We start from the raw sequence: 144,179 nt of genomic DNA, 5'->3' as shown, positions 1-144,179 counted from the left end.
TCACATGAACCAGCTCAAGATCTTGTCTCTATTTTATCAATCAAAGAGTCTGAGACAGTTTTAAGTAGGCCAACTAAGTTAAACATTATTGATTGGAGTATGTAATCAGCTTCGATAGACCATTTTGGTCGAGAAAAATTTAGAGATACTGCTTTAAAATCTATCATGTCTTTTTTTAATATATATATATATATAGGAGCAAGATCGATTACATATTATTTAACAAAGTTACATATGAAATGTGTCGCGGAATAAATTTGTGAACTGTTTATATATTTAATAAAATTATATAAGAATTAAATAAAGTTTCAACTTCGAATTTCGTGGTAAATAAAATACACATAATGATCGAAAGGAACATTATTAAGATGAGAGGAGTACGTAGAGTCAGAATGTTTCTAAGTGAGGGAAATGGACAACAAATAATAAATAATAATAATAATAATAATAATAGTGATGAGCATGTGAGTGAGTTATTAAATGGAGAATCTGTGCTGTAATTTAGCAAACTGATCGTCAATTTCACCAAATATATAGTAATAGGTATAGTAAATGAATAAGATCGATGCTTCTAATTCTGGATCTATTGTATTGTCTTATTATTTCATGCATGTGTGTTTTTGTCAGGGTCTCACATGTCATTGTTCTCCACTAATTATTCACATCACCATCTTTCTAATTATTCTTCTTTCGCTACCACCACCATACATATGTTACTCGTCGTAACGATACGAGAGTAAAATATGTCATGTGAAAAGTTAAAATCGAAATGTTATTAGAAGAAAAAAAAAAATGAAGACATATTATTTAAACATACTAAAAAAGAATATGATAAACAAATTAAAGTAGTGATCAGAGCATTAAGGAATTGTTTGATAGCTAACTGAATAAGAAATAAGTTATTTATATATTAATTTTTATAAAACTTATATGGTGTTTGGTTGATAATAGAAAATAAATTTTTTATGTATAAAATTAATAAGACGTTGGGTTGACAACTTTAAACCTACATAAGTAGCTAATACATGTATAAGAGTCCGTTTGGATTGACTTAAAAAGTAGAAAAGACAAACTTAAATGGCTTTTAAATCAAAAAATGAAAAATAGGGGGAAACATACTTTTGATTTTTAACTTATTTAAAGTCATTTTAAACTTATTTTAAGTTATTTCTAAGTTTGTCGGATACTTTCTAACTTATTTTAAGTTATATCATATAAATTGCCAAACACTTTGAGAAGTCAAAAACTGACTTAAAAATAGATTTGATAAATTTTTAAACTAATCCAAACACCCTTTGAATTATGAAAAAATTTATGTATTATTTATAAAAGACAAGATGAAGTAACTAAATATATGTATAACTAACATGCATGAATAATCATTCTATGCATTAAAAAATGTAAAAATTCATTTCTAGTTATTAATATTTGTATGACTCTCAATTCCTTCATGTTCTATTATTTAAGTCGATGCGATTTAGGCACAGCTTGATTTTTGTTTTTGTTCTAGTACTCCACGTGATTTGCCTTCATTATATTTTGGTGGATTTTTTCATCATGGATTAAAGAATAATGATTTTTGGTATACTCTGAATTTTCAGTCAAAAAGATAGAAACATATACTTTAGAATGTTTTGAATCTTTAAGTGGAAATTAAATCTAGAGTTTGCTTCTTCATAAAATAATTAGGAGTAATTAAGTACTTTGCAACAAAAATATATATCATCATGATGGACCTTTTTCCAAGTGAAAGATTCCTCTCCAAGGATCCAATGAAACTTTTTATCTTACTTTTGATTGTATACACTGATTAAAAAAAATAACAATGTTTTCCTATAAAATAATTAAAAAGTTTTATACTGTTTCAATAAAAAATTATTTTTGATTATACTATTTTTCGATGTGCTGATTAGATGAAACATGAATAAAAAAAATTATAGTGTATAAATTTTTTCATTAATTCGCGATATAAAAACGTTTGTGTCTAGTGAATTGACATTCTCCTAATGAATACCTTTTCCCACCAATTAATGCTCTTTTATATTGTGGGAGCAAAAATCATTTTCCTTTTGTGTGTTGGTGCCTTTCATCATTAGAAAAGACCATGTTAATGACTTAAAAGGACACTGGGTACCCTTTAGACAGATATATCCATTGAAAGATCTCAAAAGTACTAATAATTCCTCAAATAATATCATAGAATTTTCATGAGACTTATAAAAGGAAAATGGAGTGAAAAGCAAGTCCCATTTGAGAAAGATGGATAGAAAAAGATCACTTGTTAGAATGGATAGCATATGGTGATCATTTAAATCATCTACCATTGATGTTGGATATCGATGGTGATAAAGGGGAAAGGGCTCATTTTACAATAAATAGAATAATATGCCGATATTAGTAACACAGAAAATAATTATAATTGATGAACGTCGATATCTATTTAAATTCATTATTTATTCGGTACTTATATTAAATTTGAATTTAGCCTGACTCCATGCTCAAGAAAATTCGATCTCAAAACCTTTACTCGTCTATATTCATATTATTCCTTCTTGCAAGTGGCAAAGCCATCAACTGTTTGCTTTAAAACCCTAAACCCTAAAGTTTGACTTTAGATCTTACTCTTTGGTTTTTGCATATAAGTCTGCCTAATTTATACTATTTCATAAGCCACTCTTTTTCTTTTCAATCTTTATTGTAAAATAGATGATGTTTTTCATCTGTATTAGAAAATATATAAAACTAAGCACCCTCTTATTTAGTTTATATATGATAGGGTTAAGATCACAAGTTATGATACTTTTGAAATAATTTTTTTTTTAAAAATAATATTTCCTAAACTGCCACTAGCTAGTAAGTCCATATAATACCAGTAAAATACACCTCTCATATAAAATAATGATTCAGAGAATTAAAGCATTAGAAATGAAATTTGCATATAAACAGAAAAACCAAAATATAGCAACATATACTAGTAGCTAGTTAGGTGATGTCAACACCAACTAATTAATGAGTTACAAATGAATAGTCTGAACTGAAAGTAGCTACACAATAAATTAGAGCTAGCTGCTGTTATCAAAATCCAGTCTATCCCCACCCCTCTACTCATTCTTCAGTTGGTAATTCACAATGTCCATACTCTGCAAAAACAATAAATAACAAAAATATTACCTCAAATGTAAATAAATAAAATAAAAAAAGTGCAACATATAGAAGAAAAATTGAGTGGGTGTAATGTGCAAAATACGACCAGTAACTTTCAAGTACTAATAAAAAGAAAATAGGATCTACAAAAAGCAAACAGATAGATGTATAAATTTATTCCAAGAAATGCTTTATTCTCAGCTTTTTTAACGTACCAAAGCAAAAACACATTTACTATCAACCATACCTCATAAATAAATACTAATACTATAGTGTTCATTTTGGACAAGCCATGAATATCCATTGAACCAACCAAATATTGGAAAAAAAAACTAAAAACAATTAACTTTATGAGGTACTTATAACCTAAACAACAAAAGATAACAATAAATATCAAGTTACTCTATCTATAAAAGACAAATAAAAAAAAATCATTTAGGAGTTAGTTGGGAACAATTTGTTATCGTAAAATAACTTATTCCATCGTGTATATTGGATAATTTATTCAATCACTTGCATTACAACCAAACAAGTTACATAAATTTTATCTATCACTATTTATTTTTATGTCTTATACCAAACGATCTCGTAATATTTTTATCTTCACTAACATTTAAACTTAAACATCATGACTCTCGATTATTTCAATAATCACTAAACTATAAACTTAAACGTAGTTTCCATGATTTACTAATTCTATGAAATAGTTATTATCTAACCTGCCTGGGTTGCACCATTAACTACTACCAACAAAATTTACCTATATGTGGGGTCTTACAAAGTACACGTTAGCAAATTCACCCCTTAAAGTGCGCCACACATTAAATTTAGTAATTTACCATCAACCATTATACCTCATAAGTCAAACGTGTCACAGTAATCGAGGTTGAAAAAAATGCAAAATCCAACACGCGAATTATTTATTCATTATGGAGAAATGTTAGGGTGTACTTACTAGGTTGTTGATGAACAATGAATGCGGCCCCACCAAAATAACACGATCCCATTGCACGGCCTTTTTTCTGATAATAACTATTAAAAGCGAATGATGCATGAGCCTCTAACGTGTTAGGATTGTAACACGTGGAACCTGGTTGAATCGAACGGCAATCAGCTCCACCCTCACCACAAGCATAATCTAGAGCTGCTTGTAGGTGATCCTTCTCCGCTTCTCCACTCGCTACGCACCATGTTTGCCCTGACACATTCACCTTCCCGCCTTTCTGCGTTCTCTGCTCGCCGGCCGACGGTGACCGCCGGTCAACGTAATGCTTTAAACCTTCCATTGTTAATGGTATGTTGTAGACTTTTCGCTCATTTGGGTAGAACAACCCGAAGTTTCTCTCGGAAGTTGGACCCGGTTTTTTGTTCTCGTTGAAAAGAGCGAAGAGGAAGACGGTGAGGTCTTCTTTCGGTCTCAAAGGGGTTCCACCACCGATAAGTATCCGCCGGACGAGGTTTCCGTTGTACGACGCGGCGTTGTCGACGGAAGCGCCGATTTCGGTGTCGTCTCCTTTAGATGGCCAGCCAGTTTCGGTTACAACCATTTTTATATCGTTGTACTTCAAAGCCGACAATGCAGCAAAAACAGCGTCGATTTGGGCATCAAACAGACTGAAGTAACGAAGTCCGTTACCGGCGTCCACAACGCCGGGGTTTTCACGGAACAAAGCGTAATCAAGAGAAATAACATCGGAATTCGACTCGTAAGCAAAAAAGGGATAACAGTTCACCATTAGATAAGATCCCGTTTGCCGGAGGAAATCCAGCATGGGCTTAATGACAGGTTCAACCAATTCGGATCGGAACGACCCAGCTGAAGAAGGGTAAGAGTTCTGCAAAGCACTCAGAGCAACCGGAGAAGAGATTTTAATTTTGTCATGGAAATTAAATTTAACAAGAGCTTGATGAACATTCTTCATGGCGGATACAAGAAAACGTGTCGTGTTATGTGGGTCAACAAAAACTTCATTTCCAACAGCAATGGATTCGATTTGGGTGGATGGGTAATAAGCAGCAACATTTTTCTCCACCCATGAGTAAGCAAACGACGGCCTTTTCGCAGCATTGTAGAGCAGCTCATTAGGCAGATTTACAGTAACTTTGATATCGGAACCAGAAAGAGCTTTGAGCACAGCAGGGTCAGTATCGTAGACCTTAACACGCTCCACGCCTTGAGATTTCAACAGTGCTATCACTTTAACTGCTGATGGTAAGTTGTTAGCTACACGTCCATAGTTTATCCCAATTGAACCAGCATCTGCAAATGCACCACAAAAGATTGTGTTAAATGTGAAGCTAGTAAGAAAAATACTAAAGAAACAGAGTTGTTACCTGCAATGGAGGAGAAAAGGGAAAAGGAAAAGGCGAAGAGGAGAAGACAAATGGTGAGTTTTTCCATGCTCTATTGCTTGATGAAGAAACAGAGCATGAAAGTGAGTGGTGCTTTAAAGGGTAATAGAGAGCTAGAAATTAGGGGGGAGTGTGTGTATGTATAGTGGGATAGAAATGATAAACTGGAGCTTCTTTTTTTATTATTATTTAAATTGTTGAGGGTGAGTTCTAAATACTTCTTTTAATATGAGTTTAATGGTTTTGATTTTTTAAGTTTGTTAAAATTTATGTTTTTAATTTATACCACCTAAAATTTTGGTATAGAAATTTATTTTAATAGGAAGTGTTTAATAATTTAAAATTTGTGAGTGGAAGTGATTTTTTTTATTAATTAATATTTTTTTAGAGATAAATTTTAAAAATCTAATCTAAACCTCATAAATATTTTAAAATAAATTTTCAAACATTCATTAAAGGTGTTTTTTTTTTTTATAGTCTAAGCTATTTTTATAGTTTTAATCTCCCTAGTGTGATTTTTTGTGCGTAATATTTTGGAATTTGATTATTAGTATTAGGCTATAAAAATATTATAACGTGAATGTCTATTATATCAAAAAGTTATTCTCATCTACTATTTTTATTACTTTCTTCTATTACGAATATAATCATAACCTCTAACTTTATAATCTATTATTTTCGTAATTTTTCACCTTCATAACCTTTTCCATTATATTCATGACTAACCTCTTGTATGCCTCTATGTTACACTATAAATCGAGACATAAAATTCATATTGTATTTACTTGAAATTATAAGAAAAACTCTCGTCTCTTGCTTCACTATTTTTTATTACTTTCATCTTCTATATTTCTTGCCTTATTCTTTTTATTTTTGTTTTTCATTTTTATATTTTTTTTTCTCCTTATAATGGAGAGTGAGAATTGAGGGGATCGAGGAGATAAGTGGTGGGGGTGGGGTGTTGTGGGTCCTGGGATTGATCAATGAGCCAATGAAGCAGAGCACATGGCCCCCACTATATTCCAAGACCCCACTTAATCGGCCGTTTCTAAAAATAGGGGTCTGCCTTTTTATCGTTGGATATACAGAGCCCCGTTTGGCTCAGCTTAAAAGCTTATCAAACTGATTTAAAAATTAATTTTTGATTTATTTAGTTGTTTGGCAACATTTAAAATAATTTATTTTAAGTCAAAAGTTAAAAGTTGGGTAGAAATGTTTTTTTTAGCTTATAACCTGTTTTAAGTTGACCACATTTTTATCTTTTTTGCCCTTAATATTTTTATACAATCTCCAAATTACTCACATAACCCTAACATCTCTTTCTTCCATTTTTCCCTTTTCACATTTGACATAACAACTTCAGCACTCTTATCCAAACACATAACTGTTTATTTTAAAAATAAGTTTCAACACTTTCAAAAGTATTTTTTAAAGCGGATTTTATTAAGCCCATCCAAACGGGCCCATTTAGGTACACTGCTTTCTCCTTAAAAAAAAAAAAAAGGTAAGAGATTTACTGTAGTTGATTGAATTATGATTATTGAACTTAAAAAGAGATTTGTGCTTATACTTTTGTATCCTTCTTCTTTCCACATTTTAAATATTAGTTTCATAGTCTTTTTCTCCAAAGCTATCTATGTGAGACTTTCAATTATATGTAAAATTGACATATTCAGAAAAAATTTGAAAGCATGATTTGGATAAATTCAAATATATCCAGTTCTTATTTCTATCTTATAATAAATGTAAAGGGATTTGTTTTAAAAAAATCTGAATACATCAGAAAAAGTGGATACTAAATGAAATAATTAAAGTAGGAATTAATTTATTTAAACATCATCATCATAAAAAAATAGTATAAAATATGATAATTCTCATAAATTATTTGAAGTTGAAAGAGATAGTGTGCAAATGAGATAAAAAGTGTTAAAAAGAATTGCAAAATTCTTATATAAATGGTTAATAAGATGGATGAATGTACTCCTGAGTTAGGTCTAAGACCTTATTTTACATGGTATCATATTTGGCTCCGTCTCGTTTGATGTTAATGCTCACAAAATCACATGCTAAGCACTACGCGTGAGATAAGATGTTAAAAATTATAAAATCGTCAAATTTTAAGTCCCATGGATGTAACACATGATGTTGTCTTCTTTAAATCACTACTTGCCGACTTGTCCAATATTTTTTTTACGTGTGATGCCTCCAAAAAGAACACTTGCCGACTTGTTCCTGAAAATGCTAATGAAAGAGCATGTCAAAAAAACCAAAACAAATAAATAAAAGAGTGATCACTAAAGATTAAACAGAATCAATGTTAAAACATTTATTTATATCTTTAAAATATTATTTTCGATACAAATTTAATCTTTATTTCACTGAAATTATCTTTTTTGTGAATTGTTTATTGATTATGTTTGAAAAGATAAATCATGTGTATTCACATATTAAAAACAAATAATTTTAATTATTTATATTTAGATATAAAGATAATAACTTTATACAGTACATTTAGACGTCTCAGTCTTCACATCTTAATATTCAAATTTTTTGTAGTTTTAATCTTAATGAAAATAAATAAGATCACTTTGTTTCATGAATTCTTTGAGAGAGGCTCTCCATGTTAGAGTCCAAAGGAGCTTAAAATGTTGAACCCATGAGAGTGGGCTTATAGTTTGGACTAAACTAAGAAATTGGACATATATTGGCCCAAGAGTTAGGCAAAAATTGAACCAATAGATGTATCATGACTTAATTTGTTTTATATTTTTTATGTTGGATCGATTACTTTTTCATATAAAGATTCAAATTGAGGATGGAACCAATTGAAATAAAAAATGGAATTAAATAATACAAAAGTAAAATAGATTAGAAGAAATAAGAGACGAGAAAGCAGAAAGAAAGGCTAATTGGTTAAACAATCAACCAAGGAAGAAGAGAAACTTGAATTTGAAAAAAAAAAACAACTCAAATTGAAAACCACGTAGGAGTGATTCAACCATATTAGTGGCCTAAAACAAAAATTAAACGGGGCCTTAAGTTTGAATTGTTAAAAACGTTATATAATTGATTTCTTCTAGTTTTCAATTGATAATATAGCCATTCTTATTTTAAATTATGTCTAATGAGATATAATACTCCAAATATGTCAACTTTTTCTTTTAATAACTCCTTTATTTTCATGAAAAGTTTACTTTTTCTACAAATAGTATTCAATATTTGTTAAAAATAATACTAACTTATAACCTATTATTATAAAAAATGTGGCCCCTTAAATTTGGGGGCCTAAAGCACATGTCATTTTTTTAACACTGTCGAGCCACCCCTCACCCCTTATTTACCACAAATGAGCGATCTCAAGTGAAATCAAGATTAAGAAGTTCTAAATCAACAATGAAAATTCTCCCATCAATAATCTAGATTAAGCTAAGCTAACCTTAAGGGATTCCACCCTTAAATTTACACCCTTGAAAGAGTTTGTTCATTTAACATTCAAATTTCACGTCCTCTAAGTCTTCCAAAATAAAAGAAACTACTATTTATACTAATAAAATAAAAAAGACACTTCTTTAACAATTTTATCCTTAATGAGGTATGGACCTTTTTTGGTTGTCTTGTTTTGTGAATTCTTGAAAATTATGAGATGACCATTTACACAAGTGGTCTCTTTCTTCTTTCTCTTAATGTAGATGAACATTTTACACACTGTACTTCTTGATTTTGTGTACATCAAGCTCCTCTAAATCTTTTATTCGATCCATATTATCCATGTTGTTATCAATAAAAATATATAGAAACAAAACTTACGAATGATAAATAATACATTACTTAATGAACGAATATATCCAAAAAGCAAAAAAACACAATGTATCCAAAAGGATAGAATGTATATTACTAAATTTTGTGCATTGATAAAGTGGTTTGTTTAGATTGTAGAATATGCAAATAGTTAAGAATTTCGTTAATAAGAAGGTTAAATGTGAGAAATGTAATTTTTCATACACTCTCAAAATTTGAAAAAATGCACTCATTTTGAACTATAAAAAAAAATCTTAACAAGTCACTTAAATTAGATTAAAATATAAAACTATTAATTGATGTATCAAATTATATTATATTCAGGAGTGGACCTAAGATTTCAAATGTTCGATTACCCACTAATCTCGACGCGTATAAATTTAAATCAAAACTATTTAAAATTAACCTATTAAACAGTTGAATATCCACATTCATTGAAGTGTTTTAACTGCTTTGGTTCTAATGCTGATTATCCGCCCTCATACCATTTTCAATCTACCTCTACTTAACTCTCCATTTTCTATATTCGAAGAGTAAAATAGAGAATGAACACTCCAACCCATCTCCAAATCACTCTCTATTCTTCAAATTTATAGAGTTGAATAGTAGTTCTTCAAATTTGGAGAACTACTATTCACACTCTCTATTTTATTTTTTCAATGTTTTATTATTATTATTTCCATTACTTTTCAATTAACATATTATTTTACATATAGTTTCATTAATTAAATCTATAAGTCAATTTAAATATAATATAATATTTTAAAAAACATATTATTTAATATATACTACTTGAATTTCAAATTAGTATTTTTTTGAAAATAATTTTCATCAATAATAAAATTTTATTTTATACTAATTTTCATTATAAAGAATACACAAAATTAAAATGATATATGAAAATTTTAATTTAAATACAAGATAACAATACAATACACAACATAATAATTTAAATACAACATAAAATACAATAAGATGTTGAACACGAATTCGGAGTTTTGCAATTATTGCAAGTCCATTACATTTCGGAGAAAGAAAGTGTTACATGATATGATGACTACATATATTATATTGCACAACGTAATAATTGAGGATGGTCATGATCTTAATGCACCAATTCAAGATGTCGTAGAGGCTCCAACTCCAACGACAAAAATGGTGTTAGATGAAAATCTCCGATTTGAACAATTTTTAGCTAGACATAATAAAATCAAGGACAAAAATGATTATTTTGAACTCCATAATGCATTAATAGAGTATTTATTGGAGCAACGTAATAATTTTAAAAATTGAGTGATTATGTAATGTTTATGTCATCGTATTTCAATTTTATTTGAATTTGTTCATTAGTTTATATTTTATATCATATTCTCCTGTAATTTATGGTATTTAAAATTTTTGAATTAAATATAATAATTTTAAAAAATTGAAAAAATAAACTTTTGTATCACATGAGAATGAAATTAAAAAATAAGAATCAAATAGAAATAATAATATAATATTAAAAAGAGAAAAAAAAAAATTTAGAAAGTAAAATAGAGAATTGAGTTGAAGTTGTTTGTCTGAAAAAATAAAAAATTCTATATTTGAAGAGTAAAATAGAGTGTATGGTCGGAGATGCCTCTGCTTTCATATATTACTAAACACTTTTTCTTTCTTTTTTCTTTTTTTCAATCTTCGCCCTTTTTTCCCTAACATTTCAATCTTAATTTTTTTAAAAAAATTTACGTTTTCACTTTTTTAATTTCCTGTATCTCATTTATTACAACCAAAAAACTTAAGTTTTTGAAAACTTCGAAGTGTAAATCTTTGTAGTAATTATTCAATATCTTCAAAATACGAAAGGTCTCGACAATCATACTACTAGAAGTTTTTTTTAAAAAAATATATTAATATTAATCGTAGTTCGCTACGTAACTTATGACTAGAAGTCTTCTTTCTAATAATAAATAATAAATTTTTTATTTTCAGATTGTTTGTAAAAAATATTTAAAAATAAATAAAGCACACAAATAAAATATGAGGAAAACATGATTTAGATTTGACCTCTCTTGAATAATTCATTAATTTCCGGAGTATCGATGCCTTTTAAAAGAATTTAATAGCCTTTATATAGACATAATTAAACTAGAGTTTAGGATTGAGTAACCTCCAAGAATCGTATTTTGAGTTGACTACAATTTATAGAGTTACAACTCAAATTGAACATATCTTTGCATAGAATCTCATAAAATTCCAATGTTACAGTATATCATTTTTCATCGTCTAATAATAACGTCGCCACACTAATCATTTTGAAGAACACTAAGCTTACAAAAAACAAAAGGCAAAAATAATTGAATTAGGGCTGTAAAAAAAAAGTTGAATAAAATACAAACCATTAAAATAAGTAAAAGACGGTGACAAAACAAATAACAATGCCATATGAAATTGGACTTTTCAAAATTAAATAATGAGGAAATTAGTAATCGATAAAATATAATTCAACTAATAATATCAGCAAATAAAACATACTCTTTAAATATATAATACATAAATATACTATTTAACAAATTTCAACTTACATAAATATACCTAATAATAGTTAATTTTAAATAAATATTAATAATAATTTAAATACTTTTATAAAACTAAATAAATATACGTTCAATAATAATTGGCATCCTATCCTATGTGGAGTAATATACATCATCAAAAATATTGGACTTAAAAAGACAAAATTGAAAAGGCAAAAAAGTTGCGTGGTTTTTACGCGAAGGGTAGAATGGGAAATAGAATAGAGAAGAGTACAAGTATAAATTAGTGAAAAACCTTAAAATTGATAATCCAATAATCTTCTCTTTTATCTTCTTTTGGTTTAGGCGAAAAAACACAGAAAAATGTCTCAAGCAGCGGAGGAAGACAAGAAGCCCGGCGGCGATCAAGTTCACATCAATCTCAAAGTCAAAAGTCAGGTCTGCCCCTTTCTCTTTATACTCATCCGCATATTGTCTCCCCTGCTTAGGGTTTTGTTTGATACTTTTTGAATTTTGACATTCAAAATTAGTTTACGTTTGATCGTAAGTTTTTCATGTGTCTCTCAAACTGTTTGACTGTCGAAAAGTAAAAAACAGGTCAAATAAATTGAGACAAAGGGAGTATGTGTTAGATTCTGTCTTCGTTTTGAAGATGAGCATGTCTGGTTTTTTGTATGCATGCTTTAAAATCTGGATTGAGCTTTTAGATCTTCTGTAACTGATTTGTGAGTCTATAATAGGCGTTTGGCTATATTTCACTGTGAAAATTGAAAATAAAAATAGTATTTGTTTTCTAATGAAAAAATGATGTATAACGTGTTTGGCCATGAAGTAAATTAGAGTTGTTTTTGAGTTTTAGCGAGTAATTTCGAGAGAGAAAAACTGAAACTTTTTGTTCTTTTTGGAATTTCTGAAAGCTCTTGAAAAAAGTGAACAAAATTATTATCTTTTCTGGAATTTTACGGCCAAATGTGTAATTGACTTGAATAAAGTAGTAAATTTTGTGCGAAACTGAATGATTAAACGGGTAATCTCATATTAGTTTTGGTGTTTTTGCTAGGTGCATTTAACATGTTTTTGATTTTTGATAATGTGTTACTATTGTTGTTTCGTTTTGTTTGCTTGTTTATTCATTCTTTAAAATTTGGATTGGATGCTGCAGGGGAAGTTTTAAATTTTCTATAACTGACGTGCAAGTCGAAAATTTGTTTGAAAACGTTAACTGAATCATTCGAAACTGAACGCTTGAACAGTTGTCTCATATTTTAGTCAACGGTATTTTGTTATTACCGCTAGAGAATCTTGTGATAGTCTTTATGCAAATACAGAAGCTTATGAAATGCTTCAAGTGTGCCAGGAGTTGGGTGTATGTATCATTGTTTTTGCAAAGAATGTATATTAGTAATAATAATGTATCTGTTTGTGTTTTGAGGTGAAAAAACATTCCTCCGCATCATTAATCGAAGATAATATATGTTTTTCAGACTAATTTCATAGATATTCCCTTAAAAACTCTGGTGTGCATTTTGTGGTTGCAGAAGTCTCTAATTCCTGAGCCATTTACCAAGCTAGGTTTATTATCAATTGTGTCTGATCGAGTAAGATATTGTTTGCTGAGTAGTCTTCTTCCCTTGTGGGGATTCCAGTCATTCTTGTGGGGAAGGGTTATTGTTGGGGGTAAGAGTATAGATGGTAATTGGTAAAGCGACACTTTTTTTCTGTGTTTGTTGTGTTAGATTGAGATAGTTCTATATTTTTGACATTTGAATACATCTATTTGATAGTGTAATAAACCAAGGTGTCTAGGTACAGTGTAACGGATGGTGTTCGCTGAGGATCATGCCTTAGTCATCAATGGTAGGCTTTGATGCTCCGCATAAAATTGCTTGCATCAATTAGTGGTAGACGACTTCCCTTAGTCGTATCTATGTTGTTAGTCATATTAAAATTATGTGTGATGGTTTGGCAGATAAGGTAAGCAGCCCACCTGGAATAAAGTGCATTTGTGTTGAATGTGTAGTTGATCCTACTTACTCTGTCTTCAGATTTCTCTTTGTTTGCTTTGCAATCTGATTGCGGATTGTGATGTTGTGTGTGGTTGATTCCATCTTCCCATCTTATCATAATGGTGACGGGTGCTTGTTAAAGAGAAGTGCCCTCTTGCCTCCCATAACAATTTGGACAACATTGAGAGACTTACATATTTAGCTTTCTATTGGTTGCAGGACGGGAATGAAGTCTTCTTTAGGATCAAAAGAAGCACCCAGCTAAAGAAACTCATGAATGCGTATTGTGACCGGCAGTCTGTGGATTTTAATTCAATTGCATTCTTGTTTGATGGTCGCCGTCTTCGAGGAGAGCAGACTCCAGATGAGGTACCTCTCTCAGACCCATGTTCACACATAAAACAAAAGAAGGAACTAATGATACACAATGTTGGTTTACTCTTATGCTTTATACTTTGCGCTCTTGTGATTAATTCTTTTTCTCTAACAACTTTTCTTCCTTGCTTCAGCTGGAGATGGAGGATGGCGATGAAATTGATGCAATGTTGCATCAAACTGGAGGCTCAACTATTTGAGGCGTCCCATCTCTTTTGTTTCTAGGTTGTAGACTTTAATGAATGTAGCTTGTGCTACTCTAAGTACTGTAGAAGCATATATGTGGTTTCGTCTTATGTTTAACCGTAGCTACGTATTGCTTACTGTTGCAAGAAGATTTCCAGTTGCTTCTTGTCGTCAAGTTTAAGTGTTGCCTGTCTCCTCAATAACTGAGATACTGTGAATCTCATGTATTTTGTTGTAACTAGACACCATGAGAAACAAGAATCTTGTTCGATATGTGAACAACATATTATTCCATTTCCAGTTAAATCGTTCGAGATCACTATAGTATAGTGTAATTTGGTTGGGTTCATACATTGCAGACAACACAGAACCCATACTGCTACAATCTTCTCTATATCTTTCTGCTCAACTTATAAACAGCTCCAAAGAAAAATGTTAGTAAGCAGGCATTGAATACTTCTAACATTTCTACTATGTATTTCAAAAGTATCTCAATGTTTGCATTATTTACAAGACATTTTCTGGTATACTACAAGCTCTTCTAGGTGGAGGCTCCATACTGAATGAACACTATTAAGGGGACGATAAATAAGTAGATTGAAACAAAAAATCTCGTGGCGCAACAGCCAAGGAGAAGCCAAATAACTGACTTTCTATATGATATTTTCACTTGAAGATAGTCCTTATCTTACATGCCACCAGCGGAAAGCTTCCTGGTCAGGGATGGAGTTAACTTCTGCTGTACAATTTAAAGGTGCAGACGTTTCTCTGCTATCATCAATCGATCTTTCTGAATTTTCGCTGGTGCTGCACATCTTTTGTGTTCACCCACTGCAAAAGTGAATAATCATTTGGCATGAAAATGATGAAGTTTAACAGTTACTGAAAAGTTCAGAAGATAAGTCTGTAATGCACAAAAACTAGACCAACCAAGTTTCGGAAGGAAAGGAGCAACCACAACATCAAAACGAACATCCTCCAAAAAGATTTACAGAAATTTATACTATTTTAATAAGATGTACTAGTAAATATGATCAACAAGACTCTAAATACCGTGATTTGTGTTCCAGATGTTGGCGGACTGCGGCCACGTTCTGCAGGCTGTGACCTTTTCCCAGGCTGGGATAATCTTTGTATAAAATCACTCATATGATTATAGATACTGCAAATGTAAAGCATCTCAGATGAAATCAGCCAATCCTAAAGGCGGTACATCCCAGGAAAAATTTCACATAAAACAATCAAAAGTTATTAGCATTTCAGAGTTGCAATAGACCAGAAAATCTTTATCAGGATGCATAGGAAACAGGACAGGTTTCACTCATTTTTCGCGCTGTGCTGTAATACACGTCTTTTTGATAGAGCCTATAACGTATGATACACTAGCAGTCAGGTAACATAAAAAAGAAATAAGTACCACATAGTCTGCTGATTAACACCAACTTCCTTAGCCATTTAGATATTTAGTCCACCATAAGGAGGTCAATCAGACCCATCCCATATATCCTAACTATATTTTCTATGTTAAATATCACGCCTTCTTAGTTCAAAATCTAAACTCCCATATTGTCGGTTGCAAATGCTACGTGGCCGCAGGCAATGAAATTAAATTTTGAAAGTACCCATACCCATAGAAAATGGCATTCTCAATAAGAGACCAACAAACTAGAGAACCATACCTTAGCCGGTGTCTGTTGCAGGCTGTGAAAAAGGCAACAAAACCATAGAGAATACTTCGAAGAGCTTTGAAAATCTGTAGAAGTCAAAACTCGGAAGAAACGTATAAGCACAAGAACTTTCAATAATTCTCATACTAGGATCAAATGGACACAAGTGAGCTACCTGAGAGAAAAGGTCATTCCAAAGAGAACGCCATATGGATACGGATACTGCACTGGATGTCACTGTAGTCTCCACCTGAGAAGTGACTCGAACTATGCTACTCACGAACAGCCATGAATCCATAATCACTTCATATATAGAAGTACATAAAAAGCCCAGAAGGCTGGAAAAACCAAAGACCAGCCGAATTGGAGCATACGTTACTTCCCACAGAATCCAGAAGATAGGATACAATAAATAAGTCACTGCAATTGAGAAAAATCCCATCAGAAAAAAGAAGTCTCACACAGAGAGTACCAATTTTAAATTCATAAACCATTTTAAGCAAGAGAATTGGGATCATATTCAGCAGTTGCACATATACTTACCAAGATTCCAAATAAACGATGTGGTATACCAGAGAGGTAGTAATAAAATCTCAATGGTTTTTCCCACCAAGGTATAAGAAGACCAGACTGTAAACCATATCACGGAAAAGAAATCTTCCATAATTTGTGCACACATAGTCGAGTAAGGAAGGAAGAATCCCACAAACTCAACAAGTGGACCTGCCATTGGCTGTGTGAGAACGGAGAAAAATGATCGAGTAGTACGCATTGTCATGAGGAACCACCTGAAGGCCTTCTGAAAATTGTGCAGAAATAGCATGGTTCCCAAGTACTGAATTCTTGATACCATTTCCCATGTTTCAATCCAATCAAAAAGAGGACCAAACAAACTAGATGCTGTCGCTTTGAGTACAGGTACATTTTTGTATAAATCATAAAATCCAATCAGAACAGTAACCACAGAGATTATGACATATAAAAATCTTGCTAGAGGGCACATCCATGGGCGATAAATATGGCAAAATACTGGATAGGACTGGAGAAATATGACCCATGACGGAAGCCCAGCTTCCAGTAGTCTAAGAAGCCGTAAGTCCGAAAGAATGATGTCTCTCAGTTTGAAAGGGAAATCACGATGATTAAAACGAAACAAAAGCAAAATATCTTTGTACTGGGAGGCTTCAACTACTTCAGAAGTACTTCTGTCAGAGGGCTCACCATGTAGTTGTGAGTCAATAGATTCAGAAAAGGGCTCCTCAGAGAGCATATCAACATTGAATCGCTTACTGATAGACTTCAAAAGTTTTCTTCTCTTATGAGGTTCATCAAGTGAAGTTGGTGTATGCAGAGAAATTTCACCATTTGCTGTTGCAGGGTACATACTGAAACTTCTCATTGAACCGCAAGGAGATTCATCATCGTCACTTGAATTGGCAGAAGAAATATCACTGTCCGCCACATCAGAAGTATCCCGGAAAATGTCTTGAGAATCATAAAATACCTCTCCTGTAAAAGTTTGCCGCAAAATACATGTAAGAATTTCACAAGCATAGTAGAGGAGTTCATTAAGTACATATGAAGAAATGAACTTACAGCTGATTAGATGGGTTTTTGCTAATAACTGAACCAAATATTTGTTTAATGAAAGCAGATTAGAACAAGTTTCAATGGAAAGTACAATCACTATTACTGAGTGAGAAACTTTGGAATCTCTCTTTTTCCAAAAATGCCAATGGTATTTTGCACTCTCTATCCCAAGATAATTCAGTGGTTTTCCGTTCACTATATAACTCTGTAGAGCTCCTCCAACCAAGGAAAAATGGTTCATTTCTTATAGGCACACTTAAGACACAAAGAAGTGGATCTCTACATGCATAAATCAAAGCAAAGGAAAATGCAGGAAGAGCTGAAGTCATCACTGGCCCTAGATAGGACCAGGTAACTATTTTATTGAATCAAATAAAGAAGCATAGTATCAAATACCATGTGAATAAAGCATACCTATAGTAGATTCCAAACACACTTTCAGGAGATGATGTTCTGTGGGAGTCCCAGAAAACCATGACGACATGCATTTAGCAGCTTGTGCTACACTATCAAATTCCCATCTTTTCATGAACTTTGTTTCTATGGCAAGTGATGTATCTGTCTGCCCAAGATTTTAAAACAAGTTAGGAGCATACATTTAAAAGGTCAAACAACCAAAGGAAGTGACTTATACCTGAAGCTCATTGAAGTAATTTATACCACGCACATCACTCCACGCAACTTCAAACACAATGAACCCATATAAGGTCCTATGTAATTTGCTATTCAAGATCAAAGAGTTCCTCAATTTCTTTACAGGTAATAATTCCCTCCTCTTTGACAATGTTACAGCATCAAGAAACGGAAACCATCTTCTGACGTTTTCTGATTCACTCGTGCTTAATTCTGGATTAGATTTTATATCCATTATATCTCCATTCTCTTTCCTCTGCTTCCTCCCTCTGGTATTTGCAAAGGGAGATAACCTGGACTGCATTTGGAAAAACAAACTCCTAGTTAAACATACAGGAAAGATAAAAAGGAAAATAGGGAAATAATGCACTACCAACCTTGGTAACCATCAATTGCCATAAGTGTGCAGGTTTAGAGACAAGATCTCTAAGCCATGGACGGTTGTCGACCAAGATATATAATCTCTTACTCTCAGGGGCGAGGAAAACGTGAAGATGTGAAAGATAAGACTGCAAGTCCCTGTAAAAAAAATAGTATATCTAAATATTAAGACAACTGAAAAGACAACTGTCGACTAATGGTTTATAGCAACATACATAAATTTAGAACTTAATATGAATTTTAACTGCTATATCAAAATCTCCAAGATACTAATTCAGCTACATAAACATTAGTCAGCACAGGATCTTTTTATTTGCCCAGCGACGCAATAAGCATAAATGGAGCTAGCATACATCTCATGGATTCATTCAAACCCAATAGCTTTGGCTCGGAACTGTGTATGTGTTAGAAAATCTACTTTGATGAGTACAAATTACAGATTGCGAACCTAGTAAATCAAATGCAAAGCATTAGAACCTCAAACTTGAACCCACAATGTTCAAATCATGGATTTCGCTTTAGTAATAAGACAACCTCTCCTAACCCTTTTAACTTCTCCTAGAGCCTACCCTATGGTAACTTCAAGCAGCTTCCTCAATGATGCAAACACATTCTACCTGAACTCAAATTCTTAATATGAATCTGTTATGAGAATAAGCCTGAAGTTCCTTTTTGAAATGAAGTAGTTTTCAGGCTGGTTCTGGGTCTATAACAATGGAAAAACCCATTCACATTAAAAAAAATATTGAGGAAATCCTCTTTGTTTGCGATTGCTTATTTTCCTCATCGACACCCGGCATGAACTAACTTTCCTCATTTAAGTCCAAAAAAGACCATCTTTCACAACATACATCCTGCCAATTTAATGCAAGTTGGACTCTAACAAACTTCCCACAAACTCACCAAAAAGTTTGTCATCACAAAGTGAGTTGGAGAGAGAAATGTAAAAGTAAATTATTCATGATAAGAAAACTAGAAATCATCAAGTAGCAGGTAATGAAAATTCAAGATTTATCTTCCACAAAATTTGCTCCTTAGCTCCACTTAACTAACATACAAAAGAGTAGCAAGAGCCAGATAATTATCATATAAGTATTTGTTTCAAATGCAACAAAGCTCCAAGATTTATTGTATATTTACAGGAAGCAAAAAGTTCTCAGCACAGAAATATCACAAGATTATATTAACAGAATTCGGGTTGCAAATTCATACTGAAAAGAGAAGAATATTGTTACCCGATTTGCAAACTAGTCAAGGGAAAGACACATTTGCCATAATCAATGCTCCCCATGAACCCCTCTTCAAATTCGCACCACCAATCACTGCTCCATCAAAATTCGAAAAAGAACCCAACAAATTAAAACAACCCACATGCTCAAATTCCCGTAAAAAATCGAATTTGAGAAGAACACAAAAAAAGTTAGAAAATTCCAATTACCAGGATGAATAAAAATGGGATCAACGAAATTCCATGAAAAATTCAACTCATCCAACAACCCAGAAGAAGAAAAACTCAGGTCTGAAAATAAAAATTCACCACAGGGCTTCTTCATAACACAAAGAGATAGATATAGCCGAATGAAGAAGCGTGTCAAAAGCGATCAGTAGCCATAAACACCCCACAGGACCATCGAAAAAACAAATTTTTTTTTCCACAGCAGTATGTCAGTGATTCGAAAAGACTAAATGCAGCCAACCCCTTTTTTATACAATGAAAATTAATCTACAGATACATATTAATCTATAGAATTGGGATTTGTGAATTGCATTTAAGAAGATTGTGTGAATATTGGAGAATTTGAAAAGAGGATTGCTTTGCAGAGAAGGTAGAAATGGTGGCAAACAGAGGAATTGGACACGTTTTTGACGAAAAATTGAATGAACAAAGGAAGGAAGAAGAGAAATTTAATTGGAGGTTATCTATTTTAGTTGGTTTTGGGGGAAACCAAAAAGAAATAAAGTGAAATGAATTTGGAATATTTTTATGTTGAGGCCCGATATTTAAAATCAAATCAAAAATTAAATTAAATGGTAAATCAAATCAAATCAAAATGATTTGATTTAATTTATCTTGATAATGTAAAAAAGCTTAATCATATTTGAATTGGGTTGATTTGATTTAATTAAAAGAAGACAACTCAGATTGTGATGTTTTATTTTTTATATATATATAATTCATACAATTTTTTCATAATATCTTTTTATTTTTTTAGCATATATTTCAAATTTTTGAGACTTTTAATTTTAAATGATTTAAAAAAAATTATGATCTATAGATATTAGTAAGTCTATTAAAAAAAAAATCAAACCAGTAGTAAGCTTAAAAAAATATTTTTACCCATAAAGAATGATAATAATGTATACGAAATACATTAGATAGTAATATTTTGGTACAATTAAAGAAATATTTTAAGCAAAAATTAACTCCTTCGTCCTATTTTATATATCATTTCTTCTTAGTAATAGCTAAATCATAACACTAATTTATGCATAAATTATCATATTATGTTCTTGATAGAATAATTAATTAATTTTATCATTTATTTATAAAGTTGACTTTACAATATATTAAATAAGAGAGAATATAAAATTACATAATTTCTTAATAGAAATGTAAAATAAAAAAATAACATATAAAATAAGACGAAGAGAGATTATATTTGTATGAATACTTTTCCGAAAAAATCGAAATCGATGTAAATCATATACACCCAAATTGAGGGGTATAATGGTAAAGATTGGTGTATTGGGAAAAGGTCTAAATGTAAATGTGATTCCGTCTCGCGCCAGCATTGTCCTTGTCATAGCAGGAAGCTATAAATCTAGAAACCACATCCCTCATTTTGACAGGAGTTAGGTGTTGGCTTAGGGCAAAGCTATCGAATTTTATTTTACGTCTAATATGATCCTTAAGTTGATGTCAGTTAATTATTATGATTTTTAATTTTAATTGTGTGTAAGTAGATATTTGAATTTATATAAAATTAAATAAAAAGATATTATCCTATATGGAATTTTTAAATTCTATGTAGCATTTTATATGTGTTATGTCATGTAGGATATATGTATCTACTTGTTCAATTTTATAAAAATTTAAGTGTCTACTTGTGTACATTCAAAGTTAAAGGTCATAGTTACCAACTGACGTCAAGTTAAAACTTATTTTATGCATTATCCATTTATTTTATTACATTAATAAAAAGATAGATTAAAAGAAATTATTAAAAATAAAATAAGGGAGCTATGAAGTAATATCGTAAGCTATGGAGGAGGTCAATATGATTGAAAGCGAAGGTCTTTAAAATTATTCCTTATTATTAATTTTTAGTAAAAAATTACTTTTGTTTTAATACATGTATGATCACTACCAATAACTTTCAAATTAATGAGATATAAGTCGCACTCAAGAACAGAGTTATCGTATTAAATAGAGATATAGAGGTATAGTCGAACTTAATGATTTTTTCGTATATCTTATATTTATATATAAAAAAATGAAATAAAATATATGTATTTATTTTCTACGGACCCACAAACACAATAAATTGATTGATCCATTTATATCTGCGCAGACAGTAAATTCTTTCTAACCCCACGGTTCAAAACTCAATATCCAAAAATGAAAAATCTGTAAGGGTAAAAAATAGGAAGAAAATACTTTTGTTGTACTTTAATACAGCATCCTAATAAGACATTTAAAAAAGTTTAAACTTAATTTCTTTTTTTTTTCTTTTTTCTCAAAAGTTAGGTTTTACTTTGTTCGTTTATTATTAATTTTCATATTTTTTATTTTTAGAGTTAAAATTTTAAAAAATTTAATTAACATTTTAGGATATATTCATATTGATATGTAAAAAATTATAAAATATACTACTTTTTCTATAATTTTAAATATTTAAACTTTTTATTTCAAAAATTAAATTAATGTTATCTAATTAACTTTGAAAATAGGTCAAATTAATTTTCAAAAAAAAAAAACAATAGAAATGGACGGAGGAAGAAACTTTTATTGTTGATCTAATTGTTACCGTATGATATATATCTGGCTTGTCTCTCTCCTTTCATTTTTTATCTTATTTGTTTGTTTTTATATGAAATGATTATCTATTTAAAATTTAATTTTCGATTTTTAATTCTAGAGTTATTTCACATTTTTAGTATATCTTCGATATTATTCTAGGTGTGGTTACAATTATTAAATTCACAACTAATATTTAGCGAAGCAAAGTTTGGAGAAATAGATATTTTTAATAATATATGGAAGACGTGAGCACAAGGGAAAGCACAACAACGATGTGGTTCGTGTCCATATTCTAGGGATATCTACACAACTAGCCAAACCTTTTTTTTTATATATATATATATATATATATATAATATTTGTGACCTAAATTATTGAATGAGCGAGTATTTAATTAATTATTTTATTGAAAAAATATTTAGAAATATATTTAAATTTTAATTAAAATTATTGTAATTATAAGATATTTTATTTTATATTATTTAATTGTGTATTTTAAATATATATATATAAATGTCCACGTGAATATTATAAATTTCGTTTACTTTGGTTATATATATGCACAGCTCTTTGTTCTAGTTATTCAAGATAACTAAAAGTTTACAAGTTATTACTTCATCGATTCATTTTTACTTGTTTAGATTGGTTTATGACTTGGCACGCCCTTGATAAATAATAAATAATATAGGTAATATTATTAAAATTATTTTTGAATTAATATTTAATAGTAAGGAGAAAAGGTTATCTATTGATTTTTTTAAATTGAATAAGTATCGTTAAATAATTATTTTTAATCTAATAGAAGTATTTATTAAGACATTATAATAAATGACAATTTAATACGAAGTCAAAATATTATAAATTCAACATGGTTGGTTAATAATAAATGTCAAATTGAGAATTAAATAATAAATTATTTCTTATTTCTTTAATCTAAATTAGAAAAAATAGATTTATTTTTAGTAGTGTTATCAGTAATGGATAAGTTAAAAGTGAAGTGAGCGATGAGAGGACTTTACAAGTTTGAAATTATCTCCTCATTTTTTCTCTTTTATGTGTGAAATTAATTAAATCATCCTTAGATATATGTGCATTGATTTATTCTTAGATGAGTAATGTTACACATGGTGCATGGAATCGTTTTTTAGGCAAAGATCAATTAATTGATTCAATAATTTAATTAGTTAATAATGGGTGCTGTTGGAGATATCACCATATAGTTATGCATCCACTTCAATGGGATAAAGTTTATACTCTTTCGTCTTATCACTTTTTAATTTTATTATATTATGGTAACTAAATCACCAATAACGGTGAGGCAATATTTAGTTCCATTACTTAAAATACTCTACTAACTCAACAGAAATAAAAGCATACTCTAAAAAAAGATACACCTAAAAGAAAGATCAAATTTAGTTTTATATAGTTTTAAAGTTCTAATATAATATATTTTCTTTTCTATCGGTTTTCATATAATAATATTATGTTTTTAGTATAAGTTTTTGTCGATCTGATTGATCAATCATATAATTTGTAATTTATAAACTTTCGCATGACGTACCTGGATAACCCAACATATTTTTCTTTATATATATGTATATATAATCGGCTCAAGCATATCAGTGGTCTAAAATAAAAATTACGCAAAGCCCTAAACTTGAATGTTAATACTCTTTCTGTCCCAATTTATATGTCACTTTTTATATTCTGTGAGTGAAACTATTTAAGTTTGATAGAAAATTTGCGCATGGAATCTTTAATTTTTTTAAAATAAAATTTATATATTTGTAAATTACATAAAAATTATTATGAGCCACAATAATTATTAATTCAAAATGTTTAAAAGATCTATGAAAAATTTACGATCAAAGATAGACTTGCTTGACTCTTAAAATCCGAAATGTGACATATAAAATTGGAAGCTGTAGTAACTTTTATATAATTGATTTCTTCAAATTTTCAATTGATAATATAACCAATCTTATTTTAAATTATTTTTCATGAGATTTAGTACTTCGAATATGTCAAATTTCTTCTGAAATTTCCTTTATTTTTATAAACAAATAATTTTTTACAAATAATATTTAATATTTATCAAAAATAATAGCTTATAACTAATTATTATTAATAAAATCCTTTAAATTTGAAAGCATAAAACAGATATCTTGTTTAACATTATCGAACCACCTCTTATAATCACTTTCTTATAATACATTATATATTTGCTCCTTTAATCAGAGTTTCAAATTATAGAATTTGACGTTGCTTTTGGCCGACGTCTTTCAAAAGATAATAGGAATATTTTAAATATTAATATGCTAACTTTATTTTAAAAATTAGTTAATGTGTCAGTGCATTTATAGTCCGTGATTGCCATAATGCCTTAGCGTGCGATTAAAAATATTCACACTTCAATTTCCTTAAATATAAATCCATAAATTTTCTGTACAATACGATATGATATTTCCTATTTTTCATCTAAAATTTTTGATATGTCAAATTTTAAAAATCATTTAAGAACATGAAGCATAAGGATTACTTGGATATATAGTTGGATTATTTGGATATATAGTTATCTCCTTTTTTAAATGAAGATAATCTTAGTAATATGCACCTTAATTAATGTTTTCTTAAAAGAGATACAAATAAAGATAATAAAAAAGAAACTTCAAATAGAATAATTATCTGTTTTAGATTTTGATCTACGGAAATTTCAATGTAATAATCATTTAACTTAGCACACGGTCCATCGCTAGAAGTAATATGCACCTTAATTAATGTTTTCTTAAAAGGGATACAAATAAAGATAATAAAAAAGAAACTTCAAATAGAATAATTACCCGTTTTAGATTTTGATCTACGGGAATTTCAATGTAATAATCATTTAACTTAGCACACGGTCCATCGCTAGAATTTACTTCTAGCATTTATTTTTACTTGTCATATTCATGTTTTACATATTCATTGAGTATTATGTTGTTTTTTCTAAATATGTTAATGGTGCATCTCTCTTTTTAATCTCAAAGTTTTAAAGAAAATAATAACTTGAATAAGTAAAAATGAACAGAGAAAATAAGCGCTAAGAAGAAGACCAATTCTAAGTCAACTAAAAAATAAGTTGATGAAATCTTTGAAATATTCTTTGGTAGTACGAAGGAAGTAGTTTCCCATCAAATATTAATAGTGTGAACAAGTAATGGGGACATGGGGTAGGTACTAAATTTATTCCACTTTCAATGAATATTGAATTAATGTTACTTTGGAATAAAGTTCGATACTGGTAATTATTCCTTTTTATGTCTATTTGAATATTTTTATTCGATGTTTAATATTTATTTTAAATTTTTGTATTAAAAAGTTTTATTTTGAGGAATTAAATTTTTTTTTTATCAAAAACAAATGTATATTCATAATTTAAATTTGAAATGTCGAAGATGAATGAAAATAAAATTTATTCTTCCTTAAATAATTTTTTCTTTTTTTTTTCAACTAACTTTTGTCATGTGCCCTTCAAATTCATTGATCTATCGAAAGAGACTTACACATAATGTTACTATAAAATATATGGGTCGAGCTCAGCTATACCTACATCGAAAAAGTTTAATTAAATTTAACAAGAAAGAAATATATTATGAAAAGTTAAGTTTGATTGGATTCATCGCTCAACTTATAATTATAAGTGCAAATAACTATTAATTTTCTTCGTAAAGCATTGATTCATATTTTCTTACAAATTTTTTTCTTTCTCCATTAGTTGAATGAGAAGAATTTTTGAAAGGAACTTATAAATCAATATTCTAACACATTGACAGAATTTAGTAATACATCAATGAAATAAGTATAAACTTTAATTAGGACAATTATATAATAAGCAAAACAATAAATAAAAAAGAAACAAAAGAACTTATATTTATTTGAATCTAGTTGAAACACTTTCTATAAAAAAATAAATCATATTCAATAGTGATACAAATTCATTCTTTTATCACTCTATCATATTCAACGAACTTCCTTAAAACATCAATAATGAGTTTTGATTAATTAAGAGTATAGTATAGGGTAGCTATAATATCAAATTTTAACTTTTATTTATGACAACTAGTATAATAGTGGACAATTTAGATGACAATAACAGCTTTGTAATTTTATATATTTTTAAAAAAAAAATGAGAAGAGAAAAAGACAACTCATGAGAACCTAAAAAGAAACTACTCCTCTTAAAAAGTGAAAAAAAAAAACAGTGAGATTTTTAATTTTCATAAAGTGGAAATATTGGACCCAATTATCACCAAAAATATTTTTTCGAGAAGTGGCGCCGTTAATATATTGTTGTTTCCCCCACATATTTTAAATATTTACGTCAAATATATATATATATATATATATATATATATATATATATATATATATATATATATATATATTATTAATTTAATTTTAATTGATATTTATACATTTTAATATAATTAAATTTTTTTAAATATAAATATTAACAAAAAAAGATAAACACTTATGTTTTACTATTTATATTTATATAATATTAGATCGATAAAGGTTAAATTTGTGTTTAGAGAATTTAGAATTGGAAAATTTATCCTTCTTTGATTAACTTGTGATTTAATTTTAAACATTCGTAGTAAAGAGAAATAGATCCTTTTTTTTATCTTCATCATCGGGTACAGAGTTGGCTCTATTAGAAAATGTTTTATTTTTTATGTGAAATTTTCTGACACAAATTTGAATTTATTCAAACTTTAATATAAATACTGAATAATAAGTGAAAAATTCAAAAAAAAAAAAAAGAAGTAAAGATGTATATAATATTTCTCTAATTTTTTGAAAAAATTAAATTAGTCAAGTCAATTTATTTCTGATGAATATCGTATAAAGAGGAATATGAGATATCACATCAAGCTTGAATAATTTAATTCACGAGGGATATTGACATTGTGAAATCTAATTCAAGAGGGGATAAACTATTCGTAATTTTGAAGTATTTAAAATGCTAAAATTTATTCTGAAACGATTAACAATTTAAGAATTTTGTAATTTTTTGTTATAATAATGGAACTCTATTACTGCAATTGCTCCTATATTTTTGGTCCCTCAATAATTTCATTTAAGGGACCTACTAAGTATTAATTTTTTTCTAAAAAAAGTATTTGGACGTATCTTAATCGTTGGATAATCATGTGGGTGGGGCCCAATTTGTTAATGAAGACAAGAATAAGAGGTTAAAATATGAGGATAAGACAATTTAGAGGGTACCTAATCATTTATATCATCATAATCTCAAACGCTAATAAAGTCAGATAGTGTTTATTTTATTTTAAGAATATTTTCGAAATCCAAACCCTTTTGTTAATATACTTGGATTTATGCCAAAAACATATTGGTAATTAACACACTCATTGATAATTTAAACTTCCATCAATTAAAGAAAATGTCAATAAATGAGTCTCAACATGAATAAATTTGATAACATTATTAAACATTCATCAAATGAAAATATAATTTAAAATTAAAAAATACACAAAATTACTTTTAATTTAATTTATTGAATCCGTGCCAACACGAATTTTTGATTATAGATATAGATATAGATCTAGCCAAGTTGCCGCATGTTATGGTATGGAATACTTCCTATCACTTTCTGACAGATTTCTACAACACAATAATATAGATATAATGTTTTTATTTTATTACAAAATAAATATATATATTAGTGGGGATGTATAATGCAATTGGATTCCATGATGCATAAGGTTTTTTTTTTATCCACAAATAACCAACTATCCATTTTTTCGTTTTCATGTTGTGATATCGTTTTTTTTGTTGATGGATAAATATCAATTCTTTTAATTAATAATTATTGAAAGATTGACGAAATTTGTTGGTTTTGTTCCATTCGCTTTTATCAATTTTTTAGTTGTGAAATTCTTATATAAAATAAAATTGATGGACGAACATCGATTCTTTTAGTTAATAATTATTGAAAAATCGACGAAATTTGTTGGCTTTTGTTCCATTGGCTTTTATCAACTTGTTAGTTGTGAAATTCTTATATAGATATTCAAATTACGATACATTGTAATTGAATATTTTAATACATGTAGTAAAATATTCATATTAGACAGTAGACACTTTCAAATTTAAATTATATGCCCAATACATGGATAAGTCAACACATTCTTTAACTTTAAGTAGATCTCAATTGAAATAAACATGGAATTTTATGATTTATTGATACTAATATGTATAATTAAAAATATGATATACTTGATATAGTTAACTTATCTCGATGTTTAAGAGCACACATAAATTTTATACCAAAATTTGAGTGTGATATATATATATATATATATATATATTTCATATACATATGATTACATTATATACTAGTGGGACAGCACGATAATTCTGTGAATTGTTAATTCTTATTATCCTTTTTAAGTTCATTTTTTGCAAATAGAGCTTTTCAGTAGACTTTTTCCTTTAGTTGGTCTATTCGGCATAAATTCAGATTGATCGGACTATAAAAAAAAAAGATGTTGTAATTAAATTTACAATAACCTTTTTGATTAGCTGCCAAATCAACTTGTTTAGTTTAGTAGAATGCATCTATCAATTACGTACTAATAATTTATTTATTTATATAAGACTGGTTTTTGGTCATTTTAAAATCATATATGATTCAATGAATATCAGTACGTATATCCAATTTAAACATTAGACAGGTCAATTTTAATATGCATTGGCAAACATATTAAGTAATGCTGAAAATGGCTTATAATATGTCATGTCATTATCAGTCATGATCGAATCCTAACTGTCACCTACATCTAAAAACTTGAAGAGAGTTTGAACACTAAGAAAGATTTTTTATTTTATTTGGAGTTGAAATTCTTGAAAATATGACATATATAGATATCAAGAATTCGAAATACAACAAACTGATATTTTCACCACTTCACTCCAAATCGTTTATAAAAAAATAACTCTAATTTATCTTCATGGTCAAACACCATATGATTTTCAAATTTTGTTTCGCTTTAAAAATAAAAATAATTTTTTCAGTTTCACAACAATATCTTATTTGTATTTTTATAAGTGGAGTCCCGGAAGGGTAGGATATAGTCAGGCTTTGTGGATAGAGATTATTTTGATAGACTCACGAATCAAAACCATGTTTAGTCTAATCAACTTACGTACCCTCATGTCTCTTACTTCATTAAACAACCAACCTTCCAAACTTATTCACTGATGCATCCGTACACCTCTCTTTATGTATATGAACTATCTCAATCTTATTTCGCTCATCTTAAAAGAACATTTTAATTAACTGTCTAATTTTTTTTTGAAAACAATTATAGACTTAAATATTAAATGAAAAATACCTCAATATCAAAGCTATGGCTAAGTATCACTTCTATATATACACAAATTTAAATAAATAAAATGTTAATAATATTAATGCTTTATTATTATTATAACTCTCAAAAATACAAATTTATTCGGGCTATACTTATTAGTAGATCAAACTAGGGAAAATTGTATATAATAGCAAACTAATAACCTAAATTAAATGGAATAGCTAGGGTTTGATTTAATTGTGCTCCATAGCAAACATTAGCTAAAATTTGCCAGCGTCTCTCTCCCAAAAATCTCGCTCGCCTCTCTCACTTTATACACAGAAGTGTATAATTCTGTTTCTGTTTTGTATAAAGCGAGAGAAAATTGTATATATACGTGCAAAAATGTATATCTTCGTGTTATACACTTAATTATACAATTTACAAACATTTTACTTCAAATATTGCAGAGAAAAAAGCCAACGAATTATACAATTGCGAATTATACAATTGCAGTGAAATACAATTTTCTCTAGCTTTATACAACAGAAGTGTATATATTGTACTTCTGTTTTGTATAAAGCGAGAAAAACATATATCTTCTTGATATACACTTATAATTATGCAATATACATACATGTTAATTCGATTCAACTGTATGCAAAACAAATTATACAATTGCAGCGAAATAGGCCAGCAAATTATACAATTTAGGCCAACGAATTATACAATTGTATATGTATAGCAAATTATACAGTTTTATGTTTGCTATGGAGCGCAATTATGCAAAGTTTGCTATAGCATACAAATATGGATTTTTTGTTTGCTATATGTGAAAGTTGCCCTTTAAACTATCCCACTTCCGGACCATTCAAATCTGGACTGGACCACCTCAGGCCCATATAAGCTTGGTGCTGAGTGTTGACGTGCAAGGGATAAAAGCGGATCGGCCTGCTTTGTGGAACCAGTACGGCCCATAAAAGCCCAGGACGAGCTCCTCAACTTGTATATTTTAAGAGTCAAAGTAATTAATCAATTTAAACTAGTGTAAATTAGGTATATAACATTTTTTATAGTAATATTCTCAAGTTATAGCACTAGAGTTTGAATTTCATTGTATAACATTTAATATCTCAAGTTATAACATTTTTAAAAAAATATATAATGTTAATTTTAAATTATTAAAAAGAGTTGTTAAAATAAAAAATAAATTAAAAAAACGGACAAACTAATAATGGAAAATGGGATCTTTTATTAAATAAATTAAATATAATTATTAATTACTGTTAATAAATTAGCACGTTTTAAGGGATTTTAAATTTTTTTAGATTAGTTAGTTGCCTTAATTCTCTCAAATTAATTTAAATGATATTAATTTTTTATTTAATTCCTTGAAAAGCTCTACCAAATTGGTACATGTCATTTTGTTTTCCAAAATTTCACAATCTTTTTGAGATTTGCAGATTTTATTTTCATTTTTTATTAGTAGTTGAATAAATTTTGGCGTTGAAAACAATTTGATTTGATTTGATGGAGAACAATGTGTCGATATTAATAAAACATGGTGAAAATGGAATTCATCATATTGATTTTTGTTATGATTTGTTGTTTTAATTATGAATTGTTGGTTTTAATTATATTTATTGTTTTGTACATGTATAAAAGTGTTCGATTTTTTTTAATTATTGTTAGATCTAAAATATACTTTGTATGTTCTTTTTTTGGATAAACAATCAAGTTACATATGGCATATTGAAAAACGATAAGTAAATATAAATGTGTTTGAGTTGTAATTAAATTGAAGATTCGCGTGTTAGTTGATTTGTGAAGAAAATAGAAAAACGTACATTTATTAACTAGACAAATAATAATTAGATATAATTTTTTGTACAGGTGAAGTATTACAAACGTATGAATAATGTTTGAAAATTATATAAAAATTGTATTTAATGGTAAAACCTGCTCAGATAATATTCAAAAAGTAAGAAGATATAATTTTGTGTATTGGTGAAGTATGAAAATTGTATTAATTGTGTATGAAATTTATAAGAACTTGTATTAATTGTGTATGAAAATCTATATTTTTGTTAAACTCGCAATATATGTTTCTGTTGAAATTATAATATATATTTTGTATTAATTTTGTATAGAAACTATATTCTTTTTGTTTAATTGAAATAGTGTATATGTCAATGAATGATATATTAAATGCGTATAAAGTTTGTATGAATTATTTTGATAGGTACAGATACAAAATCAAAAATTGGTCCACATTTTAGACCGGTTACAGCAACAAATTCTTTTAACCCAAGATGTAACTTTGTACCATTTACATTCATAACAAACATGTCATCCCTGTCATTTTTAGTTTCAAGAATAAATATATGTCGTAACATCTGACATTGAATTTTTATGTCATGCAAATCATAAAAAAATTTAAACGGTGTTTCTTGTAAGAATTGTTGAAACTTGTCTTTACCTAGGAAGGTCAACAGATCCGCAAACACATGCATGTTAATACATGAAGACAAATGTATTTGTATCTTCTTCTCCTATAAAATTGGTAAATTAAATTAATACATTTATCATACTATATAATGTCATATAAAATCATATATATACTGGTATATTAAATGGACATTCAATTCAATTCATACACAAAGCATACAAAAATTGTACATCAGTTCATACACAATGCATACAATATTAATACATATTTATTTTTTTTAAATAATAATTTATGACTTTTAAACTATAAACTACTACTCAAACAGTACCAATACATTAATTCATACATCAAAATCAGAACATAAAATATACAGCTTTAATACTTTTAATAATAGTAAAAAATATACGACATACAACACTAATACATTATTCATATACTGATATTGTAATAGACAATATAACATTTCATACACATAGCATACAAAGTTAATACATTAATGCATACATTCCTATAGTGAAATATAGTAATTATTTTATACACAAAATCACACAACATTAATACATTATTATTTATCAAAAATCATACTTTGTTGTAATCCAATTATATATTCACAAATCATACAATATTCATATATAATTATAATATACAATACTAAAAACTCAACTGATATATAAATTATACAAATTTCATGTACTATACTATTGACAAATAAAATCAAAATTAAACACACTTAAACCATACATTTTAATTGAAATTTGAAAAAATCTTTTTACTGACCTTAACAACTTGTTTAGGTTTATTCGTGGCTTATCTCTGACCTACCAATTTCAATGCCTTTTGCTTTTTTTGATTTTGTATTACAATACTCATACACAGTTCATACATTGTTTATACATTTATAATGTAATAAAGTAGATGTAGCATTTCATACAAACTTACAACATTCTTTCATATACAATATATTCAACACTAAATATACAAATCAAAACATAAAGTATGTAATTTTATTATGGATATTAATATTCAACAATATCATAAACTTGATACAAAACTTAATACACAAATCATACAAATTTAATATACATATCATAACAAATTAATACATTGAATCATACACAATTCATAAATGTTTCATATATTGATATTGTAATATAAAAAAATGTGTAATTTCATACAGTGAATCATACACAATTCATACATAAATAAAAGAACATAAAAATGTACTATACTATTCACAATTAACTCGAAATTAGAATAAAATTAAATAGATAATTTTAATTTAATTTTTTTTTACTAACCTTTAAATTTTTTTTGGGTTTAACTGTTTCTTCTTCTTCTTGTAAATGTGAAGTATCGATTTCAGAGGTTCTTGATTTTTTTTTATTTTGATTTTATCAATTCTTCTACAAAATCAGATTCAGAATCTGATGAGTACTCAATTTGTTTTCCTTTCCTTTTCGTTCCTCTTTCTTTCGCCCTTTTCTCCGATTCATCTACTTTTTGCTTTTCTTTCCCTTTTTTCTTCTTCTCGGATTCCTTTGGATGTTTGTTTTTTTTTTTTTTCATTTTTGATTTCCCTAATCTAGCTTTGTCTTTTGCATATGAAGGTTGAGTTTGTGACAAAATTTTGAAAGATGGAGCATGAAATTCGTCTGAGCTTTGTTCATCATTCAACCTTTTGAATTTTCGCGGGGTTTCATTGCCTCTCTTCGACATTGTACAATTTTTTTAAGTGCAAGAGATGAAGATTTGAGTGCAGAAAAGGAAGATTTGAGTGCAAAATAGTAGAATTGGAGAAGACGACTGTTAAGATTGAAAGTTTTGAGCGTGCAAAAGAGATGATTTTGTGATGATTTGGTGAAGAACAAAATTTTGGGGCAGTGTGACAGTTTTAAAATAAAACTGTAATTATTTTAGATATTTATGGGTAGTTATTAATTATGGAATGATAAAATCCCTATTATTTTGTAATTTTTTTTAAAAAGGTAACTATATAATATATTTATTTGAATTTACACTAGTTAAGAGTTTTGTTTAAAAAAGGTAACTTAAAATAATTAATTTAATTAACTCCATTGGTTTAAAAAAGGTAACTGAATAATAAATGTAATTATTTAAATAAGTTTATTATTATTTTAAAAAGTTAATGAGAATAATATGTTTTTTCTTGATATGCTATAACTTGATAGTAATATGCTATAAGTAGTTTATTATTAAAAAATATGTTTATAACTTGATATCTATCATCTTAAATGTGTGTGTAGTGTTATTTTTATTTTAAACTAAGTACATTTATCAGGAATTTTAGTTGTGTTTGATCATGGAAAACTTTTCCAAAATTGAAATCCAACTTCGGGTTACATTTTAAAACTTTTAACGAAATATAGATTTGAAATAAGGTAAAAGATCATTTTAAAAAATGAATAACTGACACGACTCTTGAATTAAATAGAATTCTACAATTATAAGGAAAAAAAATACAAAATGTTTATCATGTTTATAAAATTAGGTCATTGGACTCTTATGAAATCATGTTCTGTCAAAACATAATTCTATGTATTGCGAATAAGTTCTAGATGATACATAAATGAATCCTTTGGTTGTAAATAATCTATTGTAGAATGAACAATTATAAAATAGTATTTCAAAACTAATAGTCACAGTCTTACGTACTCTCGAGGTGGAGTATAATCTATTGCTGAATGAACAATTATAAAATAGTATTTCAAAACTAATAGTCTCAGTCTTACGTACTCTCGAGGTGGAGTTTTTCACGCGTGATAAAATTATTTAGTAATTTTTCGAATAGTAGTTGTTTTATTTAATCAAAAAAGGAAATATACAAAGTATAATATAAAATATGTCCAATTCAACTTTTGTATAATATTGATATAAGTCTATTTTTTTTATTCCAATAGCAAATGCTTATAATATTGAGGATATTACTTAATGTTACAATTTTGACTCAGTTTAAGAAAAAAAACATAATAACATTATATATTTTTATTGCAAATATACAAGATATACATATATGTATCTAAAAGCTTTTATACTGAGCACTGTTTTGATAGAGACAACATCTTCAATGAAAATTTCCTTTAAAAACAAATACTCAACCTATAATTTTAGATGCTTATTCTCTCATTCATCATACACTTTATGTATTCTTTCATATATAATTAACCTGGACATATCATTTAAAAACAAATATATTGAATTTGATTAATCACACTTATAATTGATATCTTTACACATATAAATATATACAAAGTTAAAATTAAATAAGAGTTAAACATTGTAGGCACACTAACACAATCTTTTTGCTACGTTTTAAAATAAAATTAGTTTGTTCAACCCAATCAAAGAGAAAAGGGTTACAGAAAAAGCCCAAACACGAACGGCGTCTCAGAATTAGGGTTTCAACAGGTATACATCTATTTAAACTACTATTCTCCTCTGCAAACTCATTCATTCACCGCTGCTTCTAATAGCCCTTTGATTTAGTTTTTAGTTTTCTTAATTAGGGTTTTGCTCTTTTGTTGAATTTATGGCTATTTTGTACCAATGAGGAAGACATCCCAGGAATAGGAAGTGCCGTATGACACTTTAAACAGCAGCGGCGGCGCCGTTTCCACGCTCGTTCCCATCCACCGTTGATCGGATTCCTTCCAGTCTCCGCTCAATGGTCGGGATCTGTGGCTTTCTGCTCCGCCGCTGTGTGTGTGATTTGTAACGGGTCTCTGAGGTTTCATCCATTTTAAAAATTATTTATCATCTTATCGGTCCGATGCCACGTCGACGGTAGCAAAATGCGATGACCGACGATGCTATGATTGGGCCAACAACAAGTTTTAATTAACGTTTCGCATTCTGATAGGAATCTGTGTATGGATTTTTTCAATTCCTTCACAGAGCCGTTTCGTGCGATTACATTCCTTTTCTAATTTATTTCTTTTGAAGCCAATGATGATTTTTATATAAATATTTGGAATTACCGTCTGAACATTATTGATGTGTGATCGACTGTCTGAGGCTTCACTGTTAGAATTCAGCTTTTTTTTGTTGATATTACTTTGAATTAATATATTCTACAAACTGACTATACTGAATTTTTCATGGTTCAATGAAAAATTGTTGATATTTAATCTTAAGGATCGGATCCCTCTTTATTTTTTAACGAGTTAATTAATTACATCTTAAATATGTAAGAGATAATTGTTTAGTTTTATTCTTCGAGAAAACATTTTGTGATTATTTCTGTTTCAGTCAATAAATTTAACAAGTTATTATTTTTTCTGAAAAAAAATTATAATTTTAATTAAATATATCTTTTAATCATTTAACTTTAATACACAATTAATCACAATAACTACCGCTTAATTGTATGCAAGTATATCAAATGAGCAAAATAAGGAACATTAATGGGTCCTCGTATAAGATTTCAAATCAGCTCTACCTTTTTTTTTCTTTAACTAAATATAAAAGAGTGAAATGTTTCATTATGTGAAGACGAAAATTAAACTATAATTTTTATGACCAGAATTTTATTCATTAACTTGAGAAATTGTTGTTAGGTTCGTGAGAATGTGAGCCATCAACGAAGTGTAGAAAAGCTGTAGAAGTAACTGAGGAATTGTGTTAATTAGGACAGTATCGTTTTGTAGCTTCTGTATTCTATTTTTTGTTTTATAAATAATGAAGTACATATATAAAATAATCAATTAAAAAAATGAGGCTCTTATACTAGATTATATTATATTTTAATTTCTTATACAATTAAACACCAATATATATTCTTATCTCATTTCAAATTCATGAAATACAAGTAATAATTAATTGAATTGTTGATACATATATGATTAATATATTGATAAATAACTTTCTATTTGGTCTCTTGGATGCATTATTTATACATATATATATGTTTGTTATGGAGCACAATTATACAAACTTTGCTATATAATACAAATTTGAATTTTGTGTTTGCTATATGTAAAAGTTATCCTATAATTAATTACTGAGTCTTCCTATTATGTAAATAATTTTAATAATTAATTTGAATTATTCTTACCATAATAAATTACAATTCATTCTACTCGAAATTCGTAATTGCACTCCTCTATTTATATATCGTAATTCTAATAAACACTTGTGTAATTTGTCATGTTAAGATTTCAGATACTAATTAATAAATTAGACTACTGACGAATTTAACTTAATGATTAATTTCATTTAGAGCACTACTTAACTTATTTCATGTGTCGGATTCATAAATCCACTTGCAATGTTTGATACGATGAAAACTTATAAGTTTCTCAAAAAAACATATCAATCAATCTCTAAAAGGAGACATGGATTCCATCAACTAACTTATTATTTCACCAGTATATATTATTATTATTCAACTTACTAGACATATTGACCCATATCAGAATATCACCTTTTAATAAATCAAAACAATAATTAATATATAAAAATCATAATAGTTATATCAGGATTAAGAATATAAGTATATTTAATAGTTTAGAGAATATGTTTTTGTCAGTCAATCTAAAACAAGTATCTCTACTTGGTCCCGTTCAATACATACAAAATATACTAACACGAGAAGTTAGAGTTATACGGTTCCCATAATCAAGATAAATATATCTAATCTTGTGCTACAATCGTACCCGATGACATGTCCAATTTCCATCCTAGATTGTGAACAAAAAACTTAATACTTATAAGAACTGATAATTTAATCCTCTGTGTGTAAGCTAAAACTCTACACACTAAATCATCTACTATATAAGTAAACTGACACCATAAAAGAATATATGATCTAAATAGATATTTATTCTATAATAAATATTCTATCTTAACATATGATTAATAATATATATATAAATAATTTCTCACTTAGACTTTTAACCATCGAAAATTGTTATAATGTACTTACTATATTTAAATGTATGTGTGTGTGAGAATTCTAAAATATCTCTGTTAAAATAAAATTACGCAAAAGCTGAAAAGCAAACAAAAAAAATGCAAGTAAGAAAGAAAAAAATAGATTAAAATGGAAAGAGAAAAAGTAAGAAATTGAACAAGAACAATATGGGCCCCACATATACAAATGGCAGCTCAAAAAACACCTCACACAACTGACATTATATGCGTCTCACCCACCATAAAATTTTTCGTGATAGAATAATGAGAAATATGTGTCTATTTCTGTTTGGCGTTATAACGTTGCAAGTAGGTAATCAATAAAATTTATTTATTTATTAAAAAATAAAATAAAATAAAGATCCCACTTACTATCCATTAATACAACACATTCACATCATATCACATCACACAAATAATCTATTCTCTTTGAACATGAATTTATTTTTACAAAATTTAAAATGATATTTCTTCTTTAAACAAGATATGAACTTACAAATTTGAAATTGAAATCATAATTTCAAATCAGTATAAGAGATTGGACATCCAATCACAAGGAAACACTAGCAATTGTTAATTTTATGGCTCAAATTCTTGGTAAATAAATTATAAAAGGAAAAATTGCTCAAAGTCAATTATTAGCTATGTATTTAATATAGATAACTATATTTTAAAAAATTACAATAAAACACTATATAAGTTGATTATTATAATAGTAAATACCATGTTTATAATCCAACTCCTAAATAAATGCAAATTTCACTCTCTTCAATCCCTCTCTCACTATTTATTACTACTTCTCTCTGTTTTCCCGCTTCTCTTTTCTCCTTTTATTTTAATTTCTTTTCAATATCCCAATTAGATTTTGATTATTCAAAATTAAAATTTCATTAAATTAGGTATCAACCTGTGTATGTATTCATTGAGTTCATCTCGGTACTCTTTAAATTTGTTATGTATTTTTGTGTCTATCCATATCATATTCAAGGTTTAGAAAGGGGGAGAGATTTTTGTGTCTATCCTTATCGTATACTCTCAATTCGTTGTATTTGAGATCGAGAGAAAAGAAAAGATGAATATAAATGTATTGATTGTATTTCGATTGCAATTAATATGGAGTAAAAAATAATTATTTATTTTTTCTCAAAAATTCACAAAACAATATAAAAAATATAAGTGTGAAGCAAATCAAAATATAAATGCGAATTATAATTATTAATTAGTGATACGATAGCTATGAATCCTATTTAAGACCTACTATTAATTATTTTCGAAAGCTAAATAACATTTTTACCCTTGTTAAGAAAAATAAAAATAAAACATCGAGGCCCAATTGGGTCCAGAGCATCAGAATTAGGGTCTCACACACCTGGCCTTGTCTATTTAAACCGATATTCACCTCTCTACTCTCATTCATCTCCGCCTTCTTCTGTAAATTTTACATACTTTTTAATACCTTGTTAGGGTTTGATTTTTGAATATGTAGCTAATCTGCATCACATCCAAGTGCCGTATGACACTTTAAACAGCAGCGGCGGCGCCGTTTCCACTATCGTTCTCATCCACCATTCATCGGATTCTATCCAGTCTCCGTTCAATGGTCGGGATCTGTCGCCTTCATTTGTAACGGGTCTCTGAGGTTCCGTCCATTTTTAAAACTATTTTTACTTTTATCAGTCCGATGCCACGTCGACGGTAGCAAAATGCGATGACCGAAGATGCTATGATTGGACGAACATCTAGTTTTAATTAACGTTTCGCATTCTGATAGGAATCTGTGTATGGATTCATTTTCAATTCCTTCACGGAGCCGTTTCGTGCGATTACATCTCTTTTCTAATTTACTATTTATTTCTTTTGAAGCCAGTGATGATTTTTATATAAATATTTGGAATTACCGTCTGAAAATTATTGATGTGTGATTAATTATCTGAGGCTTCACTATTAAAACTTTGAGTACTAGTAATTTTTTGAGGTGATCAAAATAAATGTTAAGACTACAAACTGAATTTAGGACAATTACAATGATACTATCAATATGAGAAGTAATATACTTTATATTCTAACAAAATTAGAATCCTAAATGAGAATATTAGGTTTGTGCACAAAAAACAAGTCATCAATGACCAAGCTATTGTATAACATTTTGTGCATTTGATACGATATGACCAGTAATTTGATAAACTTGTGCTTTGCATGGATGAATTTGGACACTTGGCTACAATTTATTTTGCCTATAAAAAGGCGTAATGTTTGTGAATGGAGTGCAATACTCCCTCACGTTTACAACTCCTTCGTCTCTTTAATATTGTCTTCTTTTAAGTTAATCACTTTGGCTTTGTTATGTTAATTACTTGCTGATGATAATTAATTTGCTGCTATCTCTATTAATTTAACATATTAATTTAAGATATGAAAGTGTTTATTTTATTTTGAGAAATATTTCACACCATTAAAATAGTCTCTTAGGATAGTGTCCAAGTATTTTATTTATATTTTTTAGTATTTTCATCTTATGTTCGGGATCACTTCTTGATAAATTATAAAGTTATTTATTATTATTATTATTGTGAAATTTCTAATATTTCCCCACTTTTTAAATAATATCTTCGGATATGTGATAGTTTGAGAGTGAATTAATTTTTAAATATTTTGAATTATTAATTATTATGATTTATGTGACAATATCTGAAATTTTTTGAATTAATTAAATTTTAATATGTTTTTTTAAAAGTATTTCAAGTATGTAATTTTTAAATAATATATGTTATTTTTCTTGTCCGAATTAATATGGAATATGTTAAATTTTGAAATTTAATCAAATTTTTAATATATTTTTAAATATTTTAAGTTTTAATTAATAGTACTCTTAACGTAATTTTAAATAATATATGTTATTCCTTTTGCAAAAATTTGTAACACAAGTAAACTTTTGGTAAAGAAAGATAGTGCCTATTTGGTCGATCAAGTAAAGATTAAAAATGCTTTGAAATGGCAAAGTTTGGAAAAATAATAATAATGATTTTTTAAAAAGTTTTTTTTTTTTTTATATATATGTTTATCAGTTGTTTCATGATATTAAACAAGACGTTTCTTTAAAAGAAATTATTCATCAAAATAATAAAATACACAATATAATATGATACGTTATAAAACGATACATAACAACCATGCATATTCAAAAAAGGTGTAATAATATTTCATTGAATCAAATGAAACGTATTGACATCTCATGTGAAATATAATAAACAAAAGTTAAGAGGATACAACATCAACGAAAATAAAAAGTAAAAATAAAGATAGTTGTTGAGATCAAAAACTACTTTGTAAGGTATTAGAAAAATATAAAGTATAGTTACATTCATGAGAAGGTAAGATGACATAAAAATTAGAGTGAAGAAAATCAATTGCTTATTGATGAACATCATTTTCTCAAGTAATTTTAAGTTCTTTTGGTTGAATAGACACATTTTCTATTGATATTTATAGTGGGTTGAAATCATTATTGCCTTTTGAATTAAAGATCAATGTACTTCTTACATTGATTTTTTCTTAAATTACTTATTTATTACAAGTAAACATAATTAAATTTTGTTTCTTTTAAACATAATGACATCTAATAAATTTTAATTGCTAGTCAAATCAGTATAATGTCTGTTACTCACTAATGATTTCTCTTCCTTTCTCAAATTAATTACAATCCTGCATAGTAAATGAGTAATTATTCGGACCTGTGCCATTTCTATCATATTTCATTCAAATATATTTGTGTTATATTATATTTATTATAAAAATACATTATATTGTGATTATTCATTTAAATATATAATGTCTTAGATAAGCTTGCAATCAAATAGCTCAAGCAAACAACTTACAAGAAACTCAAGCATGGAACTTAATCAAACAGACAATTTACAAAGTAGATAGACATGAGTTTCAATGGACGGATTGGATTGAAATTGGACAAGTTCTAATGAACTGAATTGAACTAAAACCAAAAGTTACTTGAATTAAAATTGATAATCTTTCCGACTTGAGCCAATTTTTTTCTTAAATAATCCACCTTCCTCCACTCCATCCCACCCTCCCCTAATATCTATCTAGGCTCGAGCCCTTCCAACCTACACTTAACCCTTGTCACCGACCTGAGGCATACGACATGATTCAGAATCCAACCTTAAATCGAAACCCAATTCCAACTTGGGAACATACCCTACCCTAATCAAGATATGACCCTGACATAAAACTCGACCCCGATCCGTAATCCAACCCCGACTCCAGACCTAATACTACATTGGAATCTAAAACTGTAACACCCCATATTTCGTACAAAGGCCACTCTCTCACCTCTTTCGTCTCTTCCTTCACCTCGCCAATCTCACCTCGCTCGCCTCTTTTCTCTTTTCAGTTATCTCTTTCACCTCTCTCTCGTTTCTATTTTTCCAATCTCTCTCACTTTATACAAACACAAATGTATAGTTTATGTTTGTTCTTGTATAAAATGAGAGAGACCGGATATACAACTACATATCTCTCCATCCACACACTTACAACTATACATACAAAATACAAATACATATCTCTCTATCCTATACATTTGTAATTATACAAATACAAATCTTCCCCTGCCCAATTCTTCCCCTCTCTCGCTTTATACAAACACAAATTGTAATATACATTTGTAATTATACAAATACAAATCTTCCCCTACCCAATTCTTCCCCTCTCCCGCTTTATACAAACACAAATTGTAAAAATTCAATATAATTTGTGTTTGTATAAAACGAGAAAGAGATTGGATATACATCAAATTGTATGGAGATATACAAATACAATCACAGATACATATACATAGTAGTTACATATATACAATTATATAACCGATATACATATACAAGCGATGCGCTTTTATACAAAAGAAATATCTGCCTGCTATTTAACAAATCTGATGCTCCATAACAAACATAAAATTTTCTATGGAGCGTAATTATACGAACTATAACTATAACATACAAATATAATTTTTATATTTGTTAAACCTAAAAATTACTAGCTTGAATCAAACAAATAACTTCCAAATAGTTCAAACAGGCAGCTTGCAAATAGTTTCATTATGATGATTCGCTTTATATAGTGTAAATCAGTAAAAGTTTTTCAAATGTTAATGATAATTTCGTAATGATAAATCTCTTTATAATTCAGTATCAATAAAAGATTTTGAGAATTTCTTAAGATGGACTAATCTATATGTTAAGAGCAAAGGCCAGTTGTTCCACAACATTAAATAAGACCTTTTTTTAATAATATTTTATCCATCTAAATAGTAAAATATGCAATACAATATAATACGTTATAAAACGATACATGACAACCATGCACATCTAAACAAGGTGTAATCAATAACTCTTTGAATCAAATGATACCAATTGACATCTCATTTATTGACAATCATAAGTACAAAGGCAATTTTCATATTGTCCACTAAAATACTTGCAAGTTGCCTCAGGGTGTCCTTGACTATAGGATCCTTCACATTGCTCATGGCAACATCTTACATTGCAACTTGGGTCACATGGACCAAAATTTACTGTACATCTCTTAACCAATTTTGTCTTCTCACCCATGATCCCCAAAGGACTCAAGTTGCTACTTCCTTTGACACCTAAAAAAAAGGGAAAATTAATATAAATAGCTGACAGATATATAATATATATTTATAATAAAATTATGTTAGATAGACATCATTTCGTCACTCTTAATTAAAAGTTTTAAATTTTTGAGTTATCAGTGACAGAGTCATGATTTTTCATAAAAAAAATTTGAAATATAATACATAAAAATTAAAAGAATTCAACATCAATGGAAATGTAAAGTAAAAATAAAGATTGATTTTTTTAAATCGCTAGATGGGTGAAAAGATAAACTATTTTGCAAGTAAAAAGAGAAATATAAAGTAAAATTTACCGTACTTACATTCATAAGAAGGTAAGATGACATAAAGAATTAGAGTGAAGTAAATCAATTTCATAGTGATTGACATCATTTTCTCAAGTAATTTCGTTGAAAATATTTTAGAGTGGTTGAATAGACACTTTCTACTGATATTTATAGTGGGTTGAAATCATTATTGCCTTTTGACTCAAACATTAATGTAATTCTTTTTCTATTTTTTCTTAAATAACTTATTTATTACACGTCAAAATAATAAAATTTTGTGTCTTTAAAACATAATGACATCTAATAAATTTCAATTGCTTGTCAAATCAGTATATTGTCTATTAATCACTAAAGATTACCATTCGTTTCTCAAATTAAACTATTTATTAGGATATGTACATTTCTCTAATGTAATATATTTCATTTAATATATTTTTGTTATACTATATTTATTATAAAAATGCATTGTATTTGTGGTTATTCATTTAATTAAATATATATATATATATATATATATATATATATATATATATATATATATATATATATTGTATTAGATAAGCTTGTAATCAAATATCAAAAATAAACAACTTAAAAGTAACTCAAGTGTGCAGCCTAATCAAGCAGTCAAGCTAGCAATTTACAAAACAGGTAGATAGGTTTCAAATGGACGGATTAGATTGGAATTGGACAAGTTCAAATAAACTAAATTAATAAAAATAAATTGAATTAAAATCAAAAGTTACTTGAATTAAATTGAATATGCAATAACTTATCTAACTTGACCCAACTTTTTTTTTGAATGATCCACCCTCCCCTTACTATCCATCGAGGCTCGAGCCCTTGGATAGTACTCCTAACCTTTGGCCCCGACCCGAGACATAGGACATGAAATTCAGAATCCAACTGAATGTATAAGTGTATCCGACATCGTGTTCTCTCTAGTTTTAAACCCATAAAATCATTGTCAATACAAATTATGTACATTTTATCTCTGTAAAGGTTTTTTACGAGAAAATTTATTTTGCATATTACTAGATATGTGTATTTTTTTTTCCCATCACTCAAATTACTTTCCAAGTAATATTTTAACAAGAACAATATTTAATGAGAATACTATAAATACATCGTATTATGAATATCTATTTAAATACATAATCTTTTAGGTAAGCTTACAATCATCCAAACAATTTTCAAATAGTTTAAGTCGACAACTTACAAGTAATTTCATTATGATAGTTCACTTTACCGTGTATTTTTTTTTAAAAAATATTCGATTTATGATAAATCTCTTTATAACTAGTAGGGATAATGCACAAGTACCCCCTCAATCTATGTCCGAAATTCCAGAGACACACTTATACTATACTAAAGTCCTATTACCCCCTTGAACTTATTTTATTGTAATTTTCTACCCCTTTTTAGCCTATGTGGCACTGGTTTGGAAAAAAAAGTCAATCATCGTTGGATCCACAAGATAGTGCCACGTAGGTCGAAAAGGGGTAAAAAATTATTAATAAAATAAGTTCAGGGGAGTAATAGGACCTTAGTATAATATAAGTGTGTCTCTGAGATTTCGGACATAGATTGAGGGGGTACTTGGACATTATCCCTAACTAGTACTATATATCAATAAATTGTTTTGAGATTTTCTAATGATCGACTAATCATTGCCAATGCTAGAGGTTAAAGTAGACTTGATTATTAATATACAAGACTTAAATATGCATAAGAATATATAATTAAGACACACATTAAGATATTATTACAATGAACTTAGATCAATGTTTCAAAAAAGAAGAGAAAATTGCAACTCATCTCATTGAACTTTTATCGATTGATATCAAAATGCTAAAAATATTAAATTCATACGAAATTATCCAATATTCAAAACTGAGAAGTGCTAAGCGGCCTAGGGGTGGGCGTTCTGTACTTGATTTGGGATTATCGAATTTTGGATGCAATAATTGAATAATTGGTAGTAAAAATTAGATATCAAATATTAAAATTTTAAATTTTTATTCGGTAATCAATAAATTAAATTTTGATTTGATATGGTATTCAGTAATATCCTATTGAAATTTTAGCCGATTATATTAAAAATTACTACTATTTTTCAATCATTTCTATTATGTGGATGCGCAGAAGTCATAAGTAAGAAGAAAACAATTTGACACAACGAAAAGACATGTATTTGAATTGTTTATGTTCATTCCTTAACTTTCTTCACGGGACTTTGTACTAATAAGTAATGGAAATGTTGATATATGATTCGGGAAATACCAACTACCAAATAATAGTAATGTCTCATATCAAATCTAAATCCGAATATCATAATTCTAAAATTTTACTCCCACCAAGACCAGTTAAATAATACTATAAAATAGGAACAAGATGGAGATGGTGCAGATAAAATTAATTCTATTTTTATGGGCAAAGCAGAACAAGATTTTTTTTCTCTCTAAGCAACCCATGTCGATGTAATGAAAAGAAGTCGCACTGAAAAAAATTGAACAAATGTGATAACTATGTAAAGACATAAACAATGTAAAAACATTATTTGAAATTACTCCTTGTGCGATTTCTGAAGATGGAGAAATATACCGAGTACACGTAGAATAATAGGTGTCCATCTTAAGCCATCTATGAGATAGTGTTTAATGACCAATTCACCCTTCAAAAACACAAAACGTATCAAAAATAGTATCAAATTTTATACATGTCTAACATATCTACTATATCAATTTCAATCAAATTTTATATAACTTTTTAAAACTAGAAACATATCAAAAAATAAAATATGTTTCAGACCAAAAATTATCAGCGGCATATATTTAAAAAAACAACGATTTTTTTTGGAAGACTAGGGATTTTAAGTGAATTCTGTAGCAAGAGCTACAACTTATTACAGAATAATTTTGGAAAAAAATATTAACCTAAAGGATCCCATCTATCACCATGATTTATTAATACTGATTACAAGATCTCTCATTACAATCACTCATTACAAGAAAATAACGATTATTAAAAAAAAATTGAGACAAGTGTGACAACCAAGAATACCGTTTGAACGAATTAGATGAGGGAAATTATTAAGGAAAGAGAGAACTCTTGAAATCATTTTAAAAATAAATCTTTTTGAAATAAATGTTTTGAGATAAAAAAAAAATGAAAACAAATGTTCTGTTTCGTTATAATCTCCTATTTTATGCCTCCTTTAATTATTATAAACTTTTTCAAATTGTTTGTTATTCAAAGTTCCCTTTTTGTTTTCAAACTAAATGACTTTTTTTTTAAAAATCCCTTTTTAAATAAGTGAAATACTAGAGAAAATGATCAAAATGATCTTTCACGTGTGAGGGTTACTTTATATTGATTCTTAATATATTCTACATGATCTAAATGGTCCTTAAATATATGAAAGAACTAACCAAAAAAAAAAAAAAGAACTTTAAAAAACTTGTTAGATTTAACAGATTTGCTTTCTTTCACCATCACCACCATAGACCCTTCTCCTCAACTTCTTTCTTTTGCCATTTGAGATCATGCTCTTTATTCTCGTAAAAAAATATATACATACTGCTTTCATTTCTCATTTCCATCTAAACAAAATTTTTAAACGCTTCCATTATCATACATAACGAAGAATAAGAAAATCAAAATCGTTAAAATAAATGTAAACCAAGTAAGCATTTACGGAGAGAATATAACTTTTGTTTCATACAAACCTTTTCAAAACTATTATTTTTCCAACCCATTTTTTAATTCTATTTTTAAAATTAAAGGATAAATATTGAACAGACAGAGGTAGAAAACAAAAATTACAAATATTCTTTGATATTTGAAGATGCTTTTGTGTGCATAGAAAATTTTGGCAGCAAAAATTGTATGAGAAATGGAAAAAAAAAGAGAGGTAGAAATTAGTGTGCAAGAGAGATGGAGGAAGAAGGGGCCACTAACTAACTGTGGGACATTTAACATTTTTTATGTTTTCAATTTATTTTAAGGGCTAAGGACCAAAATGATCTTGTCTGTGGATTTCTATAACAAAGGAAAGCCTCCTACCCTAATACTATGCCATTTGATTGAAATAAGTTCCGTGCTGCTTGATATATCGTGGTTTCACGGTATAATTAATACCTTTTCCTTAAGTTTATTGTGTCCGAAAGCTTTTTTGTGCTAATTTTGATATAAGTTTTTCTTTGTTTTGCAGGAAATCTGTCTAAAGCTGAATGCGGAGATTTTGAGCGAAAAATGAAGAAGAGACCACCAACGGAGCTTATGACGGTCCGTCGTGCTTGTGACGGTCCGTAGGTGGCAGCGTAGAGAAGCTGCTGAAGGAAGATGGGGAAGTCTGACCAAGTGTGGGATTACGAAGCTTGTGACGGTCCGTCATGGATATGACGGCCCGTCCTGCAGGTTCGTCGCGAAGATCAGAGAAGTGATCCCAATACCCAGATTCCAAGAGTTGAAGTATTTGGTAACGAAGACCCTCGACGGACCGTCGTGCCTGTGACGGTCCGTCACACTTGCCGTCGAGGGGAATGAAGAAAGCAGCAGAAGAATTGCACCAAGTATGGGGCGACGGAGCCCACGACGGTCCGTCATGACACGACGTTCCGTCGCGTGGTCCGTCGACCCAGCCGCGTTTTGACAGATTTCCAGTAATTAGAATCCTTGTTTAATTAGGTTTTTATTTTTTTATAAATAGTTCGAAAAACCTCGTTTTTGAGGTTAGACTCTTGGAGATTAAACATCATATTATTAGACTTTGTTTTTCCGAGTTTTTGATTGTTGGAGATTCTTACAAGTAACTCTTGTTGATTAATCAAGCAAATTTTCAGACTTTATTCTTTCTCATTAAAGTAAGTACATGACTTCTTGTTTAATATATTTGAATATTGTGTTTATGAATATGAGGAACTAAACTCTATAACTAGGGTTGTGGGAACCATAGGCAAATAATGAGATAAACCCTAGCTAAAATAACAATTCTAGAATAGTGTCTTGCATGTATTAATAATTCTTTCGCTTAGAAATCTTTTTAACGGATGATCAACGTTAGAACTCGCCTTAATGCTACTTGCCGGACCAAGGAGGTAGATAATAGGAAAAGAATTATTAACATAGATTTAGTGTATACTATCTAATAGGCTAGTATTGATTGGTACGAGGTAATAACTGAGTCAAATATCGAATATGATGCTTAATATGAGGTAAGTATAAGGGTTAGGAAAGCAACACACGTAGACGGACCAAGGTGCGGAGTGAGATTTTCTAGATGCCGGACCAAGGATTTAGAAATACATAGCTTATCACTTTGCATGCAAGATACTAGGAAAGAATTGTTATAGCTAGAATTATCAAGTTACGAACCTGTGGGGAACACGTAAACCCTAGTTACTTTGATTACTTGATTAAAACTCAACATTAAAAGCTGTTAAGTGTCTCTGTCAAGTTCGTTAGTTATTTTTTTTATTTTATTAGGAAGTACAAAAACCCCCCCTTTTATGCTTTTACTTTTTAAGGAAGTCATCAACCGAACAATAGTAATAACAAGTTGGAGTTAAGTCTAGACTATTTTCCTCATGGGAACGATCCCAACCTCACTAGTTGGGTTATTTACTTGACGCGACCGCTTTACTTCTCATTTGAGAAGTAAGTTTGAGCGTATCAAATTTTGGCGCCGCTGCTGGGGAATTTAGCTTTTACATTAACTTGACTTCTTACTATAGTTTAGTTGATATTTTCTTGATTTTACTTTGTTTTATTGTTTTTGATTCATTTTCAGAATTATCCTCCTTGTATGCCAAATACACGGAGAGGAAGAGAACCGTTGTTCCCCTACGATCACGAGCTAGAACGTACACTGCAAAACATGAATCGTAACTTGGGAATCAATGCAGTCGTGCCGCGACGTTAAATATGGCGCTTGTTGGGAGGCAACCCAATACTTATCATCTTTTTAATAATGGTAGCATCTTTCTATAAATGGGTTTTAAATTTGCAGGCACATCACCAGGAAATTCTGCAGAAAACTACTCCACAGTAGCCACTGACGGATACAACGACGGACTGTCGCGACTGAAACGGACCGTCGTATGCACCGTCACACCAGGTACGTATTTCTGTCATTTTTGAAATTAGGGTACACACGACGGAAACCACGATGGGGTGTCGCATGAGCGACGGACCGTCGTCGGGGAACCGTCGTGCGATTAATGAAATTAACCCGACCCGACCCGGCTGGACCCTTTTAAACATTTGACCGTTTATACTCCCTACCCCTCCATATTCCACCGCATTACTTCCAACTTCCTCTCATCTCCCCTCTCTTTTCCACTTCCACACTTCCCCCACTGATCATTACTCCCATAATCTCCCCAAACCTTATTACTATCAGTTACTTGTCGGTGCTGCTGCTTTTTGGTATCTACCTTGCCACCTGAATCATTCCCCACTTGTGTTTTCTCCATCTCCAAGGTATGTGTCTCTAAATTTATACTCATTTTTCTTATATTTTTGTTTATTAGTTAGTATTAGATTCGTTCCTAGTCGTATCTTGTTCCCTTGATATGATTATGTCTAGACCTAGGCTCTAAATATTTGACTTTGCCATGTTAATAACCCCAGACATAGGTGATTTCACATTAATAGTTTCCTAGGTAGTTGGGATAGACACATAGAGGTCCACAACACTACAAGACCATGTGTGTTCATTGGGGTTGCTTAGGGTACCTACAGTTCTGTCTCTGATATTTAGAACGAGACCCCGATGACGGTCCGTCGTATACACGACGGACCATCGTAGGGTCCGTCGCATAAGCCCTAGCACCCTCCCAACCGACGCCTGTGATGGACCGTTGTCTTCACGACGGTCCGTCCTGCATAGTCGTCATGATGGTCAGAGACCCCTCTGAAAAGGGTCTCCCAAAATTTTCCAAGTGTCCAATGACGGACACTTACGACGGACCGTCACACCCACGACGGTCCGTCCTGCACGATCGTCATGATGGTCAGAGACCCCTCTGAAAAGGGTCTCCCAAAATTTTCCAAGTGTCAAACGAAGGACACTTACGACGGTCCGTCACACCCACGACGGTCCGTCCTGCACGATCGTCATGATGGTCAGATACCCCTCTGACAAGGGTCTCCAAAAATTTCCCAAGTGTCCAACGACGGACACTTACGACGGACTGTCGTACCCACGACGTGCCGTCCTGCACGACCGTCATAATGGTCAGAGACCCCTATGATAAGGGTCTCCAAAATTTTTCCAAGTTTCCAACGACGGACACTTACGACGGACCGTCACACCCACTACGGTCCGTCCTGCACGACCGTCATGATGGTCAGAGAACCCTCTTCTAAGGGTCTCCCATCATTTTCTAAGTGTCCAACGACGGACACTTATGACGGACCGTCATACCCACGACGGTCCGTCCTGCTTAACCGTCATGATGGTCAGCGACCCCTCCTTCAGGGTTCCTTATATATACATATACCAAGTATAACACGACGGACCTCATGACGGTCCGTCATAGTCACGACGAGCCGTCATAGGTCCCGTCGTGTGGTACAGTTTCAATATTACTAACACACTTTTTTTTAAAGTTTCATGTCATATGATCTTGCCTGATTTGATTGCCACTACTCATACTAATATTGCCTCTTTACAGGTACTATCGACTATGGCACCCAAGCAAGACCGCACTTATGCACGCGGGCGATCTAAGTCTGTCGCCCCGTCTGCACGCTTGATCATCAGGTCTGATGATGAGCAGGACCCTGAATACATGCCCCCAGGCACCTCCGCCCCTTCCCGTGCTACACGTGCCCCTAGAGCCACACCCAAGACGGTGGCGTCCGGCGTAGTCACTGCCTCCCAGTCTAATGAGGAGCGCACACTGACCGGCACACCCTCTGGGTCGGCCACAAACAAGGAAGGAGCGTCTGGCTCCTTGGGAGCATCCTGGTCCGAGGAAGCTTCAGGATCTGCTGAGGTTCCCGCACCCGCCACTGCTGCAGCGTCGGCCTCGTCTGATGAGGCTGACAGTTCAGACTCCACATCCGGCGCACCAGCCCCGGTCCCCACCCCAGCCTCTGAACACCCAAACCGGTGGTGCGTTGAAGGCCAGTTTCAGGTTTACTCCAACGCAATGTTCTTGACCGATAAAGGAGTAATGACTCGAACACTCACCCTGGAGCGGCGGGTACTTACAGGGAGTCTCCCCTCGATGCCGGAGATCCACAACATATGCATCGCCTAGAGTGGACTGCCCGTCCCTTGGGACGATACAGTGAGGAGATGGTACGAGAGTTCTACGCGTCCTACGTAGCGACTCTCCGATCACAGATCGACAGGCGGGCTGCTCCCGTGAAACAGGCCCCATTGGAGCAGGTTCTAGTCTGGGGCGTGCAGGTTGACATTTCCCTGCCCGCCATCCGCCGTTTCCTATACGGTGAGAGTGCAGATGCTACTCGGACCCCCATCACTGCCGAGTTTGACTACCGCTGGCAGGTAGTGAAGGATGGACAGTTCCTGCGAGAGTCAGCATGAGGGAGACCACCAAGCGGTGGATGGCCCTACACTTATCAGTCGACGGAGAGGGTGCAGATTGGGTCACCGAGCCGAAGGGGGACATCAAGAAGGCCAACCTCACATTCGTCGCCAAGTTCTTGTGGCTGCTCGTGCGTCACTGTCTTTCCCCCACAGCTGCTGATAACATAGTCACCTGGGATCGAGCAGTGCTGATGGCGGCGATGATAGCCGGCTTCGAGGTGGACTATGCATGGCTTCTCCAGGCAGTCATGCACGGGAGGGCATTCAAGGTCACCACCACCTACCCCTTTCCGTGCATGATCTTTGCCCTTTGCAGGTCTGCAGGTGTGCCCATATGGCACATAGATCAGTTGAGGACCCTGCCGGGTACCGTTGACATCGGCCTCATCAGAGACGAGGCCAATGAGTTGGCCTCACGTCGAGGGCCCCGTCCAGAGCTGCCACCACTATCTGATGACCTTGCGGATACGGTGGCTCAGGCTCGCACAGCTACACAGGCATCCACGGACACTACCCCGGTCGAGTCTATCTCAGGTAGCAGCACAGCCCCTCTACCGACACCGGCCCCGCTTGCCCGAGTCCAAAAACTGGAAGCACAAATGGCCACTCTTCTGCATCATATCCAGCCGTGGATACAAAAGTCTATTTCTGAGTCTGAGGCGCGTATGGAGAGGCAGATGCAGCGGAAGATTGCTGAGGTTAACCAGCGCCTCGATGCCTTTGAATTGAGAGTATTAGCTCGACCAGCCCCTCCAGTAGATGTGTCGACTCTCCAGGCTGCAGTCGCCAGTCTTCGTGCAGACATCGACACGATCCTAGCGACAAGAGTGTCAAAGTCTGTTGAGCCTGCTGAGCATACTGTATTGGCGGCTCTGTTTTCTACTCCAGACATTCCCCCATCTTCCCCGAGAGAGAGTGCCAAGAGGCGGAGGGGGCGATCAGAGGATGAGGTGCGAGCAAGAAAGAAGGAGCGCCGAGAGATGGAGGCCGCGAGGAGAGCCTCACTTGCTGAGGCGGAGGCACACCAAATCAGAGCATCACAGATAGTGGCTGGGGCGTCTAGCTCCCGCACTGTAGAGACAGCAGGAGGCACTACTGAGGGTGCAGTTGTTGCTGAGGACATCACTGAGGGTGTCCAGATTGCAGAGGATGTGGGTTCTGGGAAACCAAACCCACCAGCTTGTTGATCGACGGCGCTATGCGCCACAGGTTTGCTTCACCTACCCCTCTAATCTTTAGATTTTTTTATGCATTGGGGACAATTGCATGCTTTTTTGTTGGGGGTGGGGTAAATGGAAAGTGAGTGTTAGGGTGAAGTCTGAGTAGCCCAACTCACTATCCTCTTTTGGGGTTTTCTTGCCTGTGTTCTTTTTCCCCAAAAGACTGATTATTTTTTCTGTTGAACCGGCACGTTATATCTTTTGTACATAGTTTAACTCTGAAGCATGATGGCTGAAATGATATCCCGATAAAACTGGAAAAGGTTGCATGAAAAGGCGTAGTAACTGATAATTGTGTGGATCTAAACATGAAATAGAGTTACACCATTGCACTACCCTAAACCTTCAAGTCAAACTAGGTGTCTGATAATCTGGTATAGTGATGAGATGTCAAGTGAGTGTGAGGAAAGTTGAATAGTCCACTACTGATACTGAGCTAGAACTTGCCTGGTTAGTCCTGCTAAAAGTAAGCTGTAACATACAATTAGAAAAGGATCATATGCCCTTATTCAATATAGCCCATTTCTAGCCTAAATAAAAGAAACCAAATGAAAGTTATCCTTCGTTGATCCAAATAATTTGAGCTTAAAATTAGACCTTTCTTTTTCACCGCAATTGATCTTTTCTGGGAACAATATGTTGGCCCTGGTCCCTCCTTGGACATGTGCACCTCAGCTTATGCCAAAAGCATAAGTTGAGGGTGGCTAATGTATAAACAACATTCGTTATGGCCCTGACCCGATTTTGGGTATTGTGTACCTTGACTCATGGTAAAGCCATGAGTTGAGGGTGGCTGTTTTGAGGAATGCTCTGGAAAGTGGGGTTGAAAGAACAAAGAGAGAGAAAGAACAAAAGTAAAGTGACTCAAGAACTCGTTAAAAAAAAGAAATATTCAAGAATTACAAACAAGAAAAGAAAAGAGTCACTTACACAAATGAAGAAAGAAGGGAAACAACAAGGTGAAAGAATAGGAGAAACTGGGCGAGATAAAGTGATATAGAGCGGAAGGTTTAGCCGATATGTCAAGGAGGGCAAAAAAAAAAGTCACTAAAGTATACCTAAATATACCCTACCTGACTCTGAGCCTACGTTACAAGCTAAAAAAGTCCTATCGTGATCCTAAGGGTTGTATAGCGAACTTAAGGCAGTGAAAATAAGGGCAAGCTTATGGCAATAGGTATGAATGAGTGTGACTTTGTTCTGAGAGCGAGTGTTGAAATGTAATCCTTATACTCAAACTGAAATCATTGTGTGAAAAATGAGGATTTTGTTCTAAAGTGAGGACACTAGTTGCAATACCGGAATTATGTGAGAAATTGAAGAGGATAGGTGTTAGTGCATGGTGAGTCTGTGTCATGTTCGAATCCCACAAAAGTCAAGCCTAATAGTGATAGCATGCATAGATTTGATGGGATTAGTCGGGATTGATAGCCAAATGATTGCAAAGGATAAAACATGAATACTATTGTACAAAGATTGTGTAGTGAGTCATAGTGCGTCGCTTGAGGACAAACAACGAATTTAAGTTGAGGGTGTTGATATACCGTGGTTTCACGGTATAATTAATACCTTTTCCTTAAGTTTATTGTGTCCGAAAGCCTTTTTGTGCTAATTTTGATATAAGTTTTTCTTTGTTTTGCAGGAAATCTGTCTAAAGCTGAATGCGGAGATTTTGAGCGAAAAATGAAGAAGAAACCACCTACGGAGCTTATGACGGTCCGTCGTGCTTGTGACGGTCCGTAGGTGGCAGCGTAGAGAAGCTGCTGAAGGAAGATGGGGAAGTCTGACCAAGTGTGGGATTACGAAGCTTGTGACGGTCCGTCATGGATATGACGTCCTGCAGGTTCGTCGCGAAGATCAGAGAAGTGATCCCAATACCCAGATTCCAAGAGTTGAAGTATTTGGTAACGAAGACCCTCGACGGACCGTCGTGCCTGTGACGGTCCGTCACACTTGCCGTCGAGGGGAATGAAGAAAGCAGCAGAAGAATTGCACCAGGTATGGGGCGACGGAGCCCACGACGGTCTGTCATGACCACGACGTTCCGTCGCGTGGTCCGTCGACCCAGCCGCGTTTTGATAGATTTCCAGTAATTAGAATCCTTGTTTAATTAGGTTTTTATTTTTTTATAAATAGTTCGAAAAACCTCGTTTTTGAGGTTAGACTCTTGGAGATTAAACATCATATTATTAGACTTTGTTTTTCTGAGTTTTTGATTGTTGGAGATTCTTACAAGTAACTCTTGTTGATTAATCAAGCAAATTTTCAGACTTTATTCTTTCTCATTAAAGTAAGTACATGACTTCTTGTTTAATATATTTGAATATTGTGTTTATGAATATGAGGAACTAAACTCTATAACTAGGGTTGTGGGAACCATAGGCAAATAATGAGATAAACCCTAGCTAAAATAACAATTCTAGAATAGTGTCTTGCATGTATTAATAATTCTTTCGCTTAGAAATCTTTTTAACGGATGATCAACGTTAAAACTCGCCTTAATGCTACTTGCCGGACCAAGGAGGTAGATAATAGGAAAAGAATTATTAACATAGATTTAGTGTATACTATCTAATAGGCTAGTATTGATTGGTACGAGGTAATAACTGAGTCAAATATCGAATATGATGCTTAATATGAGGTAAGGATAAGGGTTAGTAAAGCAACACACGTAGCCGGACCAAGGTGCGGAGTGAGATTTTCTAGATGCCGGACCAAGGATTTAGAAATACATAGCTTATCACTTTGCATGCAAGATACTAGGAAAGAATTGTTATAGCTAGAATTATCAAGTTACGAACCTGTGGGGAACACGTAAACCCTAGTTACTTTGATTACTTGATTAAAACTCAACATTAAAAGCTGTTAAGTGTATCTGTCAAGTTCGTTAGTTATTTTTTTTATTTTATTAGGAAGTGCAAAAACCCCCCCTTTTATGCTTTTACTTTTTAAGGAAGTCATCAACCGAACAATAGTAATAACAAGTTGGAGTTAAGTCTAGACTATTTTCCTCGTGGGAACGATCCCAACCTCACTAGTTGGGTTATTTACTTGACGCGGCCGCTTTACTTCTCAAATTGAGAAGTAAGTTTGAGCGTATCACTGCTCACCACTCCGGCCCGCGTTAGAGGGGAAGAAACATTAAGGATAATATAGATCACATGATATATCAATGATCAACATAAAGCAACGAAGGATCATTTTGATCATTTTCTCAAAAATGTTATAACCTGTAACTTTTTATTGTTATAATTTGAATGTTGAAGAATAATGTTATAACTTATAATATTAATTATATAGATGTCGGGTGTGTTTGGTATGAAGGAAAATCTTTTTCATAGAAAATAATTTTCTAGAAAATGTTTTTTCTGAAAAACAAGTAGATATTTAACTTATTTTTTTCATGTTTGGTTGGTGAGTAGAAAATATTTTTCGGAAAAATATTTTAGTGTTTGATTTTTGAATGAAAATATTTTTGAGAAATATTTTTTATTTTTTACTAGACTAGAAAATAATTTTTGAAGTTGATTTTTTCTTTTTTAAAAAAACAAACTTAAAATGTTTTCATGATGGTGGTGGTGGGGAGGGGGGAGTGCAAGTTCGAGGGTAGGGGTGAAAAAAATTAAAATTCGAAGTTAATTTTTTTTCAGAAAAAATAATACTAATTTTTTTGGGGTAGGGGGCTAGTGGGTGGGTGGGGTATTCGAGGGTAGGGGTGAAAAATTAAAATTTGAAGTTTAAGTTTTCTTTAAAACTAATCAATTTTTTTATGGGGGGGGGGGGGGGGGAGTGTAAGGGATAGTAGTGGGGTGGGGGGTGGGGGGGTGGGGTCAAGGGTAGGGGTGAAAAATGAAATTTTTAAGTTGATTTTTTTTATAAAAAAATAAACATAAATCTATTATGCCCCTAATCCCACTCATATATGTGTGAATTATTTTGTTATTTACATCATCATCGCCTGCTGCAGCTTGCAATAAAAAAAGGGTCGGGTTGTATAGATTATTTAAAAGACGGTCGTATATGTGTTTTAAAATTAGGTCGGATAGTTAGGGCATAAGTGACCCCTTTCTCTTTTAATATAAATGTCAAGTGATAGTATATAGAAATGATGTGAAATCCCATTTGGCATTTAAAGAAAGGCATAATACATAAATATGTCCTTTAACTTGGCTTCGAATCATATTTATGTCCTTCAAGTTTTGGTGTGCACAAGTAGACACTTGAACTTGTATAAAGTTGAACAAATAAACACACGGGTCCTACATGTCATTTTTCGTCCTAGGGGGTGTCCTCGTGTATTTTTCCATGTAGGGCTTATGTGTTTATTTATTTAAAAGTTGGATAGTTAAAGTGTCTGTTTATGCATTATGAAAGTTGAAGGTCAAAGTTAAAATTTGAAGCCAAGTTTAGAGTCCAATATATGTATTATGCCTTAAAGAAAAGTAAAATGAGTTGAATATTTCGAGTTGACCAACTAACACCCATAAGGGCATTTGTAGACCAAAAGTTGGGCGCGAGGGTATAAATGGACCAAACTTTAAACGGGGGTATATCTAGACCTTTTGAATAGTTTAGGGGCATATTTGACCCTTTTCCCTTGAATATAAATGTCAAGTGATAATACATAAAAATGACGTGGAAAATACATTTGACATTTAAATAAAAGTAAAATGAGTTGGATATTCTGAATTGGTCAACTAACGCCCAAAAGGGCATATGTAGACCAAAAGTTGGACGGCAAGGGTATAAATGGACAAAACTTTAAACGGAGGGTATATCTAAACCTTTTCAAATTATTTAGGGGCATATTTGACCCTTCTCCCTTTTAAGTTTGGACAATTTAATCTTATTAGAATAATTTGAGAACCTTTCATGTTCTTTCATAATTATTGAAAAGCTTTGAATTCATTTTTCTAAGTTTTAACTTACTATTTAGTTTAAATGTTTACATAGGATAAAATTGTCAAGTTCCTTAAAATAAATAAGTTGTCTTTTAAAATAACTTAAGACTTTGTATGAATAACTTCAGGATTTTCTATATACTTTCTTAGTTGTTAAATAAGGTACCTTGATCCATGTTCGTGAGTTTCAATTAATTGTATTGTTCAAAACTTGACTATAGATAAAAGTTAAGTTATATTTATTCTTGAGATTTTTAGAAGTATCAGAAGATTTTCATTCAAGTTTTCAACAAGATTTTTAAAAGTAATTTAAGTTGTCTTTAAAAATTAGCCAATTTTTTAAAATTCATTGATCAACTGTGTGTTAGCGAATTCTTTAAGATACCTAATCCTTTCTTAGAGAATTAATTGAATTCTTACCTGAGTCTGATTTATTTAAATGATTTCTTTTAAAAATTTATTTGTTCTAATGATTTTCTTAATTTTTCCTAAAAAGTTAAGTGGCAACACTCAAAATTATTACCTTTTCAAAAAACTTAACAGAAATTGTCAAAGTTGAGAAATCAATTTCGAAATCGGATCGTAACAATAAATGTTTTACATTGTACAAACAATTTATTCATTTCAAACATGATTTTTTTCTGATTTGAAATTGAAATCATGATTTCAATGTATGATATGAAATACTAGCAATTATTAATTTCCTTGCTAGGGTTCGTGATTAATGAATTTTAAAAGGAAAATTTTTATATATAGCAAACTAATTACCTAAAATAAATGGATTTTAGTTAGGGTTTGATTTAATTGTGCTCCATAGCAAACGTTAGCTAAAATTTGACAGCGTCTCTCTCCCAAAATCTTGCTCGCCACTCTCCATTCTCGCTCGCCTCTTTCACTTTATACACAGAAGTGTATAATTCTGTTTCTGTTTTGTATAAAGCGAGAGAAAATTGTATATATATATGCAAAAATATATATCTCCGTGTTATACACTTAATTATACAATTTACAAACATTAAACTTCAAATATTGTAGAGAAAAAGACCAACGAATTATACAATTGCGAATTATACAATTGCAGTGAAATACAATTTTCTCCAGCTTTATACAACAGAAGTGTATATATTGTGTTTCTGTTACTGTAAAGCGAGAGAAAAACATAAATCTTCTTGTTATACACTTATAATTATGCAATATACATACATTTTAATTCGATTCAATTGTATTCAAAACAAATTTTATAAAAATATTTATACAATTGTGCATTATACAATCGCAGTGAAATACGATAGCGAATTATACAATTGCAGCGAAATAGGCCAGCGAATTATACAATTTAGGCCAGAGAATTATACAATTTTGGCCAGCGAATTATACAATGGTATATATATAGCGAATTATACAGTTTTATGTTTGCTATGAAGCGTAATTATGCAAATTTTACTATAACATACAAATATAAATTTTTTATTTGCTATATGTGAAAGTTGCCAATTTTAAAATGATATTTTTACCCTCGTTATGCTTATTCTTACCTAGAAAAATAAAAAAATCTAGGCCCAAACGGGTCCAGTGTTTCAGAATTAGGGTTTCATACACCTGGACTTGCCTATATAAACTGATATTCACCTCTCCAGCCTCATTCATCGACGGCTTCCTCTGTTTCTTCATGAAATTTTCGCTAATCGTTAGTTTGCTTTTCTTTTTCATATTTTGTTTGTTTAATTTGTAACTGTTTTGCACCAATGAGGAAGACATCCCAGGAATAGGAAGTGCCGTATGACACTTTAAACAGCAGCGGTGGCGCCGTTTCCACTCTCGTTCCCATCCACCGTTGATCGGATTCCTTCCAGTCTCCGCTCAGTGGTCGGGATCTGTGGCTTTCTGCTCCGCCGCTGTGTGTGTGATTTGTAACGGGTCTCTGAGGTTTCACCCATTTTAAAATTGTTTATCATCTTATCGGTCCGATGCCACGTCGACGGTAGCAAAATGCGATGACCGACGATGCTATGATTGGGCCAACAACAAGTTTTAATTAACGTTTCGCATTCTGATAGGAATCTGTGTATGGATTTTTTTCAATTCCTTCACAGAGCCGTTTCGTGCGATTACATCTCTTTTCTAATTTTTTTCTTCTGAAGCCAATGATGATTTTTATATAAATATTTGGAATTACCGTCTGAAAATTATTGATGTGTGATCGACTATCTGAGGCTTCACTATTGTTAAATTATATTTAAATTTATGACTAAAATAAATTAACATAGATGTTGTGATAAATCTTTCATGTCTTTTATGTTTCCACAATCCAAAAACAAATACAAGTAAGGAAATACTTAATTATCAGCATTAAATTTCTTAATACGTAATAAGTTTGGGACTGGATAGTACTGTGTCATTTAATATGTCCGACCCTTTTAAATATGTAATTTGATTTGGGTCGAAATTTTTTGGTCAATCTTGTCAATTTGAATCTCATATATAGACTAATCAGAAACAATTTTATTAGCAACTAAAATATTTTAAAAAATTAATCAAAAAAAATGGTTCGGCAACGAAACAAATATCTTTTATATCCTAAACGCTCAAAGAGTTTCTCTTTAATAAAAACATACATCAAGGACAATTTGTCATTTATAACTATCATCATTTAAATAATCTATGTTAATTCCAAATTCATCAAAACTAATATTACAATATTACATGAATCTTAAAGATAGTTTTGAATCATATTTAATAATGAAAGTATAAAAAAACTTAAGAGATTCTTTTTTATAAAGCAGAGTTTCACTAATTATTTGCTTATAAAAATAGTAAAAAACTACATAAACTATATTGTTATGTCATGTGAATCGGAGCAATGTCTATTTTATTTCTACACATCTAGCGTTGTTGACTCTAGAAGTTCTCAAACTGTTTTTCTTCAAATTCTTTTAGTAATGTTATCCTTAGAAGATTTTCATCTTCTACAAACTTCGTATTAATGTCTAAAGTTATTGTATCACTATCGAAAGAGGATAACCTTACCCATGAAAAAGAATGGTTATGTTCCATATATGAGTATGTTTTTGTTTGTCGAAAATAATAGCATTTTATCATTTTTTTGAAATAAATAAATAAGAAATCAAGTGAATATCTAAATATTTTAAAGTGAACAACTTAATTCTTTTACCTTTGAATGTGCACAACTTCAAAACTTTTAAACAAAATTTCTCAAAGTCCGACATGACTATCAACAATAATCAAAATATTAAGTATGAAAAAGTAGAAGAAAGTGCATATACAAATATTTTGAAGTGGACAACTTAATTCTTTTACCTTTGAATGTGGAGTCATCGACATTTTCATTTTACAATACTCTTTGCATTTGAAAACATTTGGTTCAACTGAATATATAGACTTCTTGAATTGTCGATATATGACTGTCGAATTTCAAAATTCAAAATATAAAATATGAAGAGTAGATTAAAGAGAAAATGTGGAGAGAATAACTCATATTTATGATTGAAGAAAAAGATATAGCTTCATATGAGGAAAAAAGAGATAAAAATTCACCTGAGCAAAATTAACAAAAAATTTATTATTCACTCATTTATAAGTAAATATCTTTTTTTGTGTGTCGTTAAAGATCATATTTTTTAATGTTTAAGATTCAAAAAGTACCCATTTTAATATCAAACCCCGACAATAAACACAAACAAATAATCAGCAAGGTAAAAAGAAAAATAATTAGATACAGGCGAATCCAAAAAATAAAGTTTAAATCTTTTCTATTTTGACGTAAAAGCAACATAGATGATTGGAGGGACAAATAATTGGTCATTTCGTGAAAATATCTATTTAGACAAGTAATCCCTAGTTTTATTCATATGTCATTATTTTTAATTTTTTACGCGCAATGAAAAATTAAATAAGTTTTTTTTTTTCAGTCAATGAATATTAATTAATTAATTTTGATTAATTTGACCAATCATATGAATTATTTATTTAATTTTTCTATATTGGTCAAATATATATTTTTTAAGGCTAATACTCCCTCTATTCACTTTTATTTGTCATGTTGCGTTTTTTCAAAAGTCAATTTAACTAATTTTCAAAGTTAAATTAGATTATATTAATTTAATATTTTAAACTAAAAATTTAGATATTCAAAAACTATACAAAGAGTAGTATAAATTTCAATTTTTTGCATATCAATATGATGAAAAAATACATTATAAAATGTTGATCAAAGTTTCTATAAAAGAAAACCATAAAAAATAAAAGCGGACGATGAGAGTAACTCATAAAGGTAAAATAGGAAAATATTATAATTTATACATTGATTTTATGAAATACTTCTTTGTCCCTAATTACTTGTCCACATTTCCTTTTAGTTATTCCTAATTACTTGTTCATTTTGACAAATCAAGAAATGACAATTTTTTTTACCTATTATATCCTCAATTAATAATTTTGAGAAAGTTGAAATTTTTTGAAAATATTAAGTTCTTAATTCATTCACTTTATAATTAATAGGGGTAAATTGATAAATTCGTTATGTCAATTATTGATTTCTTAATAGTTGTGTTCATTCAAAAGTAAACAAGTAATTAAAAACTGAGGGAATAATAAGTATTATGAACCAACTATTTATAATAAAATATCATATAAAAAGCAAGGGAGAAAATATAATCCAGATACAATTTTGACTTGATCCAACTTGCCTCATATGATTGTGTTTGTATATATTAGTAATCGTAGTATTGTTTTTGTAGTTTCTTTATCTTTCTATCATTTGTTGATTTGTACCTCGATTATCGTAATATTTTATTACCACCTATTGTTTGTTGTACTTCCATTATAACAGAATTAGCCCCTCCACTTGTGAGGTAAAGATAAGATCCATACACACTCTATCCTCTTCGGACTTCACTTTGTTAGGTTATACTGGTTAAATTGTTGTTCTTGATAAAGATGAGATCTGTGTACACTCTACCCTTCCAGACCCTACTTTGTTAGACTATACTGGCTATATTATTGTTGTTGATAAAGACAAGATTTGTGTATACTCTATTCTTCTCAGACCTCGCTTTGCGAGACTATATCGGCTATAATGTGAGACTATTTGTTGTTTGTTGTACTTCCATTACATCAAAAGTAGTCTTTCCACCCTTGAGGTGAAAATAAGATCTGCGTACACTTTATTCTCCTCAGATCCCTCTTTGTGAGATTACACAAGATATATAGTTGTAGTTGTTGATAAAAACAAGAGACAATTTCTCTTTTACTAATACTGATTCCTTTACTATTTGTGGATATTTGCAGGCATATATGACAGGAAGAAGAGTTTGGAGTGGTAAAGGTGAAGATCAAGAGGAAGCAAAGGAGTTAATAGAGATCTTCAAGACATTGGAAGGAGAGCTTGGAGACAAAACATACTTTGGTGGTGATGAAAAATTGGGTTTTGTGGATGTGGCTTTGGTTCCTTTCACTAGTTGGTTTTATTCTTTATGAGACTTGTGCAAACTTCAGTATAGAAGCAGAGTGTCCAAAACTAGTGGCATGGGCTAAAAGATGCATGGAAATTGAGAATGTCTCAAACTCCCTTACTCATCCTCACAAAATCTATGGTTATGTCTTGGAACTCAAGCACAAAGTTGGTCTAGCCTAGCCTAGTCACTCACACCAATTAATCAAGGAAGCTTAGTATGTCAATTTGTTTGTTACGTCAACTTTTTCCTTGTTGGCGAGTTTTTGATTCTCCACCTTGTAATCCCTTCTTATATTTGGAAGAATTATATCAACACGTCATTTATTTCTGTAGAAGCATGTTGTTTAAAACAAATATCTTAATGTTGTGTATGCCAGAGTGAATTTACTGTATAATTTAGGGAAAATACCCAAGTACCCCCTCAACCTATGCCCGAAATCCCAGAGACACACTTATACTATCCTAAGGTCCTATTACCCCCTGAACATATTTTATATGTAATTTTCTACCCCTTTTTAGCCTATGTGGCACTAGTTCAGAAAAAAAAGTCAACCACTATTGGGCCCACAAGATAGTGCCACGTAAGCAAAAAAGGGGTACAAAATTATTAATAAAATAAGTTCAGGGGGTAATAGGACCCTAGTATAGTATAAGTGTATCTCTGAGATTTCGGGCATAGGTTGAGGGGGTACTTGGGCATTATCCCTATAATTTATGGTGCATGATTTTCCCGAAATTTTAGATATCTTGTACTGTGACATAATCTCTTTGCATCAGTAAGTATAAGCTCTATATGAGATCAATTTGATATTCTTAAGAGTTTTAAAACTAAGGTTAATAGTTCCTTTATATATGAACTTTTTTTTATTGGAACTGAGAAATTTTGGCACAGAATGGGAGCAAAAGTCATGTTCGAAACTTCAAGTTTCAAAAGTCTTTCTCTCAAGTCGAGCAGATCTTTTAGGCTTGTCCAAAGAGGCTCAAAATTACAATTCGTTTTGAAGAAAATCTCTCCTTTTTTACATAAGAATCATTGCTCCTATGAATCCCTCAACATAAGTGAAGTGAGGGAGAACTTCTTTTTCATTATTCATCAAAGAGCAATAGTTACACAACATTGATCAGTAAGCTCTATAGATTTCCTACTTGGGACCTTGCTAGCCAAAAAAAAAAGGGTGGTGTACAAAGCATTCCACGTTCACGCACCACTTTTTAACCAATTGAACATCTGACTATTGAACGTGGGATCAATAGGTAAGACAGAGACAACTTTACTGTTGCACCAAAGCTCCCTTTTTGACCTTGCTAGCGGATGCCCACAAAAAATCGAAGAAATTCAGGTTACAAAAATTAGCTTGTGATCATGAGTCTGTAAATAAAATGATGCCTGAGGACCCATTGTGAGACTTTTCTCTATCATGTTAACTTGATTGCAAAAGAGAAGTAGGCTTTTCACCCTTGCTACGTAGGAGGAAAGAACCGATTGAGATTGAATGGTAACGTGTAGAACTCTTCGTTTCTGTTATCACCCCTGAAAGTTCTGAACTTCACCCACCAAGGCATGCCCCGGTCTTTCTTTGCTTTCTCCACATCCAGTGTGTTGTCGAGAAACACAGCAATTATTAGCCCCACCATTGGAGGCGATGTGAATATGGTGTTGACAAATGCATTGAACTGCAAAGCAAAATGACAACATTTCAGACCAGTTTTACAACAACATACCTAGTGTAACTCCACAAGTGGGGTCTGAAGAAGGTAGAGTGTATGCAGACCTTACTCCCAACGTATATAATTACAGATGCAGGTGATTTAAATAGTACTACTCACCCATCCGGCGTTGGTTTGAACAAGACCATGACGAGCTGGATACCAATATTCATTGAAAAATTGTGGAATTGATATCCCGAGGAACAGTGATAGTCCCGTTATTATGAGATTCCTCATACAATTCAAATTTGTGAATTGAAGAAATGACAATCCAACGGAGCCTGCAGAAGTGAAACCAACTTTACTATCTGGAGAAAATCACAAATAAAACTATGTTATCAGAAATAATAGCATACCTACAAGTCCAAACAGAACACAATACAGTGCAGCATATATCGGGAAAGGTATCGATGCAAAAACAGCCCCAAACTTCCCTGCATACAGCAAGCAGCTTATCTTAAAGTGCAGTCTAAAACATCTCGGTATTTCTGAAATTTAACATCAAACACTAGAAAAAAATAGCAAGGGAAGAAATTAAAAGTGTTTAGGAAAATATATACTTGATAGAATGTGAATGTACTTGCCTAGCATAGAAAAGAATATCATGAATCCAGCAGAAATTTGAACAACTCTACGACTTCCAACTCGAGTCAATCCAAGAAGTCCCACGTTTTCTCTGAAATGAATTGCGATGGTTACTTCTTACCTATAAATCATCCCAAACTACAGAGAGGGCTATATTGTGATGCCTGAATTCTTACACGGAAACAGTGGAACCAGTGCATGTTCCAAATAGTCCATCAAGCAAAATGCCTATACCCTGCAAAATGATAACTAGAACACTAATTATTTGTTTTAAGAAAATAATGAATTTGATCAAAAGTGTACCCCTAGTAATGATATAAGAACAACTTAATAGAGAATTTGATTTTACAGTTATGAAATTATTGGCGACAAAATATTAGCATCAATTAGGAAGTAGGAATTAAGAAAAGCTACCTGCCATCCAATGCCACGGCTTAGTACATAGGCAGGAGGTGGAGTGGCAATTGCCAGACGAGATGCTGCCATATAAGCTCCCGTTGACTGCACATAGTTAGAGTCAGAACATCCAATTTAAAGAAAACTTTCAAATAAAAAGTCGAAGCACAGAAAGACAAATTTGACTAAGTACTGATCGTTGATTAACTAAGCCTCAATCCAACAGCAGTTTGTAAAATATCCTCCTCAACTAAATCATTTCAAGTCAGTTTGCTAAATGAATGAAGAAAAGAAGCAGGACTGTTAAGTACCTCAACCATTGAGACAACAACTGCAGACATCATAGCAAAAGAATGCCCCGCTGCAAACGTAGGAGGACCCCACTGCAGGGGATATGGGAATTTGAACCTGAAATTATATAGCAAAGGGAAGTTCAAAAACATTGGGGCACATCAATAATTGTATTTTAAAAGAAAACCAAGAACTAAACACACCATGGAGCAGTAGAAATGAGATTTGCTCTATCAGTGCGGCAATTATGTTGAGTTAAAGCATGTTTGCCATGGTACGCCCCACTAGCCGTCAGAATAATGGAATATATCCAGATAATGGAAACACAAATCAAAACAGGGAATCGCTCGAAAATTGGAAAATCCCTCATTGGTTTAACATTCTTTAGATACTGCAAAAACATATGTGTTACTTGAGTGAACTCAAGAGAGTATGAGTGAGAAATATTCCATTGTTTTAAAGCAACACTTACTTGTGACAAACCAATGACCAACAATAACATTGGAAGCCCAATTTCAATGCAATTCCCTAACTGCAAATATGAGGAAACAATTCATTAAAAGAGGAAAAAAATAAAGAGAAGCCTTATAGAACTTCAAAAAGAATCAAATGAAGTTCCAACAATGGTGAGACAAGTGGCTTCCCAGTGTAAAAGTGGCAAGAACTACTTACTGCAGGAAAACCTCGCTGAAATAAGCCGAAACCAACTAATCCCACAACAGGTGCCATCCCAAGGGGACTGAAAAACCTGTAAATGAGCAGCAAGCCAGTCAAGAATATGACCAAGTACTTACTCTATAACTAAGCAATAAAATAGCAGTATCATACCGTGAGAAGAGCCCCCAAACTTGGCTGTATCCCAAAATAATTTGTATGCTAGCTGCAACAATTAAAGCTCCTTGAATAGCTCGCATTGTATGTACAAATCTCTGCGGAACAGTTGAATCCTTAAACATCTTTTCATAGAAGATTATGGGTACAATATGAAAAAGAACTAAAGTACGGATTGATATATCTCAATTGACCAGGTTTACAAAACCAAAGCAGCCTTGGCAGTACATAATAATAATGATGCAATAAGGATTGTTTTCAGATCAATCACCGGAGAAAATATAGAAAGAAGGTATAATTTGTGTGCAATGAACTGGAAGAAGAAACACATAAAAGCTCACTTGCTGAATTTGCCAGTATATATCAGTCTAAAAAAAGGACTAACATGGTGGCTTAGCATTTTAAAGACAACAAATATTTTAGCCTTCAAAGAGTCTGCTGGTCATTGAAATAAATCTGATTGAGAAGTGACCGAGTTCAAGCACTTACTACATGTGGATCACTAATTCGTTGAAGATGTGAGTCGCTAATTATATAGACTATAGGAATGACATATGCAAAGGAACCTCCAACAACAGCGGGCAACCGAGTTCCAAACAATGCTTGGAGAAGTGTATTTATTCCAGCCACAAAGAGTAGCGTTTGTATAACCCTTGCTTTGTCCCCCTGAATAGAGAAATGCAGATCCTTTTGATGAGTAAATGAGCTTGAAATTTCACTGCTTTATGCTAATACAGAGATATCAGTTCTTTCCACTGTTGCACATGGACTGTGATACATATGATAAGATAACTAAAGGATCAGCTTACATCTGATCCGCCCATTAAGGGTACAAGCGCTGAGGGGATCATCACACTTGTGCCGAGCACTAATATGTAATTTTGAAAGGCTAACAAGATGGTTTCAACTGCAGATAAGAAAAATTTGCTTTAGCAGATACACAAGGTGATAATGATGACACTTCATACTGATGTTGTCTAATGATTAGCTAGACAGGACAGTTAAAAACAATAATTAGTACTAACAACAACTAAAACTACCACTACGCCTCAACCCAAGCAATTTAGGGGGCGGGACTGTTCAAAAAGAAATGAAAAGAACACTTGCATAACCTATTAAATATTTTGAACTTTTCTATACTATCAATAGTTTCCCCATGTTTAATACACAATAATCTGCACAAGAAAAGTTTATATTTGTCGCAAAAATTGAATAATCAGACGAGTCCCAATGTTAAATGGCACTAATGTGTCAGCATTCTTCTAAAAAACAACTGATTAGAGATTAACTGAGCAAAGATCTCATCAGCCATTAGACCTACCAAATATCCTTGAATTGAACTACATTTATAACAAGTCTTATACTGCAATACCAACCAGAAACCATCTTTTGTTAAGAAATGGTAGGTAAGTGATCTCCTCTATCAACCCCCAAAGCCCAAAATTAAGCAAGATAACAGTCATAAACAGGAATTAAAATGTCAAAGTTCCAATCTTTAATACAACAAAAGAAGAACATCAAAAGCCCAAGAATGAGCAAGATAGCACTCATAAACAAGAAATAAATGTCAAAGTTACAATCTTTAATACAAAAAAGATTTTTTTTTATCAAAAGCCAACCAACCAACATTCACAGTACCCCATTTTGAACCATCAAACAATTAGTAAAGACAATTAAAAATATCACCTTTATAGGCAAACAAAAACACAGAACCCCAAAGAAATGTTTCAAAAGTTGCCAACTTTGAAAATGTAAAACCTTTCTCTCATCAATTCTAAATGGCCCCCATGAGCCCACTCCACTCCACTCCTCCAAAGAGAGTAAATAAACAAAAACAAAAATGTCCCCAGCATTGATTTTTCACATTCCAAACAAAACTCAATACCAATGAAGACACAAACTGCAAGTTTAGACCAAACATGAAGTTAAAAAAAAAAAAGAGAAAATATACCCCATGGAGGATTAGAGTCTATGCAGTACTCAAGGTCTTGAAGTTGTTCCATTGGAGGATGAGAAATATCAGCCATTGTCATTTGGTTCTATTCTTCCTCTTCACAGAATCAAAACAAGAATATAACATAAAGAAGAAAGAATATTAACACACACACAATAAAAAAAAAAAAACTCTAAAGAAAATAAAAGAGAGAATATTTGTGAAGAAGAGAAAGAAAGCAGAGAACTAAGAACAAAGTAAAGCACAAGACAGCAGCAATAGCACTAACACTATAACCCCCCAACCCCACAAGTTCAAAAGAGAAAAAATACATTAAAAAATAACTAACAAGAATTTTACAAGGAATAAATGTCCCTCAGTATATATTATTTAAAAACAAACATTCACATTATAGGGAAATTGACTATGAAAATTGTGAGTATTTAAAAAAAAAAAATCAAAAATTTCATGATTAAATACTTCATCATCTCACTGTGATTTTACTAACCTGAGTTAAGAAAACTAAACTGCAAATAGAGCTTTTTTAGTCTTATTTTTTGAAAGTTGTTAAAAAAAAGGTCCTGATTATTGGTTATATTACATAAATGCCATTTTTTTTGTTGTTTGGGTCCCACTGAGTCAAAACTAAAAAAATGGAATGGTAAATTTCATGTTCCATCTTCTACTGTGTCTCTTTAATTTTTGAATTTTGAAATGTGAAATTCTGTTGGAGGTCTCTATTATTAAGTAGAGTACTATTTTAGTTACTTAATGCCAATTTAATTAGATAATTTTATTTTGTGTGACCCCTTTTTTTTGTTTCAAAAAAGGTGGACAACAGTTCGATTTGCCTTTTATAATACCATTAGATGTTGAAATCTGATTTTTATATGTTTAATTACGTTTAGATTTAGTTTATGTATGTCAAAAGAAAATTGTGTGTATACTTTTAAATATGTTTTTTAAACGGACATAATATTAAAGAAATACCGTAAATAATATTTAGTTTTAATAATCAATATAGTCATTAGTTCAGTATTCTCATTAGTGGTTATGCATCTTTTATTTTATTTTTTTAATAAAAAAATGTGCATTTTTTACAACGTAAATATGTTTTTAAAAAATCCCTATTTGATAAGAGATGGGAAAAGTGAGGGGAATGAGAACAGTAAAAAATTTAACCCCGTCAATGATCAAGTTAAATTTTTTACGAAGGAATATAAAAGAAAAATATCATTTTTGGGGAGTTGAGAGTTGCACACGATTTAAGTCCAAATCCTAAACCACTTTTGTAAGTAGAAGATTTCTGTAAAGGGGTGGTTTTTCCGATGTTTTCCTCCGGTTGTGCCAAACAAAAAAACATTGATGCCTATGCGTGTGTCAATCTCGGAGTTGAATTTCTCCTGGCAGACTAGAAGGTAGTGCCCATTGACATAGATGTGTCTGAAAATGGAGTTGAAAAACAAATTTGAAGCACTTTGTAAAATTTGGAATGAACTCCAAAATAAATTTGTAAATTTTATAATAAACACAAAATTTAAAATAAAGTAAAAAATATATAAAAATTCTCGTGATCAAACGACTTCAGACTTTTTAAAATTCTAATTTTGTAAATAAACATAGACATATGTCTCGTATGTAGCCAATTAGTCAGTATTTTAAAGACTCAAAAGTCCATTATATATAATTTTTGTACACATTTAAGGAATCAAACTAATCAACTCTAATCAGGGTATTAGATTCAAAAAATCTCATAAGTACAAATTTAAGTGGAAAATCAATAATTTTGCAAATTGGTATTGGAAGGACAAAAATATTAAATATTTTTTTGTGGGGAAACATAAGATATAGAAAAAAAACAAAAATGGTGGGGAAATTGTAATGATAATATATATACTGGTAACTATAAATTAAGGTATCTTATATGCTTTTTGTAGGTCATCATCTTTGAGAAAATGGAAAAATCATTAATCAATCTTTTTGGTTTTTGTGCATAGAATTAGATAACAAATCAAGTATTATATCACTACACTTTCAGTTACTGATAAATTTATATTTGTAGGGAATAACTTGATTAATTTTTGGATACAATGTACTAAGTTATTTTAAAGATAAATATAAGTTGTATTGATATCAAATATCGAATAAAAAGAATATATATATATATATCATTTAATCTTTTAACACCTAAAACTTAGAAAGCACCATTCAATATGTCTCATCTCCAACTTTAATTTTTTTATTTTAATTTATATGTCTTATTTATTAAGTTTATTTAAAAAAGAATGTCTTTTTTTGACAAACTCTTTTAATTAATTCTAGGGAAAAGGATAAAAAAATGTCCTCAAACTACATCTAAATCACCCTAGTTCGAAAAATAAGCCACTGATGGCTTTCAAATCATGAATAAATTTTAGGAGAATAGAATCAAGGAATCAACAATACTTTGGTCCAAAATGTTCCTATTGTTACTAAAATGGGTCATAAATGCCCTTCATCGAATAAATATATATTTTTTCTTTTTAACCAAATTTTCCTCTTAGTTAAATTATGAAAAAACTATGATCTTGTTTTCTTTTTTTTTTAAAATCATTTTAAGAAATTAAAATGTAAGGAATTTTTTTTTCTTCCTAATCTCATCTTATCAATTAAAATAAAAATAACTTCATGTATCATATCAACAAATAATATATGTAATATGTATAATATCATAGTATATCCATCATTAATTTATATTTATATAGCGATAGAAAATAATTATAATAAAATAATACATATTTTCATTTTCATTTTTTTTAAATTGAAGATCAAAAATTTCTAATTTAAAAAAATATAAAGAATGTGCTAAAAAGAAAACTAATAAATATTTATTTGAAAAAATGAGCATTTTTTAAACCCAAAATAATATGAAAGGCATTTTTGGAACAAAGTATTGATCACAAGGACATTTTTGAACCAAAATACAAACGGATGACATTTTTAACCTTTTTCCCTTAATGCTAACTTTTACCCTAGTTTAAGATAACACGATTTAAGTACATTTGATGTATTTTATACTTTCTATGTACATATTTACTTGTTCACTATATTTTTTTGAAATGTCAACAATGTTTGTCTAGTTTATAAAATCACAATATAATTTATCATTTTGTATCTATTTTTTTTGCTGTTGCTACTAAATACTATTATTCAATTTTTAATTTAATGTTTAGATGACTTATATTTAATAAGAATAATTTGATAAAATTACTCATATCATTTAATATTTCTTAATATTTATATCAAACTGATAATGGATAACTATTATTAGACAGAAAAAGTATATCTTTAATTTAAATTCATAAAATTTAAAAATCTTCAATACTTTTTTAAGTTACGTATTAAATTAAAAGTACATCATCAAATTAAAATAGTATGGAAAAGATTACAACTTCAAATTGGGATGTACATTATGTTGAAGGGAGAAAGGTGCATACCCCACAAGAATCAAAATTGAGATATCATTCAGCTGAAAAATCAAACTGTTTTTGTACAAAAAAAATTAACTAAATCATCATAACCTTAAATCTGACATTGCTCTACAAATTTAAGACATGACACTTTTTTGCTTTTGGTCCACTAAATTTTATTCTCTTCATTTCTCTTCACAAAGTTGCAAATCATTTCCCCTCTAATTATTTAGTATTATCATTCTACACAAACATTTTCCCCAACAACTTTTTAATATATATACTACTATAAACTTGCATACATTTCATTTTGGTCAAATTACCCAAAAAAGCCATTAGAAAGTTGTGTTGCTTCGTTATGAATGTTCAATAAACAATCAATTTTTTTTTTATGAAAAGGAAAATCACAGACGTTATTTTTTGAGTGTGAACATGATAAATCCTCTTGTAACATGTACTAGACAAATTTGATGTGACAAGTTCGATTCAAAGACAAACCTCTGACTCTTGCTGATAAGGGGCTATGAACAATCATTTATTTTTGTGTTTTAAGGGGAATATGTAGATTTAAAACTTAAAACTTGAAGATCTAAGCTTTTGAAGTTGTGTTTACACATGTATTTTACCTGAAAAATAAATTGATATTTGAAGTCGCCTAAATTTTTATTAGAGACAAATTCTCAAAATGTAATTCGAAATCTACGATAAAACAGACATTCGATGTTAAGTTCTTAAAAGTTTAATGTGAGATCTATTGTTAAATGATAGATTTTGAGAGGTAGGTAAAGGGTAATAAAAGATGAAGAGACATTGATGTTAATTGATCATGTAATTTACTGCAAATTTCAGTTTGTAGTTGTTGGAGATTTAATGAGATCTATACAAAGTACTATACTGCAATGTTTGCTCCTTGTCATCATTGTATATTTGTACTAATATCTTCAATGTCCTATCCTATCAGTAACTACAATATTTTTCCCTAAAATGAATGCCAAATGTTACAAAATATTTTTTTCCCAAAAAAGTTATTGGTACTTTATTTATTTCAATTTATATAAAATAATATTATTCTTTAATATATCAACAAAAAATTAATGTTCTTTCTTAATTAATGTCATAACTTATTTTAGAGGGACAAATTTTAATGAATTTTCCTTTTATTTCTTAAGTTATGTCTAGTAAAATACTGTCACGATTCAATTGCGACAATACTCAATTATCTCAAATCAGGCTAACCAAGACATTTGATAAGGAGTTCAATTAAGCTATAGCAAAACATTAAAGACTAGCAATAGTAAATGTTACCATGTAAAAATATATTGGCAATAAATAAGAAATATGAAAATTAATAAGCAACTAATATAGTGAAGCACAAAGAATAGACAAGTACATTTCAACTATGTTGTGACCAAATATATATAAATGGAGAGCAAATTTATGCTCTTTATTATAGTTGAAGGGTAAGTATGACATTTGACCCCTTTCACACTAAATGAGGAGGAGTGATCTACCTAATGAAAGTCGAAACAAAATTTGAAATTTATGAATTTTTAATAATTTCAAAATTTTTTTGTTTATATCTATCCAAAGGAAATCGAACTTCTATATAGAAGGGCAGCTAAGCTTAGGTGGTTTTCTTCACTATCATTAGACCAAAGTGACTCTTTTGTTATAAGATTTACGTAGTTCGGGGGTTGTCTAATTTTTTTATCACTTCAAGACTGATTAACCATACGTAATAGATTCGAATAATATCTCTGATTCTGAAAGCACATAAGTCAAGATGTTTTTTATATATTTAATAGATTTTTTAATATAATATAAAATTTATATAAAAGTTACTAAATTTTTAAAAGACGCCTCCAATACTCTAGATCCACGTCCTGCGCAAAGAAGGTTTTTTTCTGAACAAGAAGAGAGTTCTTTTGGTGACAAAAGAAAATGTTGTTTTATTTGCTTTTTGTAGAGAAAAGCCAACTTTAAATACAGATTATGTAATACTTACAATACAAAAATAGCATATGGTAGTCAATTATTAATACCAAAAAGTCATGAAAAATGGCTATTAGCTTTCGGCTCCTTTTTTAGGGATTGGAATTGACATATTAAATTATTTTTTGTTTTATAAGACATACTTTATGTCCCATTTCATATGTCAATTTTTATCATTCAATGGAGCCTTATTGTTCAATATAATACTTTTAAAAAATTATTATAGAAATTGTGATTTAATAATATTCATGTTTTACTAACTATATAGAGTCTTAAAAAAAGAGTAATTTCAATTAATATTATATATTAAATCAAAATTAAGGTTTCATGATTAAAATAAAAAGGGCTTAAAATGTGTCATTAGTAAGAAAAAGAACGCGAGGGTCGTTTTATTTGCAATAAAAGGAAATTAGTAATGTGATTATTTAGTAAACATATCTTTATTGGAAGATATTAAGTTTATTAGACTAAAATATAGATATATGGAAATAAAATAAAATATACATGTGTTTTTAGTTTGGATAAATTTTAACTTTCAATTTTGACATTAGCTTATTTAAATGATACTGGGAGATATATGGATTAATTAATCCCATATATATAGACTATGGTATAAAAATGATACCATGATGCTAATTTCAAAATAAACTTTTTTACTTAACATGTGATAAAATAATCATATATTTATTCCGATTTTTTCACAGTTCTTATCCTTATAATCAAAGGACAGGACACCTAATTGGTAATAGGAAATAGAGGATTAGTAAATGATTAAAATGCTAACCCCAAGATTAAGGAATTTGGAATAACTTGTTTGACCTTATTACACCATCAACCAAGACATCACTTTTCGATACCCCCACCCCAAGTAAATAAATTCCAACAAAATCGAGTTAATTCTATTGTTGAGTTAATTATATATCTTTTATTGTTGAGTTAATTCTATGTTTTATTAAGTGTAATGCAAAGGAAACAAATCAAATATATTTGAAAGGAGAAGATATATTCGTTTAAAAAAAGAGAGTTTTAGTTGGACTTTCAGAGAGTGGAACATGTCCATATCGAGAGTGCTAATCTTGTACAAATTGACATATCTGATAATAAAATTTATAATTAAAGTAAAACCTTTATAATTATTAGTCGATAAATTAATAATCTCTTTAAAATTATATTTTCATCTGATTCCGATTTGGACCAATGAAAGAAATCATCAATTTTGATAAGATAATAAGATCATATATTTACAGAAGATACATATATAAATATATGGTTCCATTAATATCATAACTTAATAATTCAATAAAAGTACTAAATATATCTAAAGACAATTTAGTGAAGTATGATTCTATTGTGTTTTGTATTTTTTTTTTTAAAAAAAAAATTTGGTTGAAGCTCATCTCTAACTTTTCTTATTGTATCTATGAGCTTCGGTGTTGTCTTTTGAATTGCACATAAAATTGTGAAGAGTTGTAGATGCGATAAGTATTTTCTTACGCACAACTGGTTCCAAAGGTATCAACATTGCTTTTTTCGATAGTATCCACGATTACTTCTAAGATGTGGACCTCCGAACATTATCACTTTCACTCGGATAATCCAACAGATTATTATCATCTATTTTATTGTGGTAACAGAGATCATTAACCATGATCTCAAGTTTATGAATGACGTTTTCACAAGTAGGTTCATTCAAATTCCCTGAGATTACATTACTTGAATGAATTTTACAGTGTCGAAAATAATTTACTATTGTCTTTAGTTGTATATTTTTTGTCCAAACAGGGAATGCAACATTGATAGCATCCAAACATTGATCTTTGCTAGATCAGTTTGTCCCACTTCATAGCCTTCTAATTCCTACAATAAAATTTGCTCGATAATACATCTTGAAAGCTTTTATTACCACAACATCACAAGGTCAAAATTAGTAAGATACAATGATTTTCATGTATTCGTTGTACTTTATGTATAATATTTTTTTATGTGAAATCAATAAATATGATACATAAATTAGTAAGATACAATTATTTTAATATATTCAAAATTAATTTTTATCAAATCTCAAATCATTATTTAAATTAATAAATATTAATTTATCGATTAAATATCTCTATAAAATAATAAATTTCATAATCTCACCTATATTAATTTATAGAGATTTTATCATTAAAAAAAAAGGAGTTTATGTAAATGTGATTTAATGGCCTTTAATGCCATAATAATTCACAATTGGTTTTTCAAATTAACTATCCTATTTGCAACTCTGCCTCTTGCGAATACTACTCCCTTCGTCCGATATTGTTTGTCACAATTTTTTTTTGTAAAGTTAAATTATAAAAATTTTGACTAACATTTTAAGATATATTTTTTCATCATATTAATATGTAAAAAATTGCAATTTTTAGTACTTTTCATATAGTTTTAGAATATCTAATTTTTTTGTTTAAAATATCAAATTAATGTGATATAATTTAACTTTAAAAATTACTCAAATTGACTTTCGACAAACACAACATAACAAACAATACCGAATGAAGGAAGTATAATATAAGAAGGGTTTTGGTGAACATAGGACGGACCAAAAAGAAAAGAAAACATCTTCCTCTTTTCTTCTTCTTAAAACATTTTTTAGACAACCTTCACACAACCAAGAGTCCAGGTGTCTGAATATAATTGTGAAGCGACTCGCTACAACGAGCGCATCCCTTAGTGAAGCACTTTCAAGGCAGTGACTTTTCATGACATAATATTTACAATAATTTATTTACTGTTTTATAAATCTTACCATGTATCAATAAATTCCTGTCCTCTATCAATATTTTGATTTAAAAATAACTCTCGTCCGATATCAATAGAGTCTATAAAATACTCCGTAATTGTTAGTAATTGGTTCAATATGACTAATTGACTATCCATTTTGCTAAAAAAAAAAAAAGGGAACAATTGTATGTACGATTCGTATGAAGGAATTATTCTGCAAGAGAAACTATGACGTTTTACATCAATTAGACGTAATAAAATTATGAAAAAAAAAACTTTTTGAGATTAAAGAATGGATAGTGTGAAAAGGAAGATAGAAAAAAGGGAAGAAAAAGGAAAAAAAATGCCTTCAAAAGGATTCCAACTTTTAAATATTCTGGAAAGATAAGTTATATATTTTGTTTTATGAACTTTGAAGCACAAGTTACATGTTTGTTACAATGAAAATCTTATCAAGAACCTACTACTTGTGAAAATCAAAATTAAAAAAATTAGATTTCTATTGATTTAAAAACCTGATATAATTAATTTGATTTGATAAATGAAAAACACGAACCAACTTAATCTATATACGCTCACTTATTTATAAGAATGGTATAAAGTCCCTTTTGATTTGTCACATTTAAACTTCTTTTGATATTGTGATTCTCAAACTCAGCTAAGTTATTAAACATACTTTTTTATGACAAAAGAGAGATACAACGCGAGGACTTCCGACGGTGAAATGCATTGGATGAGATTTCTGTCAAGTACAAAGTATAGTCATAAGAAATAAGAAGGTACAAAATTATGTAATTCATTCAACCAAATAAGAGTAACAAGGTGAAGACACACAAAAAAAAAGGCTAACAAGGACAAAATATCAAGAAAGCACACTCTGAAATCAAATCAACTGATCTTACTGAGGCAGATATTATGACCCCACTAACCTAAAAAAATCTCACTGCAAAAATCTTTTTTAATAACTTCAATTTTATTGGTCTTAATAAATACTCTCCGCGTGTCACAATTTACGTGAGTTAGTTTGACTTGAAAATAAGTTTCAAGAACCTAAAATGTATTTTGGCAATTCAAACAATTGCTCCGAAGAATATAACTCTCTTTGTTTGAAGCTGAAAATGGTGCCAACAATTTACAGGGAACCTAAACATCATGTACAATGCCCTTGGAAGAAGAAAAATGACCATATTGAGTTTGCAGAACAAACATACAAGAGTGATATCAAACTTTAATTTACAAATGTTGCTTTAACTACTAGTATAAAATGAAATAAAATCGCGCATAGAGTAGTGCTATTTTCGACTTTTTGTTCCACGAGCCCCTGCAGTTTCTCCAGAATCTCCAATTTTTCTTCAGTATGAGCCATGAGATGAGATTATTCTGAATTACGTTTGCCCTGAAATTTGGGATTTAGTGACATTTCAATCTCTTCAAGGGATCGACCTTTAGTCTCAACTATTAAGAAGTAAGCAAAGGCTGTTGCCAACAATGAAACAGCACCGAAGCTTCCATAAACTGGAGCAACACCAAATTTCTGAACGAGTTCTAGAAAAAACAGACCCACCAAGAAGTTGAAGACCTGTTTATTCACCATCAACAAGTCAAGATAAATAGAAACTTAGTTTGTTCGTGCGACCTAAGTACTTAATAGATTGAAGCTAGTTGGTCTGAAGCACTGAAATGACACGCATGATCTTGATACATACCCAATGAACGGAGAAACTAAAGGCCATTATCTTCCCCCGTGTCCTGCTGCTGCTGAGCTCTTGTATTATAAGACCAGTTACTGGCCCAGCTCCAACAGCAAAGGTAAATATATACCTATAGCAGAGTGAAATGTTAAAGAGAGAACACAGGGAAAATTCAAATAGTATTCTCGAGGATTTTTGTATTGATGCATACAAGAGTGTTCCCAGTATTGATAAGTTGTTGCTTATTTCATTGTCCATTGGAAAGCTGATAGCATAGACAATCAGAAACATTGATAAAGCCTGCAAAAGACAGATCGAATGGTAGTGAGTTGAGTTTTGAAAAATGAACTCAAAGAGTTCGATTTTTATTTTCCCCTTCCTCTGTTATTGGGCCAGAAGAAGGTGGGGGAAAGAAATTGGGAATCAGAAACATGCTATTATTGTGCCAGAAGGGGGTGAAGGGAAGATTTCGGGATCCAGAAACATGCCAGAAGGGGGTGAAGGGAAGAAATTGGGACCAGAAATATGCCCCTTCAGAGAACAATTTATGTTTGATCCTTTACTATAGGAAAGACATTTCCTTACTCACCATTCCAGCGTAGCTTCCAATTAGAAGTCTCTGCCTCCCCTGCTTATCCATCAAGTATAAAGCACATAGTGCACCTGCAAGAAACACGTCGCGACAACTAAACATTATCTTGGAACGACGTGAAATTTAGCAGGCCTTGTAAAGCACGTCTCAAGTGATTGAACCCATTATATACCTGCAAAATTGGTCAGTCCCACATATAAGCTTGCTAAAGCGCTGCTTGAGATCCCAACATCTTTGAAAGTCAAGGATGAAAAGTACAGAACTCCATTTATACCAGCAAGCTGTTGAAGTACAAACAAGGCACCTCCAATGGTAGCAACTGCAGGAAATGAACAAAGTTGAAGCCTAATTTGGAGGATTGACACTTTTATATGCATGCTCGTACAACATGCATAATATCAGCACTCAGCAGATTATGGCACATTTTACACCAAGATGTTTGAGTATCCAACACACCAGGAAAAACTTAAGACAACAGTGGAAGATATTAACCATGGGCTCTAGCCAAACAAGTTATAGTGTAACCAAAAATCTGTATAGGGTAGTCTTGAAAAACAATCGAAGAACATTACAACTTTCAACGAGTTGAGCAGATGATAATCAATTAAATGCCAGACGTCATTTTTAAAAATGTTCAGAAGTGTTCAACTCTACGAAGTGGAGGCAGCTGTTAAATGTTGCCAGCTAACTCAAATGAAGAGCAATCCGGCGCAGCTCCAGACATACACTGTAGGAGAAGACTCATAATATTATGCCAGAAATGTGCAGTTTAAAAATTTCAAGCACATTTTAATGATATTCCCCCCAAACCCCCAAAATACAATGCGTAAGAAGTTAAATGACAACCATCAAATTCAAATCAATCTACTTGAATCAAACAAAGAAAGAAAATGGTTTGCAATGTATGGAGATTTTAGGCACCTGAACGGATCAAAATTAGCACATGAAGCTTAATATATGAAATCTAAACGACCACCTTAAACCTATTAAAGGATCATGTATTAACAAACCACCTTCATACAACCTCTCGAGTGTGGTTCCTCTAGGAGCTCCAGCCAACTGCTGTTCAAGTCATCCCCATCATTCTTTAGGACAGACTCAAATTCTTTGATAGCTTTATCTACTTCTGATGAACCCCATAAGTTATTGATGACTTTTTTTGCCTCATCGAGTCTCCCAGCCTACATATATCTCTGATAGGAAAATTAGAAGCAGTACATATTTAATATAAACATGTCATGAATTAAACCGATACCTTGCATAGCCAGCGAGGGCTCTCAACGGAAAATTGCATACCAAGTGCTAGAATAAATCCTGGAACACTAGCAATATAGAGCATTGTCCTCCACCTGCCAATGTTTGGATCAAAGCACCCACCATTTGAAGCATAAAAATCTCTTTTTTTGGGGGGAGAATGGTAACAAGTGCATTAATACAAACGAAAAACTGTACTAAGGCTGTGCAAGCCATATTTACAAGAGAACAATATCCTAACTATGTCCATCTAAGTTCATAAGAAATTTAGCATGTCTACTAAAGATTCTGCCTCCTCTACATGGAATGTGAAGCATGAATTTCTGTGCTTGTGCATTATATCTTGCCTACTTCTGGTAATAAACCATTAAAAGGACAAGAAACTAAGGGGCTGACTGGTCCACAGTCTGATTATGCTTGGATTATAATGTAAGCGTTGCATATAATGAACAAATTTTCATGTGGTGAAAAACAACGTATGAATTTGTAGCACAATGTATGAATTTTCATGCTACAACTAATAATACATGGATTGTTGTAGGGATTGCCTAGTTTAAGAGAACTTTTGTCTTTAGATACTCTAATCGACATAGTGCTAAATTGATGATATGTGTATGTTTACTCCCTTTTAAAAGAGTAGGTCAAACCTTAATTAGAAGTAGTGGTCTTTGGAAAAGAATTTGAAAAATTGGAGGAAGATATTGAAGAAGAAAGCTAATTGAAAATGACTTGACTCTCGATTCTTTTTTTTTTTGAACATGACTTGAAGCGTGTATAAATCTTTTTGAATATGACTTGATTCTATAAATAAACTTTTTTGAACATGTCTCTCTGTTGATGTAATAAACATAAAAAGATTACAGATTTTACTTTGTTTAAGTCGGCTTATTTTACTCTCATTTACTTTGCAAAGTTGTATTTTGTATCTTGATTACTAAAGAGGCAAAGATGTGGAGTAAGATCAAAGATAATTTTTCTTATGCTTTTATGTCAAATTCTTTCAATTATCTTTGTTGTACAGTTGTACTTTAATATGTTTTAATATTTAGTTTGCTACTTTTTTGTATAAATTTTAGGAGAATGGATGAAGTATTGTCCATCTCGGAGAATCCAGTCTAGTACTCTAATTGACTGAATGGAAGATTGAATCACATACCCTCTACAAACTACATGCAAGTTCTTCCACAGAATATCTCTCATTATGTAGGCATATTTTTTGTAGCTATACTGTTAGAATTTTTTTGAATTACATTTTACCGAATCCCTGCACCCGTATACATACCCACGAATCCTAAAATTTTGATCATGCCGAATCAAACCTCAAATCCGTGCCCGTATTCGACACCCGAGTCTGAGTAACATAGGTTTTAAAAGAAACAAAATGCTAAAGTTTATAGCAAGATTAGTTGTTCTAATCCTCAAATTAAATGACCCCTAAAAGCATTAGAAAATAAAATGAAAGAGGGAGGAGTGTCAACTAGTTCATTGCTAGACAACAGCAAAGGATCTGCTCAATCACATAACATAAGCTAGGATGATTAGAAGTTGATATGTAAAAGTAATATATAGCCTTCAAAAAACAGAAATAATTAACAGATAAATGAACATATATCTATTTTAATGCAACAACAAGATCTGTCCCCTAAGGGGGTTTAATATTTTCAAGGAGTCTTAAATTCACGAAGATAGATCTAGTTTCCAGTAAAGATACAGAGTACCATCACACTTGCAATTTAGGAGCTCTTGCAACAATGCAACATAGTCAATTCAAATGTATTCCAACAAAGTTTTGTACACTGCCTGTATCATGAACATTTATTATGGAAGGTAGTGGGAGAGAAAAAGATAATTACAAGTACTCACCAGTGGGGATCATTTTCCGAAGGAATTGCCAGATAAAGTGATGCAATAATACCAATGCATGTACCAATTTGGCATAACGTCCCCAGGGAGCCCCTATATTTAGTTGGAGCAATCTACAACACAAACATATATGATTATCTGAGAAATAAAATGTCTCTCTGACTCGCTACAGATATCTAAGAGAGCAATAGATATGTATTGTCTAGCAAAAGAGTCCCACAAGTCCTTCCCAGATCAAATGGTCACACTCAAAAAGCTTTTCCCTCCTCAGTAAAGGATAGCTTATGACCATGAAGGGAGAAAATCATCACTCCCCAAAAAGATTCAGGGTAAGTGTGCACAAACTTGCAAACCAAAACTATCATCTTTCTGCAGCAGCGATCTTCCAAGATCTTTTAGCGTCTCTAGTGGAAGATGTATAAAAGTACAATTTTCACCTTAAGAAATTTTTGTTTTTTTTTTCTTCTTTTCCCCCAAAAAAGGCTAATTATGGCACATATATAAGCAATCTCATCCTAGATTAACACAAGCACACATTTTCCAATCTGCAAAGGCAAAAGTAGCCCAAACCACATATTAAGTAGTTTATTCTGATTTTCCCCTTGTTGCAACAATCAGACTTACCTACCCATGCACCCCACCAGAAATGAACAGAAAAGTCAGATGTTAGCATCGACGCCAAAGCAGAACTTCTATTAAATTCCAGAATGAGGTCCTAGATAAAGAGATTATAAGTTATTAGAGGAATTACCTCAGAAATATAAATTGGAACTAGTACTGTATTAACACCAATTCCAAGGCCAACAAGGAATCTTCCCAAGATCATTTCTTCAATGGACTGAGCTTGTGCACTGTCAATTGAAGGACACCAGAAATGATAAATGGCAATTATTGAACGACAGGCAAATTATTATTTTCCTCCTTCCAGTTGTTAGGCATAGACAAGAAGGTTTAAAAATTGAATGAGGGTATAACCCTATTTGCAACTGTTGAAACATGTTAGCTTCGTAAGTAATGAAAAATCTGACCACCTAACAGTTCCATTTCGCATGAGATAATTATTATTTGAGAGTCATAATTTTCCTTTAAAATGTTTTGCTGTAATACTCATTGTCAAATTTTACCCTAGTCATGGATGATCTAACCAGCACAATACAAGATGAGGTCCATGGTGTATGCTATTTGCTTATAGTATTGCACTAATTGATGAACCTAGCGAGGGTGTCCACCAAAAGCTTGAATTATGGAGAAGGCATTCTAGATTGTAAGGGGCGTTTGGCTTGCAAAACAAGTTATCCCAGGGACTAATATGAAAATTAAATAATAACGGGATTAGCGAATATTTTTTTTAATAGATGTTTGGTTCATTGGCTTAAAAATGGGATATACAGGGTTTATATAGAACATGGTTTGGGAGATAAATTTGGAAAAACTTCTTATTTAAATTTTCACCATAGGATTTTAGGAGAAGTAGAAGACAGTATATATACTGCAAGTTTGGTCTGCATGAAAAGAGTGAAGCTGAGGCGACATTAGATGAGGTTATGTTGCCAAAATGCATATAATTCAGATGTCTTGGCTCGTTATTCCAGAAGAATGGACTGATCACTCTTACAAAGATTGAGTGGACAATGCTTGAGCACACAGCTAATCTACTAAGCTGCTGGATCAGAAGAGGGGGGTTGTAGAGTTCTTAGGAGCTTTGTAAATGAAGTTTCTATTTTCTGTTTCTGTAACAATTTTTGGAGGTGGCCAGCATTCCTTAATGCTGAGGAATACAACAGTACCTTATGTAAAAAAGAATGATACATATTAAATCAAAATAGGATGGTAGAAATAAAGAAGAGCTGTCAGGGTGTTACCTCATAGAAGAATTCCTACCGGAGTGAAAGAAAGATTTTATAGAATAATTGTAAGAGCAATAATTTTATATGCAAGTGAGTTGGGCCGGTAAAATCCAACACTCCACAAGATGAGTATAATAAAAGATGTGGATGTTGAGATGGTTGTGTGTACATACAAGATTAGAAATGATCACATCCGCAACAGGTGCAACTAACACACATTGAGGATAAAATGAGAGAAGATCGCTTGAGATGGTTTGTACATGTAATGTGCTGACCTGCAGATGTACCGATTCATAGGTGTGATACCACGGTGAATGAATGTATTAAAAGGGGATGAGGTATAGATCTCTTGGAAACCATACAGACTTGAGGAAAGATAAGGCACATAGAAAAATAAGATCTATAGATGTGATACCAAATAGTTGGGTATATGTTTCAGTCATGTTGGTATGTTAACCTTAGGCCGTAAGCTTTTTAGTAGTCTTTTGGCCCTAGTAGAAATTTTTATGCCAGTAGAAAACTAAGAGAATTCTGTTGCTTTTATTTTTACTGTAATTTTAATTGGAAAAATAATGTCAATGAGAAAATCCTATAACCAAACCCAACTTGTTCAGAAGGCACAACCATTGTTGTATTCATTGTCAAATTCTCTGTCTTCTTTTTTGTTATCCCAACATTATGCCGAGTTTCCTAGAAGGAAATTATTTGTCTATGTTTTCAAATACCTTTCACTCTTTTGCTAGACAAAACGTAACATAGGAGTACTACTATTATTTAAGAAAATCAAATTCTTGATAAGCATAACTTTATCCTTTTCAAGATAACTTTTTTATAAAAGATAAATTACTTTCTGTCAATTCTAAGACCAGCTTCTATTAACCTACAATGGAATTTCAACTCTCATCTCAATTACTATAGCAGTTGAAGAGAAAACATAGATTGACATGAAGGGAGTAACCTTCGTATACTTTTAAATCTGAAATGTCTTGGTTTATGTACTTCCTAACCCATTAATAACTGTAAATAGTTTTTCTCAAATGGAATATGAATCAATGTTCAAAATAAGCCTAAACATTAAGAAGGTTGATCATACTTGGAACTGCATAATTATTTCAGGGTAAGAGGAGAATTTTGCACCTTTCAATCGCAAAAATAAAGATATATAATAAAGCCAAAATGCTTGGTATAAATAAATTACCTTACAATTGCCCCAAGAATAAGTGGTACTGTGTCAAATTGAATAGTGCGGCGACAACCAAGTTTATCAACAAGGGAACCACAGGTTACGCTTCCTATGAATGCACCACCAATAAATATGCTTACCACAAGTCCTTCAAGAAATGAATTTCCCTCAAACCCAAGCTCTTTGGCAATCGACACTATAGGACCATTCATTACTCTACAGTATACAGAAAAAACTGAAAATTAGTCGCAAAAACCTAGAGAGCATACAAATTACTTCAGAAGATTTCTGGCTACAATGGGAACAAAATGCTAAAGTTTTTACGACTCATTCACTATATAAGTTGCAATGATCAACAGTCGAAGTTTGTTTGGTAAAAAAAACATTCAAGAGCACACACCAGATGCTTTTTTCAGCGATAATGATACAATATGCAAATGTAAACATCATATTTGAACTTCAACACAAGAAATTCGTGCAAATTAGTTCAAGCCTAAGCAATTGTTCAAGAACAAAACTGTTTTTGTTAGTACTCCCGCCATTTCAATTTGTTTGGATCTTGTGGTCATACACCAAAGACATGTAGAACAAAGGCAAACCTAGAATTTCATCTTTATGGGTTCTGAATTTCACAATGACGATTTGAAGTATAATAACTAGGTTCTAATTTATTATTTGTACATATATAACAAATTTATTAACAAAAAGCATACATGCATGAAGGCTACTAGCTCCGTCCCTATGCAAGATGTACCAAAATACCATTTAATTTTGACAAATGAAAACTTAGAACTAAAGAGCTATCAAAAAAAAGGAAAACATTCTATTTAAAACGAACAAAACAAGAAAGTAAAACAAACCATATGAAACAAAGCAAGTATCTATTTAATAATGAATAAGAAGAAGAACTATTATAATTACCCAATGTGATAACCAAATAGGAAATTGGCCATTGAAGCAGTCAAAACATGAGGAAAGGCAGGTAACCACCCCAAATCCCCTCCATCATCAACAACAATAACCTTTTCTAGTAACAACTCATCTTCATCATCTGGAAAAAAAAAACAAAAAAGCTGAACTTTTTATCAATTCAATCTTGAAAAAAGAAACCCAAATAGATTATAAAAACAAAATACTGAATAAGACCTCCGATCACAGATTCTACTTGTGGGGGTTTCTGTTTGCTGCTAGCAGAAACTTTCACCTCTTTGGAAACTGAAAAAGAGGTTGAATGGGGAAAAGGGTATTGTTTATTTCTTCTTAAATGATCAAAATAGTGATGTTTTCGATGGAAATTCATCGTTGAGAAGCATTGAACAGAGTGAATTGCTAGTGCTTGCTGCATTGTATGAAGCTTCTTGTTCTTGCATAGTGGCAAAACCAGAGAGTTGAATTAATCACTGAAAAAATCTTACGGGTCTGGTGGCACTATCGGGTTTGAATTCGGGTCAAGTGAACCGGATAGTGATTTAAGGACAGAGAGGAATTTCATTATTTATTTATTTTGCTTTTATGTGGTGTAGCACTTTGAATTTAGATAGGTGCGTGGATCAAAATGATTTTGATCTCGATTATAATTTTTGAACAAGTTAAATACAATATTAAAAAATTTAATATATTATTATTTAGTTATTGAAATATATAAGAAATTTAGCTCGTTAAAATTTAATTATATATATTATAATTGATTTTATAAGAAATAAAATATATATAATTAAAGCGTGTAAAAATATATGTAAGATATATATAATCATAAAATTTAGCCATTACATTCATTTGTTGGACCATAGATATAAGAATGAATCAATTGCAATGAAATTCAGCTATTGCATTCTTATCAAAACATTTTTCACATGTTTGGAATTTTAATTTTCGAAAATGATCTCAAATATTCTTTTTTTGTCAATTTATTAATTTGATTTTGCTCTATATAATCTAAATCATGTGTGTCATGTAATATTATTATTATTAATATCATTATTATTAGAATAATAAGTCACTACACAACCATCAAAGTAATGATCATGAAATAAAGATTAATTATAATTTAAAACAAAAAAATATATAATAATTATACATTGAAATACTTCGATTTACTTTTTCTTCAACCAATTTAAAATAGAAATAATAGAACAACAAAAAAGACTATTTATACCATTCAATGTGATGCTATATGGCCTACAGAAACCAGCCTAATTAGTAAATTATGTACACCAAAATGCTAATTTTTTATTATATTTTTAATATACGGTGAATCTTGATTACGCAATCTTCAAATTTTGACTTTAAATATAAATATTTGCGAGTGTTGTGAAACTTTGAGGAGTTATCAATGTGATTTTACATTATGATCGTATCGCAATTACTTTTAAGATAATAATTATTTACAATATAATTTTTATTTTGATAAATTGATATGTAGTCTACTTTTCCAATAATATCAAATAAGAGTCATAATAATAGATAGAACTCATCTTTTCGGTGTTCTTTTATTAATTTAATAAGAACAAATTGTTGCATTTTTTTTTAAAATTTCAATCAACAGGAAATTCTAAAGGAGAAAATTTTGAAAATATCATATTAGTAGTTGTCTAAAACTCAAACGAATTACCAGGTGCTTTAATACCAATATTAAAATATATCACGAAACAAGAACAATCAAATTGTGTATTTTGCAATAAAAATCAGTAAACTCTCCGCCAAAAACATTTCTCAAAATTAAGTTACGTTAAAAAAAAGTTATATTTTTACAAGGAGAAAATACTAATTCAATGTTTTCTTCTATTTCACACGTATAAAATTAGGGCAACTTTCACATATAACAAACAAAAAATTTATATTTGTGTGCTATAGCAAAGTTTGCATAATTACGCTCCATAGCAAACATAAAACTGTATAATTCGCTATACATATACAATTGTATAATTCGCTGGCCTATTTCGCTGCAACTGTATAATTCGTTATCCTATTTCACTGCAATTGTATAATGCACAATTGAATAATTCGCTGTCAATTTCGCTGCAATATTTTTTTAAAATTTGCTTTGCATACAATTGAATCGAATTAAAATGTATGTATTGCATTATTATAAGTGTATTTCTCTTGCTTTATGCAAAAACGGAAATACAATATATACACTTCTGTTGTATTAAGCTAAAGAAAATTGTATTTCACTACAATTGTATAATTCGTTGGCCTTTTTCTCTGCAATATTTGTATAAAATTTGCATTTGTCTACGATTGAATTGAAGTAAAATGTTTGTAAATTGTATAATTAAGTGTATATCATGAAGATATATGTTTTTGCATGTGTATATACAATTTTCTCTCGCTTTATACAAAACAGAAACATAATTTATACACTTCTATGTATAAAGTGAGAGAGGCGAGCAGAGAGAGAGTGGCGAGCGAGATTTTTTGGAGAGAGACATTTGACAAACTTTGGCTAACGTTTGTTATGGAGCACAATTAAATGAAATAGTAAGAATATTATTTAGACTAGACAATAGTCAAACACATACTCCATTTTTCCTACTTGTAAAAAAAAAAAAACTATGGCCCCTCCATTAATTACGGTGGATAGTTGTCCGACATCTTCTTCTAATTTTTTCCCAAAGCTTCACTATTTTTTGTCTTCTTACCATTTTTGTAATTACTAGTCTTTTTCAACTTCTAACATTTTTCTCACGTGCCTATTTTTGGATTTTGAAAGCCAATTATTGTACTTTTAATTGTAATTTTGAAGATTTTATATTTTTAAGATTACAAGAAATATCACAAATCATAATAATTGATAATTTAAAATATTTTACGAATTACATTCACTAAAATAATTTATTCATCTCAAATAAGGACAAATGTTAGTTTAGTAGTAAATTTTTTAAATAATTATTAGTTCTTTTTTTTAATAGTGTTCAACTCTCAAGAACATCTAGTAGATATGAGTAATTTAATTTTCATTTTTCTTAATTAACATGAAATGGCTAGAGTACTTATTTGAATTTCAAAATCTAAAAGGCGTCATTTAAATTGAAATGAAAAAAATATATATATATAATTATTAAATTTGCTGAGATGCTTGCTAATCAAGGAAAAGAAAGAGAATTCATAATTTCATTCCTCGAAAAATTATATATAACACAACAATAATTTTATATATATATTATACATAATATTTAACATTATTTGTGACGTGAGAATTTTTTCTAGTATAATGCTAGAAAAAGGTTCAAAAGTCACTTCACATTACAGGCTCAAATTTTAATTATAATATTAAAAATGTTATACTTACTGCTACCGCAGTGTGTACTACTTTAGCTGCAATTTTTTTTTTCTTTTTAAATTTTAATTAAAGGTCTTTAGCTGCAAACGAAAGAAAACGAAACATGGCTTTTTTTTTCTTTTATATTTGAGAAGAGTGGTTTAATATTAAGCATCCCCAATTAATTTCTTATTAATTATTGTTATTACTATTACTATTATAAATAAATAAATGTACCTTTTCTTTTTTGGCTTGTGAAAGAAAAAGGAATGCATGCATTATAGTTTTTATATTTGAGAAACTTGGATTTAATATTAAGCATACCCAATCATTCTTATTAATTATTTATATAATAATAAAATAAATTTACCTTTTCTTTTTTGGATTGTTAACAAAAAGGAATACATGCACTATAGTTTTTATATTTGAGAAACGTGCATTTAATATTAAGCATTCCCAATCATTCTTATTAAGTATTATTATAATAATCGTAAAATAACTAAATGTACCTTTTCTTTTTTGGCTTGTTAAAAAAAAAAGAATACATATTATTGTATATTATAGTTTTTATTTATATTTGAGAAGCGTGCATTTAATGTTAAGCATCCCCAATTATTCTTATTGTAATAAAATAAATGTACCTTTTCTTTTTTGGCTTGTTAAAGAAAAAGGAATACATGTATTATATATTATAGTTTTTATTTATATTTGAGATGCGTGCATTTAATGTTAAGCATCCCCAATTATTCTTATTGATTATCATAATAATAATAAAATAAATAAATGTACCTTTTCTTTTTTTGGCTTGTTAAAGAAAAAGGAATACATGTATTTTATATTATAGTTTTTATTTATATTTGAGAAGTGTGCATTTAATGTTAAGCATCCTCAATTATTCTTATTATTAATAATAATAATAATAATAAAATAAATAAATGTACCTTTTCTTTTTTGGGTTGTTAAAGAAAAAGGAATACATGTATTATTTTTGGTGTCTCTCATGTTATGATTTGGTCTGCCGGAGTAACACACGTCTTATTTTTAGATTAAGGTGTGTTTTGTAGGACAAAAAATATTTTCCATAAAATATAAAACTATTAAGTAAAAAATATTATTATTTTAAAAATATTTATGTATAATCTAGATAAATAAGAGTACAAATTATGGCTCGGACATAATACTTAAATTTTGATTCAAATTCTGAATTTGTAGAAAGAAAATTACAATTATAAAAAAATAAATTAGAATACAATAATTTTTAAAATTAAAATTCCGAACCTATAAATTTTTAGTTCTGTCACTAAGTTCATCGACCTCAAATTTTGAGTCGGGATTAAAATTATTTTAACAAAAGGATCATGAAAAAAAAGTAGATTTTTTCCCCTCCGGAACACACCTTAAGTAACTAAAAATTATTTAAAAAGGAGCTTAATTATTTTTTTTGTTCTCGTGTTATCATTTGGTCTACTATAATAACATATGTGTGTCATGGCCTAATTAACTTAAGACAGTTAACGCCATAATGTTAGTAACTACCAAATCTCTAATTGATAATTATTGTAATCAAAACTTTATCTTATTTCCCTTTTGTATTAAAGTAGGTCCACCATTCTTGTATAGTTTTGACCAAAGGGTCCAATTTTGTAAAAAAAAATTAAAATAATATTGAAGTATATTCTCTAAAATGTGGTTTCAATTACCTAGATCTTCGTCCTAATTATCGGAAAACACATCCCTTTCTCCTAAATCTAAGGTTGACTAACAAATAGCAAAAATAATATTGTATTTATTTTTATTTTAATCTTAAACTAGGCCAACATTTAGTATCGTATAAATTTTTATAAAGTAAGTCCTTTAATATTAGCCTTGCTGAACTAGATAAATATCATTTATAAAATTTATTTTTTTATTTAATTAATTAATCATAATAAAGATTTTTCTTTTAATTTTATTTGACGATAGATTTAATTCACACGTGAGAATTAGATTTTTTTTTTTGGAATATAAGTGAGAAATATCTTTTAAGAGCATCATTTAAATTACATAATTGACAACATGCAAAGTTGTTAATTTATTTAAATCAGAAGCTCGTCTTCCGATTCCTAAAAATGAGTGGAAATTTCTACATAATTTCCGCATGGGTTGTTTTATCTACTTTATGCTATAGTTTAAATTATAAAACTAAAAAATGTACTAATATGTTTGACATATTTTTAAATTAAACAAAATTTAATATATTTTTTTTAATTTTATGTTAAATTAAAATATATTTAAAAAATTAACATGGAAAATTATTATATAAATACTCTATCATACTAATATTGTGTCGGTAGCAGTCAACTTAAAAATTTCGAACGAGTAACATTTAGCCGTAGATTTTTCACTTTGTTAACAAAAAATGAAATTTTATATTGATTGTTAAAAATACGCGTAAGCTACATGTATATATAAGTCACAACTCACAAGATCACTTGTGAGACCTTTTGAAAAAATCATATGAAGAAAGCTCAACGCGAACAAATGTTTACAACATTTTAAGAGTATACCTGAAACAAATCAGCTTAACTAAATAAATCTAGATTATACATGCTTTCTTTATCCCACAAATAGAGTACTATTTATATGATGATGATAAATATTAGCAATAAAAATTAAACAAATTATACTATCAATAAAGTTTCACCTATTATAAATTATCAGTTTTATCAAGTTACCGTAATAATTATCGCTGTAATTTATTTGTAATTAGGGTGTTAAAATTAGCTCATCTTACTTGTAACCATCTATGTTTTTTTCTCATACAATTAAGGAGTTTGTTTGGTAATTGATTTGAAAGGAAGTTATATATCACACATAAGTACTATATTTGATAGCTCGTTAAGAGGTTAGTTATTCATATATAAAATTAATATAATACTTAATTTGCAACTTAAAAATCTGCATAACTATATATGTTATTTTACGCAAAATATGAATTCTAACTAACTATCAACCGACAAACTTTGTATGAATAACTTAAACGCATTCTAAAGAGAATAATGAATGAATTTTCTTCTCTAGTTTTGTTTGGCTTTTCTCCTTTTTGAACCAACACCTCCGCAGTAGTACAAGGAGATTGCAGTATTATTTTTATAAGAATAATGACAGTGCAATGAGGTTAAGCTTAGCCCAAAATCAGGGACACGAATCACGTTGAGAAGAAAAGTTAAAAAGCTGGCTATACTCCTATTCTATTCTGTTCCATTTTTTTTATTATAGTTTTAACTTGACATCATTTAAAGAGTAAATTAGACTTCTCATTCTTACGAATTTAAATTAAAAATATATAGAATGTATTGTAATACTTCTCAATCTTACGAGGCTAAAACATTTTATCTTGTTACAATTCAAAAGTTGAGATCATAATGACACACATATTGTGAATTCCAAAAAGGTGTATAAGTCGGAAAGAAAATATACATTGGAGACTCTGAAAGAAAAGTTAAACCATAAACAATAGAAAAACAACAAAGAATATCGCCAAAACATGATAACACAAGTATAAAGAACATCTAATACGTTTTTACAATCTAAATACATTTCAAATCTTCGAAAAGATAGTTAAAGACTTAAAAAGAATAGATGGAGACTAATGACGAAGGAGAAACTCCAGTGAATCTAATGAATTGATACGAGACACATCCAGACTATAACAGAAGTGAGGATGAATACAATTCACATGTACTTAGTTATTATACGTTGATATTACAAAATTATTAAATGACTGTTTTCGAAACGAATCGAATATAAAGAGTGACGTGTGCATCATAAACGAAGAAAAATAAAACATGGGGATAATAAATATTGTAGCTTCCATTTTCAAAACCAACAAATTCAAGTAACAAAACGTTACAATTTTAGAATTTTAACCATATTCCCCCCACCCCCACCCCCACCCCCCAACAAGAATTTTCATTTCACTTAAAGGAAAGTGACACACTAGGCTATAGACTACACATCTACATATTCCCCTCACTGCACTAAAAAAACAGAGCACACACTTTTGCTCATAACTTCTCCTTTTTCTTCACTCCTAAAACCTCTTTAGGAGTGACAGTAGAAGGAGAAACAAGCAAACAAACAAAGAAAAAAAAGATCAATTTCCATCATCATGAAGAGTTTTTATTTGCACTATTTTTCTCTTCTTCTTTCATTTTCCACCATTTTTTCTTCTTCTGCTATAGCTTTTGATTATGCAGATGCTCTTTCCAAGAGTCTCCTTTACTTTGAAGCTCAAAGATCCGGTCGATTACCTTACAATCAACGCGTCACTTGGCGCGACCATTCTGGTTTAACTGATGGTTTAGAAGAAGGAGTAAGTAGAAACATTTGATTTCGAAATAAGTTATACGGAGAAATTAATGATTTATTTTTTTTAATTTGAAATTAACAATGTAGGTTGATTTAGTTGGAGGTTACTACGATGCTGGTGACCATGTGAAATTTGGTCTACCAATGGCATTTACAGTAACAATGTTGTCATGGAGTGTTATTGAATATGGTGAAGAGATTTCGTATTCGGGAGAAATTGAACATGCCTTTGAAGCTATCAAATGGGGTACTGATTATTTCATCAAAGCACATACTAGTCCAAATGTCTTATGGGCTGAGGTATTCAATTAAATTAAACACAATTTATAAATAAACATATATTATTATTATTATTTTGGATGGAATTAAAAATTTGTGATATTTAGGTCGGAGATGGAGATACTGATCATTACTGTTGGCAACGTCCAGAAGATATGACAACTTCTCGTCGATCATTTAAGATCGACGAGAATAACCCTGGCTCTGACTTAGCCGGGGAGACAGCTGCCGCGATGGCAGCTGCTTCTATTGTGTTTAGGAAAAGTAATCCGCATTACTCTCACTTACTATTGCACCATGCCCAACAGGTAATATGATTTAATTAACTAATTTAAATTATATGCACCGACCGATTGATATTATTTAATTAACTTGGATGCAGTTATTTGAGTTTGGTGACAAGTACAGAGGAAAGTATGACAAAAGTGTGGGAGTAGTGAAAAATTATTATGCATCAGTGAGTGGGTACGAAGATGAGTTGTTGTGGGCAGCATTGTGGTTATACAAAGCCACCGACAAAGAAGATTATTTGGAGTATGTAATTAACAAGGCAAATTCATTTGGAGGTATTGGTTGGGCTATTACTGAGTTCAGTTGGGATGTTAAATTTGCTGGTCTACAAATTATTGCTTCTAAGGTAACCGACACTGACTCTTTGTGTTTGATCGAACTTTTTAAAAAATATTATTATTGTGTGTTCATATCGAGTCATGATAAAATATTGTGAATAGTGTAGTCTTTTTCAAATGTTTGAATTTGTTGGGCCAGCATGTTTTGTACTGCTGCATTAGCTTCCAATATTTCAATTTCAAAATCTTATAAAACGTGTATTATATAAAGAAAATGTAAAAGAGAATGTATACACTTTTTAAAGTAAAAGAGTGATTGTGTCAAATCTCATTTGGTTGCTTTTTGTTAAGAGTCAAATGTGGAATAATACTTTTACTTCTAGGTGGGATATGCTTTTAACTTTATGGAAAACCAATTAGTGTTAAATAGAGATTGTTTTTTACCTGGTTGATGTCTGATTGAATTTAGACTCGCGCCAGCAAATTCTATCTTATAATAAAATACTTTCTTACAAAGTGACGATTTGTATCTAAGGATAAGTTAGTACCTCTTACTCCACTACAATCGTTGTTGGTGTGTAGTATTAAAGTTGATAGAAAGCTATGTGTGAGGGCAAATTAAGGTATCATAATAAATGGAGGACTAAATATATGTGGTTGATAAAGACATAGATAGGGGCCTTGGAGAACAATGTCACATGCATATTCATAGGTCATTTGACAGTACCTTTAATGTAGGGATCTTCAAATCAGATGGTTAAAGCAAAAATAGGAAAAACAAGAAAAAAAAACTGGATGAATTACCTCATATTTGTTCTAGCTACTCCATACTCTAATTTAATTTCTTTATTGAGTCGAACAATAGCGAAGTTCAGATGGTAATGTAAATGCGCGATAAATATAACAAGTTATATAAGTGAGCTAGTGTTACAAGACACTAATTATGAATATTGAGAACAAAAAGTAGAGGGAAGAGCTTTTTGTGAAATAGTAATACGCATTTTAGTGATAGAAAATGAAACTATAATCATAATTGGACTATAACTCTAATTATGATACTTTGTCCTAATTTGTGTGCTTTCTTTTTTAGTCCATTCTTAACAAAAGTCAATTTTTCATAATTGGAGATAATTTAACATTAGAATCCCTTTTTTTTTAATTTCAGATCATAAATTTCAATATTTTTTCTTTTTAGATTTTGTGCTAAATTAATTATTATCACGTAAATTTAGACATAGAAAATATTGACGATAATTGGGCTTAAATTATTATTTTTTTTTTCTCTTGCATATGATATGATGTAATATTTGTGGTGAAAACACTGCTGGTTTGAGTTCCCACAACATTGAATTTCCATCTACCTAACTTGAAAATTTTGAAAAATTATGAACAGATCATTTGCCCCACTTTGTCTCCACTTCCTGATGTTTCCCAATAAATATTGCATATATCTCTATATATGATGTAATAAAAATAATAAAGCACAAAGTGTATATTTATAAATAATTAAATTCAAAATTTAATAGAACATTCTTTTTTAGCATGATAAAAATCCCATCCCTTCAAAAATGGTATTATAGACAAAGCTAATAAATTGATTTGACAACCCACTGCCTAGAATCACATGACCCATACTTTGACAATATTTTGATGGTATCTTTTTTTTTTTTTTTTTTAACTTAACTTATTCGAGACTGAAACGTAATTATATAAAATTTTGAATGCAGATACTGCAGGAGAAAAAATACAACAAACACATTCACATACAAGAACAATATCGTTCAAAAGCCGAACACTACATATGTTCATGTCTCAACAAAAACAACGGTACTACCAACGTCAATCGTACCCCAGGCGGACTACTATACGTCCGTCAATGGAACAACATGCAATACGTATCGAACGCGGCCTTCCTCCTCACATTCTACTCGGATTTCCTTAGAAAAATCGACAAAAAAATCGTGTGTCATGGAGGAATAGTTGATCATGAAGAACTATTCAGTTTTGCTAAATCTCAAGTGGATTACATATTGGGCTCAAACCCAAAAAACATGAGTTATCTAGTGGGTTTTGGGCCAAATTATCCAAAAAGAGTACACCATAGAGGGGCCTCAATTGTGTCTTATAGAGAGAATAAAGGCTTTATTGGATGTACTCAAGGGTATGATTATTGGTACAACAAAAATGGGCCAAACCCAAATGTTTTAATTGGGGCAATTGTTGGTGGGCCTGACAATCAAGATGAATTTAATGATGACAGAGCAAATTATGTGCAAACAGAGGCTTGTACATATAATACAGCACCTCTTGTGGGTATTTTTGCTAAGTTTAATTTTTTAAGTGCACCATTAATTGCATCTTTCTAAAATATAAAATAAAATAGTATTACACAAAAAAGTGTTATAGTTATAGAATATGTTTACTTGTCTACTATTTCTTTTTTTTGGGTTTTGTTATGGTGGCTAAATTTGGCAACAGCCTCCATATGATATTATCATACCTTGTGTAATGTAAACCCCAATTGTGCATATATGATAATGCAAGTAAGAGGCTTATGTATTAAATCCTTGCATTTTTTTTCTATTAAACTAAAAAGGACTTAAAATATCTTTTAACTGTTGAGTTTGATGTAAAATTGACTTCAAACTGACCTTGATGTCAACATATTGGCCTTAAAATATTTTGTTTTTGACAGTCGAATGTAGAAATATAATTACTTGATATGATTTTATTAGTATAATTAACCCAAGCTAGTTCAATCTAAATCCAAAGTTGGAATCCTATACCTGCCTAGCCAAATGATCCATTAAGCTAAGGGGAAAAAGATTATTTTTTTTAGGAATAATGGATAAAAGCTACACAAGCAATGAAATGGTATTTTTTAGACTATTGCATTTCAATTTTCATTCATGCATGTCTAAATTTTCTGGGAAATATTTAAGTAGGATTGGGTCAAAAGAATCAGAACAATATCATTTGAAAAGGACAAGAGACTAATAGCTTTCATTATACTATTTGTCCTCATCCATGCACCATGAGGCTCCAATGTGTGATGTTCCTTTTTAGAAGATTTTTGTCCATTATCGACTTTAAATGACAAAATTAATAGATACTCTTTTATTTTTGTTTTAATTAAAAAAAGGAAAAGTATAAAAAATCCTCTTAAACTATGCGAAAGGAATAAAATTGCCCTTCAGTTGTAGTCTGGTTCTCATCAATACTTTGGTCCAAAAATGTCCTTATTGTTATTTTGGATTAAAAAATGCTCATTTTTTCAAATAAATATATTATTTATTTTCTTTTTAACACATTCTTTTTCTAATAATATTTTTTTAAATTAGAAATTTTTTATCTTCAGTTAAAAAAAATACTTTTTATTTTATCATAACTATTTTCTATTGCTATATAAATATAAATTAATGATGAATATACTATGATCTTATACATATAACACATATTATCTATCGAGATCTTATATGAAGTTATTTTTATTTTAAATGATAAGATGAGATTGTGAAGAAAAACATATTCCCTACATTTTTATTTGTTAAAGTAATTTAAAAAAAAAAAGGAAAACAAATCATAGTTCTCTAATAATTTAATTAAGAAAAAAATTTGGTTAAAAAGAAAAAATTATACTTATTTGGAAAAAGCTATTTTTAATTCATTTTAGTTACTATAAGAATATTTTTGAACCAAAGTATTGACTACAATGACATTTTTGAACCAAAGTATTTACGATAAGGGCATTTTTGAGCCAATCTATAAACGAAGGACGTTTTTATTCCTTTCATATAGTTTGAAGGCATTTTTGACCCTTTTTCCTTAAAAAAATTATGAAATCTCTTCGGATATGCGCTTTTGTGTGGTTCAAAATGAAATAGTAATAAATAATAAGCTTTTGCCTCTCCATAGTATTCTTTCGTTTCAATTTTATATGATAATTCTCGTCCTACGTAGCATTTTAAGCTGTTTAAAGAAAAAAACCCAACCACCAATAGGACGATATCCAGCTCGTGTATTTGCTGAAACCATTTAATTAGTAGCTAGCTAGCTAGAGGCCAATGTATAGTTGTATGAAGCAGTGACACCAATCATTTTTTTCTTTATGTTTGATACACCTGTTACCAGTACTATTAATCAATAATTGATACTACATACAATGGTAATATTAGCATAGAAATATGTCTTTTTGTAATTCTGTTGATTTGCTTCTTTATTAATTAAATAAAACTTTGCCCCTTGAGTTTCTAAGTTCTATTTTTTCAAAAAGAAAATATAAAATCTCCATATTTGGCAGATTCTTTTCGTAATCAGGATTTGTTTAGTTACTCTCCGCATGACATCTAATTATTTTCCGGACCTAACACGCTCCCATCTTGGGTGTATGTAACGTGTGAAATAAACACAACATTTCAAACTTCAGTATTATTAGCATATTTGATTTTCTTGACATATTATTTGTTCTCAACTGTATCAATGAGAGGTAGAGAACAGAAACCTAAGATAAGGAAAGGACCATGCATGAGGGGCCTGGATAGGATTATGAGAGAAAATAAGCAAATATATACGTCCAAATAAGTTAGGTGGACCAAGCAAAACAAATAATCATCGATTTTATTGTACCAAAAACATAATCAAAACTAACATTTACGTTATTTTTGTTTGCTTAAACTTTAATAAAACCTACTTAATTAGTTTTTCCTGATATAATGCAAAAGTTAAAGATTTCTCAATAATTTGACACACCCTTTTTTCAAGAGTTCACGGAAGGAAAGAACATCAAAGATGCTTGAATCTTACTATACACAACAGTACACAGTTTCTTCCAATAACACGAGAAATCACAACAAAAAAATATACGTTCACAAACTAAAAAAGATTTTTTTTTTTCTGTTACTGTGATTTAACATGATTTTCACCTCACAACTAAGCACGACTTCTCCGTCCTAACAACTTTTTTTTAGTCGTTATACATCCTTTTTACAAGAAATCTTCATTTTTACACGATATATGTATATACGAACCTATATCAACTGCTTCTCCATCTATCTAGCCTATGTCAAAAGCTTTAATGTAAATATTAAAACTGTGACAGGTACTGGTCCCATTGTGAAGAGATAAGAACGACCAATGTACATTCAAAAGTTTATGTCAACTTTTTCAATCTAATAGATCAATGAATTGTAAACTTTTTTCGACCACAAAATGATGCTTCCAAATACAAACAAAACCTGATGCAATCAGTCAATACCTTCCAACTTTAGAACACATATATGTAGCAATGCTCCTACAGTTTACTTTTCTATCTTTTAGCCTAATCATTTACTCTCATATTTTTTCTTTAAACTAGAAAGTTCAGAATCCAAATATAATATCATCTCCTTCTCTCTATTACAGCAATGGTAACGTCTGCGTACATTTTACCATCCCTAGACTCACCACTTGTGGAATAATTACACTTGTTGTTGCTTACATATCTCATCAAAACTTTCATTTAATCATGTACAGGTTTTGGTTGATAACCATGCTGGAAAAGATGGTGCAGAAGATGGTAATATGGTTGATTTTCGAGGAAATCCGGTGGATAAGTCTAGGACAGGGGGATGGCTAGCTGCAGGACTTATCCTAGGTGACCTTCCTAACAGAGAACTCTGTCTAATATTTTGAGTGTGTAATGCTTTTTTGTAGTCGCATCACTGAAGTTATTAATTTTATTGTAGGAACTGAGCTATCAGAAAGGGTATGTGTTATGGGGATTTCGATGAATTTAGTGACGTACTTAGTTGGAGATTTACATCTTCCATCCTCCAAATCTGCCAACATTGTCACCAATTTCATGGGGACACTTAATCTTCTTGGTCTTCTAGGTGGTTTCTTGGCAGATGCTAAACTCGGACGTTATCTGACTGTTGGAATCTTTGCTTCAATTGCTGCTGTGGTGAGATTCTTGAGCAAATTACAGATAGAGAAGTTATTTCGTATGGAAAATCTGAAATGGTGTTCATACTAATAGACAATATGTTAGCTTTTATATGTCTAGTTTCCGAACTGGTAAAAGATTTGCTATATACTTAACTGAGAATTACATGTAAATCTTGTTTCTTTTAGAACTTGTTCTACGTGTTATTGTCCATTAAATAAGTAGTGTTTTAATAGACGAGAGCTTGTGTCTAACCAGGGGGTTACGCTTTTGACATTGGCGACATCCATTCCAGGCATGAAGCCGCCTGAATGTAACCCAAGAAAAAGTGGTCACTGCATTGAAGCCAGTGGCCAGCAGCTTGCTCTTCTCTATACGGCGCTTTACATCCTAGCTCTTGGTGGTGGTGGAATTAAGTCAAATGTCTCCGGGTTTGGTTCAGACCAATTTGACTCATCAGATCCTAAGGAGAACAAGTCCATGATATACTTCTTCAACAGATTCTATTTCTGCATAAGCCTTGGTTCTCTGTTTGCAGTGACTGTGCTGGTGTACTTACAAGACAATGTAGGAAGAGGATGGGGATATGGGATATCAGCAGGCACAATGGTCCTCGGGGTCGCTGTATTGATTGGTGGAACGACGTTGTATCGATTCAAGAAGCCTCAAGGAAGTCCTTTGACTATCATATGGAGGGTTCTGCTTTTAGCTTGGAGGAAGAGAAAGCTTAGTTACCCTTCTGATACTGGCTTCTTGAATGAATATCACAATGCCAAAGTCCCACATACACATATGTTGAGGTAAGCTTATCTAACCAACTGTAGTAACCAAAATAAGACTATTACTATCTAATATCGATGCAAAACAACAATAAGCATGGTCGATCATGGACTAGACCATCCCAACATAGGATGGAAGCCCAGTATCGCTAGGCAAATCTAGTCATACCAGAGAGAGTTCACAAAATGGGCAATAGACATCACGATACTATATTCACAGGCAATTGCATCATAATGTAGTCGTAAGTTGCTGAAATTTTAACATATACGGCCAGGATTGACCTGAATGTAGTAGTTTTAGTAAACAATTAAGAAATCAAACAATTACTTGATATAAATAGAAGCTAACCAGTAGTCGTTATCAAATAGGTGTCTTGACAAGGCAGCCATTCTTGATGACTCTGCAGCTGCAAATGAGAATAGCAAGAATCGTTGGATAGTTTCAACAGTTACAGAAGTCGAAGAAGTGAAAATGGTGCTCAAATTGATTCCCATATGGTCCACATGCATACTTTTTTGGACAGTATACTCTCAGATGAATACCTTCACCATTGAACAAGCTACCTTCATGAACCGGAATGTTGGAAACTTTGCTGTCCCTGCAGGTTCCTTATCCGTGTTTCTCTTTATTAGCATACTTCTGTTTACTTCCATAAACGAAAGGGTCACAGTTCGTATTGCCAGAAAAATCACTCACAACAGCCAAGGAATCACAAGCCTTCAGAGAGTTGGAATTGGACTACTACTCTCTATTGTTGGTATGGTAGCTTCAGCTCTGGTAGAAAAACGACGAAGGGAACATGCCATCCATCATAACTTCAAGATAAGCGCGTTTTGGTTAGTGCCTCAATTCTTCATTGTAGGTGCTGGGGAAGCTTTTGCCTATGTAGGACAGCTAGAGTTTTTCATCAGGGAGGCACCAGAAGGGATGAAATCTATGAGCACAGGCCTATTTCTCAGCACACTCTCGATGGGATATTTCGTGAGTAGTTTGCTAGTATTCGTTGTACAGAAAGCAACAAAAGGAAGATGGCTTAAAAGCAATTTAAACAAAGGAAAACTGGATTTATTCTACTGGTTGCTAGCAGTTCTCGGAGTAATTAATTTCTTGATTTTCATTGCATTTTCAATGAAACACCAATACAAGGTGCAGAAACTTAGCAGTATTGAGGATTCTGCAGAAGAGCTCGGGAGTTGGAAGGATTTGACCCTCGACAACAAGGAAAAGAAACTCGAAGCAGACGAGAAGGTGGAAGCTTAAATACAGCATATTAGCTTTCAATGAATCATTCATTTCCAGAGTTTGTAATATAGAACCGTATTCAATTATCAAAGACGTCAATACAAATTTGCTACCAGTCTTGAGTTCTGTTTAGATTAAAACCTTGGATATTAGAGTGCAGAAATATGATCAATTCAGAAAGATATTTACACTTCAAATTCTCACTAAATATACTGTTTCTGAAAAGCACTTTTGAGTTTTTTTTTTGCCTTTCAAAATAAATTGATTTTAGAAGCATGATCAGAATTCCAAATTTTTTAAAATTACTTCTAACATGTATATATAAGTTTCAAATAAAATGCGGTCTTTACAAAATATATACTCTAACCAAATAGTAGTACAATTGTTATCTCATAAATTTCAAAGTAAGTGATTATTATTTGCTAAAAATTAAGTGTTTTTTCGAAGGGAACTGCTGGCGCAAGCCCGAGCCCGTGAATAGCTCTATAGAGCACCACTTACCCTGCTTTAGAATAGTTCAACATTGGCAGCATTCAAAATCATAACTAACTCTCCACTTTCTACGATTTCACTTGAAAAAAAATAAAATTAAACTTCACATTTTTCTCACCTCTCACATCTTCTCCTTCTCGTCACACACACATTTCCAATTAGTTAAGCACGAAAAACATGGCAGCGGCAGCCGTCGGCCCCGGACGATCGACCTCGTCGTACAGCGAAGTCCAACACAACCGTCTCATTGTATCGCTTCCTCTGCCTTCGGTCCTCAAAAAGCCCTTTTCAGTCATTGATGGCCCTCCTAGTTCCGCCGCTGGAAATCCAGGTTAATCTCACTTTTTCTAGAGGAAAATACTTTACTGATTCCAACGTGCGATTTCTCGGTTTTCAATTGTGTAGTTGCTTTCTATTTTTGAATTTTTAGTTCATCCATTGTGTTTCGTATTTTAAAAAATGTGTATCGTTGTTCAAACCTCAGCAGAGACAAAAAGCACGAGGTGATTTTTTTCATCTGTTATAAGCCTCGGTGGATAGAGCTATCTCGTATCTATTGTTGTGTATGCACGCAAGTTAATCAAAAAACAAAAGAAAGAAGTGTACCATTAAATGTGCAAGGGAATGGAAATAATCTGACATTCACTTGATGTGCAGCATGAGCATTATTACTAACTTCTTACTCTGGTTTCTAGTTGATTTTTAGATAGTTTTATGGATTTCGATTAATTGGCAAGCTTCATAATTTGATAATAGGCCTGCATCTATGATATAAGTTGATTAGATGTTTGATGATCAGAAACTTTTTTTGAAAAAAAAAAAAACACAGTAGGATGTAACACTGAGATTTCATTCATTCTATTTAATATGACACTCTTATCTCATAACTCGGTACAAAAGAATTGACATGCTTGTGTCAGCTTGTATAGGAATGGTAGGTAAAGACCACTAGATACCAACAGTATTTCATATAATATGATACATAGAAGCATTTATTTATGTGGTAGTACAAGAAACTAGTAAATGAGTAGATTTATAAGGACTCTATCTTCTTATGTACTTGGTACCAAAGTTAGGCCTATCTAATCTTGGACTAAATAAAAATTATTCAAAATTTTATATAAAAAAGACACAAACTTGGGCTTTTAGTTAGTGCATCGTTATTATTAGTCGTGTGGTTTTCCCAGAGATGGCGCGAGTTCTGTGCCAAATTAGGTGGTGTGGGGAAGATTAGAACTAATTTTGTCTTGAATCTAGCACCAACACAAGGTACTATTCCTCATAAAATAATTTTTTACTGAAGAGCTTTAATGTGGTATAGCCAGTTTAAAAATTTGAAGCAAATGATGACAAACAAACGAGGCTAATCTAATTTTCTGCTCGAAATGGAGGTAAGTTTTCCACATAAAGGCATCACACATGTTCAATTTCCGATCTCATTAGCCCAAGAGATAGAATAACGCTAAATATTCTGTTACAAAAAAGCCTTTTTTCATGCTTAGCTTCATATTCATTTTAACATCATTATTGTAGGTGAAATTGCAAAGCTTTTTCCAAATCTGTTTGGGCAGCCTTCCGTGTCGTTACTTCCAGGTCACACATCTGGAGCTGCATTGGATCATACTCTAAAAGTCGGGGTTGTGTTGTCCGGAGGACAGGCTCCTGGTGGGCACAATGTCATCTCTGGAATTTTTGGTGAGTGCTTTTCCAATAGTTCCTACTTAATGGTATTTACTTTTTTGTAGTTCTGTGCATATGTGTAGTTATTACATATTAGTACATAAGCGTGTATCTCAGCAATTAGTTGACTATTTTTCTCTAGACTATTTGCAGGAGAAAACGAAAAATAGCACACTCTATGGATTCAAGGGAGGTCCAGCAGGGATAATGAACTGTAAATATGTAGAGTTGACAGCGGATTTTGTTTATCCTTACAGAAATCAAGTAAGAAATTTACTTTCCATCATCCACTTAATATACATGGTCTTTGTTTGCACTTGTTCCAAACAGTTCTTCTATAGCAAATTATGCTTGTGGACTTTTATGGAAAAAATATTTTTCTATTCGAGTTATCCGTAACAATATGATGGCAGCGTATTTAGTTTCTGATGTGGGAGCTTTGCAACTATTTTTTTTTTTTGTAATTGAAATTTTCATTAATAGCCAAGTAAGGACATCACATTGCTTAGCATAGCATGTCACAGCTAACTAATCTCCAGGAGAATACACACTCTTATCATCCTAGACATCAATGCTACCTTTCTAGATGTATCATTATAAACTTCAAATTGACTTCCAATTTGTACGATGAGTTTCTGTAGTAAATTTGTAATGCACAGTGAAGACACATACTATTTCTCTGGCAATGCTTTCAAGCTCCCTTTTTTGTTCCTTCAAAAATACGGTAGTTCCTTTCTCCCCATATGGCATGTATATTTTCAGCATACGTCAATTTGAGAAGCTTTGTCTGTTGTGTTTTACTTCTTCTGCGACTGGTTATCCAAGAGACTGCTGCCGTGAATTGATCAGAATTGTTTGAATTTTGCAACTTGATTAGCCTAAACCTCTACCTTCGGTTTAGTGGATATTTTATCCTTATTGTTTTCTCTTTTTGATTTACCGCCTAATTTTACTTCTGTAGAACATGTTTAATTGATAATATCTTGACAGGGTGGCTTTGATATGATCTGTAGTGGTAGAGACAAGATAGAAAGTGATGAACAGGTTCCGATAGTTCTTCACTTCATCACCTATCAACTTCTTTTTATTTCTTCTTTTTATTCTACACAAACTATGCTTCATTGTAACTAAGTCTGCATAATGTTTTTGTTTTCTTCTTCTTCTTCTTCTTTTTTCAGTTTAATCAAGCTGCTGAAACAGCTAAGAAACTTAACTTAGATGGGATTGTTGTGATTGGTGGAGATGATTCAAATACAAATGCTTGTCTTCTAGCTGAGAACTTTAGGTAAGTATTATTATTATATTGGACTGGCTCATGGTAGTCGTCATTGGCGTTCTTCTCATAGAACTTTGTTTGTTTGGTGCGAGTGAAGGGGTAAAGGTCTGAAAACACGGGTTATTGGATGCCCAAAGACAATTGATGGTGATTTGAAATGCAAAGAAGTTCCTACTAGTTTCGGATTTGATACTGCTTGCAAGGTAATTGTTTTCCCTTTTGCCTTATTTCCGAAATCTTAGTTCCATTTTACTTCACATTATTTTTATAAATTATATCTACGTAGCACTTCTCTCTTGACCTTTAATTTTTTACTTCTAGTACGAGAAACACTTCGAAATGGTGTTACTTCAGAATATTTTTATGCTATGTCTGTCTTATTTTCAAACTGTTATGGAAGTATTTTACCCAAACCTTGTTGCTTTCTTAGTTTTCTTAGTAATGACAATCACACAAATTTGATAACTTCGGTAGGTTATTCCTGTCTGTGGAATGTATAGATATAGATTATCCAAATTCACAATTCCGGTGCAGATATATGCAGAAATGATTGGAAATGTCATGATAGATGCTCGTTCAACAGGAAAATACTATCACTGTAAGTACATAAATTGTGGACAACTTGGGATACTACTTTATACATGATTAACTTTGAGAACTAGGACTTGTTTCTTCTAAATAAATTTTTAATTTTAACTCTCAATAGTATTATTTATGTTCTTCTTAGCAAGTAATTTATGGTTTCTCTAGTTGTAAGGCTTATGGGTCGTGCTGCATCACACATCACATTGGAGTGTGCTCTTCAAACCCATCCTAATATTACCATCATTGGCGAAGAGGTAATTGTCTTCCAAATCATTGAACATATTTTTCATGCATGTATGCAGACATATTACACTTAAATGTGCCTAAAACTTGAAGAGAGAATTCAGTATTCTCCTTAAGTTCATTACAAATGCACGGTTTGAATAAATTTGTAATGAAGAAACTCTTTGCAGTAATGGTTATTTTTGGAAGTTCAATTTTATTTAAAGTTTCTCTAAGTTTCTATTGTATACTATGTCTAAGGAAAAACCTTAACTTTACCACTTAAATTATTAGGTAGGGACTTCAGTGCATGCCATCGAGAATTCGATATGATTAATTGCATTAAAATTCCATTTCCATGACTTTCTTTTTCTGAACACTATTATGTAAAGAGGATCATGCCAAGTATGTTATTAGAATAAACTTTATAGAAACTGTTTCATGATTTTTCCCTGACATTGACAAAGGTACTGTTTTGCCACAGGTTGCAGCCCAGAAGCAAACACTTAAAAGTGTTACAGATTACATCGTAGGAGTAATTTGTAAACGGGCAAAACTTGGTTATAATTATGGGGTTATACTAATACCCGAAGGCCTGATTGACTTCATTCCAGAGGTTCAAACTTTGAACTGTAGAAATCATATTTCCACTCTATTTCTTGTAATATAACTTTTGGTCATGGTTACCTCCATTTCACTCAGTTCTCCTTTCAGCTTGTTCTGTCTTTTGCATCTGATTTAGTTGATTCGTTTATCATCATGAACAGAAATAATCAATAAAGTGTTGTTAAGATTATCTCTCTTATTTTCAGGTGCAACAGTTGATTGCAGAGCTCAATGAAATCCTGGCTCATGATGTTATTGATGCAGCTGGCAGTTGGAAAAAGAAACTCCAAAGCCAGTCTCGCGATCTCTTTGAACTCCTACCACAAGCAATTCAGGAGCAGTTACTTCTTGAAAGAGATCCACATGGAAATGTCCAGGTACTCTCCTTCAGTTCGATGGAAGTCAGGCAAATAGGACAATTGCTCATTTAGTCAAGCCATACTATGTTCTTTTTCTTATAGTACATTTTCTTTTGCAATTTCTACAGGTTGCCAAAATAGAAACTGAGAAAATGCTTATTCAAATGGTGGAAGCTGAACTTGAAAGCAAGAGGAAGGAAGGTTCATATACCAAACAATTTAAAGGGCAGTCTCATTTTTTTGGGTAATTGATACCACTTACATTTGACCTGTGCTCTTTGCTTTAATAACCTATAATTAGTACTAGTACTTAGAACTGCTTTCCTAAATTTATCCTTATAATAGTTCTTACTTGACTCTGTTTGCTTTGTAGTTACGAGGGTAGATGTGGTTTGCCTTCAAATTTTGACTCCAACTATTGCTATGCATTGGGTTATGGGGCTGGAGCACTTCTTCAGTCTGGCAAAACAGGCTTGATTTCCTCTGTCGGTGTTTCCATGCCTCCTTTTATCTTCCCCTCTTTCTCCTTTCCTTTTTTACCTAACTATCTTTTATGTTGTACATCTGGAACTTAGACTAATTGCAATTTATACTGACACACTTGTTCATATATAGGTGGGAAATTTGAAAGCTCCAGTTGAAGACTGGACGGTCGGTGGAACAGCACTAACATCTTTGATGGATGTCGAAAGGAGACATGGTATTAACCTCCTTTCTCTCTTGTTCATTGAATATGGTGTTATGGTGTATTCTCCCTATTGATAAGCAAAAGTCTTAGAACTGCAAAGTGCCTAATTTTCTGTTCAGACTCTTGCTCTTTTGTTTGAATTATTTTAGCTGAATCCCTTAATGCTAAAAGAAACTATTCGGATTTTTCTATTCTGAAGCATCTACTTAGTCATTTATAGAATATATTCAGGCAATAGTCAACTAAGGACAAGTGCCTTTCTTAGTCTTCCAGTGTATATGAAAACCATTTTCCAAAACAAAGCAAAAGAAAAACTGAATTGACAAGGAACAGCCAAATGTTTGCACAAGTAATTATAATAACGGAAAAGTACCTTGCTTACATCATATGAATGATTCACACTTCAGAGATTCTGTGTTTGAGCCTTAGGAGGGATTGACATGCCTCGTTTATATGATGATCCATAACAAATTTATATACACAAGCACTTAGAGTGTTAAGAGATATATTTAATTAGTGTAGTATTTAGCTCGATGACATTATGAGCCTCTCAGTACGAGTAGATCTAGGATGTAGAATCAGCAATTCAAGTTCTCAAAGCTAGTTTGAGTAGCTTCCACTATAGCCACTGGTCATTTGAAGCTGAGGGTTCGATTCTCTTAACAAGTACCAATGATCCAGGGATTTTCAGATATATATACAAGTTCAGAGCGAAAAGTAGTGGTCCTACATAGACCACTAGGTCCGCCCTCGCCTTCCAGACCTGTCATGTTTTGGCTAAGATTCCATGCTATAAATGTGATGAAGTGATCAAACTTTTGCAGGTAAGTTCAAGCCTGTGATTAAGAAGGCAATGGTGGAACTAGAAGGTAAAAGCTCCATAGCACTATGAATACAGGCTATGGTTATTTACTACTCCCTCTATTCCATATTAACTGAATTTTTAAGGCAATGTACACATTAAAAAAAACATTCAAGGACATAATTTAAACCATAATTTCCACTATTACCCTTTGTAAAATCATAAATACAACTTTATAAGTAGTGTAATTTATCTCCTAGAAAATGTAAAACTTGAATAAATGAAAGGGCAAATATTAAGAAGATTTCAAACATCCATCTTGAACAATGAAGAAAGCCTAAAAATTCATTCAATATGGAATTGAGGGAGTATTTTTTAGTATAATCCGTTCTGCTGTAACTTTTGGGTAGTTAAAGCCTCACAATTGTTCAACTCACAGGTGCTCCTTTCAAAAAATTTGCTTCCTTGCGAGAAGAGTGGGCTCTAAAGAATCGATACTTCAGCCCTGGTATATCTTTATTATTGTTTGTAGAAACGTGTTAAGTTCTTCTTATTCAATACTTAAATTTTAACCTTTAAAAGCATGCACTAGCCACAACGTTGAGATTTTTTTCCCACATACAGAGCTAATTAGGCTATTGATATCCTTGTTAATTTGAAATTGTGGTTGTGTGGTATCATTTTTCATCTGGAACAAATCTTTATTGGGTATGGTTGCCAATATACCCTCCTCACTGATACACCTGCCTCCCAAGTAACATATTTGCTGTAATGAACCGTCATTGAGTACATCAAGTGATAAAACATAATGATGTTAGCAAATCATACATCTGATTATCCTGTTGACACACCTTTTTTCTTCTACAACTAAGGAACACTCCATCTAAAAGAATATCTCTGTCCATGCAAGGTAGGAGTAAGGTTTGCGTACACTCTCAAACATCACTTGAGCTATTACACTGGCTATGTTGTAGTTGCAACCAAAGAACATTGTTTCCAGCAACGCTCCCCTGTTTACACATTTTTTATTTAGGATGATTTGTAAGTTCTGCATAGGTGTTCGATGGCTTGTGTTCATTGTGTGCTTATTTTTTCTTGTTTATGTACTTGCGAGCAGGTCCACTTCAATTTGTTGGCCCAACATCAAATGAAACCAATCACACTTTAATGCTGGAGTTGGGAGCCAAAGCTTAATTGATTCCCAAATCTGAACTCGAACTTCTGTTCCTTTGACATTTTCATCAAAGCACATTCATCCTATATAGCAAATGGACTCAGCAGATGGCAAAAACTTGCTTACAGTCACAACATGCTGGTTATTTCTCGGAGAGTTGATCTTATTCTTGGACGGAAAAAAAAGTTTTTCACATTATTCAACATTATCTTTTGAGAAAATTGTTTTAGTCCTGCTGTAGATTTATGGTCTTTATATTAGCAGATAGCACATTTCTGAAGCTAAAAGAGATGTTCTTTACTACTAAGCATTAGAATTTTTTGTAGCCAAAGTGTACACTTTTCATGCATTTGTTTAACTACTTCCATTTTCTTTCAAAATAAGTGTTGTTTCACAAAATTTAGAATACATTGATTTTTCTCTTCCAGTTTATCCTTCTTTAAATAAATGAAATCTTATAACTAAAAAACTACTATTAAAGATCAACTTCTTTGTAAAGATTTTTTATTAAGAGTAAATTAGTAAAATACTTCTTACTTTTTAGGAGTGAATAATTTTTAGTTTATTGCTAGTTTTTCATTATTCAAAAAAATAACACTATCAATGAGGTTAAACAGTCTTTTTCTATAGTTATTTATGGAACATTTGATAGGCTCAAATATTGGATGTTAAAATAAAAACATTGTAGAAGAAGCAAGTTTAAAGAAAGAAAAAATGAAGGGAATTTTGATAGAGTTGTCGAGAAGAGTTGTAAGACTCCCAAATAATATTGTGAATGGACGACTGTATTGCTCTCCTCCTTCATCTTCATCTTCTTCTCTACCTCCCAATAACAAACTCTTCGTAGCTGGTACTGTGATTTCAATTTCGCTTAATTTTTTCATTTCATCTGTATATATATATATATATATATATATATATATATATATATCAGTTTATTAGAGTATTTGCAGGTTTGTCATGGTCTGTGGATGAAAAATCGCTTAGTGATGCATTCTCCTCTTTCGGGCAAGTAACAGAAGGTAATACAAATTGCTAATGATTTACATTACAGTCTGTTTCTTCAGGAACAAAGGTGTATTTATGTTGCACTCTATGTGTTTGATAAAATGCCTCAATGGAGTTACTTCTTTGCGGAAAGTGGAATATCTCTACTATTGAGGGCATGAAGGAGCTAGGTACGACCAATGTGTAGAAAGCGGTGGACTCCGTGAATCGTCAGTCAGCTTATATTAAGCTGATGGTATTAATTTCAATGAAGCTTAAATCATAGTATATAATAGAAGATGAAAGCTAGCCGTGAATTTGAACAGAGTATATACCTGTAAGGTTCAGGGCAAGAAAATCTTCTGCAAGCAATAGATGACTCTGAGACGGTATTAAAATTTGTAGAGCGTAGTTTAATAATGATTCACGAGGCTGCCTTTGACGAGAAATATTGTTTGTCTTTTACTAACTGTACTTTCTTGAATTGCCTTTCCCTGTTGCCTCAAGAACACGGTTTCTAGAGGATTTTCAACTGGAAAGGACTCACTCCATGGGGTGATTAGATACTTCTCGATCACCTTTCTCTGTCTTTAATCGTATCTTAGTAGAGACAAAATTGACCACATCAAGCAATGGTGTGCAATCTTGAGAAATATCTTTCAAACATAGTCACCCCTGGTTCTGCTTCACTCGAAGTATAAACTGGAAGAATCAGCTTCAAGACGAAGGATGAAAGAGGTCCTTTGTAGAATTTTTAATGGTTAAGTATCACATTGTTTAAATGAGCTGTCACTAAAGTATCTTCAACATTTAATCAGTAACATTGTCTTGCACGATATTACTGATTGTCAAGATTTTCATTTTCTTGTTTCTTTTTGTATGAACATGTATGTACGTACATTCCCAGTTCCCACTATTTCTGAGCTGAACTTAAATTGCCTGAATATCTGTTTTTTTACATGTCTAGTAAGGATAATGTATGATAAAGAAACCGGCCGATCAAGGGGGTTTGGGTTTGTTTACTTCTTAAAAGACGAAGAGGCCAGCAGTGCAAAAGACTCCATGGATGGGAAGGTGAGCTAACAACTATTTCAGCCTTGTCACAATGGCATAGAATTTTCAAAATGACATTAGTTTCTTTCAGGCTTTTCTAGGTCGTCCATTGAGGGTAAGCTTTGCCCTTGAAAAGGTTCGTGGGGCACCTGTTGTTGTTCCTCGACTTACAAGCACAGGAAATGCTTATAGAAAAACTCGTTAGAGTTTTGTTTGCGGTAGTGACCCTGGCATTGAGGAGTGGTTTTCTCCAGCATTCTTTTTTTCGGTTTGGTGAATATACAATATGTTAATGGATCAATTACCTCCATGGATGCTTAATAAAAGGCGTTTGTTCTTTGCAAAAGCTACCAGGAAATGAAGCTAGTGCTGGGGTGCTCTTGTGGGAATTCACATTATGTTAGACTTGGAGTTTGTACTTGCTATACTACCAAAAAACAATTAGAAATCTTATGCTGCAACCAGGAAATTGATGCAGCGCTCTTTGTGTACCCTTCGTTTGTTGGTTATAGTTATGCAGGTATTAGTCACGTAAGGTTTAGTAATTCAGGTTTTACTTGCATTAGTTAAGTGGAATTATAAATTGATAATTAAACACCGTCCCTGAGATGCTGAATTTATATATTCATTAATATAGTAAGGTTGGTTGTTGTCAAGAAAAGAAAAGAAACACATATAGCATAGTTAACTTGCCACACTTAGGCTTTGTGATGCTTAATCATCGAATATAGTCATAAACAACTATAAAAACTTGGCTTCATAAAAATCAAAAGAAATTTCCATTGATGTTGTTGAGTCTACTAAAATCACTTCTCTCGTACTCATATTATAAAAAATAATTTTAATCAATTATAAAGCCGAGATTTTTACCTAGTTAAAATAAAATAAAAAACATTTATTAATTAAAATTTTAGTTGATCTCATGTTTCTAAAGGTTATGAAGTTAACATGAATTGCAGTGTAGTGATGAAACTATTTAACTAGAGGCCTCCAATGGGTGCACGGACAAAAATAAAAAAAATATTATATTAAAAATTATATTATACTTTTACGTAAAGTAAATTATTTTTTAAAGAATAATAAGGTCACTCAATATTTTGTATAAAGATTTTTTAATAATAGTATATTTACTTCACTACTTACATGTACTATAAGATTGCAATTTGCAACTCAAACACATCAAATTCAGATAATTGAAATTACGACAACATCTTTGAGGCATAACCTAATTAGACCTCATTTTATTATTAAAAAAGGAATATTTCTTTTAATTTTAAAAAATTTCACAACCTTATTTTTCAAACACAAGGTAAATATATTTGTGTACAATAAGGGTCTGTTTGAAAAGTCACTTGACAATTGAAATTAGTGTAATTACATTGTCTAGTAATTATACTCACATGTTTGGTTGTCACAATGTAATTGCAGTTGCATATGTCCTATTTGGATCCACAATGTGATACACATATTCTGTTTGGACAAACAATTGTAATCATAAAATTACATTAAATTTTAAAAATAAAAATTAATTATGAAAAATTTATTCTACACAAACAAGAAACTTTATGAATGATATATACATATACATAAATATTATTTTTTTTCAAAAAAAGAAAATGTAAGTCCATAATCTTACATAACAATAAATACTATTTCAATTTAAAAATAAAAATAATAATAAAATTATGCTAATGAGAAAATAAACATGACATAAAAAAATAGATAATACAGAATACTTGCATAGAATAACGTAAAGTAAAATTGAGAATAATAAGAAAATGAAAAATAAACTTTTAAAATAATAAAAATAACTTTAAAAAATAGAAAAAAAATAAATTAAAACAAAATAATATAGAAAAAAAGTGAAATTAAAAATTAATTGCCGTAATTATTCCATGTAAATTATCAAACAATTTACACTATTTGTCTTTGAATTATAAAGTATAATTACTCTAATTAATTACAATCAATTATTTTTTAATTAAATAATTATCTGTTCAATCAAATAAGATAGATTGTAATTAATAATTACGCCAAATCTAGTTAGTAGATTGTTGTTCCAAACAGGACTAGACTCGATGTTGGACTGTATAGAAAATAATAAGCTTTCTAATAAATAAAGGAGGAAAAAAGAAATGCTGAAAATCTTGGGCGGAAGAAACGAATATATACCAAAACTCTACAGTCTTACAGCCAAAAAAAAAAAGAAAAAGAGAGGAAGACGAACAAGTATCAGAATTCAGCAAAAATGGAAAATCAGGCAAATCTCGCCGCCGACGCACAAAGAGAAGAACTTGTCAACACATTCTGTGAGATTACTTCTGCTTCTAAACCTGAAGCCCTTTTCTTCCTTGAAAGCCATAACTTCGATTTGGATGCTGCTGTTTCCACCTTCTTCGAGAACAACACCTTTAACTCCGCCTCTGCTGCTGCCGTTGATGACGGCGATCAAGCTCCAATCCATGCTTCCGCCGCCACTCATGTTGCTGCTGCGCAAGGCCGTTCTCCGTCGCGCTCGCGATCTCCTTCTCCACCTCGACCTAGAAACCCTCCAACTTCTAGCCGCGGCGCTGCTGGGAGGAGAACTGGTGGAATTCACTCTTTTTCTGATCTGAATCGTCGTCCTGTTACTGGGTCTGGGAGTGACTCCGATGAGCCTCAAGAGTATTATACTGGCGGAGAGAAAAGGTATAACTAGTGATAATAATGGTACTTTACTGTTGGCTTTGCATTGCTTCATTTATAAGTGTATTTAGTATTTAATTAAAGTATCGGCATTGATGTTCTATCATTGTTTTGTTGTCGAATTAGTATTGGCGGAAGTGTTTTTGAGTATACTAGTGGAGAAATTTGAGGGCTCTGATTAGACGAATATGTGAAAATAGTGATTTCAGTATGCTTATCATTCTTGTTTATTCTTAATTTAATTCTTGTACCTGATCAATTTGATCCTTTCACCAAGTACACACCATCTTCCTCACTATGTCACACCCTCGGGTGTGTTAATATGTGTATTTTGATATCACAATGTTGCATGATCTAGTTGCTTATCAATGTGACATGTTTGTGTGTTGCAATTTTGGCTGTCTAAGCCAATGGAGCCTTGACCTAGTATTTATGGAGGAGTTGCTTACAGTTGACACACTATCAGGTTCAAATTTTGTTGATGTATGGGGTCGAGTCGAACTTATGGATTCAATGTGTTTTCCCTAGTAGTTTGTCCTGAATGTTACCTGTTTTCACCATTTCGTGGTGTAAATATAGGAAATATTCCTATTGCTATCAATCTCACGATTCGAGTTTGGTCAGGTTTAAGGCTTTAATGATATGTTCATGTATTCAAGTATTTCTAAAATTGTTGGAATATGGAAAAAGTGCTCATCATCGAAAAGAAAACTAAACATCTGGTGCTTTATAAGAATTTGTTTCTGTTTCACCTAGATTGCATCATCCAATTCCTTATTCTGTTTATGTAAGATGGAGGAAACAAACATTGTAAATACATAATTCTTATTCTTGAGGTCTTCTGTTACATGGAGATGTACTTGAATATTTCGGACTTGTGTTGTAGAGACACAGTGTGCATTTTGGTTGTAATTTGCTTATCAAAACTTTTTTGTAGCGGAATGCTTGTTCAAGATCCATCTAAGGCAAATGATGTGAACTCAATATTCGATCAAGCTAGACAACATGCAACTGTTGAAGGACCTCCAGCATCATCTGGCTCTAGAAGCTTTATTGGAACTGCTAGAAGACTTACGGGTGAGACTGTGTCTGCTGCTCCTCAGCCACCTGAGAGTGTTACTCATACCATCACTTTCTGGACCAATGGGTTCACTATTGATGATGGACCCTTGCGGAGGTTTGATGATCCAGAAAATGCCCCTTTCTTAGAGGTAATGTCAGTCATGAGTTTTACCCTTCGATTGTTTACTTTATTTGCTCATCTTTCTGGTTCTACATTCACTACACATGTTCTCTTCAGCTGAGTCAACTAAACTTCCTTTTGTTAGAAAAGGTGTTCACAAAAATGTGTGACATTCTACTCTTTTTGTTGAAACTGTTGTGAAGAGTGTTATCAAAGGTGAAAACGCAAAAAAGCTCAAAGGTGCATTGGGGCTTTTAGCACTAATGAAGAAAGTCGCAAATGGAGGAAAAAATAAAAATATGTATGTGTTAAAGGATTAAAGAAGCATGTTATAGGTTGGAAAAATAGTGGGTTTTAGGTTATGTTGTTTCTCCTATTCTTCGTCGGCTATAAAGCTACTTCCTGTAGCTATGGGTGACAACTGAATGGATGGTGTCTTTCTACTAAGGCAATAACTCCCTCCCTCGAATACTTTGTTTGCTTTTGAATGCTTCAGAGTCAGACCTCTAGTTACATAACTGTTATGATCCTAATCGGGTTGCCCAATATTCAACCTCGGTTTAAAGTTAGCGACTATCTCTAAAAGGTACTAACTTAACTCTTCTCTGAAAGGTAAATTTTGAATCAAAGTAACAAGCTAGTACATGCTTAGAACATACCACCCAAGTATTCTGATGTGTATCGAAGGTAATCTCGTCCAAGGTAGTGAATTTGAAGCTAGTTTGTGCCTATAATATTGAATTTTCTTGGATATCCATTATCTTTCACTGGAAGGAACTGAGAATCTAAATCTGAAGTCTTCTTAGGCGCTCCTTAGAAACATATGGAAAACCATATGTTGTGTTCAAGGTCAAATCCTGAAACGGTTTTGCATCTTGCATGTTTATGGTCGTTTATGTTGTTGACAATTTCCCCCCATCTTTGCATTGGCAACAATTAAGGACATAATATGAAATAAAGATTATTCTTTCCTTTTTGGTGACTGGTTGTTGAACACTTGAACTTAATAAGTTGAATTAAAACTCTTTAGTCTTACTCCCTTTTCTTTTGCGTAGTGCACTAAAACCTGATACTCCATTGTAACTATTTTTCACGTGACTGTTTCCCTGAAGTAATTTCATGCTGTCGGAATTGGAATCATATTAACTCCTATTTATTCATTATCTATACCACGCCAGATGTTCTATGGATACAATTATTAGGCAGAACCACCAATGACTTTTGCTGGTTTATGCTTTTCCTATGTTGTGTTTTTCTTTCTCCACACTTGCTCTTAATATTTTTGTATGTGTAATGCAGAGTATCCGGAAGTCTGAGTGCCCAAAAGAACTTGAGCCAGAAGACAGGAGGACGTCTGTCCGAGTTAATCTGACAAGGAGAGAGGAGGACTGCCCTGTACGTCCTTATTTTTCTCTATTACCAAAGGCTCTCAATTATGCTTCTAAAACCTTTGCCCTTCATGGTAACACTCTTTTCTTTTTTTGCAGGTACCAGAGAAGCGCCGTGCATTATTTCAGGGTGTGGGAAGAACTTTAGGTAGCACTAGCAATGCTGAACAAGTAGACTCAACTGCTACTATCTCATCATTCACCGCAGCTCCATCCCCATCAGTGGGCCTAGTTGTTGATCAGTCACAGCCCTCAACCTCAATTCAACTAAGGTTGGCAGATGGTACACGAATGGTTTCTCGGTTTAACTACCAACACACAATCAGGGATATTCGAGGGTTTATTGATGCATCAAGGCCTGGTGGGTCAAGGAATTATCAACTGCAGACAGTGGGCTTTCCTCCCAAACAACTCTCTGATCTGGACCAGACGGTAGAGCAAGCTGGCCTAGCCAATTCAGTTGTGATTCAGAAACTTTAGAGGGTTACGACTTCTGTGTTATATCTGCTGCAGTTACACCTAGAACCATGCTGATTTCAATGCTATCTTTAAACTACACATACATTCCTAATCACATAGATAATGTTTCTCTTGGAGCCTACTGATGGAATTATTTTTTGAAGTTGAGCAACATTCAGAAAGTTCCTTCTATTTTCCATTGTCGTCTAAAATTTGCTTTTGTATATTTCATGTCATTTCCATACTTATCGATACGTGTTACTTGTGTTGAGAGTCTGGAACAACCTCTCTATCTTCACGAGGTAGGAATAAGATGCATACACGTCACCCTTTCAAAACCCCACTTGTGGATTATACCGAGTATGTTTGCGTTGTTCTGATTCCCAACTTTACCTTAGTTCCACCTTCCAACAGAAGGCACATTGAGGACCCAAACTTGCTCTGTTTAACATAAGTATGAATTAAACGGCATTATAAGGCAGCTCTAGTGGTCTAGAAGACTTCTAATTTTAGTAGTAACCAAGAGGGTGGGTATAAGAATAGTATTAAATAAAGTGTATTAGTAATATTGATATCAATTATGCTGAGATTTCGTTTATAATTTCTTGTGTATTATATATTTTTTTATAAACACCGACTGTCATAATTTTTTCTGTGGTGAATAAATTCAATGAAATTGTGAATTATGTTTTGGTGTATGATTTGGTAAGTAGTTGTGTGACCACCAAAAAATCAACCAGATAGACCACCAAAAAATGATCGAAAAAATTAAATACAACAAAGGAAATGGCAAAAGTGAAAAGTCACCTGTAGTAAATACGATAGAATTTGACATAACAAGGAGAACTTACCCCCAAAATATCATATGAGAATTAGCATAAGGTATTTTTGTTATTTCTTTTGATTTTACATAAAAACTTATGCAGTTGAATCTCTATGATTTTCGACAAGCATCGTTTATTTTTTAATGTTAGAATGACTATATTTCAAAGTGGATTAATATTTATTGTCTTATTCATATTACTGAAGTAGAAATTGTTATATGATTATTATTTATAATTGAGGGTTGAGTGTTTATTGAGTAGAAACTTACCTTATGATAGATATTTATAGAAGTAATGATACATAAATGCATATATATGTGGTAATTAATTCTTGATAAATTGTTACCAACAAAGTGTGTCATTTAATCAAAGGAAAATGTAAAAGTATCCTCTTGGACTATATCGACACACCTTAATTAAATTAAAAGTCCTATTATCTCTTAGCCTTTTTTTTTTGGTAATTTTGTATACTTTTTTGGTTTATGTGGTATTCAAATATCTCTCATATGCCTCAATTGCGTGGAGTCACGGAGTGTGCCACGTAATTCAAGTAATAGGACATTAATTTTACTGAAATATCTCTATGAGATTTCAGTCATAATCTAAAAGGATATTTGTGCATTTTCCTTCTTATCAATAATAATGATTTATTTTTCCAACGTATAATGCTTCATGTTGGTAAATATAAACCGACATTACAAATAGATTTTTAATGCCTATTGTTCTCATCTTACCAGTTAAAGTTCTCCTGTAACTAGTATATGTATTTCCTACTCTTACAAGTACAATACACTAATCAAATTATATTCTTCAACCTCAAAATATTTTTTCGACACCTAAAGAAACCATACAATTCTGGCTATCAATCAATACAACTGTTTGTTGAAGCCTTGGACTTTTCTGCGGTGTCCTATTCATCATCAAAAATAATATAACAGTCAAATACATTTCTCGTGTCTCAAGTGGAACTTAATTCCCTCATTGTTTGGTTAAGTGAGTAAATCTATATATAGGTATTAGATATGAAAGTATTTACGGAAAAGAGCCTAAAATACTCTTAAAGTATTGGAAATGGTATAAAATTATCTTCCATTCATCTATTGCCTTCAAAATACCTTTCTCACCCACCTATTGGGTTCAAAATACCCTTGTCATCCACCATTTAATTCAAAATTGACCATTTATTTAACGATTTTATATTTAAATATTTTTTTAAATACGTGGCGTTCAACTATTTTATAATTTAACTTATTAGTATAATTTATAAATCAATCCACTACCCACCCATTACTAATTAAACCCCTCTAAATTAATAAACCCGTCACATTATGAATGCAATAACAGATTAGCTACTGCCAATTTGAGTGTTTTTAAAAATTTGAGGCGAAAATATCTACAGAAGTAAATTATCATGCATTCAAGTGTCTAAATAAAAATTATCGATAAACTTAAAAGTCTGACTATGTTCATCTTAAATATTCCTACATTTCAATTATGTGATGTTAATTCATAGGTAACTATTTTTTAAAATAATGTATTAAAGATTTTTAAACAAATCATAAATATTTAAAAAAAGTGCATGAATTAATTCGGGATGTATTACTTCTTTACCTTTAATCATAAATTTCTAATTCAATTTTGAAAAAAAATGTCCTCCTAAATAAAAGGCTCAACCTAAATTTAATTGGGGCTTCGATTCGGACTCGAATAATTTTGGATGTCGTTTTCAGGAATCTATAATTATCGTGTTTTAGTAATATTTATGACGATTTCGATACTATAATTTGATTATTAATTGGGTGAGGTTTAGTTAGTAATGAGTGGATAGTGGGTTGATTAATAAATTATATTATAACCAATAGTTGAATGCCAAGTATTTTAAAACATATTTAAAGAGTTTAATTTTAAAACAATTAAAAAAGTGGTCAATTTTGAACCCAAAAATGGATGATAAGGGTATTTTGGAGCCAATATGTGGATGAAAAGTGCATTTTGGAGCCAATATGTGGATGAAGGGTAATTTTATACCATTTTCAATACTTCAAATGTATTTTAAACCCCTTTTTTTGGTGATTTTATACATGTATTAATTATTTAAAATTGTATCTTACAAAATATAATATATAGATTTCCTCATATAACTTATACAAGTTTTAGTTCATGCAAAATTTTAAATTGTCAACTAAACAATATATGAATTTTATATAGGGAAAATGTATAAGTAGCCTCCTGAACTATGCCCGAAATTTCAGAGACACACTTATATTATACCAACGTCTTATTACCCCTAAACTTATTTTATAAATAATTTTCTACCTCTTTTCGGCTTAAGTGGCTCTGTCTTCTAGGCTAACGTGTGTTGACAATTTTTCAATGATAGTGCCACATAGACCGAAAAGGAATAGAAAATTATTTATAAAATAAGTTTGAGAAAATAATACAAGTGTGTCTCTGAAATTTCGGACATAGATGAACGAATATTCGTACATTTTCCCTTTTATATATACATAAACTACCTATTTACCAAACATTATATAAATAATATAAAATAAATACATAAATAACGTATTTCTTATCCGCCTATAAATCAATCGTAATTTGGTATTTGTACGAACTTATCCATTTAATAATAGGAGACTTGAGCTACTCAAAATTTTATCATAAACATAAGTTGGTAGCCTAGGAAAACTTTCAATATTATTTTATCACTCTCTAGTCTCTTCGTCTTTTTTTTTTTTTAATTTTTTACTTGATATGTTTATGACCAAAGTTTAGAAAATATTTTTGATATATTTCAAATATCTTTATTTAATAACCACATAAATTTATAGATATTTTTTAAAATTATATGTCAAATCAAAATCAAATAAATAAATTAAAGTAAAAAAACAGTTATAATTAAACTCTAGTTAATTTAATTTTAACTAAGATTAGTAAACCTATCTCATGTCAAATAGAAAATTAACTAAGATTAGTAAACCTATCTCATGTCAAATAGAATTAGTTGAGGAGTATTACTTACCATATATATATATTTGAATTCATCAAGTATCAATATTTAGCGCTCTCAAAGTATACATTATCAATTGCTCTACTCTTTTCTTTTTTTGGCCTAGTAGCTCTCACCCTTTTGCTCCCCATTAATCAATCCGAAGTGAGAGTTGCTTGCCCTCTCGTATTAATTGCTTAATTCGAAGTGAGAGGTACTTATCATCTGAGCAACTTCCAATTTCACGTTGAATTTTTTGATTTTTTTTTTGAGAAAAAATGGAGTCCCCTGGTTTCATAGCCCGCCTCATATCTTTCGTTGTGCGAGTGCAATCGTACCCACAACTTTTCCGGCATTATATGCGAGTGATAACGGATTATTCAACAAAAAAATTGGGTTCTGCTGCTGTACATTCCGAATTGAATACTCTATTCCAATTCCATCCCGATTTGCAAACTGAGTATACAAATATCGTTTCTACGAATTCTACATCTTCTGAACAATCACTAAACAAGCCTGATATGGAACTTTTGAAGCCCTGCATTTATTATATGAACAAAGTACAGAATCGTTTTGCTGATGAACGGGGTGTTATTACGGCGTATTTGGACACCATTAGATCATTGAAGGAAGGTAATCTTTGTGATGAAGAGGCATATAGCGCAATTGCGAAAATATTTGGTGAGGAAAATCAAGATTTGATAGATGAATTTGAATTCCTGATTATGGATAAAAAGGAAACTAGAAACAAGAAGAAGAAGAATTCATCATCAAGTAGTAATAAGAAAACACTTGATGATTTACGACGTTCCGAGGTAATGGAAGATGAGATGTGTGAAGTTGATGTTGACTTAGCACTTGGAAAAAGATGCGTGGAATGTATAAACATGTTGATGAACAACTCAACAGATGATGAAGAGCGGAAGCAAATAATCAATATCGATGGGAATTTGAGGGCTACGAGCCTCGGTTACATTAGGAAAATATACAAAAAAGAAGATTCCTCTATTCTAACAAGACTACGGGAAGATCCAACAAGTGTTTTGCCTGAAATTTTGGAAAAATTGACTTTGAAACAAGACGAACTGAGCAAAAAGTGGAGTGATATTCATGAGAAGAGAGAGAATCCGATATACTCATTACGTAAATTAAGGAGCATAGTATGATTAATTCCACTGATTTTTTTTAAAAAATATTTGCTCTGTTTTCTCTATTCTTAGACCTAATATATTAATTTTGATTATTCATTTTGACAAATACAATATAAGAATATTTGGAAAAGATTATTTTAAGTTGCATTGTAAACCACTCTTGCCACAAATAGATTATTTATTGCAGTATCAGATTGTAAAGTAAGAATGAAATTTATCCTTTATTTTGTTTTTTTTCATTTATTTGGATTTTTTCCGTTTTCAACTCTTTTGTTAAAAAGGATCCTAAGGAAATCATGTGGGACAAAGTTCTAAATGACATATATAATTAATAATATAAGCAAAATTCTTAGTTGGTGCTTTCATAGGATAAAATAATTAACTCAATTTAATTATTTTTTTGATCCACCAATTGAATTGAATAAATAAATAATACATTGTTAATAGTAAATCCTAACAATTATCTGGATCCAGGAGAAACTTTCTAAACAAAATCAGTTTACTTTTAAGAAATTCGGCTTTCTCTATACCATGTATAAAAGTTGCTTGTTTTTTTTTTTTTTACTTTTAGGAAAGAATCTCTTCTAGGAAAGGCTGCATTATACATAAAGCTCTTCTTGGAATCTTAGCTTTATTTCAAGAAAACGATCATATCGGAATAACTACAAAAAGAAATGATACATGTTATCCCGAATCATTCACACAGAGATTACATACAAAATACGAACACACGAATATTGGAATTTGGGAAAAAGACAGCTCTTAACTATTCACAACTGCACAGTGCTTCCTAATCTCACCAGCAGAGCCGGTCTTGACCTCAATCTTTCCCATTTTCTCCATTGCTACACCAAACTCGGCATAGAATTGTTCCAGTGATCCTTGTACTAACTGGTTGATGAATGACTTTGTTGTCGCACTTGTTGTCAAGGCTGCATCAGATTGGAATAGCCCTCTTCTCTTGAGCACAAGCTGGAAGTAGCTAAGATCAAATTTACTGGAGCTTCCAGGATCCATTTCGACAATTGTGGTGTTGTCATTGATGGATTTGCATTTCTTCATCTTAAGAATAGCTGCATATTCGCTGTCTAGAGATGGATCTTTTTTACCCCAAACTCCAGTAAAATTGTATAAACGTGATGAAAATGACGGACAGTGAGAGACTCCAATGGTATGTGCACCTAATAGAAAATTGTACATAGTAACAATGATTTTTGTGAGAGTATGGAAAGTTTTAACATAGGATAAGCAGAAATGAGCGCGGATGTACTAATTTAAACTTACCAGACAATAGTACCAAGTCTTTTAGGTCAAGACCCTTGCTGGCAAAAGACGTCTGGAGACTGGAAAAGTTACTTGTCGGAGGAGGGATGTTTGCCAAGGCTTCCGAGGCGTTTGATATTCTTCCATCTCTTCTACCAGTTGGAACCTTCCAGTAAGGGCCTCCCTGCATAAAAAGGAAGACAAGATTAGGAACATATTTTTCAGCCCGCAATATGGTTAAGAGTTTTGTACTTACTGTGACCACAACAGAGTCTCTAGCAACCAAGGCAACAATATCCGCACATGACACAACTCCAGGGCATTCAGCTTCCAATGCTTTCTTCACACCATCGATAAATGAGAAGCCTCTCAGCGTTTGATTAGGAACAGCCACTTTTTCAGTCTGGTTTTTAGTGCTCGAAGTGAAATTCAGGAGTACAGAACCATCACAACCCTGTTAAGAACCCAATAAAATAAAATCAGAATTATCACTTTAAGAACTGCACTCTTCATAAAATGAGGTATATACTTGCCCTGACAAAGCAATCGTGGAAATGCATTCTGAGCAACGCAGGTGCAAGAGACGGAGCCTTTGGGATTTGCTTATACACATAATCTTGAATTATCTTTTCTGCTTGCGGACAGCTCTTTGCATAGAAGTTGAGCTGCAACTGACCATAGCTAGAACCAACTATTCCTAGTAGTATACACAACACTAGAAGATTACCCAAATCGCCAAATTTAGCCATTTATATTACTTATTACTTATTTTTGCAACTTTTGAAAGAGATATTTTTCTTTGTTGGAGATGCTACACATATGAACTCCAAAAGGATTGAAACGAATTTATAAGCACATTGCTTTAGCTAACTTGCATTAGTTTAAGAAAACAGGTTTGTTAGAGTCTATCTCTTTCATTCTATGAGGTTAATATGTCATGATCGTATTAGACACCTTAAACAAATAAACACTAATTTGACAATATCATTTTTGTTACCTGCTCCTGGAGATTATAGCTACCTTCATAATGGTGCCGCTACCAAAAAAAATAAAAAATTAGTGGCAATAAATATACACATTAACAAAGATTATTAAAATCTTTATCGGCATTAATTAATTGTCATTCGATCAAATATTGTTATATGCTCTAGAGACATTGCTTAAAATACATATTTAGCGGCAATTAACCTCTTGTTATTATTGTCTAAATAGAGTAAAAATTAAGCTTTTTTTTTTGTATATTATTGTTAAATTCATGGATGTAGAGGCCATTTCATTATTGTTTTTTGTTGCGTGTATTAAGAGATAGTATAAGGTATTTGGTATCAGTAGTTCAATGTGCGAATCAAAATATGTTAGTAATAATTCAAAGTCTACAAAAAGTTGGAACATAAATGTATTAAAATGTAACAACTTCACCAGAAACCACCAACCTTAAAAGTAATTGTATGAAATAATATAATAATATTTATAAAGAACAGTGACATTAAAAAGCTACATAATTAAATGGAGGGAATCAAATAAAAGCATGAAATTAAATGATAAGAACATAAACATATGCTAAATTCAAGAGAAAACAATTTACAGAAATGTAAATTGGAATTAGCTATATGCTAGTGATTAGACAAATTAAGAAAATGGTCATAATGAAATCTTAAGCTAGTGAATATTTGATTCTAACTAAATATAAAATCGATAATAGATTGATTGATTAACTAAAAAACAAAATATAATAAGAATTGAATTATAAGTAGTTCAATTAAGAAATTTTAGTCGAATGGTTTTGAATTGCATGGAAATAACATTTATAAAGTAAGTAGTAGTACTTAATAAAATCAAACAATTGACACTTTGAATTAGGAGAACTAAATTGGTCAATAAGGTGTCACTAATTCTGTAAAGTGATTCAAACTTTATTTACACCAAACAAAAGAGGTTAATTTGATCAAATATTGTGAAAAATATTTTAAAGAGCGATAATAATTTTCTTAATGAAGTAGTAATAATAAGTTGAATAAATGACATACTAAATTCATTATCTTCTCGCTATTCATGCTTCATCTCATCTCTAATCACCTCGAACCCCAACTAAACCTTTTGCATCACTCTACCTTCTTACTATTTTATTAGATTATATATAATTAATTATTCATATTTTACTTATTTATCAAATACTTTAAAAGAGAAGAGTATATATTGAAAACAATTTCAAACTCAATGTGAATTATTAGTTTTATTCCTGAATTACATATTGACAACCTTAAAACAATCATTTACTTGATTAATTAAAGTTAAATACACCCCTAAATATGCAATATGAATGAAATACATCCTTAAATTTTCATTAAGTTAACCGATATTTTCAATACTTCTCTCGACTTTTTATTAAAAGTCGCATACTCCTACATAAGGGTGTTCATTCTTTGGATAAAAATCGATTCAAATTGAAAAATCAAACCAAATTGATTTAATTTGAATTTTGATTTGGTTTGGTTTTAGATTGTTATGAACTGATAGTATTTGGTTGGTTATGATTTTGTTAAAAAAATTGAAGAAATAGCTAAACCGAACCAACAAGTTATATACATAAATTTTATTATTATACATACACAATATTTATATTCATAAACAAGTTTAAAGATTTTATATATGTTCCATCAAAATTTATTTATAATTTACTTATGAAATAAAAAAGAGTTCAAGGTGAGAACATTTTTCTTATTAGTTTCATGTATATGAGTGTCTATCGAAATTCTTTGTGGACTGAAAATGTCATTGTTTCTTCCTTCTAATGCCAAAATAGTGAATTTTGAAATTTTATTAAGTAAATTCAATTATCGAAAGTTTTGTAATGACATTCATTCTAACTATTTTTTCGTTTGAATGGATTGTTATCACTTTTTTCAAGTTTTGAATGAATTGTTTCTTTTATTTTTATGAATGGTTGATAACCGAAGAGCCGAACCAAATCAAACCAAAATCAAAAAATAACCAAATCGATAAATGTACATTATATTTGGTTTGGTTTGATTTTTTGATAATTTTAAAACCGATTAAATTAATTTGATTTTAATTTTGATCAATAACCGACCCAAACCAACCCTACGAGAGTTTGAGATTATTTGTTATGTAATGTGACAGAACAGAACATGGTGTTTCCAAGTTTAATTTAGGTCCAACCCATCGGTGGCCCTCTAAACTTGGCATCAATTTTCACTTAGACACTTCAATTAGGCGATGTTCATTTTAGACACCTCATGTAGGGTTCTGTTGTGTCATTTTGATACTTTTCTGACAATAAACAAAAACTAAACGAGAGTGTAATACACTTGTTAATGTCGTGACAAACAATCAATTAAATAATTACATGTGTTATTTTCAGTTAAAAATAATTATAAAATCTATTTAGTAAATAAATTTAAAATATTATTCTAAGAAAATCTCTTTTGTGCTTTTTCAAAAGAAATTATTTTTTTCTGTTACTATTTTTCATATTTATTCATCTTTTTTGTTTTTAGTATTGTTTTTTGAAAAGAAAAGAGGGAGAAAAAGAAAGGAGAGAATAAATATGAAATATGAGTGTTGGAATTTTTTCGGCAAAGAATGGAGGGAGGTGATGATAGACTTAAATAAGTAATACAATGAAGAAGAAGAAAATGACTCAAAACGAATTTGAATAAAATATTTGACCTTTATTGAAGGAATTTAAGCTTGAAAAAAAGATAGGGGGTAATGATTTGAAAAATGGAGAAGAAGAGAGAAAATAAAATAAAAAATGGCTAAATTAAGTCTTTGACGCGCTATTGTTGAGTGTATCACATTCACTTTGACATATCATCAAAAAGTGTCAAAATGACACAACGAACCCTACAACTTATATGAGGTGTCTAAATGAAAATTTATGTCAAATTTAAAAGGTCAAATGGATTTAGCCTTTAATTTAAGATGAATACTTTTAAGATTATCAATAATTTAATATCAAAACTAATAATTTGTGTCTAAGTTAGAAAGTGTTTTCAACTATTTGTGTCTTTTCTCAAAATGAAACGTTTAGGTGACTCTATAGTCTATACTCGTCTGGTTGGATAAGATAAAAGGGACAATTCCGATAAACCCTCAAAACACTTTACTCTGTTCTTCAAGGGTTTTAGAACCAATCTTCCAATCCTCTGCTTCATCTTGCTTTTTGCTTCTACAAAATCTAAAACGAAAACTGGTAAGAATACATCTTCTATTAATTCTCTTTTAAATGGTAGATGCGTTCATTTCATGAATCGATTTTTAATTCTTCTAACATTATGTTTCTATTGAGTGGATGAATGTCATTTTGGTTGCCAATTTTTCTCCCTTTTCGTTTTTGTTCATAGCTTGGATAGATGGGAACCCTTTTCTGCATAAATGTTTCGATTCCAGTTTGTATGAAGTAAAGGTGCTTCACATGTATATTTTGCATTTATGGAGGATCAGTAGTTAAGTTGATAGAATTTATTTGAAATGTGATAAATGAAAAGTATAACAAGAATTGGTATTTTCCAAAAGGAGAAATGAGCACTTGAGCTGAGGCTCTTTTGGAAAGAGACTCTCTACCTCCGCCAGGTAGTACTCTCTACTTTCCCCACACACACCCACACTACAAGAAAAGTATGAATTACATTGAGATTTTCCTGAAAATCAGGATGAATTTTTGCAGGAAAATAAGTTTCCTACGTATTTTCATACTAATCCTAGGAAAATCCCATGTAATTCACAGTTTTCTTGTAGTGCCACTTGGTGTGATTTCATTGGATATGTTGTTGGTGGTGGTGGTGTCTTCCAAAATGAAAAGACTATGAGTATAAGAGGATGTGACAATTTTGTTGGAAGCGATTGTGAAATTCGGTAAATATTTCATGTTTGTGGTTGCTAGAACTGCTGCTGGAAACCTGAAACTCTACATATTTTTTTTTATGCGGTGCTTCCCAATGTGTCAGTTTGATACCGTCTGATGCTACGCAGCAAAATTGGTCTTGAATGGTCTATAACTTAAATTATCTCGTCTTCTTTTGGAAACAAAGAGACCAACCAATTTCTTTGCTCTTTCAAGAGAGCCTGAAATCAGTGGCCAACATCATATTATTGTGTCAAGAGTGTCGAGAATATATTGTTTATCCACTTTATTTATCATTTTACTTGTATCTACGGTATAATTTCCGACAAAGGGTGTCCAATTGGACACCTTGACATGAGTGTAGCTACGCCCAGGCAGTTAGTGTGTGTGTGTTTATATAACACTTGACTAAACAGATTTGAGATGGCTGCAGAACTTGCTATAAAATGTTCCAGATATGTGGTATTTGTTAGTTGGTAATACCTTCCTTAACCACAAATGAGAAAACTTGAAAGAAGTGCAAATTAGGGCTGTGAAAGTGCTTTTTTATTGAGATGTCTACTGGATGCATCATAATTCATATATCTTGCAAAATATTTGTGTGTTGTTGTGCGAGTAATTCTACATACCTGCTTTTCTCTCGGACATTGTTTTGAAGGATACACAGTGATTGCTTGTATTTAATTGATTTTCTTTGAACTAACTCCTGTTAACTTTTTGTAGCCGAGGCTGACTCATTTTTCTTGTGATAGCAATACAAATATCGAGGGTGTCGTATGGCGAGTCTCATAACTATGCCTGCTTTAAGCCACTTATCCACCAACACTATCAGCCTAGAACGAAGAAATTTATGTGCATCCTCCAGGAGACGTCGAGGAGTTAGGGCAATGATGACAGAAAAACCACTGGAGGAGCTGTATCATGTGAGAGTAGAGAGAAATGTGACAAAAGATCGACTAATGGAGCTTGGTGTTCAACGATGGTCAATGTGGAAAACCGGCAAATGCAAGTTACCTTGGGATTGGCATGTAGACCAGTTGGTTTACATTGAAGAAGGTGAGGTAAGGGTTGTACCTGAAGGAAGCAAAAGATTTATGCAGTTTGTAGCAGGCGACCTTGTCCGCTATCCAAAATGGTTTGAAGCTGATCTCTACTTTAATGACTTCTACCAAGAGCGATATAGATTTCAAGCATATGGAGATGACTAGTGAATCAATTTCCTACAACTAGGCTCTTAATTCCCGGGCTTCTAGTTACTGCACTTGCTAGTTATCTGTTTCATAAGCATATTTAGATTGCTGTTGTAATACAAATGGTAGAACATGGTCTTTCTAAATGGTAAGGTGGCCAGATAACATTCAATCCATTAGTGGTACGAATGATTTATCTTTTCACCGGCCAATTCCGACATAGATCTTGACTACAATCTTCCGTCATCTCCTCTCTGGATGATAAACGTTTTTTTTTTCGGCCACCAGTTAGTAAAAAGATACTGCAACCTGTTTCTTCATCATCATTGTTACATTGGAAGATTTGGTCGGTATGTATTGTCAGTTAAAATACCAACACTATTGTCATTTATCAGTTACTTTGAGATTGTTTTTCAAGCAAGAGTACTCTGCACAATGCATATGGTTTTTATGTTTAAGCTGTATTTTTTCTGCTAAAATGGTGGGAAAAGCCTCAAGATAAGAAACAGTATAACTTGGAGAAAATTTGAAGAAGGAACGAAAAAAAATTGCTATTCGTGCAATCAAAGCTCACACAGAGTGAGTTTCACGGTAGAATTTGGAACTCTACCTTGGTGAGTATACTTCGATGACATAGCCAAAAGAGTGGCCAGTGGGCACTATATCATCGAGCTAAACTAGCCATGTGAGCCAGTTCAAGGTCCCAAATGTATAATCCAGAGACATCAAATCATCATGTAAATACCAATCACCAAACCCTGATATTTCCAGACCTTCACAAGTTCCTGAATCAATCAGGGAAGAACCCATAGATGCTAATTGTTGAATTGCAGAAAAAGCATAACAGTACCAAAGTAATATTTCTTTTTTTGATAAATATAACGAAATGACTATTTATCAGAAATCCCAAGAGCCACTAGATCTGAGACCTTAAATATTTATAATACAAAAGCAATGAGTCGAGCACCTGCCCCCCTTCTCACAGGCCAAAAAGAGCATAAATGGAGAAAAATCTAAGAGAAATTTGGTATCCACAAAAACCATTATCACCTTCATCATCTTGCTGCTAAGCTTAACACGCCATGGATATGGGCACCAAGTAACAAAATACAATTCTGGGGCCTTCATCTATGGTTCCAACTACCCAAATTTGTTGTTAATTGGTGGTGCTGGCAATGACAACAGAGGAAGCAAGTCTTGAGATGAGCACAGCTTCATTACTCACAAAGTTGGATGCTGCTATATCTTCTAAGCGTTTCCAGGTCAGTTCACGCTTCTCCTGTGTCTCCTTATCTTTTCTCTCATCTTCTTTGAATTTCTCCAAACACTCATCAAAAAGTGCTTGATCAGCATCTGAAAAGATCTTCCTTACGTTCAACGTCAGACTTTGAACAGCTTGGTTCCAATGACCACGGGTGTTTTTCTCCAAGAGTGGAAAAATTAAGGGTAAAATCACTTCACGATTCTGAACGATAAGATTTCTTATGTGATCGTTATTCCACAGGAACAGAGCACGTTCAGCTACCTGCCAGTTTATGGAAAATGGAGACATTCAAGAGTAGAATAGACTTAACACAGATAATGATTCCAGAAATAACAAGTAGACAATCTGTTTCTAACAGGAAAGATAGTTAAGGTTTATTATGAGGTTTCTTGCAAATAAGAAGTCAGTGTATACATTTACCAGTTTTTTTTAAAAAAAAAAGTGTATTTGGACATTTCTCCAACATAAAATTAGGTAACTTTGCAGGGGTGAACTACATAAATTATCATTCTGTTCACAAAGAATGCATGCTGCTTGATATTGTCCCTCCAGATTCCAGCGATTAACTTATGAGATAAAATCCATTAAGAATGAGACTTGGAATCATACTTCAGATAAATCAAGAAAATGGATAAATGGCACTGTTAAAAGAATTAGGACACCTAGTAGAACAATATAAATGGATAATGAGCAAAATATGAATGAGGCGTAGCGGCAAAAGCATTTGAATAACAATTTATAAGATTTTTTAGATTGATCACTGGAAAAAGAAAGGGAAGGCCAAAATATCCAAGGTAAGCTATTCAGATCTAAATTTAAAGTGGTCTTTCTACAAGGTAAAACTTTATTGATGTGGTGGGATAAATTCCAGGTAAATGAGGCTTTCTACAAATAGCACCAAAATCTATACCAGGGGGAGCTCATAGATGCCCCAAAAAGAAAGTACAAGTAAAAGGCAAACCAAGGAGCTAAGACTCTTGAATTTAAAACAAACCCTTAAAAATGAGATTAAAACTCAGATCGACCAGCTTGAATTGAAAAAAGAGACGGATAAAGATAACTGACTTATATACTGTACCAGATCGGGGACTTGTTAGTGAAAGCCTTTAGATTCAAGCCTTAAAATAGAAATCTTTAAAAATAAAAAATCAGATCTCAGATTGATATCTTTAAATGCTTGACACATAAAAAGAATGTCGACAAGGAACGAAAGTATCAAAGATGGAAGGACGGAAGATCCATACCATTTATTTTACTAGAAGAGGTGCAAGGAGAGTGATCAGAAATCCATGTGAGGGTTCAATTGCTTGAAACTGGAAATCATTGTCATACCTGTTTTTTTATTGAACTAAACAAGGAGTATGTCTGAAACTGGCAATGTAATACTGTGTTCAATTCCTTCTCTCTTCTTTTTTTTGAGATAAAGGTAATTCCTGTGTTCAATTCCTTTGTTTGGCATTCTACAGAAGGAGAATGGAAGTGGGGTCTAGGAAGGGTAGAGTGTACGCAAACCTTACCCTACCTCAGACATAAAGAGGTTGCTTCCGGCAGACCCTCGGCACTTGTTCCAACCAGATTTTAGAATCTTGTTTCCATTTTACTCACTCAAGCAATTCCACATACTGACTAGATTTGGCATTATGCATTTACTTCTTTTTTCTTTGGGATATCTTTCCTAGTTAACCAGAAAAACATAAAGGTATTCCCTTTTCCTCTATAACTGGAACGGTGTTCCACTTAAATTGACACACTATCAACCTTAAATACTAGAGAACATCAGAATGGAACTGTGGAAACTCAACCAAGGATCTATAACAACACATAAATCGCAAAGGAGATAGGACTCTGACAGCATGTTGTTGCTATAGAACTCATAAAACCCTAAAAGAAATATTTTTATGGGAATAAAGAAAACACCAAATACTACTTACTGTCCCGTTTTCCCACATAGATTTGACTCATCCACCCATGAGCCATGGCAAGCAATACTTTTACATTTCTCTTACTAGTTTGCGTTTGAAGTTATAATGCAAGCATCTTCATCAGCTTTCCTTCTATTTCCAAAAGGCTATATACACCCTCTTTCTCATTTAATACTACCTGCTTTCTTTCATACGTTCATTTTGAATTGGAAGTCTTACCTGCTTTCTATTTTACTCCATCTGTCCATCATAGCAAATTAACTTCTTTTATAAATGCCAAAATTAACATTTCCTATCATGGCAATACTCTATAGAAAGTAGTAGCAATAATAGTAGTAGCGCAGTTACAGTACAGTAGTAGTAAATTGTTCTAACTTCTGCCCAAAATTGCACAGCTTCTCGTATCCAAGATGTGAAAAGCTGGTGAGCTGAACACCTCATGTGGCTTTAATCAAACTTCTTTGGTGACAACAAGGAAAAAGACATACACGCTGAAACTCAAGAAAGGAACTTGTGTCTTAAGTTCTCAATATAGTAACCGGAGAATAACAAGGAAATTAAAATTTATATTCCACCTCCCATGAATGGCCATAACCGAGAATCATCCTTGATCAATCTTTTCTGCCCATTGCTGGAAAACTAATGTTATAAGTAAAAATAGAAGCATGCAAATAGTATCTGTTGAAACCATCCATCAACATATAATATACCTAGGTTAATGGATATAGACTTGATCCTTATCGGGAAAAAGTAACTATAATTGAAGTCTTCGCATCACAAATAGTTCCTGAATAATCTCTCTCTGTGTGTGTGTTTGTGTGTGTGACAGTTAACCTGTGTGTCTGTCTATTGGTACATAAGAGATCCCTAAACTCTAACAACCTCCTGAGGCAAGCAGTGACAGCTTAAAGTGACTCTGATCATTTTCTCTATACTTGGTCAATCTACAAATCTTTTAATATAGACTCTTCAGTAAACAAAGCTTGATAGCTAGACTGGTTAATCTCTGTTTCCAGGCACATATTTCCGGCAATTTGCTAATTTGGTTTGAGCTATATTTGATGTCTAACTGATTTGCAACAGTAATTAACATTTTAACTCAGCCTAATTGTTTGAAGTTGAAACTACTCCAGTTGTGTATCTAATTAAACTGAAGTCGACATCTCTATCTGTCCTTAACCTTTCATATGATTGACGATACATAGATATATCACTTGTCCAATCATAAGGAAAAGAAAATGATTATTAACTAAAAAAATGGTGACATGCATCTTCAGTCAGTCAAAAGAAAGTAATAACAAAATCCTTTTAGACCAAAAAAGAATACTAGAACAACAATAAACATACACCAGTATTTCAACTTTTTATGTTTCGCAGCGACCAGATATGTTCAGTACGCCAAATGGAATACCCCGTTATTTCTTCTGTATTATCTTTCAGAAATATAGTTTCATTTATGCAGATACTGAAGATATGTATCGTTCATTGCATAGACCAATCTCAATATCCAACAGCAAATTTGTCATTGGATCAGCTTATTCTAATAAATAAAATGAACAGATCAGTCATCATCCTCTCCTCCAAATATTTACTGAACCCAAATTCCAATCTGAGAATTCAAAGCACGGGAAACCCAAAGGAGGTCTTTACCTAATGAAGCATCAAACTGGAAAGATAGTTTGAGCTTCAAATTGCCTAGAAGATGGAAGGTAAAAACAGGGAGCAACCAAATATAAACTCAGAAGTTCGACCTAGCAAAAGATGGGAATCAGCAGAATCAGAATACGGTACCTGAAAATGAGAGCTGTTGAGACAACGACCAATCTGACGGAACAAAGGGACCATGCACCGTTGAAACTCTGCAGCTTGGGTAGCTTCCAGAACCTCCTCCAACTCACCAAGAAACATGACCTCCTTGCTACTATTGGTGACTGGCCAGTACTTCAGAAGTCCTCTGATCACGATGTCTGACAACTTAAAGTCTTTCTCCACAAACTGTGTGATACAATACATGAGTTGTTGGTGGTACATGGCTGCGCATTTAGGTTTGTGAAGGGGAATCAATGCACGGACAAGAAAAAGCTTGTGCTCTTCCTTTAAAGGCAGAGCAAATCCATTGATTATACTGCCCAAGATCTCCAGCAATTCTGCAATTCCATTGTGCTTCTCAGTCTCAAAGATAAAACGGTAAAATATATTATTTATGGCTTTCCTGATAAATGGCCTATGCACCATGAACTTCCCATATACACGATGAAGAATTGTTTTCAAGTACTCACGCTCCCGTTGGTCCTCTGAATCAAACAGTTCAAGCAATCTCAAGACAAAAGAGTGGTCAATGTATCTTTTTGCAAGCTTAGCATCCGTCTCCGATGAAGCCACAAATCGCAAAAGAAGTTCATAAACAACCTGAAGGTGAGGCCACGAGGGTTCCATCGTGGGCTCATCCTCTTCTGGATCAAACATATCCAGTAGCCCGTTGTCATGATTAAACGAAGGTAATGTCCTAAACAAATTGGCAGCAACCATTTTCGTTAATTCTTGCATTGTGACTTCATTAAACTTGGAACTCACAGCTGAAATATAATCAACTAATTCAAGCAATGTCTGCCTCTTGACATCCTTCTCCTTCACATTCTTCGTCGGGTCACCAAAATCAAACAGCACGCAACACATTTGTAATTTCCTAATTAAAAGATTTTGCTTTTCTGAACCTAGGGCATCTCGAAAACTTGGTAGAACCTCATAAGATAACACAGAGTTCGTAACTGGGGGTCCCACCTGTCCATTAACCCGAACTGATTTTTTTCCTTGATTCGGCTTCACCGGGACATGATTCCCATTACTAGTAAGCTCAGACATACCAGAACTTGTTGACTTTAATGTTTTCCCCACATTTCCCAATCCCTTTGAGTTACTACTACTATCAGTAACACCATAACGGTTGGAATTAGAGTTCACCGATGAGAATGGTGAAACTTCATTCTGACTCGAATCGTTAGGAGATGATGATGATTTTGACGGCTTCCTAGGAAGCTTCCCCAAAATCTGCTTAATCATGTCCACAACCCAACCCACACACCCCAACTCTAGTCCACACTAGAAATTCACAAAATGTAGAGGATATACACTGCTAAAATTGCAACCCTATACGAAAGTAATCCTATAAATTGAAACAAACCACAAACTTAACAAGCCATACCTTGATGAATTAGCGAGAAATTCAAAGCAGTTATCGAAATGGCTCGAATTTCCAGTCCGGAATTTGAAGATACATCCTCGCCGAAATATTTATGGCCGTTAGGGTTTGCGATCGGCGTAATGAAGAAAATGGATTTTGCCAAGGAATTTGAATTTGGAAAACCCTAGAATTTTGAACTGGAGAGTGATAAAAAGGGAAATGATGAAATAAAATTTATTTTATTTCTTTTTATATAGAGGGAGAAAATTTATATGGCGATGAAAGCAATAGTGCACGAACACAACATAGGGCCCAAAGACACATTTTTAATAGGTAAAAAAAAGACATATATACTATCGAATTATCATAAGTGGTATGTAGATATTTGTGACATAAGTGTCATCCAAAGCTAGAGCATAGGGTTGTGAATCGTTTGGTTCAATTCGATTTTAAAGTTTATCAATTTGACTTATTGGTGATCGATTTGGAAAGATGTTAAATCGTTATAGAACCATTAAAATATTAGCTTATTGTTTATTGATTTTTGGTTGTTATCGGTTTAATCATTAAGATTTGACCCAAAAAAATTAAAAATGACTTAGAAACAAGGTGACAAACCAAATAAATCATGCATATGAGTTCACAAGTTATATCTTTCTAAAAATCAAACACTTTTACATTATAGAGTAACCAATTGTTTGAGACAACCACAAATAAAAGTAGGAAATCAAATTCTAAGTCAAGGATTTTATATAAAAGATAGTATAAATATAATTAAATAATTTACTATCGGGTTATCGGTTAACCCATTAAGAAAAAATCTCAAACTGTTAAGAATCGATAACCGATAACAAAAAAAATCAAAATTGTCATCAAAAACGATAAATCATTAAACCAATACTAATAAATCAATAACTTTTTTTTAATTCGGGTTATTGATTTCGATTCGATTTTGAACAGCCGTACTAGAAAATATATGTTCTTCACTCCAACGAAAGACTAAATAGGGACACGTACACAATCTTATCAGTCCATTCGATATTTAATAAACGTTGAATCAATGGATAAGATTTTGGCACGTGTATGTCCGTTAGTATAAAAGGTATATATGTTCTACTTTTTAGATGGCAAGGACGCCAATGTTTCAAAAGTATGACGGATGGTATCTGCATACCATTTACAATAATTCGGAGGTATATTTATCATTTTTTTTCTTTTTGATAAACAATTGTCTAAACTTGTGTAACCCATCATCTCATAGTATTTCAAATAATTCAAATTAAAAAAAAATCACGTCAAAGAAAATTCATAAAGTAGTGATAAAGAACACATAGTTAACCTATGATTATAGGTATAAACACGCCTATTACTATAGGGAAAATGTAAAAGTATCCCCAATCTATGCTCAATTTTCAGATACACAGTTATACTATATTAATGTCCTATTATCCCACTATAAATAATTTTTTACCCTTTTTTGATCTACGTGACATTATCTTTTGGCTCAGCTCGTGTTGACATTTTTTTCAAGCTACTGCCACATAGATCGAAAAAAAATAGAAATTTATTTATAAAATAAGTTCAAAAGATAATGGAACCTTAGTATAGTATAAAGTGTGTTCTAAAACTTTGGGCATAAATTGATTCTAGATGGTTCTGCAACACGTTTGGAACAAAATCAAAATATCTTCATTTTGAAATTCCATTGGACTCGACTGGAGTAATGTATTATAGGAATCAGCTTCTTTCAATCAAAGAGCTATTTCAACGATTCCCATGTTTGTAGTTCGAAAGGAAAAGGATCCCAGGAAATTTATTCGAACCTAATTCTTACTAAATTTTCTATTCCAATCAATGGCCTCTTCCTAGGTGATACTGAGGAGGGCCGGACCCGTTTTTTATTTGGTTCTCTCTTTACTGTTCAAAGAAAAAATGGTTTTGTTAAGTGTATACGCACTTTGTATGAGAAAGAAAGGATATAAACATAGTGGTTGTCTAACGAGATACTATTTCTCATTACTATATATATAAAAGCTATATCATTAGGGGGAAAGTTTGAAATGTCACATATACTCAAATATTAGTTGCATTTTAAGAAGTTATTTTCCTATTTAGGATTTGAGTCATTATCGATGAGTTTGACAAAATTTATATAATATCACATTATTGTCGTGATTTAAATTACGTTTCAAATTGTTAACGTTTTAACTATCATGACCTTTTCAAGACTACTACGAATTAGACTACCATAGATATAAAGTACATGACCATTAGCTTTCAAAGCCACCATCACACTAATCATTTTTTCAAACTTACATTAATATAAAAGTGTTATGTGAAATTAATTACATGTTTATTTATTTTGTGTAATGCTAAAAATAATATTTCTATTCTTTGTAAACTACGTTACAAAGATAATAACATTTTTGTAAACAAAAAAGAGAGTTTTTGTGAAATGTAATGTAATGGTCTTTAATGCCATTAACATTCACAATACGTTATACAAATTAACACTTCACTTTGAAACTTCTCTTTTGCAAAGCTGATATAAACATGACTTATTGTGAACATGAAGACACAACCAACAAAAAGGAAAAGAAAACATTTTCCTCCTTTCTTCTTATTCTTAGAGGTTTTTTGGGTAATTAATTTCGGGCAACCTTCAAACTTTCAGCTACGGGTGTACATATTTGAGAGTAATAGTGAAACCTTGGGGAGCGATCGGTTACCATGATTTGCACCGAAATCTAGTCGAAATTGCTTTCAAGGCAGTGGATTGCCACGACACATTGCTTGTGATAAGTGATTCTCTACTTTTTAATTCTAGTCCAATATCAATACTTAAGTAAGTAAAATCGCTTTCAAAGGCAGTGGCTTGTCACGAGGCATTGTTTGTGATAAACACTATTTACTACTTTTTAATTCTAGTTCAATATCAATATTGAAGAATTTATCCCAACATATTAATTATATCTAGTTAATTCTGAAGGTGTCGAATGCGTTGTAAAAATTACGAATTAAATTAAAATAAAGTGTACGGTTATTTATTTTTGATGCTCACATTAAATTTATTTTTGATGTTAAACGAAAATTTAAGTCCAACTTCGTATGTACACGGAGTTAAAAAATTTTGTCTACCTTTGAAACATTTTGTGTGAAGTATGCTCAAGGGTTCAAAGATGAGTCAGTTGAGTTATGAATTTCACCAATATTTTACAAGTATATGCATAGTAGATAAATTTCAGATATTCTACTATAAGTTATTGAGTTTGTTTTCTAAATTATCTGCACTACATGCTCATTTTGTAAAAAAAAGATCTATTTGATCAATAATAATATACGTCCAACGTAAATGTAATTTACGACAAATTACATATTGTAAAAATAAGTTAACTAATATAGAAGGATTTGAGTTGAACTGATTAAGTTATACCTTATTATTTGCTTTTGCTATATATTGAACAAGCTGATTTTATAGTAATGGGCTAAATTTTTAATTGAACTAAGCAATGAAGTAATTTTATTTGGAAAAATTACATCAACAAATACATTTTAAAAAATAGTTTCTGATTTTAGCGATATTTTTTATTTATTACTATTTACAGCAATATTGTGATAAATCTGTAATATGTATTAAAAACGAATTATGTATGCAATATATATATTTGAATTATAATTGTTTTTGAAATATATTATGTTTGTTTGGTAAAAAATTATCACATTGTATTATAAGTGTATTAAAATGTGTGATAAATGTATCATCCATCATTAAAACTTATATTATATTTGAATAATAAATTTATCTTTGTAATATAGATTAAACTTGCATTATAAGTAAATTAAAAATAATCAAGTGAAAAAAAAATGTTATCGCTATAAATGATAAATATTTTTTTATTGTAATATATTTATATAAATTTCCCTTTTTATTTTTACAAAACGTATTAAATATCGTCTTACACGTTCTATTATTTCTCTAAATATTTTAATATAAGTTTGTTCTTTTATGAGCACAAATATCATCAATTATTAAAGAGAATAGTGGGCAGACCCTAGATGATCAATTTGAAAGACTTTTAATGATTATATTCTTAAAAAACGTATTAAATATCGCCTTATACATTCAATACAATCTGAATATTTTAATATAAGTTTGTTCTTTTAGATTAATTATTTTTATAAAAAGTTTTTCATAAATAATATATTTTAGTGAAAGTGATTGTTACATATATAACTGCTCAATTGAGTGAATAAATCCTATGATATATGTATCCTATAATCATATTACTATGATTGACACTCATAGTAATAATTCAACACTAAAAAATTACTCAAAATAAAGTTTAAATTTCAAACATGAATTTTATATATAAACTTCAATCATTAACTTGTAAAAATATCAACAAATCTAACAAATTTATTTTGCAAAAATGATAATTTTCCATTAAATTTGTAGTCACTCCTTATATTTCAAACTCAAAACCCACTTCTCCAAAATATTTTATTTTAAATACAATAACTCATCAAACTCATACTTATATAGACTACCCTTTACTGTCATGTTTATTATTTGTTTAGTCCATGAAATTTTAATTGTCTTCTTTTAAAAAAGAAAAGTAACCTTTGAAATGGAAACTTAAATTTATAGTATGTCTACAAATATCATTTTAAAGATCATCCTATATTGTATGTTACATGTTTTATAATACTATTAATGAAGATAAATTTTCTATTTAAGCGTTTCCCCCCCCCCCCCCTCTTTTAACATAATATATTTAGAAGAGAGAATTTTTATAATATGATTTGAAATAAATGATCAAACTATAAATTTTTCTCTCTAATCGTCTTCTTTCATAGTGAACAATAATAATTTATACTAATGTCATCAAGAAAGTTCATTTTAAGTGAAGAGGAAAAAAGTTTTTTTTATCAATGATCATATTATAAATTTATTAGCATTACATTTATGATTGTCTTGTCCATTGACGGAAAATATTGTTCGAATGATAAGCACTAATATATATAAAAAAACTTTAAATTTATATTAGTATGTTTTTATTTCGTCTATTATACTAAATACTAATAATCTTTACTAATGTTTATTTTTTAAGTTTAAAAATTATTTTGAATGAATCGTTTGAGTGAGTATGATGTCGTCTCTAATATCTAGACACTTGATAATTAAGATTACTTATTTTTTTTAACATAATAATAAAAAATTAAAATATTTATGTCCATTAGTAATGGTAGATAATTTGTAGTAAGTAATGATATTAGTGTTAGTGTCTACTGTCTAATAATATTTTAATAATAGTTGAGATATTAAATGTGGCTGATGTTATAGTGGCTGATGTGACGATGACAAAGTTGGTTGAATAATGTGTGATGATTGTTGATTTTGTTGATGGTAATCGACGACAGTGCTAGTTTTGATGGTGAAAATGATTAACAATAGAATTTAGATGTAGTAATAATGGTAGTAGATAAAGGTGGGTGGAGGTACCGATGGTAATAGAGACGATAATGATATAATTACAATAATTGAGGTGATAAATATGATAACGATTGATAATATAATTGACAATAATGATGGCTACCGACACAAATTATGATAACGCA

At 31.4% G+C, this 144,179-nt stretch overlaps 13 protein-coding genes, 2 long non-coding RNA genes and 8 other non-coding genes across 27 annotated transcripts; 16 read left to right on the top strand and 7 right to left on the bottom strand.

Annotated features, from left to right (window-relative positions):
- Positions 1-2,911: 2,911 nt before the first annotated feature.
- On the bottom strand, positions 2,912-5,692 carry LOC101268410 (glucan endo-1,3-beta-glucosidase 12). The gene is made up of 3 exons (XM_004243467.5): positions 5,479-5,692; positions 4,100-5,404; positions 2,912-3,140 (listed from the first exon to the last, which is right to left on the bottom strand). Exons 1-3 carry the CDS (start codon positions 5,543-5,545, stop codon positions 3,106-3,108), a joined length of 1,407 nt encoding a protein of 468 aa, XP_004243515.1. The 5' UTR covers positions 5,546-5,692; the 3' UTR covers positions 2,912-3,105.
- A 6,341-nt stretch (positions 5,693-12,033) lies between these two features.
- On the top strand, positions 12,034-14,683 carry LOC101268701 (small ubiquitin-related modifier 1). The gene is made up of 3 exons (XM_004243468.5): positions 12,034-12,248; positions 14,036-14,185; positions 14,326-14,683. The coding sequence occupies exons 1-3, from the start codon at positions 12,174-12,176 to the stop codon at positions 14,389-14,391; spliced, it is 291 nt and encodes a 96-aa protein (XP_004243516.1). The 5' UTR covers positions 12,034-12,173; the 3' UTR covers positions 14,392-14,683.
- Positions 14,684-14,826: 143 nt separating this feature from the next.
- On the bottom strand, positions 14,827-20,773 carry LOC101243727 (uncharacterized). Its single transcript, XM_004243469.5, has 10 exons — positions 20,087-20,773; positions 19,884-19,970; positions 18,645-18,786; positions 18,269-18,565; positions 18,049-18,196; positions 16,588-17,553; positions 16,220-16,464; positions 16,057-16,130; positions 15,431-15,539; positions 14,827-15,208 (listed from the first exon to the last, which is right to left on the bottom strand). Exons 2-10 carry the CDS (start codon positions 19,937-19,939, stop codon positions 15,155-15,157), a joined length of 2,091 nt encoding a protein of 696 aa, XP_004243517.1. The 5' UTR covers positions 19,940-19,970; positions 20,087-20,773; the 3' UTR covers positions 14,827-15,154.
- A 14,741-nt stretch (positions 20,774-35,514) lies between these two features.
- On the top strand, positions 35,515-40,725 carry LOC104648410 (uncharacterized). Its single transcript, XR_742416.4, has 2 exons — positions 35,515-35,896; positions 37,045-40,725. It is a non-coding gene; the product is annotated as an uncharacterized lncRNA (long non-coding RNA).
- LOC112941925 (small nucleolar RNA U49) lies at positions 36,030-36,094 on the top strand. The gene has a single exon (XR_003247574.1). It is a non-coding gene; the product is annotated as a small nucleolar RNA U49 (small nucleolar RNA).
- LOC112941921 (small nucleolar RNA snoR2/U65) lies at positions 36,252-36,405 on the top strand. The gene has a single exon (XR_003247570.1). It is a non-coding gene; the product is annotated as a small nucleolar RNA snoR2/U65 (small nucleolar RNA).
- LOC112941908 (small nucleolar RNA snoR77Y) lies at positions 36,428-36,509 on the top strand. The gene has a single exon (XR_003247557.1). It is a non-coding gene; the product is annotated as a small nucleolar RNA snoR77Y (small nucleolar RNA).
- Positions 40,074-40,229, top strand: LOC112941924 (small nucleolar RNA snoR2/U65). The gene has a single exon (XR_003247573.1). It is a non-coding gene; the product is annotated as a small nucleolar RNA snoR2/U65 (small nucleolar RNA).
- LOC112941910 (small nucleolar RNA snoR77Y) lies at positions 40,259-40,340 on the top strand. The gene has a single exon (XR_003247559.1). It is a non-coding gene; the product is annotated as a small nucleolar RNA snoR77Y (small nucleolar RNA).
- A 3,055-nt stretch (positions 40,726-43,780) lies between the features above and the next one.
- Positions 43,781-44,564, bottom strand: LOC104648411 (uncharacterized). The gene is made up of 2 exons (XR_742417.4): positions 44,372-44,564; positions 43,781-44,060 (listed from the first exon to the last, which is right to left on the bottom strand). It is a non-coding gene; the product is annotated as an uncharacterized lncRNA (long non-coding RNA).
- A 16,195-nt stretch (positions 44,565-60,759) lies between these two features.
- On the top strand, positions 60,760-60,824 carry LOC112941926 (small nucleolar RNA U49). The gene has a single exon (XR_003247575.1). It is a non-coding gene; the product is annotated as a small nucleolar RNA U49 (small nucleolar RNA).
- A 156-nt stretch (positions 60,825-60,980) lies between these two features.
- LOC112941922 (small nucleolar RNA snoR2/U65) lies at positions 60,981-61,135 on the top strand. The gene has a single exon (XR_003247571.1). It is a non-coding gene; the product is annotated as a small nucleolar RNA snoR2/U65 (small nucleolar RNA).
- Positions 61,136-61,157: 22 nt separating this feature from the next.
- Positions 61,158-61,239, top strand: LOC112941909 (small nucleolar RNA snoR77Y). The gene has a single exon (XR_003247558.1). It is a non-coding gene; the product is annotated as a small nucleolar RNA snoR77Y (small nucleolar RNA).
- Positions 61,240-65,529: 4,290 nt separating this feature from the next.
- Positions 65,530-70,750, bottom strand: LOC101244014 (nucleobase-ascorbate transporter 1). Of its 5 annotated transcripts, none has more exons than XR_003247499.2 (14): positions 70,254-70,595; positions 69,112-69,209; positions 68,792-68,968; positions 68,300-68,400; positions 68,144-68,219; positions 67,944-68,003; positions 67,675-67,862; positions 67,492-67,588; positions 67,199-67,285; positions 66,961-67,019; positions 66,784-66,875; positions 66,560-66,633; positions 66,320-66,480; positions 65,530-66,166 (listed from the first exon to the last, which is right to left on the bottom strand). XR_003247499.2 is itself a non-coding variant. In XM_004243470.5 (14 exons), the coding sequence occupies exons 1-14, from the start codon at positions 70,333-70,335 to the stop codon at positions 65,954-65,956; spliced, it is 1,569 nt and encodes a 522-aa protein (XP_004243518.1). In that variant the 5' UTR covers positions 70,336-70,750; the 3' UTR covers positions 65,530-65,953. The 5 variants fall into 5 exon arrangements, 4 of the variants coding, with proteins under 4 accessions (XP_004243518.1, XP_069143121.1, XP_025887822.1 ...); XM_004243470.5 differs by having other exon boundaries at positions 66,556-66,633; positions 70,254-70,750; XM_069287020.1 differs by having other exon boundaries at positions 66,556-66,633; positions 69,989-70,501.
- An 8,853-nt stretch (positions 70,751-79,603) lies between these two features.
- Positions 79,604-88,232, bottom strand: PGLCT4 (probable plastidic glucose transporter 1-like). Its single transcript, NM_001300723.1, has 12 exons — positions 88,013-88,232; positions 87,788-87,917; positions 86,882-87,082; positions 84,588-84,687; positions 83,837-83,949; positions 81,975-82,068; positions 81,744-81,900; positions 80,892-81,038; positions 80,717-80,790; positions 80,339-80,427; positions 80,143-80,257; positions 79,604-80,015 (listed from the first exon to the last, which is right to left on the bottom strand). The coding sequence occupies exons 1-12, from the start codon at positions 88,209-88,211 to the stop codon at positions 79,812-79,814; spliced, it is 1,623 nt and encodes a 540-aa protein (NP_001287652.1). The 5' UTR covers positions 88,212-88,232; the 3' UTR covers positions 79,604-79,811.
- Positions 88,233-95,119: 6,887 nt separating this feature from the next.
- LOC101244887 (endoglucanase 11) lies at positions 95,120-98,889 on the top strand. Its single transcript, XM_004243473.5, has 5 exons — positions 95,120-95,481; positions 95,565-95,777; positions 95,864-96,064; positions 96,139-96,393; positions 98,053-98,889. Exons 1-5 carry the CDS (start codon positions 95,278-95,280, stop codon positions 98,689-98,691), a joined length of 1,512 nt encoding a protein of 503 aa, XP_004243521.1. The 5' UTR covers positions 95,120-95,277; the 3' UTR covers positions 98,692-98,889.
- Positions 98,890-101,640: 2,751 nt separating this feature from the next.
- LOC101244598 (protein NRT1/ PTR FAMILY 6.4) lies at positions 101,641-104,380 on the top strand. The gene is made up of 5 exons (NM_001310216.1): positions 101,641-101,730; positions 101,837-101,957; positions 102,049-102,266; positions 102,507-103,048; positions 103,397-104,380. Exons 1-5 carry the CDS (start codon positions 101,728-101,730, stop codon positions 104,286-104,288), a joined length of 1,776 nt encoding a protein of 591 aa, NP_001297145.1. The 5' UTR covers positions 101,641-101,727; the 3' UTR covers positions 104,289-104,380.
- A 409-nt stretch (positions 104,381-104,789) lies between these two features.
- LOC101245182 (pyrophosphate--fructose 6-phosphate 1-phosphotransferase subunit beta-like) lies at positions 104,790-112,537 on the top strand. The gene is made up of 16 exons (XM_004243474.5): positions 104,790-105,093; positions 106,296-106,457; positions 106,585-106,706; positions 107,433-107,486; positions 107,621-107,727; positions 107,816-107,921; positions 108,253-108,316; positions 108,469-108,557; positions 109,010-109,141; positions 109,338-109,508; positions 109,619-109,734; positions 109,864-109,975; positions 110,106-110,190; positions 111,003-111,047; positions 111,420-111,488; positions 112,098-112,537. Exons 1-16 carry the CDS (start codon positions 104,940-104,942, stop codon positions 112,172-112,174), a joined length of 1,665 nt encoding a protein of 554 aa, XP_004243522.1. The 5' UTR covers positions 104,790-104,939; the 3' UTR covers positions 112,175-112,537.
- Positions 112,538-112,622: 85 nt separating this feature from the next.
- Positions 112,623-114,685, top strand: LOC101245474 (glycine-rich RNA-binding protein 4, mitochondrial). Its single transcript, XM_004243475.5, has 4 exons — positions 112,623-113,004; positions 113,108-113,176; positions 114,109-114,215; positions 114,286-114,685. Exons 1-4 carry the CDS (start codon positions 112,869-112,871, stop codon positions 114,397-114,399), a joined length of 426 nt encoding a protein of 141 aa, XP_004243523.1. The 5' UTR covers positions 112,623-112,868; the 3' UTR covers positions 114,400-114,685.
- A 1,650-nt stretch (positions 114,686-116,335) lies between these two features.
- LOC101245776 (plant UBX domain-containing protein 4) lies at positions 116,336-120,101 on the top strand. Its single transcript, XM_004243476.5, has 4 exons — positions 116,336-116,882; positions 117,817-118,090; positions 119,362-119,457; positions 119,550-120,101. Exons 1-4 carry the CDS (start codon positions 116,443-116,445, stop codon positions 119,928-119,930), a joined length of 1,191 nt encoding a protein of 396 aa, XP_004243524.1. The 5' UTR covers positions 116,336-116,442; the 3' UTR covers positions 119,931-120,101.
- Positions 120,102-125,487: 5,386 nt separating this feature from the next.
- Positions 125,488-127,385, bottom strand: LOC101246070 (peroxidase 3-like). Its single transcript, XM_004243477.5, has 4 exons — positions 126,670-127,385; positions 126,393-126,590; positions 126,158-126,320; positions 125,488-126,054 (listed from the first exon to the last, which is right to left on the bottom strand). The coding sequence occupies exons 1-4, from the start codon at positions 126,883-126,885 to the stop codon at positions 125,636-125,638; spliced, it is 996 nt and encodes a 331-aa protein (XP_004243525.1). The 5' UTR covers positions 126,886-127,385; the 3' UTR covers positions 125,488-125,635.
- Positions 127,386-130,207: 2,822 nt separating this feature from the next.
- LOC101246360 (uncharacterized) lies at positions 130,208-132,614 on the top strand. The gene is made up of 2 exons (XM_004243479.5): positions 130,208-130,352; positions 131,756-132,614. The coding sequence occupies exon 2, from the start codon at positions 131,780-131,782 to the stop codon at positions 132,209-132,211; it is 432 nt and encodes a 143-aa protein (XP_004243527.1). The 5' UTR covers positions 130,208-130,352; positions 131,756-131,779; the 3' UTR covers positions 132,212-132,614.
- Positions 132,615-133,040: 426 nt separating this feature from the next.
- LOC101246839 (serine/threonine protein phosphatase 2A 59 kDa regulatory subunit B' gamma isoform) lies at positions 133,041-139,844 on the bottom strand. The gene is made up of 2 exons (XM_004243480.4): positions 137,171-139,844; positions 133,041-133,718 (listed from the first exon to the last, which is right to left on the bottom strand). Exons 1-2 carry the CDS (start codon positions 138,437-138,439, stop codon positions 133,350-133,352), a joined length of 1,638 nt encoding a protein of 545 aa, XP_004243528.2. The 5' UTR covers positions 138,440-139,844; the 3' UTR covers positions 133,041-133,349.
- Positions 139,845-144,179: the final 4,335 nt, after the last annotated feature.

This window comes from Solanum lycopersicum, chromosome 7 (genome assembly GCF_036512215.1).
Source record: "Solanum lycopersicum chromosome 7, SLM_r2.1".
In the NCBI taxonomy this organism is placed as follows: domain Eukaryota; kingdom Viridiplantae; phylum Streptophyta; class Magnoliopsida; order Solanales; family Solanaceae; genus Solanum; species Solanum lycopersicum.
Note: the sequence above shows the minus strand (reverse complement) of the source record. Positions and strands in the feature narration are given on the sequence as shown.

Coding starts and splice junctions, on each gene's coding strand:
- LOC101268410 (XM_004243467.5), bottom strand. CDS start 5,545: ATGGAAAAACTCACCATTTGTCTTCTCCTCTTCGCCTTTTCCTTTTCC. Junction 5,405..5,478: donor CCTTTTCTCCTCCATTGCAG/GTAACAACTCTG, acceptor GTGCATTTGCAG/ATGCTGGTTCAATTGGGATA. Junction 3,141..4,099: donor CATTGTTCATCAACAACCTA/GTAAGTACACCC, acceptor TTGTTTTTGCAG/AGTATGGACATTGTGAATTA.
- LOC101268701 (XM_004243468.5), top strand. CDS start 12,174: ATGTCTCAAGCAGCGGAGGAAGACAAGAAGCCCGGCGGCGATCAAGTT. Junction 12,249..14,035: donor ATCTCAAAGTCAAAAGTCAG/GTCTGCCCCTTT, acceptor TATTGGTTGCAG/GACGGGAATGAAGTCTTCTT. Junction 14,186..14,325: donor GAGAGCAGACTCCAGATGAG/GTACCTCTCTCA, acceptor TCCTTGCTTCAG/CTGGAGATGGAGGATGGCGA.
- LOC101243727 (XM_004243469.5), bottom strand. CDS start 19,939: ATGGGGAGCATTGATTATGGCAAATGTGTCTTTCCCTTGACTAGTTTG. Junction 16,131..16,219: donor GGAATGACCTTTTCTCTCAG/GTAGCTCACTTG, acceptor TGACTTCTACAG/ATTTTCAAAGCTCTTCGAAG. Junction 15,540..16,056: donor TGCAACAGACACCGGCTAAG/GTATGGTTCTCT, acceptor TTACATTTGCAG/TATCTATAATCATATGAGTG.
- LOC101244014 (XM_004243470.5), bottom strand. CDS start 70,335: ATGACAATGGCTGATATTTCTCATCCTCCAATGGAACAACTTCAAGAC. Junction 69,210..70,253: donor AGACTCTAATCCTCCATGGG/GTATATTTTCTC, acceptor TCTTATCTGCAG/TTGAAACCATCTTGTTAGCC. Junction 66,634..66,783: donor GATATTCTTTTCTATGCTAG/GCAAGTACATTC, acceptor TGCTGTATGCAG/GGAAGTTTGGGGCTGTTTTT.
- PGLCT4 (NM_001300723.1), bottom strand. CDS start 88,211: ATGCAGCAAGCACTAGCAATTCACTCTGTTCAATGCTTCTCAACGATG. Junction 81,039..81,743: donor AGAGGAACCACACTCGAGAG/GTTGTATGAAGG, acceptor CATTTCCTGCAG/TTGCTACCATTGGAGGTGCC. Junction 80,016..80,142: donor TTAGTTTCTCCGTTCATTGG/GTATGTATCAAG, acceptor GTGAATAAACAG/GTCTTCAACTTCTTGGTGGG.
- LOC101244887 (XM_004243473.5), top strand. CDS start 95,278: ATGAAGAGTTTTTATTTGCACTATTTTTCTCTTCTTCTTTCATTTTCC. Junction 96,065..96,138: donor TATTGCACCATGCCCAACAG/GTAATATGATTT, acceptor ACTTGGATGCAG/TTATTTGAGTTTGGTGACAA. Junction 96,394..98,052: donor TACAAATTATTGCTTCTAAG/GTAACCGACACT, acceptor TTTTGAATGCAG/ATACTGCAGGAGAAAAAATA.
- LOC101244598 (NM_001310216.1), top strand. Junction 101,958..102,048: donor AGCTGCAGGACTTATCCTAG/GTGACCTTCCTA, acceptor ATTTTATTGTAG/GAACTGAGCTATCAGAAAGG. Junction 103,049..103,396: donor CCACATACACATATGTTGAG/GTAAGCTTATCT, acceptor GTTATCAAATAG/GTGTCTTGACAAGGCAGCCA.
- LOC101245182 (XM_004243474.5), top strand. CDS start 104,940: ATGGCAGCGGCAGCCGTCGGCCCCGGACGATCGACCTCGTCGTACAGC. Junction 107,487..107,620: donor AGATAGAAAGTGATGAACAG/GTTCCGATAGTT, acceptor TTCTTTTTTCAG/TTTAATCAAGCTGCTGAAAC. Junction 109,509..109,618: donor ATCCACATGGAAATGTCCAG/GTACTCTCCTTC, acceptor CAATTTCTACAG/GTTGCCAAAATAGAAACTGA.
- LOC101245474 (XM_004243475.5), top strand. CDS start 112,869: ATGAAGGGAATTTTGATAGAGTTGTCGAGAAGAGTTGTAAGACTCCCA. Junction 113,005..113,107: donor TAACAAACTCTTCGTAGCTG/GTACTGTGATTT, acceptor GAGTATTTGCAG/GTTTGTCATGGTCTGTGGAT. Junction 114,216..114,285: donor AAGACTCCATGGATGGGAAG/GTGAGCTAACAA, acceptor AGTTTCTTTCAG/GCTTTTCTAGGTCGTCCATT.
- LOC101245776 (XM_004243476.5), top strand. CDS start 116,443: ATGGAAAATCAGGCAAATCTCGCCGCCGACGCACAAAGAGAAGAACTT. Junction 116,883..117,816: donor TATACTGGCGGAGAGAAAAG/GTATAACTAGTG, acceptor ACTTTTTTGTAG/CGGAATGCTTGTTCAAGATC. Junction 119,458..119,549: donor GGAGAGAGGAGGACTGCCCT/GTACGTCCTTAT, acceptor CTTTTTTTGCAG/GTACCAGAGAAGCGCCGTGC.
- LOC101246070 (XM_004243477.5), bottom strand. CDS start 126,885: ATGGCTAAATTTGGCGATTTGGGTAATCTTCTAGTGTTGTGTATACTA. Junction 126,591..126,669: donor TCCACGATTGCTTTGTCAGG/GCAAGTATATAC, acceptor GGTTCTTAACAG/GGTTGTGATGGTTCTGTACT. Junction 126,321..126,392: donor GAGACTCTGTTGTGGTCACA/GTAAGTACAAAA, acceptor CTTTTTATGCAG/GGAGGCCCTTACTGGAAGGT.
- LOC101246360 (XM_004243479.5), top strand. CDS start 131,780: ATGGCGAGTCTCATAACTATGCCTGCTTTAAGCCACTTATCCACCAAC.
- LOC101246839 (XM_004243480.4), bottom strand. CDS start 138,439: ATGATTAAGCAGATTTTGGGGAAGCTTCCTAGGAAGCCGTCAAAATCA. Junction 133,719..137,170: donor TCAACAGCTCTCATTTTCAG/GTACCGTATTCT, acceptor ATAAACTGGCAG/GTAGCTGAACGTGCTCTGTT.